We start from the raw sequence: 129,933 nt of genomic DNA, 5'->3' as shown, positions 1-129,933 counted from the left end.
AACTGAAGACACCCTGATACAGTCCTTGAATCAGATCAGCTTTGAAAGTAACCTTCTTGATTTTAGAGCCACTCTCTAGTTCTTTTCCTTTTGACTTCATATAGAGTACATTTTCGTCGAAAACCACATTTCTGCTTATGGTGGATTTGCCTTCATCATCCAACCAAACTCTGTATCCTTTAGTACCCTAAGGATATCCCATGAAGATTCCCTTAATAGCTCTTGGACTCGTTTTGTCTTGAACTGTGTGCACATAAGCAACACATCCAAATATTTTAAGATGATTAAACTCCACCTTGACGCCAGACCATACTTCTTCAGGAATCTTAAATCCAATAGATGCACTAGGAGTCCTGTTGATTAAGTAGACTATTGTCGATGCAGCTTCTGCCCAAAATTTCTTCTCTAAGCCGGCTTCAGCTAGCATACATCTGATCTTGTCTACTATAGTCCTATTCATCCTCTCTGCCACTCCATTTTTCTGTGGAGGATAAGTGGAAGTTCTGTGCCGTTTAATTCCTGCATCCTTACACATCTTTTCCATCTGATTGTTGTAAAATTCCAAACCATTATCAGCTCTGAAACACTTGACTTTCTTTCCTCTTTGTGTTTCCACGAGTTTCTTCCACTCAAGAATGTTCTCATAAACTTCATCTTTGGATCTTAAGAACCTAATCCAAACCTTCTTTGAAAAATCATCAATTAGTGTAAGAAAGTACTTGCAACAAGATAAGCTCTCTGCTTAGACACATAACCCCAGAAATCACTATGAACATACCCAAGAACCTCAGTAGTAGTATGCTTAGCCGTAGAAAACAGTAACTTGTGAGCTTTCCCCAATACACACTCTTTGCAGAAATCCAAAGTATGCACCTCTTTGTCACTCTGGTAACCATTCTTAACTAGAATATCCATGTTCTTTAAGCTCATATGTCCTAGCCTAGAATGCCAAAGGTTTGTCATGTTCACGCCTTGTCGCACTATGTTCACTTCTGCTTTCTCCACAGAGCCATCAAGATAGTAAAGACCATCTTTGTAATTTCCCGAAATAACCTTCTTCCCTCCTTTAAAGAACACAACTTTGTAATTTTATCCAGAATACTTACATCCATTCATTTCAAGTTAACCATACGATATCAAGTTTCTCACCATCGAAGGCATGTACCTTACTTCAGTCAAAACCACAGTAGACTGATCAGGATTAACGATCTTCAGCTTTCCTATTCCTTTCACTTCGCTGACAGTGTTGTTTCCCATTAGTACCTTGCCTCATTCGAACTCCTCTAGATCAAATAAGACTTCTCTGTTCGGTGTGATATGAAACGTACATCCAGAATCGAGAACCCATTCTTCTTTTGTGTCATGTATACTTGCAGATAAAATCATGGGAAACTCCTTTTCCTCCACGACGTTTGCAGAACTAGAAGACCTTTGTTATTTTCTTTCCGGACAATCCCTCTTGAAATGTCCTTCTTTTCCACACACCCAACACTCTCTCGTCTTCTGTTGAAACTTGCCTTTAGATTTAGATATATTGTCTCTACTCTTTGATCTATTTCTCCCATAACTTCCTGGTTTCTTTTCACTCCTCCCTCTAAAAACTACTAACCCTTTAGAGCTTGTCTTGGGCTTCTTACCTAGACCTTTCTCAATAAGTTCAGCTTCTTTGGCATAAGCTGAAGCAGTGACCTCTTTAACCGTTAGAGTTTCTTTACCATTCCCATACTTAAGAGTGTGAACCAGTGAGTCATAATGAGGAGGTAGACTCGTTAGAATCTGAATTGTTTGATCCTCGTCGGACACTTCAATGTTTAGACTTGCTAAATCATCAACCAACTTCAAGAATGTATCAAGATTCTCCTCTATACTTTTACTCTCAATCATCTTGTAGCTCGCAAACAGCTGCTTTAGATATATCCTGTTTGGAAGCGTTTTTGTCTGATAATCTCCCTCAAGAGCTTTCCAAACTCCCATAACTGTAGTTTCTCTCATGACTTTTCTCAGCACAATGTTGGTTAAGCTTGAGAAGATAAGATTTCTCGCACGAGTATCTTTTTCTTTTGCTAGAGGATCTATCTTGACTTCCTTCTCAGTGACAGTATCATCACCATCTTCTTCTTTTGGAATTGTAGCTTCAGTGCTTAAGATGTGTCCCAGTCCCTGCAACTCAAGTTGCATTAACATCTTAAACTTCCACAATCCAAAATCATCAGAACCATCAAAATTCTCCATCTCAAACTTTGTATGTACCGACTTCATTTTCGAGATTCCATAACCAACAAGCCTTCACGCAATACAGATCTAGCCTGCTGAACCACAGATCCAATCGAACCTAGTTCTCTTCACCGAGAACCTGGCTCTGATACCACTTGTTAAGGTATCAGCTAGGTTCGATTCGATCTTAATCAGATTAACTCCTAAGCTTCAAGATCGATTCCTTCGTTTCTTAACTAGTGATCAAGCCATCGAAACTCACAACACAAAGAACAACACGCAATGTTTACCCGGTGTTCACCGCACTTCTCCAATGTGGAGAAGCCGCTATACTCACCGGAGCTAGCTCAGCTAGCAATCCACTAGAATCAGTTTGATTACAAGTGTAGATATTACAACCTGATATCGATCGTGTTTTCTGTGCAGCTATTACAAGTGTATACACGAAGCAGTAACCGGAGAAGAGTACGTCAGCGACTACGACGGAGATGACAGTCTTTCAACCTCCGGATCCTCCGAAGATGAAGGCTCGTAGCTTGAACCAGAGATTGTACGGTGACTTCAAGAGCTGCGATCAACTACTGGATCTTCTCTATTTCAGTCGTCTCAATCTCTTCTGGCGTTCGTTACCTTTCCCTTTCTCTTTCTCTTTGTAAAACTCCTCACTCGCTCTCCTCTGTTTTGGTGAGGAAGACGATGATCATAACGGCTTGTGAGACCGACTCTCTTTTGTAACAACTTTTACTTGCCAGCTCAGCTGAGCTGTAGACCAGATTATTTTTATCACGAACCGGCCCATTACTCGTTCAACAAACTCGTCACAATTTCGAAAGGCCTAAAAACTTAGATCTGATACGACACCGTTCTTCACAATATATATGTAATGAAGAATGATTCTTAATTTTTATTCTTATTTTATCAGAAATATCTAATATGGCCTCCCATGTTGATACACAAATCACGCGATTGCTCCTACTAACTACGATTTTATCATCTCAAGAAAAAAAAAATTCAACGATAATGATTTTATCATTTTAAATTATGATGTTGGATCATGTATTCGAATCTGATATAGGCAACATCCCGTATTTAGCTTAGCCTTGGGGAAGTTTCATTGCACTACATAATCGTTTCATGATCTGAATCCACATAATCGGCGTTGTGTGTGTTCTGAGTTACAGAAGTGCAAACAATACCCATCACTTGACTGTATGTCAATACTCAATACGGTCGAGAATGATCAGATACTATACGGTCTAGAATGATAAATATAAAGGGGTGAATGGTCAAACAAAACTTAACACGTGCCCAAAAAAACTCACTTCAAAACTTTATGATCAGAAACTAGATGAGTAAAGTAATTCTTTTTAAGGGCTAAGATATACTCCACCATTTCTTAGTAATTAGAAGATTGTAAACTAAAAGGCTAACTATTCTTTGTTGTTGACATATATATAAATTATGTAGTGGGTCAAGTAGTAGGTTCGTCTAATATAAATTGATTTTTGGTGTCCATCATAACTAATTTATGTCATCACTGTAATAGGTGGTGTCCATCATAACTAATTTATGTCATCACTGTAATAGGCTATTAGCCCCAGATTCACTTTATCTTGGTAGTCGCCACAGATTGGCACGTTTTAAATAGCTACAACAAATTAGCACCGCAAACTATATTTCTCCTGGACCTACCATATGCTATATTTGAATACGAAGTTAATGTTGTATACCTAGAAAGTGTATTCATTATATTCTTCTTTGATTAATATGTTACAAAATAACGTGCTTACTGCTTAGTAAATTGTCAAATTTCTTCCTTCAAATTTTATTTTGTTGATAAGTAAATTTAAAATTTGAACAACAAATATGTATGTAGAATGATAAATTTAAGATTTTGTGTCACATGATATATACATGGGAAATTGCCAAAAATATCACATTCATAATACCACTTTTCATGTTTACACTAACCATTTTTACAAATTCACTGAGGAAAAAACAAATTTATAACTCTAGAGTTAACTAATCTAGATTTAGGGTTTAGAATTGAGGGTAGGATAGAGTTTTTGGAATGTAAAAATTAATATTCGAATAAATATATAAATAAATACTTTATAATTTATAAAAAATTATTTCAAAAAAATATTTCAAAAAGAATTTTGGAATTTCAAAAAGAAATTTTGAAAAAGAAAAAAAAATCAACAAAAAGAATTCAAAATGAAAAATTTATTTAAAAAAATTAGAATTCAGAAACATAAAAAAAATTATTTTTTATATTTTTTTATTTATTTAAATAATTATTTATCATATATACAGAGTAATGATATAAGAGTTTTTTGCCTTTTATTGAATACTGTATTTTTAAAAATGTCTCTTTATTGATGGTAAACATGAATAATTGTACCAACAAAGTGGAAACATGAAAATTACCCGTACATATTATAAAATATTATGGTTAGGTAATTTTTTTTTTTTTAATCAACTGGTTAGGTAAATTTATATCTAAAAATTTATGTTTTGACAAAAGTTTTAGTTTCTTACACATTTTGATAAGTATAAAGACCAAAATAACATTGGATAAAGTCTAATAATCAAATCACTTCATATCATATATCAGCCTCTCTAATTTTATCCATTTTGAACAGGGTCTTCATCCCGTCGGCGTCGACCAGTCACTTAAACTACATACATTGATAAATATATATATATATATAAACAATCTTTAGATATGTAAAACTCGTTCATTTCAGTTCCAGTTAAAATTCTTTACCGGCTTGGGATTTAATAGTTACTTCCTCAATTCCTAATTTATGAAATTTATAGTCGGTGATACTACTTTGACACAGAAATACTTTGATACTCGCGCATGTGGTTATGGAAATTCTTCCTATGCGCTAATCTTGTAACTCACCTCCAGGCTCCAGGACCGTGCCTGAAAGTTTTAAGTCCTGAATCCCATTATTTATTTGGCCTCCCAAAACCATGAGAATTTTAAATATTATGGAGAAAGAATCGAACTGTGCATTTGTTTATTTCTAATAAATTACCTACATATCTACGTAATTATCTCGGTTCAAAATTGGACTCTAATAGTAATATAATTTTGAGAAATTACCTAGACTAACTCCTATTCATCTAAAAATTACTAGAATAACTCATATTAAATTTAAATTACTAGACTAAAATGAGGTATAAGCAAATTTACTAAAAGTCCATTACTAACTTGATTAACTACAAAATTGCCACATAAATAAAATAAAAATTAGAAAATATATGTTAAGTTTAAAAAAAAAATCGACAAAAAAAAAGAAATAGAAACAAACCTTGGTTTTGACGGGCCTCTCTCTCACGACAACATCGACATAGGACAGGAACAATCTCCGATCAAGAGTCGCTGTCGTCCCTATCCCACTCCGACAACATCTCCTATGTCTTAGCCGCCATCGACAACTCCTCCGATCAAGAGTCGCTGTCGTCCCTATCCCACTCAGACAACATCTCTTACGTCTTAGCCACCATCGACAACTCCTCCATCACAGCTGCCGTCGACAACTCCTCCGTCACAGCCGCCGTCGTCACCTCCTCCTCAAGTCGCCATCGTCTTTCTTTTGTGTAAACCTAAATCCCAATTTCAACTGTAAGTGCTAAATCAATCCAATTCCCAGTAGTTATTACACTTTTTAAACATATATTATTTGATTGAGATGTTTAATTTCGAAAACCCTAAATCCCAATTTCAACATTATTTCACTTTGAAATCTCGAGACTTTTTTCTGTAATTAAAGTTTAGTTATGACAGATTGTTTCATTATTGTTTACTGATTGTGAAAATTTGTAGACTCTAATTCCTAGTTCGTTTAGCACTTGATGAAAATTCAGTTGAACCCATGGTCATAGATACCAAGATTACTCATGATTTTTCTTAAATTGTGAAAAAAAATCCAGTAGCCTTGATTATTCATAACTTTGTTTCTGCTTTTTTTCTCCACAACTTCGATTATGAGACTAGTAAGAAATTTTGCTCCTAGAGAAGAATGTAACTTGTTAAGTGATTTATTTTTCAGGTATGGTTTCTTCTTCAGGTATGAGAAAGTTTCTTCATCGTCTGTATGAGGTTGGGAAAACCCCAGTTCAGAGTAGGAGCATGAACCATAGTTGTTATCTCTCCAACATTCAAACCGTGAGAGAAGAACTTGGAGAAGATGTTTGGTCTGAGTTGAGGAAATCAGCTATTGGAGTTATTGTGAAGCTGAAAGAGCTGCAATATATTTGGTCTGCGAAAGTTGTTCACCATTTCCTTGCCAATCAATTGGCAATTGAGAGCAGTCATGAGATTTGGTCTTTGATAGATTCTATGCCATTACGTTTCTCTTTGTATGAGTTTGGAGAGATTACAGGTTTGAATTATGATCCTTTCGACAAACATGACGTTTGAGATGTGAATCATCAAGAGTTTTGGCTGGAGATGAACGTTCCGACATCAGATGTGTATAACTATTATGCATTGATGAATGTATAATTATGCAGGTTTTACAAAGAATTCAGATGTATCTAAATCATATGTCTGCTAAATCTTATATATATTTGGTTGCTAACTACAGACGCATGTGGATTGAAAATAAAACGTCTATCACTTTAATATGAGACATAAGATGGTTAAATAGTTCTGATTGATTTTGAAAAAGAAAAAAAAAACTAAATGGAATACGAAAGTGAAAATGTAACGAAACACCAAAAGAGTATACCAACAAATGTAGCACCAACCAGAATGAAATTTAATGACCAAATCCTCAAACTAAATCGAATACTCATCACTTAAGTTGATCATGATCCACTTCAAAGAACCACTTTTTTCTTTCATATCTCCACTTTCCACAGACGAGAATGATGTGATCCATGTTTCTTCAAGTAGTAAGGATTGCAACAAGTGATTAAACAACCATGAAAAGGACAACTTGAAAAGGAAGAAAAGAAGGATAAAAGAGACGACAACAACTACAAAAGTTTACCTAATTCTGAGTTTAATTAACCTAAAAATAAACCAAATTCGGAATTAATGTAAACCGGGCCGAAATTGAAATAGGTTTACATAAATCCAGATTTCTGTCAATAAATCTGCTACAACATAAATTTAAAAGTCTTCCAACAATTTTAAATCGGATATATAAATCTTCCGTAAAAAATAAGTCAAACAAAAATAAATAAATCGACCCATGAGAAAATAAGTTGACCACATAAATCTATCACCTCTAACAAATCTGCTACAGCATTCCATCGATATATGCTTAAAATCTATTTTATAATCAAATCGGACAATTAAATCTGCCGTGTGAACAAATCTGTCATTTCCAAGAAAGTCTGGCTCCACTTTAACAGTAAATTTTTATTTCTTGTCAAATTTTATAAATAGATTTATTACTCGATAGATTTAAAAAATAAAAATAAGTCTGTTGTCGAAGGTACTTTGGTAATATATTTTTTTTGTTATAACTGTGTGAAAGGGCAAGTTTGACTTGAAAAATATTCTAATAATTTTGAAAAAACATGAGTCATTCTGGTAATTCTCAGATCAATTAGTGTCATTCTAGTAAATTTCCCATTAATTTTTCAAGGCTCCAAGCGTATGTTTGATTGGCTTGTACTCAGACACAGCCCTGCTCACTTCTAGTCTAATTTTCTTTGCTTGTGGTGGGGTTTCCTTGTCCTCGGTTAGCTTCAAATTCAGTTTTGGTTTAGAAAGTTAGGATCTGCGGCTAGTCTGGCGCCAAATGTACATATTAAGGATCGGTTAACAAAGCGATGTACATGCTTGGTGCAGTTCTAAACTTTCAATGTTTTTTTTCAGAATAGGTAATTATAGACACTTGATTTCGTGAATACTTTCGAATTAGAGGGTGTAGCAGATAAAGCTTATGCTTGTAAAACTGAGGGGCATACGGAAAAAATGAGTCACTGATTTGTTGAGTTCCTTACATCTAGGGCAACGATCATTACATCACATATAATGACGTAATAATTTCCTGATAAAACTACATGCTTTGTTAACAAGTACCATATAAGATAGCACATCTTTTGAAAATCATTAATTTTCCAAACAAAAGCTTGAAACTTCTTAATGCTAGTCTCTGAATATATGACCTGAGCTGTAGTAAATTTCTACTAACCCAATAATCCGACAATGTACATTCCACTTTTTGTAAAATTTTAAAAATAAGTATTTAGATGTATATTCACAACCAATAAAAATGGAACACAAAATAATAAAACTATTCTATCAATGTATCATTTAAAAAAATTATGTTTAGTTCAAAAGAATCGTATTGTATGTTTTTGTGTTTATAAGTTTATATTTGATTTCTTATACAATATATGTTTATAGCGATCGATATATTTTGATTAAAAAAAAGATATCAATATATTAACATAAAATTTTGAATAACATCCAATTATTTTTTACAATATAAAAACTATATTATGCTTTTTCTTAGAACTAACGATTATTTTAATTCTCAAGTTAAAATTAAAAAGTCGTATATTTTCGGAAAATATTAATTATCACTGATCTTATAGACAGGTGATTTTAGTGCTTTATGGTTCAACTATTCAGTTACATACCACTTGAACTCAATATTTTTCAATAGCATGTTATTCAATCAAAAACATATACTTTCGTTCATATATATTCTTGATACACAATCACCATTTAGTCAAATAACACATCATTTTACTAGATATAATAGCAATTGATAAATTCACATAATTTCACAAAAGTGCAGAAGAGTATTTTCGTCAATCCACACAAAATCACCTTATTAGATATGCATGGGCATTTATCCGATACATGAACCCCGTACTCGAATCCGACCCAAAAACTCCAATCAAAATTCAAACCAAAGTACCAAAACATCCCAATAAATATTGTGTTTGGAGAGATTGGATATCCGAACGGTATATCTGAACCGGAATAGATATCTAAAGATAACCGAAAATATGTATACTTAACCTTATATTCCTAGTTTAATTCTCTCACTTTATTCAAAATATTTATATTGATGTTACACATGCCTCAAGATCGGATAATATACATATAATTGCGGATAAAGTAATTTGCTACTCACTTAAAATACATGACAAGCGTCTAGTTTCATGCATTAACAAAAGTTGCATCTAAATTTTCAAAACAATAACCATATTAGCGTCTTTGTATTTTTAAATTTTAATCCTCAAATCTATTAATCTTCCAACCTATTAAAAATTAGAAAATGAGTTAAGTTAAAATTTTAAGTACCAGAAACTTGAATAGTGAAAAAATATTTTTTTATTTCAAAATCTAAATATCCAAACCTGACCCAAATTAAAAATATTCGAGCCTCATATGATATGTAAAAATACTCTAACGGATTCTAGACCCCAATACCTTATCTGAATCCCCCATGTCTATTCTCCGTTCTTTACAAATTTACCACCATAACTAATTACTTTCTTTGTGCTTACAATTAGGTTATCAATCTAATTAACTATATGCTTTATCACTTCAAACAAAACATTTATCTACAAGGAGAAAAAATATAGTAATTTCTTTTCATGTAGCCGTTTCCGTGCATTAAGTAAATGAGGCAGCTTTCAAGGCTTTAAGGCCTTCTTCGCTACGCTCGTAACCCGCAATAGCCGATGGCCACACACATTCACTTGTGACTTGGCCCTTTTAAAATCTCCTCATTTCATGCTTCCTTCCCGCTAAAATTGCCGGCTTCTCCTAACCAACTCATTTATATTCGTATAATAAAAGTATAAATCCAACAACAACCCACACAAAAACCTCATTTGTTTCCTCTTTTTTCCCTTTCTCAATTATTAAAAAACTAAAAATTATAAAAACAGAAGTAAAAACTGAAAAAACAAAATTGGTCCCCTGTCTGCTTTTGGTCACTGGACCTCTCTTTCTTTCTACTCACCGACACTTTCTTCTCACTTCTCTCTTCACCCCTTCCTTCTTCTCCGATCATATCAGTTTTATTATAATTTAAAAATAAAACCAGTCTCCTTTCTTTCCCTTTGAAGAAGTTAAGAGAAGAAATCAGCATTCACCTCAAAAAATCCAGGTTTTAATTGTAAGTTTTTTATAATTCTATTTGGCAAAAGCAGGTATAAATGCTGACTGCACATGACAGCAAAACTATCTTATTTTGACGACCAAATTTAATAATGAATACAGAGGATTTAGGTGTTACTATGTTGTCTGTTAATGCTCATCGTGTATCTTCTTCAAATCCAATTTGATTATTTTTTTTCATCTTTAAATGCCTTTGAATTTTCAAGTGTCACTCTCACTTTCTCTACTCTGGATTTTGTATTTGTTTTTATCTGATAGTAGTTGCAACTTACATTTCTGACTTTTCTATCACTCAACTTCCCTATAAAATTGTATTTAAAGAAAAAGCATTAGGTTTGGGTTTATATTTATTTATGTAAGGCATTGATTCCTCTGTAGTTCGCTTTTTGTATTAGTTCTTTGAACAAAGGAAACAAAAAAAAAAATGGCAGTGGAGAAAAACAACAAAGTGGATAATGTGAATGTGAAGCAGAGAAATATTGTATTGGTTGGAATTAAAATTGATGAGAGTGGCAAAGAGATCTTGAAATGGGCACTTGAAGCAGTTGCAGGAAAACATGGAGAGTGTGTTGTTGTTGTTATTCATGTTTGTTCAACTTTTCGTGAGTTCTTCTTCTCTTTACTAAGCTTTTATATTGGTTTCTGACTTAACTTGTATGATGATGATTTGATACAGATAGTGCCTTGAAAAGCAAGTCAGCGTTGGATCGGTACTTAGAACTTTACACTGAATTCTGCTCAACAAAGAAGGTAGCTTTACATCATTTTCCATGTTTATTTCGCTAAAGATAAATTTTGAGAAATGGGTGACAGAGAGTATATGGGGTTTTGAGAACAGATTGAGCTCAAAGGAGATGTTTTGAAGGGAAACTCAGTTCAAGAGGTTTTAGTTAAAGAGGCAAATAGATACAACGCTATGTCCATTATTGTTGGAGTTAAACATCAAAGAAAACTAAGGTGAGAAAATCTGCATAGCGCAAAATTTTATATATAAAAAAAATGATATTCTCTTACTGATTTCATATAATTTTTTAGCCTAAAAGTAGCTAAAGGCTGCTCAAAAGAGCTTCCTCCAACAACTGATGTTTTGGCCATCCACAGAGGAGATATAATATTTAGACGTTCCAACCGTTCCCAGCCACCTCTTGGTTCGTTGGCTCCCTTTACATCAACTTTGTGAATCTCTATAAGTGATCTATATACCATTCTTTAAACTCAAATCCGTTGACCAGAAATGGGTTTGATTCTTCTTGCAGCTCAAAACATAAGTTCAAGACCAAGTTCTAAACTTTCTGATGGACTTTCAGCCAAAGAACTCAAACTGAAATCCGGAGAATCGATGGTTAAAAACAGAGAGCTGCAGAGAACAAGCCAAGAGAAGAGGAGGGTTTCTGGTAGATCACTTTCTCTTCCATCAGTGGAGGTAGTAGATCAGAAACCAGGTTGGCCATTGCTAAGAACAACCACTTTAGCTCCTCCAGTGGTTCAACATCAGACTCGGAAAATATCAGTTGTCAATTGGGTCATGAGCTTGCCTGAACGGTTTCCACATCATCCCAATCACACTTCTCAACCGAGCTTCTGTGATTCACAACTTAAAGACATACTAAAGGAAATAAATAGATGGTTTAGCTATGATGTTCTTAAGACAGCAACATCAGGTTTCTCTTCAGGTACTAACTAACTCTTGTCTTTTTATTTCTACGTCGCTTTATTTTTTTTTTGTCACTTTATGCTCATCTGATTCTTAGTTTTTTTTTTTTTTTAATCTATTACAGAGAATATAATTGGAAAAGGAGGATGTAACGAAGTCTACAAAGGGGTTCTTGAAGATGGGAAAGCAGTGGCGGTGAAGATCTTGAAATCATCTGGAAAAGAAGCAGTGAAGGATTTTGTTCAAGAAGTGAGCATAATCTCTTCTTTGAGTCACCAAAACATCTCTCCTTTAATCGGTGTGTGCGTCCAATATGATGACCTTATCTCTGTTTACAATCTCTCATCCAGAGGAAGTTTGGAGGAGACCCTTCAGGGTTAGCACAAATACTACTCTACTTACTCTCATAACCATCTTTACCCAATAGTATTCAGTATGCATGGTGATTCAATTTCTGCAGGTAAGCATGTATTGGCATGGGAAGAGAGGTTCAAGATAGCAATTGGGTTAGGGGAAGCTCTTGATTATCTTCACAACCAATGTTCTAATCCTGTCATCCACAGAGATGTCAAGTCTTCTAATGTCCTTCTCTCAGATGAGTTAGAACCTCAGGTATTGAGAACTAGTGACTCAGAACATGTAAATATAATATAAATATATTTTTTATCAGAAAAAAAACTTGTAAATATATGTACAACTTCATAAGAAAATTCAACATTTTTCGGATATTTCTTGTGAGAAAATAGCTTTCGGATTTCGGACTCTCGATGTGGGGATCCAAGTCTTGTCTATACACAATACAAAGAGACGTGGTGGGCACGTTTGGATACCTAGCTCCTGAGTACTTTATGTACGGAAAGGTGAGCGACAAAGTTGATGTTTATGCCTTTGGAGTAGTTTTGCTTGAACTCATATCAGGAAGAACTACTATTTCTTCTGATAGCCCAAGAGGACAGGAGAGTTTGGTCATGTGGGTAAGTGTTGGTTTTGGTTACTTGTAGCGTAAGCAAAAACCCTCATTGAGAAACTCTAAAAAGAGATTACTTGGGTTGCAGGCAAAGCCGGTTATAGAAAAAGGTGCTGCAAAAGAGCTCTTGGATCCGAACATTTCATGGACTTTTGATGAGGCTCAGTTTCAGAAAATGGTTCTTGCTGCTAAACATTGTCTTACAAGAGCCGCTACTCATCGTCCCAACATCAGAGAGGTTAACTATACACTATTTGTGCTGTGCATACTTGTAATCCCAAAACTGAAGTGTTGGATCCTCTGTTACATCGGTGAATTGGGCCAAAAACTAACCTTTTGGTCTCTTTTTTTTTTTACATTTATGCAGATACTCAAGCTGCTAAAGGGAGAAGATGAAGTAGAGAAGTGGGTGAAGAAAGTAGGAGAAGATAATGACTGTTTCGACGATGAGGTTTACCCAAATTCGAACAAAGAATTACACTTGAGTCTTGCGATGCTCGACATCGAGGATAATGACTCTGTTTCAGTTGGCAGCTTGGAGAGAAGTAACAATAGCCTATTTTCTTCTTCTCCATCTCAGGAGCTTCAGCCTTGATTAGGGTTTTCTTAATGTTTCGAGTTTGCTTGAGGGTTACGGCATCTCTCAGGATGTCTGCAATCAAATCAAGCTTGATGTCTACTCTGACTTTGGCTTTTGCAACCATTGCCGGAAATGTGTTTTTTTTTTCTTACATAGATGAGAGGAAGAGAATAAGACTTCCAAAATAATGATTAAAGTGTTTTTGATAAATAAATAAAAAGATTAAAATGTTCATTGCACAAGCCATTCTCAAGCTTCTCTTGCAGGTCACATTGTATTCTATCAATACAGTTTAATCTATTCTTGTTTTTTTCTCTTATGTAATTGCATTTCCTTGTTGAATTCAACGACTATGCCCAGTGTTCTTGCCGCTTGGTTTTTGTGCTTTAGTAGCTTCTTTCTATAAGCTCTTATGGTAAGAGGTTGAATATTGCATTTGATAAATCAAGTTTTGATTCTTACTCAAATCAACTCTCAACTGCTGAAAATGGAGCTTTAGGGGGTTTTCCTTGATGCTACATGGAGTGAGATACTGGGCAGTACGGTACTATGCCTAAAAAAAACAAAGATTCTAATGATTCTTGAATCTTATTACCTACTAAAGCACAAAAACCAAGCGGTTTTTCTGATGATTCTTGAACCCAATTACCCAGGTTCTATAGTAACAATACAGTGTAACTCAATTTCACTTTAGTTATGGCGAAGAGCAATCATGTCTATGACGAATATGTTGCAAGCTCAGTTCTGAGATCTAAAGTCTAACTAGTTCAACCCCCTAATTTTATTTTGCAACAGTTATAAGTAAACTACCAAGATCCAAACATGGATACATTAACTAACAGAAATGATTCATGACATAAAACTGTCTTTTAGAAACTGGCTAAAGCAGGATATAGCTTAAAGTAACGGAGCGACCAATTCATTTCTTGATTTTCATGACTGTTGTGTAGTATCTTGTTTGATCTCCTCGTCGTTCTCAGCTTCATCTTCATCTCGATAGATGCTTTCCGCCATTTGCCACACCTGAAGACTGTTGTCTTCTGCTACACTTGCAATGACCCAAGGCTCGTTTTTGTTCCAAGCAAAATCTGAGATCTTAGCCTTGTGGCCTCCGTGAGAGAAGAGCAACTCTGGTGGACCATCTTCTGCATCCAACTCTATCTCAAGCTGTTCTTCTCCAACCCTGTAAACCCCAATTAAAAAAAAAAAAAACTTACTAAACGTCGAATCAATCGTCAGATTAAACTCAACTTTTTTTTAAGATTAAGATACCTATTAAGATCCCAGACCATCAGCCTTCTGTCTTCACCGGAAGATGCAAGCACTGTTTCGTGGTTAGGATCCCACTCCACTTGGAAAACCTCTCCCCTGTAATCAAATTTTTTTTATTTTACGGTGCAGTGGTGTTGACATCTGGTTCTAACACAATAAATAGATGGCGTGTGGAATGTAAGAAAATGTAAACGAACATACTCATGGCTGCTCATGACGTGCAAAGGTACATTCAGCTTCCGGAGGTCAAACAAGGCAACAGTTGAGTCTGAGGAAGCTGTGGCTAAAACCCATTCGTTAAACGGATTGAAAGACAGATAGTTCACCTAAGAACACACAATAAAGCATGGTCACATAGTTAGCAGCCTTAGAGACCTCGTGTATACAACATATGTATCTGATATATGAGTTCCGGTAACCATAAATACAGGACATGCAAGCTTTGCTTTAGATATGGTTTCTACCTCTTTCTCGTGAACTTTCACATGGTGTTGCATTTTGTTTGTCCGTGTGTCCCATATCACCAATCTACCATCATCACCCGCAGACCCAAAAAGGTACTCATTCTTCATATGCCACGAAACATCTTCCACAGCACATTCATGTCCCTAAAACCATAACAAGAGCGTAAACTCAGAAGCAGTAACCCTCATCTTCAAGAAACAGTAACACCAGTATTATTCAACTTACCTCATACACAAACATTGCATTCAATTTCTTATCTTGCGGTGTAGCAGAAACATCCCAAAGACAAATCTTCTGATCCTGTGAACCACTCAGGAGATAACCTTCTTTAAAAGGACTCCAAGACAACCCATACCCTTCCTTGTCATGTCCCAAAAGCCTCAGATCAGGATCACAATCACTTGTCTGAGGCTTCGAAGCGTGCTTGGTGAAATCAAACAGAAATACTTCACACCCACTTGTCTTTGCACCCACAAGCGTCGGCCTTTGCGGCATACACCGCGCTCTGTTCACTTCTCCATCAACACGTATCTTCTGCCTAATCTCCACCTGCAACAACAACAACGTTCCAGCACTTTCAGCTATTAATTTCATCGAACACGAGCTATAAAGATCGCCAATAAAGGAGGAACCAAACCATAGGGACAAATCTCTACCAAATTAACACAAGTATGCATTAATGTTATCGTTCTAACACTTTCAGCTAGTAATTTTATCGAACATATGGTGCGCATACAACAAGAGCTACAAACATCGCCAAGAAAGGAGGAAGCTTTAATAGAACACGTGGTGCGCATGAACACGAGGTACAGAGATTACGAAGAAAGAAGGAACATTAGGGACAAATCTCTACCTAATTAGCACAAGAATGCTTTAATCTTATAAACATCACTTTCAGCTAGTCATTTTATCGAACATTTGGTGCGCACACAACACGAGCTACAAAGAGAGCCCCCTAAAGGAGGAAGCTTTATATACCTTAGGGACTATGGGATCTTGATTTGTGCCGCCTAAGCCAGGTTCGGCGTCGGGAGTTGGGATAACGGCGTCGGCGATCATGAGGAAGTCTTGGGCACCACCGGAAGTGTGGGTTCCGAGTATGAGCTTGTGAACGTTGAAGTATGGGTCTGCAGCGTAAGGAGTCGGCGCTGATGGGACCCAATGGACGGTGAGAGAGGGCCATTCCAGAGGGTTGGAGATCATAAGATCGTAGAGGAATGGCGTGTTCTTCTTCCATATAGAGAAATCCTCCTCCACCTGATCCATTCCCTGCTCCTCCTTACCTTCATCTGCCATCTCTCTCTCTTGGATCTGTCTGTGTCGAGGGTTTTTTGTGTTCTATTTTTCCCTCCAAATACTCGCAGCGAAACTTGGCGGTATAAAGCACAAATGTGAGTCGTTTTAGCTTTTTACAAATGCACGTTGTGCCGTTTTGTGGTCGCGGCCTCTTCTAGCGTTATAAATTTATGGGCTTACAGGCCCATAGATCAATACTACATATCACTAATTGGACTCACTCGTTCTTTTACAATTAAAATAAGTATATTTTCTGGTAAATTGCAACTAAATATATATTTTATAATAAATGTAAATATTTAAAAAAATAGTTAATATATTAAATACATTATATTTAAAAAAATTATATACACATGAATTATCTACTACCAAACCAAAATGAGAGGATGTTTTCAAATCTCTATTGCTTCATAAGCCGAGACAATTTTTAACAGTTTTGTCAATGATTTTTTAAGAGTTAGTTGAAAAATTGGAGTCTTTCCATGATGTCGATGATTCAGCTCCCTCCAAATCGTGTGTATGGCGGTTTAAAAGACATATCGAGTACATAAATGTTGGTCAGGCTCGATAGAGCCGACTGCTATGATCAAGACAATGGACGACCAGTTGCGTGTATATTTTCTATGCAGGAACCCCGTGTAAGCTTCTACCAAATCTTTGAGTTGTAAGAAAACTAAAAAAATTGATGATTACAGATTTTCATTGTGTGTAAACATAGGACACAACATGGGTTGACACATATCTTCCAATGCACATCCCGATTCATTGTTGAAATCTTATTAAGGATCTCAAGACAACTGATAAAAGCAAATTTTAGTGTTTCTTTAGACCAAATTTTCAGAACCAAATCACAAGTAAGACGTTCCACCCCTAATCAACCTCCAACCTCCAAGTACATATTTATTTTAAAAAACTAAAACTTCTATTAAACAAGATAGTATATAACAATGATCAAGCATAGTTGTTTTACGAAGAAAAACAAAGAATTAAAAAGAAAAAGTCAGAAATTCTTATTGATTTAGTCTTGAGTTAGTCATATATTGGATGAATCTACTCTTTTAAGGATTGTTTAGAGAGGTTTATAACATGTGTATTATTGCTTTATGTTTGTTAATGTGTGGAGTCATGCAGCTTTTTATTCTCCTCTTGATATTTATACGATTTGTGTTTGGATGACATTGAAGAACATTTTGAAACCTATTTTACTCAAAACCAGGTTTACATAGACCTGGTTCTCAATTAGGTTTATCTATCCTTAGTAACAAGTCATTATTTCATGGGTAAATCTTAGATTATGGTTGAAATATAGTTGGACAAATCTATCTCCTTAGAAGATAGCATTGGTTGAAAAAAAGAGTATGACATCCATGGTTGATGTGGAATATATGTGGACTTCCACAAAATATGAAAGATGTGTTTAGGAAACAAAGAATCTCAATTATCACTAAGAGACGAAAAAATCTGCCAAAACAAATGTTTACACTCCTAACTTTATCAATAAGACTAAGCTTAGCATTAAATTTGTGTTAGACTTGTAAGATACATTTTTTGATGCTAAACTTGCGGATTTTCTTTTTCTTTTTAAGTTGGATGATCTTAGTATAGAAATCGGTTTATGAGTGTGGTAAACCTATTTCCACCACATCCAACTTCCAACTCATACTCCATCGTCACTCTCATCATCCTGAACAAGTAAGCATTATGGTGTGAAGATTTGCAACGACATATGTCATGTAATACATAAAATTTATTTCGTCACGTACCAAAATACTTGTTCAACAACAAGTTTCATTATCCAAATATAAATTAATTCAAACGACGTAGAATTTTCATTATTAAACTATGAATAACAACATGTCATTAGATACATATCTCCTAAGTAACATGGTAAGAATCTCAAAAACAAAAAGTTCAGGATGATAGCTTGCCAGCTTTGTAACCCCACTTAGAAGATTAGTTTATTTGGGAGATAAACCTTGCAATCAAGATTTTAATGTGAAGAGTAAGGTTTAAGAAAACGATGAGAAATGATCTTTGTCAGTATATCTCTAAGATAGTTTATTCGAATTGAACTAGTATTATTGACAATGAATATGAATACAAAGAACAAAGCACTAAAATACAGTTCGAAGATAGTATTTTAGAATTTAAATAACTCAAAAAGCGTTTTTAAAATGATGGTTATTGCTTATCTTTTTTTACTCCTCAGCTGACTCCAGTTACTCTACGTATCAAGGACACACATGTCGTGCCTTACTCCGAATATCGCGGTATGTTGTGCAACTGTTTGACCGTGAATAATCGGGTCTTATTCATTATCCATTCATTAGATTTGGGACTCGCTACCTTAAACCGCAAAATAATCTTTTTGATCCAAAAGTTGGATTTTACCGATGGATCTTGTGAATATTTGCCAGTTAGTCTATAGCCTATTTCCACTGAATCTTTATAGGGTCCAATTTCTTTCCTTCCTCCAATTGTTTGCGCTTTAAAAAAAATAGATTATAGAGAGTGTATAGACCGTATTACCAAATTGTCTGACATAGAACTTTATGCATTTGGTGTAGTTGTAACATAACATAACGTGAGAGATTGGGGAGTCTTTTATGGTCTGGCTCGCATTAAAAAACAGACTCTCCACTGGAGTAAGGATGAGAGATTGGGGAGTTGGCAAGGATGTGTTTATTGTGGAGAGAGAAATGAAGATAGAGATCACCTCTACTTCGCCTGCCCCTATACATTCACAGTATGGATGAATGTAGCAGAACGTTTGCTTGGCTCAAGGATCACGCCGGATTGGGACGACACCGTCACCTCTCTACTGCAGCCAGGCCAGAACAGGCTTGACATAATCCTTCTCTGATTAGTTTTCAGACTTCCATCTATGTTCTATGGAAGGAAAAAAACTCAAGAAGAAACGAGGGTGCTTGCACGTCGGTAGACATGACCACTCGGGCCATTGGGAAGCTGGTCAAGAACCGTATATCTTCCCTCAAGTACAGAGGAAATCATAAGCTGGAGGGTCTTTTTAGGCGTTGGTTCGAGGTTTACCCCTTCTAAAGTATCTAATTCTTTCATTTTTTACACTATAGAATAAAGATCCACCATATTGTAAATCCTTTCAACATTTGATCAATAAATTTGAAGTTTCATTAAAAAAAAATATGTTAACAGCACGCCAAGGACAGACACTAAACACGTTTTCACTGTGATATTCTTTTCTGACATGTTTTGTGATAGTTGTACGAATTAGTACATTCTAGAACAGCCTTTCATTTGTATTCTTTGTTTGTATTTTTATTGGAGAGTTTCGGCCCAAAATCTACTCTCATAAATTTGTCTAAGTCCCAAAGATTAGGGACCATATAGAAGACAAATTCAGTATTCTTTGTTTGTATTTTTTTGAGAATTTTGACCCAAAATCTATTCTCATAAATTTGACAAGCCCCAAAAAGATTAGGGGGACCATGTAGAAAACAAATTCAGAGACAAATAATTGTGCGTGCTTTGAAAGATCCAATACGTAAAATCAAAAATAAAAATAAAAACAAAAACAAAAACAGAAGTTTGCTTCTCTAAAAAGAAAGGAAAGATTGTTACCCATTAGCCATCAATTCCTTTTCCAATCACTAGATTTTTTAACCGCGCTACGCGCGGATAAGATATTATATGTATTTCTCAATTCTAAAAAATAATGTATAATATTGTATTATATTATTTAAAGAATAGAAAATAAGACTACATAACATAAATATATTTTTTATATTTTCTTTGTGGAAATCATTATGTTGTTTGATTGTTGTACTTAATTCACATATTTGCATAGATATTTGTGATAGATGAATAACTATATTTTTATTATCAGTAAATAATATATATTTATTATATAATATAAGAAAAATGAAATTATTTACTTTTTAATAAACTTGTCTCATGTTGGGGACTCGGTTATAGACATATCATATTCGAATGAAACATTTTTACACTTATCAATGTTCTTAACAATCAATAAACAAATCTGAATATTAAAACAATATCTCATACGATCTCTTTGTGGAATAACTGCTTTGAAGAAATTGAATTTATGCATCAAAAATGACTGGAAATGGATATGCATATGGGTTATCTAAGTCATCTTTACAAAAAACTATTTATAGTTCATATATCATTTATGTCCATCCTATTTTTTGTCCATCATTTCTTAAACATCTTGAAATAAGTAATGCTAATTAATAATAAACTTTTTGCTCACAAAATAAAAATCAAATTTGTTTAATTATCGCTTAATTTGTCTAAGTGATATATGTATTTCTCAATTCTAAAAAAATAATGTATAATATTGTATTACATTATTTAAAAAATATAAAATATGACTACATAACATAAATATATTTTTTAAATTTTCTTTGTGGAAATCATTATGTTGTTTGATTGTTGTACTTGATTCACATATTTGCATAGATATTTGTGGTAGATGAATAACTATATATTTATTATCAGTAAATAATATATATTGATTATATAATATAAGAAAAATAAAATTATTTACTTTTTAAACAAACTTGTCTCATGTTAGAGACTCGGTTATAGACATATCATATACGAAGGAGACATTTTTACAGTTATCAATCTTCTTAACATTGAAAAAACAAATCTACATATCAAAACAATATCTCATACGATCTATTTGTGGAATAACTACTCTGAAGAAATTGAATTTAGGCATAAAAAAGGACTGAAAATGGATGTGCAGATATGTTATCTAAGTCTGCTTCACAAAGTACTATTCATAGTTCATATATCATTAATGTCCATCCTATTTTTTTGTCCACCATTTCTTAAACATCTTGAAATAAGTGATGCTAATTAATAATAAACTTGTTGCTGGAAAAAAAATCAAATTTGTCTAATTATCGCTTAAATATTTTATTAATATGGTCAAAGAAGCTTTTAAGTGATATCATAGTTTAGTGATATCACAGAATTGATATATATATATATATCATAAAAATTACCATCAAATCAGTTTTACTTATTTATTATTTTGTTTTAACGAAAATACACTTTTTAAATAATTTAATTTAAAATAAAATTATATATTAATTTGATGTATTTTAACAATTTCATTGATTTAATTAATTTGCTTTGGTGGATAACTTAAAAAGTTTTCATATGAATCGGGGAAAGCAAGTTTATGTTGTTATATTATATTTATTTTGTGTATATAGAATCTATATATAATGCTAGTGTAATAAAGAAAGAACATTATTTTTTTTGTAACTTCAAAAATATACATTATTACAATTTAAAATGAATCAAAATTGAATAAAATGGTAATTAAATATTTGTAAATCTAATTGTTTAGTTGGATTCTCATGAAAAAAAAATCGATTGGTTAAACAAATGTTTCAAAATTTGTTGTGGTATTGTTTTGTCTATAAATTATAAAATTTATTGAATTAATATATTTAATTATTGCATCCTTAAATAATATTTTATTAAGACATTATAAAAATATGTTTTGAGTTGTTTTGTGAAATTGTACAAAAATCTATGTTTTTTCATATTTGTAACTTCAAAAAGATACATTATGATAATTTGAAATTAATCAAAATTGAATAAAATGGTAATTAAATATTTGTTAAATCTAATTATTATTTTTATCTTGTTTAGTTGGATTCTCATGAAAAAAAATTGATAGGTTAAACAAATGTTTCAAAATTTGTTGTGTTATTGTTTTGTCTATAAATTACAAAATTTATTGAATTAATATATTTAATTATTGCACCCTTAAATAATATTTTATTAAGACATTAGAGAAGTATGTTATGAGTTGTTTTGTCAAAATTTTACAAAAATCTATGTTTTTTCATATTTGTCACGAAAATTTATATGTTAAACTTACTTTTACAAAATTCTTAACTTTGTCACGAAAACAAAAATCTATGTTTTTTCATATTTGTCAACGTTCTCACACTTTCTAAGAATATATTAGCTTAGTCACTTACTTATTTTTTTTTACAAAACAAAGTATCGGAGTCTTGAAAGTTGAATTCATATTATTGTAAATGTACATAAGAATTTGTGATTATATACTTAGTGGTTCTTGTATATGTGTCCAAGAAAGTTTCAATGGCTTAGTGGTAACTGTTGTGATTATATATTTAGTGGTTCTTGTATATGTGTCCAAGAAAGTTTCAATGGCTTAGTGGTAACTGTCCTATATATATATATATATATCATACTAACCCGGGTTCGATTCTCACCTTCGCATTGTTTTTTTATTTTTTACGAAAAATAAATGAGATGACATGGCGATTTCGAATTCTCTGATTGGTTGATTTTTCTATCCTATGTGAACACTCTCTCCATGGCTTATATCCCCTTTTAGTATAGTATAGATTATCATTCATTTCGGAAACATGCTTGTGTTATTATCTCGTGGAATTGGTCTGTCTTCTGTGTTGTCAAACTTTTGCAAACCTATTCTTTTGTTTTTACTTTTTACACTACACCTGATTCAACGGTATATATTTGTCTTTTCTAACTCCATGCCTTCAAGCTTAATAGAACGGTATATATTATTGACTTCTCGGTCACAACATTTATGTCTGAGAGATAACAATAAGTACATACTAGCAGCATTTTTTGGACCGTGAAAGAAAAAAACAAGAAGAGCAAATCTTTTGTTTAATGTTCTCGAATTGTATTTACAGTTACAACTTAATATTTGTAAAAGAATCATTTTCGAAATTATAAAGGAAACACACAAAAAAACCTTTAAACTTTACAAAGAAGAAAATCATAAAACGGGATTAAAAATTCTACTTGGTGTTGGCACAACGATGCTCTGTGTTTCTGTTGCTGCCGTCTCATGTGTATCTCCGGCGGCCCATCGCCTTAAATACCTCATCAACGACGCTGCTTTCCTCCCTCCCCTCGCCGTTCCCGTCCCTATCATCTCCCATATAACCCTTTCAATCCCTGGAATTGTCGCCATCTCCGCCACTAGCTCCGAACCTCCTTTCCGGCACATTGTCACCAGCGTGGCCGCCGCGCTCTCCTTTGTCGTATCCCCTCCTTCCCTCATCATCTCACCCAATTGCCGTATCAACCCGAACGCCGCGGATACTGCCATGAGTCCTCCTTTCCTCACAATCGCCTCAACAACCGACACTGCCTCCTCGGGCAGCTCCCGGAATGCATCTCCCGCGGCTTGTACTACCCCCGCTTCGACGAATCTCCCCACGTTCTCCCTCTCCGCCGCCAGGTTAAGGATCGCCACGAATGCGTCTCTTTTAGAGCTCGTGGGACCCTGTTTCGCTAGGTCGACCAATCCGCTCACCACACGCACTTTTCTCCCAAGTCTTCTTTTGTAAGTCGAGATGCTCGCCAAACTGAACAAAGTCGCGGCGGCGTTTGCCTTAGCCTCCCACGTGGCACCCGAACGCAGAACCTCGATGACGCCGTTTAAAGCTCCGTCAGTTTCCATGATCCTTGTTTTGTTCTGTTCTAATATCGAGAGGTTGAGGATCGCCGTCACTGCGTTTATCTGTAGGCTTGGAGAGTCCGAGCCTAGATAACGTACCAGCTTCGGTATGGCTCCAGCCTCAGCTATACAAGCTCGAGCCACCGAGTCTGACTTAGCCAGAGCTCGGAGCTCAAAAACGACAGCGTTAGGCTCTGCCACACTAATTAGCTTATCGATCAGAAACGAAACCATCATCCTAGTAAACTCCACCGCCTCCGTGCACGGCGTAGAAGATCCAACACCGCCGTCTCCGTAAATCTCAAACGGTATCTTCTGATCGCGACACCACATCACAATCAAGTTCTTTAACGCACTGTTTGGTATGAGGTTAGTATGCTTGAGAACTTGCCCTGTTTTAGGGCAAGTGTTGTGCCCTGATTTGATCCAAAGATCGATGGATTCTCGATCGTACGTTTGCCCCGTAGACACCACCACCGGGTCACGCATAAGCTCCAACGTGATCGGACACCGGAAGTCCGCCGGGATATTCGCTTCCGACAACGACTTATGGCGGCGGAAGTCAGGGTGAGGTGACGGCGTCGAAGGACCGTACAAAACGCAGTTTGCGTAACGCACAAGTCCGATGAGAGAAGCGGCTGCGATTCTTGATCTCTCGTCGATCTGATCGTGAGTCTCATCCTCCAGTCTCTGAATCTCTTCTATCAAGCTAGCGGAATCCAGAAGACCTAGATCGTTGAAGATCCCGATCAGCTTCGATTGATCTGGAACGATCTGGTGCTTGATCCCGTCGATTGTATCCGTCACTTTACGACGGAGATCATCGTCGCGAGGATCAACGAACTGGATCGAATCAGAGCATTGCTTCTTTAAAAGAAGGATGAGATCTTCGGCGTCTTCACTGAGGTTGAAGTCGTTGACCGGTAAAATATCGAGAACGGTGGATAGATCGGCGACGAGCTCGTGGAAACTGAAGGAAACGTTTTCGATCTGTAAGAGTAGCCATAGTTTGCTTGACCTTGTGCAGTCTTCGATCAAAGTCTTCATACGTTGCATCACTATGTTCATCTCCTCGAAACAGAGCTGAGCGGATTGCGAGTAAACCATGTGCGATCGAAGAAGCTCATCGAAAACGGCGGCTAGTACCTTCACCTTGCGTATGATGGATTGAGAATTTCGTCTAAGGATGAATCTGAGAGGTTGCATATGAGAAAACTCTTGCGATGCGAAGAACAGTGATCGGAACAGTTTCGTATCTGATATGTTCGGGGAATCGAGATGTCCGACGACCAAAGGACGTCGTTTTCTCGTCGGAGTAACTTCAAGGGTAACGGCCATGGATGATGAGAAGAGGAGACGATGAGCAGGAGATGAACAGAGGAAGAAGAAGGAAGACGAGACGATGGCCGATATTGAAGCAAATATTTATTTATTTTTAAAAACTTTTCCAACAGACGGCTAATTTTTATATATATTATATATACGTTTTGATGAGTTGTCAGCAATATGAGTTTAAATATTGATTATATATTTTTAACTAATTAAAGGTATATTATGAAAAGTATGGAGAATGAAGATAAGGTCTTCATTTTGATGACATAGGAATGCAACAGTGGGTACATGTTTGTTAGAGTAGAATTGATTTGGTCTTCCTAATACAAATAAATACTCCATAATGAGTCATTATATAGTTTTTAAAATTAGTTGGTGTACACAAAATAAAAGTTTTTTTTAAGTTAGTTGTCAAATTTGACCCCAGAAAAAAAAAAGAAAAAGTAGCTGTCAAAAAAATAGCTATTTTAAATTAGTATTGAATTGGTTGCGCTGGCTCTCTCCACTTTGGCTGTAGTATAATTGAATATGTATATTATATATATTTGTATGTATTTTAGTATATTACAATGTTTCCATGAACAAGTTGTTCCCTTTATTTTAAATAAGTAATGTATCTTCTAAGCAAATATGTGACATCTATGGATTTGGAAGTAGATGGATGATAATCAAAGAAATAGAGTATAATTGTTAAAATCCACGTAGTTTCGATTTCACGAAAAAAAAAATCTGTTTCTTTTGTCAACAGAAAAAAATCCTTCTGTATGTAAGCAGTGTAAAACTAATATATTGAATAGTCAACTGAATATAAAATAGTTGAAAATATGAAACAAGAGAAAATGGAACTCAACTGAGTATTTTAATAGAGTTTTTACAATAACTTTTTTTTTAATGACAAAATTGCTAATTTGAAAAATTGAGATATTTTAGATAATCATTATACACATGTCACTTTACAATTGAATAATTTCCTGTAAATAAAAAATAATTAAATAATTACATTTTATTTTAATATTAACTTTTTGAAGTATTCTCAGAATACCTAAAAGATGTAGATGCTCTTATAAGGATGGCACTACTCATGGCCCAAGCAAACGCAATGCCTTAATGCACGCACTAAGGCTTAATTAATTTTGTTATAATTTGCTAATATGAATAATTATTGTAATGATGATGTCTTGCAAGGTCCAACAGACATTTTGCTTTGTTAATTTTGTTTTAAACAACATCCTATATTTGTTTAGTACCACTATTTGACATGGAGATACTTCTGCTCTAAGTTAAATGTCTTTTTTTCTGTGACATAATAATGCACAGGTTGGTAGAATTGATATGGTCTTCATTATTCAAATAAATACTCCATAACTAATCATTCTAGTTTTTAAAAACTATAATTGATTTGGTTGTGTTGGTTTTTCTCCACTTATGGGTTCTTCTTCTGGCTACATAATCTGACCGCTTCAGCCATCAAGTTGTTTTTGTTTTTTTTTTTCTTTGACTAAGAGCCATCAAGTTGTTCAGTCACAACGTGAATACTCAGGAAAGTAAAAGTTTTGCTTATTGTATTGTACATGTTGACTACATAGATTAATAGTAGGTGGAAGTTCCTTGTAGAGGTCCAGAGAGTTTGGTGCCTAGATGGAAACGTGAAATAGATTATCGGTCGTAAAATTGTCAATAAAAACAATTTACATAGTTATATTAAAATACTAAATCAGGATTCAAAAGATAAAATAGTAATACAAGGTGTTGATAGTTTCTTATAAACAATTTAGAGAGTTTGTTAGCAGTTCATGAATCGAATTAATTAAATAAATAAAAAATGAATCGAATTAAGTATAGCTTCGGGGATTAGAACCACACTAATTTTGAATATCTTGTAGAGTTTAGATCGAATTCTTTTTGGTTTAATCTTGCTTGTTTAGTTGATTGATTCAATTGTTTGTGTTTTCAAGTGTACGCTTTAGATCAACGTAAAGCAAATGACACAAGAGATTATTCACCCGGTGTTCGCTGATCTACTCACCATGGAAGGAATCAGAGTACCTCAACTGATTCACTATCAATCACGTACGATGTTACAAGATCACAACAATAACAGATCAAAAGAAAGAACAAGGTATTAAGCTTGCTTATCGTATACTCTGTGAGATCAGAAAGTCACCCCCGGGATGGTACTTCTGACCATATACCGCTTTCGCAACTCCGTCGATGCTCACCCTCACGAACTCAAGTCGCTCTCCTTCTCTCTCTTCTCTGTAACTGGATTGGATTCTCTCTATGTTTCCGTGATAGTGATGACGCCATCTCACCAGCTTGTTATAACAAACTCGTCCACTTGATTATACAAAACGCAGCGTTTCAGTTTCACAAAAATGGGCTGAGACTTTGGACTTTATTCTTTCTTGTAGGTTTCGTACGAGCTGGGCCGCAAAACACAAAGCCCACTTGGAGTGTTGGCTGAACTTAGGTCCACAATCTCCACCTTTCAGACAAAACACTAAAGTGTTGTCTTTCTTTCTGTGAAACCCTAGCCTTCATGTCTCTCTCCCTTCTCGCTTGGCTATTCGTCGCCTCCACCGTTTTGAGTCTATCTCCAATGACTTCCGGAGCTTCTAAGATGCTCCTCAGACTCCTGATAGAGCCCGTATAACAACAAGGTACTCTCTGTAACTCGTTTGTTCTTTTCCTTTTACTTCTTTGTTTGAAAAAAAAACTATCATCGGCTTCTACCGATTGATCTCTCTCTCTCTATTTTCTCCGCAGACCTCGAAGAACTCAGACTCAATCTCTGATCAGAACACTTTGCATGACCCGGAAACTGAACCGACGAACCTTCAACCATTCTGCATGTACTAGATCTGAGTCAGACTGCTTCAGAATCAACCATCTAACCTCAAAAGCTTCAAACTTTCCTCATCACCAAACCCATATAAGTTTTCTCTGACCTTTCCCCTTTCCGATGAACACTGAAACTTTTCTGATGAACTGATGTTGACTGTCGAAACTCTTTATGACTCTGATCTTACTGTGTTTCAGGAAAACCCGAAGAGACTCCACCTGAAACTGAACTCCTCCAGAGAACTCCACCTCGCTTCCATTGCTTGGGTAATGAATTATTTCTTTGTTCTTCAAGTTGGTTCAAGACAATAAGTGTAGATAGCACCTAACGTTTTATGATGATGTTATCTAACCTCAATGTCTCTTTTGTTTTGCGAGGTAACCAACAACGGAGACACATCGTTACCCGAAGCCGTTTCTTCTTCAGAACAAGTTCACCAGCTCAAAACAAAGCCTGAACTTCTGGATTCTTGCTTGTGTGAATCTTGTGTAAGATAATATCACCCTGAGCAACAATATCACGGATGAAGTGATATTTGTTAGCAACGCACTCTGTGAATCACAATGCATCTTGACACTTCCCGTTTGTAGTCCTAGTTCTTCACATAATGCTTTTAACCAAACTGCATCTTTGGTTGCTGTGGAGAGTGCCATACACTATGCCTCAGTAGTCGATAGAGCTACAACTGATTGCAAATTTGATCTCCATGAAACTGTATTACCCCAAACTTTGAACACATAACCAGTAAATGATCACCGTCTGTCCAAATCAGCTGAATAATCAGAATCTGAAGAACCTTCAATTGAACAAACTGAAATCTTAACAAACGTTAAACTGGTTTTAGATTCACCCCTCAAATATTTAAGAATCCACTTAATTGCCTGCCAATGATCCATTCCTGGTTTGGACATAAATCTGCTCACAACTCCCACTGTATGAGCTAAGTCTGGTTGGGAGCCTATCATGGCATACATTAGGCTCCCCACAACACTTGTGTAAGGAACTCTTTCCATTTTCGCAGCTTGTTCTAATGCCTCTGCCTTGGTTAGACTCTTCAATTTGAATTGAGGCGCCAATGGAGTTGTGATTGGCTTAGAATCTTCCATTCCAAAACTCTTTATTACTTTCTCAATGTAGGCTTCTTGGGATAACACTAGTGTTCCTTTCTTCTGTCTTGGACAATGTCCATTCCAAGAATTCTAGAAGCTCTTCCCAAATCTTTCATTTCGAATTCTCTGCTCAGACTGTCTTTCATCATCTGAATCTAAGTCTTGTCTCATGAGGCTATTAGCATATCATCAACATACAGCAGTAGATAGATAGCCTTAGGAGTATTTACATTTCTTATATAGACATATAAATCATAGTCACTTTGTAGAAACTTTTCTTTCTTCATAAAGCTGTCAAAACGCAGGTTCCATTGTATATGAGATTGCTTTAGACCGTACAGAGATTTCAGTAGAAGACACACCTTGTTGTCATCGCATGGTTTCACATAACCTTCAGGAAACCTGACTCACTGAGCAAAATAGTTGCTCATTAGACTCTTTCTTTTGCAGGTAACCCGTAATAGGTTCCATTTGGGATCGGAGGAGGACAAAGCTGTTGGTGTAGATTTGCTACCTTTTGCAAAAATGTACATTTTGTAATATGTAAGATATGGTTTTGAATATTGGCCGAGCATGTATAAAGTTTTGATGTGGTTGAACTTAAACGATATATGAATAATAAAAGGTTTGTGAAATGCTTGGATTTCATATGATACTAGTCCTAGTCCGGGACGAACTAACTAATGGTTTCAAACTCGGGTTGCAAAGCCTTAACTTGGAATCGCTAGGAAACCCGTTCTTAGACATATGATCTTGGAATTTCGAATCGAACCTCGGATCAAATGTTTGGGCACGTGGTAGTAGTATCTTCGATCTGGTTAGAGTTCTTTAGTTCGTCATGTTCTTGTTTGATTGGTGCATAGCAAACTAATTAACTTTTACTTATTGCGGATCGAGGGTGTTACATCACTGATCAAAACTGAGCTACAATTTCGAAGGTTTTGTTAGATTGCTTAGCTGACTGGGGTATACAAAAGGTATTTTGTGTGACAATCGACAATGCAACGACCAATTCATCTGCATTACAAATATTTCAGATTGAATTCTCACTGGTGTCTGAAGAAGCATTAGTTTTAGATGGTGAGATGATGCATTTGAGATATATTGCACATATCATCAACCTCATCGTGAAGGATAGAATGGCTGACACAGATGAGAGTGTCAATTCTATCTGTAATGCTGTGGTCTGCGTTTGAGCTTCAGGTAACAGGCTGTCATCATTTGAGCAGACAGTAGACGTTGGTAAATTGACTAGGGGAAGCTTGCCGTTGGATGTGATCCAGTACTAGGTGAAACTCCACTTATCTGATGTTAATCACAGCTATGAAGTTCAAAGTTGCTTTTGACAAAATGGAGCAAGAGGATAAGCTGTACAACTATTATTTTATGGAGATGGAAGGTCCTCCTCAGTTCACTGATTGGAAAGCAATTGAAAGGTTAAGCCGGTTCTTAGTCATCTTCTACAACTCAACTCTAGTTGTTTCTACGTCAACCTCTCTCAATGCTTATAAGTGCTAGGGGTAAATTGTAACCATAGCGGCTAACCTTATGGATTTGATGAAGAGCAGAGATCATCAGCTAAGAGTAAAGGCAGAGGAAATGTATCAATAAGATGTTGATTGTGGCAACTGTTTTTGATCCCACGAAGAAGATGGATCTCGCAAACATGTGATTTGAAGAGCTTTATGGGCAGGACAGCTTGGAAGGTAAAGAAATGCATGATTATGTGATCAGTGTGTTGCGCAGCATGTTCAAGGAGTACAGTGACAGATATGGAAAGAGTAAAGAAGAGCAATCTGATCACTCTAAAAATTCCAAGGCTCAAGCCTCTCCGTATGCTGAAACGGAGTCATCGCTTAGTATGGATTTAGTTGAAGATGGTTTCGGTTATAAGAGGATTGACCGAAGGTATAAGCAGAAGTTGAATGAAGGAATGAAAGACAAGCGAGGCGAACTTGAAATTTATTTGAAAGAAGATGTTGAGAATCCAGACTTGATGGTTGGTGTAGAGTATGTTGTTCTATCATATTTGAAGAGAAATTGTACCAAGTTTCCGATTCTTTTCCTGATGGCAAAAGATATCATGACTATGGTTTTCTTTAATCTGAAAGTGTATTGTCGTACTAATTATAATAAGTTGTATATTTATATAAAAAATGAGAATTTATATTTAGCTATCATAAAGAATTATAAAATTACGAATTTAGTTAAACTTTTCAATAGTAAAAAATTCACACGTATTGAGTTAACTTTTAGGACATTTTATAAATTTATCTGTCTCATCTATTCATATACTATGCAAATTAATTATATAATTATACTTCATAATAATAATAATAATTACTTTTTCCTGAAAATAATACTGTTGAGTATAAAAAAAAAAGAGAGGAGTAATGCGCCTTTCCGCCAAAAGTAAAAAAGAGGAGGGACAAGCTATGCTGTTTGTGTGTCCAAATGTCCGACGCTTTGCCGTTTTTATTGTTCCAGCCAACCCGCACTGTGCTTCTATTCTTCTAAATTAAAAGTTATCTAGTAATTCTTATTTTTCTCATTCGCATTTTTTGGGGGTTAAATTATATTCAAGAAAACATGTTGGTGACAAAAGTATATCGACCAATCTATACTATTATTTGCGAAGTAAATTTTTGGAATCGAGCTCTCACGTTGAAAGTTAGAGCGGTTAATATCTATAATACCCTTAATGAATTTTATATAATTAATTATCAAAAACGAATTTTTATTAATAAAATTAACTTTTTTAAAAATAATATAATTCTTATATATTGTGTTGTTATCTTAAAACATATTTTTAAAAATAACAAGAATCGAGCTCTCACGTTGAAAGTTAGAGCGGTTAATATCTATAATATCCTTAATGAATTTTATATAATTAATTATCAAAAACGAATTTTTATTAATAAAATTTACTTTTTTAAAAATAAGATAATTCTTATATATTGTATTGTTATCTTAAAACATATTTTAAAAAATAACAAGAATCGAGCTCTCATGTTGAAAGTTAGAGCGGTTAAAACATATTTTTAAAAATAAAATATAAAACAATTAATAAATTTTATTTAAACATATATATTTAATTAATTTTTGTCATATATATATATATATGTTTTATTTAATTTTTTGAAAACATAAATAATAAGTTATTATGCTGATTTTTGAATTACAAAAATAAACTAATAAATATTTGTAAAACGATTAAGCCCGCATATGCGGACAAGACACCTAGTACAACTTATATTATAAGAATTTGCTGGAAAATATATATAAACTCCATACAAATGAACAATATTTTGTTTTAATTTATTCGTTGCTATAAACACTCCACAGGACATGTACTGGGAACAATAAAAATTAATCCATTAAAAATGAAATTAGTTACCCCCAAAGGTTTGTTTGAGGAAAGTTGTTAAACTAACAAGACTTCAAAATCAATTTAATTACTAACATTTAAGATTTTTGCCAGTTGTTAGCATTCAATTTTCGAGAAGGTATAAAAGAGAACTGGCAAAGAGTAAAACAAAATCCTTCTTACCGTTTTTCCCTCTAACGAGAGAATTTGATGGTACATTCTACAAGTTATTAAAGACAATAAGCAGACAAAAGCATATAATTCGACCAGATAATACATTCCTTTGTTTCACACATGTGATCTCAAGTAACTTAGTCAGGTAAAGCAGTTCCTCGTTCCAAGTTGTTTTTGATCTCCAGCGTGTACTTCCCAAACGCACGCTCGATCTTCTTGTTGAAATGTTCGTTTCTGTCGTTGATCGAATCGATATCCTTTTCTTCCCTGAACTTTCTTCTCCTGCTAAACTCCTGTCGCTTCTCCTCTCTGTCATGGAGCTCCTTTGCCATCTTATCTATCTTATCTTTTGAAATTTTTGGTGCCTGCAAAAGATCAGCTAATGATTCTTTGCTCAAGACTTGAATCTCCAAAATGACCAAAACAATTTATATCAACTAACCTTGCCGTATTGCAAGCTAGAGGCCTCGCGGTAAAACTCTGGATCAGCTGCTCTCATTCTGTTGTACTCCTCTATGTCAACCTGAATGTTCTTTGTCCGTTTCTTGTATGCGTTGTATAACGTCTTCTGGTTAAAGACTGCAAGGAAGATACACCAGTTAGAACACTAGCATCAATCAATGGAACAAAACAAAACAAAATCAAAAGTCAGGTGAGAACTGCACGTACCATCCCAACCAGAAGGTGTGGGTTCCTTCTCCCATTTTTTGTATTTTGTTTCCGCAGCTTCTTGAGTATCGAGCATGTAAGCCTTTGACATATCTAAACCATTAGCATCGAGAATCTTCCCAATCTTTTTCTGCCTCGCCTCCACCCATTTCTGTTTCGAGATTCCTTTTGGCTCAGTTGGTGCTTCCATCTTCTTCTTTTCAGACCCGACATCTGTCTGATTGGACTTTCTTGCTTCATTCTGAAAACCAAAAGCGGAGACTATATAAAACGATCTTACATACAAGTTAAAGAGTTAAAGCTAATGACTATAAGAAAAAAAAAAGAGTTACCATCTTAAGTTTCAGCTCAAACAACTTCTTCTTCCTCCCTGTAAGTTTGGTGACGTCTACTTGGGGTTCTTGGTTATCCTCCTCATCTTCTTCTTCTTCCTCGGAACTCGCTTCCTCTATTCTTTTATCAGCAAGTGACTCCCTTGACTGCCCACTGACAGCTTCAACTAATCCTTTTGGCAAATGAAAAAAGAGCATTCATGCTTACTTCATTAGACAGAACAACACAATCAAAACAAACATGTTTGCAAAGAGTGAATCACAGAATCAAAACATAAGTCTGCATAAACAAATATACTCACATTAATCTAAACCTCAAACAGCTACAGGTACACAAATCGGAGTTATAGACCATAAACAATTACAGGAGACGCATCAAAACAGATGATAGCATCAACAGAAACTTGAATATCCTAGCAAATAGCTATCAAAACCATAGAACTAATAGATATATCAAGAGAGAGAGAGAATTAAAAAACAGTACCTTGCTTCTCTAGTTTGGCCTTTGCTTCAGCTATTTTCTTAAAGCAGTACTCCACACACTCGTGGTAAGGATTCGAGGCGTTTATACAGTCCGGATGAACTCTTCTCTCACCATCCATATCTCTCTCACTGCCTGCGAATCTGAACCAAAGAGACAGATCCGAGATTAAGCATAAACACGGAGGCACCTAATGACAAGACACGAAAAGTTGATGCTGACAAGATCCAAACTGGGTTCGATTAAAAAAATCCTAATTTGATGCAAAACCCACATCAAGATGAAGCTAACCAATTTAAAACCCTAAAAGATTAGGGGAAAGAGCCACATGCCATATATCTCTAGATTCTATGTAAGAGAAACCAAACCTTACGCCTAAGATCTTGTCGGAAACCTAAACGACGAAAACCCTAGAAAACACAATTGAAATCGCGTCGAGAAACCAACCTGCGAAGAGACGATCTGAAGGAGGAACTTCCGAGTTACTTCCCTTTATGATAAGAACACCAGAGATTCGCCCAACGATAAATTTGATGGGCTGTAAATGGGCCACTTCAATATGACTTAGGCCGATAAATTTAGATGTTACTTTCCTTTTTCTTTTTTTTTTAACCGTCACTTTCCTTTTATATGTTTAAAAAAAGTTAAATTTTCTTTCCGGCTAATGATGTTTATTGGAAAATAAAATAAAAAAATTGAAAGGACCCTTGTGCCCCAAGCCAAAATAAAGAGCTATAAATAAACTGTCTATGGCTTATGCTTTCTTATTCTAACATAGAGAAGTTCTTATCATCTTCTCCATGGACATGAAATCCGCGATCAAAGGTAAACCATCTCTTGCTTGTAAGACAATAAGTTTCCCTTGGAATATACATTGTATTCATCGATTAATATATAGTACAATCAGTTCCAAGAATTAAGGGATCTCTCTATATACATTCGTAGTTTAACCACTACAAAGAATATTAAGAGAAATATTATTCATATTCTATCACTCTTCCGCAGTTACAGTGGCAATTGATTGAATAAATTTGACGGCAAGCCTTTAGTAAAGATGTCTGCATACTGTAACTCGGATTGAATGTGTAAGACCTGAACCAAACCCAGTTGGACTTTCTCCCTGACAAAATGAATGTCGATTTCTATGTGTTTGGTTCATTGGTGTTGCACCGGGTTAGATGAAAGATATACTGCGCTGATGTTGTCGAAAAAACGAGTGTTGCTTGACGTAAGGGACAGTCCATTTCTAACAGCAAATTGCGTATCCAACATGCCTCTACTACTTTTTTGCCACCCCTTTATACTCTGCCTCTGCACTGCTTCTTGAAACAGTTGGTTGTCGCTTTGCTGACCACGAAATCAGATTATCTCAAAGATACACACAATAGCCAGAAGTTGAGCGCCTTGTGGTTGGACAACTGGCCCCATCAGCATATGAATATACTGTCAAAGACGTCATCTGGTGCCTAAGTAGCTGCAGACCCTTTGATTTTGTACCTTGCACATACCTTAAGATGCGTTTGAGAGCTAGCATGTGAGGTTCTCGCGGATCATGCATAAAAAGACATATTTGTTTGACTGCATAAGCAATGTCTGGCCTTGTAAATGTGAGAGGTATTGTAGAGTTCCAGCCAAGCTTTTGTATTCAGGGGATTATAAATTTGTTTGCCATCTTTGTCACCAAGTTTTGACTTCATATATATTGGTGTGGTACATGGTTTGCAGTTGCTCATACCTGATCGCTTCAATATATCTTCCGCATATTGTAGCTGACTTGAACATACCTTTGCTGTTGAATTTAGCTGAGATGCCAAGGAAAGGGTGTATTTGCCTTCATCAGTCATCGGGAATTCACTCTTTAGAGCTGAAACGATGGTCTGGCGGAGTGTAGTGGATGAAGCTGTGAGAATTTTTTTTTTTGGACAGAGTTCAATTGTTAGGTAGTGAGAATTTGATAGAGCACATGTTAACATCCGATGAAGCGAGTAGCAAAGCATCAAAAGCCAATTCATAAGTCCAAATTAACACTTAATTCGTTTCGGTCCTATCTTATTGTTTTAGTTACGTTTTTGTCTGAATGTTAAATGTAATTCTACCAGTGGATGTTTGATATGTTGGGTGATCGGGGAATTATTGATATGGGAGTAAGAAGAGAAGCAACTTTGGAAGAGGTGGTGCTTAATACCAGAAGAAGAAGAAGTCATCGAACGGACTTGCTTAAAGACATTGAGATTGAGCTGAGAGGAGAGAACCTAAATACAGAGAAAGAAGATGTTTGTATGTGGAAAAGGAAGTCTGGATATAAGAAGAGTTTCTCGACATATGAAACTTGGTTGATGTTGAGAGAGAGCAAGTCTCAATGTTCATGGGCTCGAGGTGTTTGGATTTCTCAAGCTACACCAAAATATGCGTTTATGGCGTGGCTGTCAGTTCGTAATAGAATGTCAACTCTAGACAGAGCTGCTACATGGAGTCAGTCTGTAAAAGCGCCACCGAATGGAGAGACCATCTATTCTTTGAGTGCTCCTATTCAACTCAGGTCTGGGAATATATTGCCAAAGGAATGCTGCGAAACTCCTACACTAATGTCTGCTCTGTGATAATGACACTCATTGTGGATGAGAGTAGGGAGAAGATGAGCTTGTTTTGTCTGAGATATGCTTTTCAATCGACATTGTATGCAGTGTGGTGAGAGACAAACAAGATAAAACATGGGGATAAGCCATTGCCTTTGCCAGCACTCAAATGAATGATAGAGAAAAGAATTCGAAACAAGATAAGTGTGATGAGAGGGAAGGGGATCAAAAGAAAGGAGAAGCTAATGCAGGTTTGGTTTCAAACTAGAATGTAAATAGCTTATATATAAGAGTTGGGTAGTGCAATAGATTTACTTAAGTTCTATGAAGGACACACTAGTTGTATAAAGACTTTTTTGATGAATAAATTTAATATTCATTCCAAAAGAAAAAAATCTTACTAGTGGGTGTGGGTTTGCCAATCGAGAAATCTCATTTATGTTCTTGTATGGTAATCGATCTTACATTCTTACGCTTATGTGATTACACTACATTTCATGAGCGTTGCTCACCATCACTGTCCGATCATTAGTTTCAATAACATCAGATGTTAAGATCAAGATTTACTTGAACACACACATATGAACCTATGCTGAGCTGAGGAAGCTTTTTAGCAAAGTGGATTTTGATCCACACCACCCGCTGCAGGGTTGCTGCTTGGCCCGCGGATGGGGCTCTGATTTAGTTTGTTTCTTGGTTAGCTTTGAAATGAGTATGTCTCCATCTTTTCCCCTAACATGTATAAACTGATCCCAAGAATTTTATAAGGTTTAGAGCTTGATTGGTTTTCCCGCTACCACCCGCAAACGCAGCTTTTGCGGTTGGTAGCGGTTGACAGCGTTTCGAAACAATCATACAAACCGCTACAAATCGCTTCAAACCGCTCCGAACCTCTTAAAATCAAAAGCTGGTTCCAGCTAGCGTTTGCGGTTGCGGGCGGTTGCGGGAGGATAATTTTTTTTTCTTTTTTTTTAAAACCATATAAATACAAAAATAAAAATATTCAATAAATTTTTTAAAATGGAATTATTAAAATACTAAAATATATCTATTATGTTTTAATTAATATTATAAAATTTTAAAAATTAAAATATTTTCTATAATTTTAAAAATTTTAAACTATAACTTTCTAAATATAATTTTCATATTTATTATAATATTATGATTTTTGATATTTTTATAAATATATAAAATGTAAATATTGTTAATTTCTTATTTAACCGCTATTGTATTTGATAGTTAACCAGTCATAAGTATCCCGCAAACGCACCAATTTCTAACCGCAGAACCAGTCGTACAAATCTCTTAAAACCGCTAGAAACCGCAACCACCCGCATCCGCAAACGTCCGCAGCCGCAACCGCAACCGCTGCTTTTGAACCAGTCAGGCCCTTAATGAACAAGAAAAAGTCAGATTATTATCCCAAAACATATGGAGTCAAACGAGTATTTGCCTCTTACACAAACACTGAACTAAATCATGGCGAGAGCTAATAAGAATATGATATCTCCAACACTGAAGTAAATGACGCTCAGAAAACGCATCTACGTACCTCAGAGAGTGTTTGTAGATGATAACAAAATTCAAGAGAATTTGATATTCCACCAAAAACATTTAAAAAAAAAAGTTTCAGAAGTATTGAGCAATAGATGATACAAAATTGATAGTGACTCGTAAACTGATACAAAACTAAACAAGAATACATTTAGCCAGAGAACCCAAAAAAAAAAGAGAGTTTTGCCTTCACTCTATGTAACTTCTACAGTAACCCCCTTTGATCTTCCTCTACTACAAAGTTCATTTATAACATCAGAGTATGCAATACCCTCAGTGTTATTAAGTTCCTCCTTCGATTCAGCATTTTCATGCGTCTCTCCCTGCAAACTCTGTTTCGCCGATCCAAACTTTAAAGAAACTTTCTCCAACAATTCTTCTGCTTCACTCAGCTTACCATCTTCCATAAGTGCAGTGACAATACTGTTGTATGTAAACCGATCAGGCTCTAGTTTTTTCTCCTCCATTTCTGATAAAAGATCAAACGCTTCTTTCACCTTCCTGTCCTTGCAGAAACCGGAGATCATCGTGTTGTACGTAACCGTATCGACCTCTCTCTCCTCGATAAGCGAGTTGAAGAAATTGAGAGCCTTTTCTGTCATACCCTCCTTACAAAGACCATTGAGAAGAATGTTACACGTGTAGCTATCAGGCTTGAAAGAGTGTCTGACGCTTTCGTTATAAAACTCGAACGCTTTCTCAACACGTCCTTCTTTGCAGTATCCGAGGATGATCGAGTTGAAAGTAGTGTCATCAGGAAGCAAACCGCTCTCAGCAAGCTCATCGAACTTCTCCATAGCTAGCTCAGTTTTCCCATTGTGACAGAGACCTCCAATTAAAGAGTTAAACGTGCTCACGGTAGGGATGATCTTTATCTTCTTCATCTCTTCCCACATCTCCAAAGCCTTCTCAACCTTCTCTTCCCTGAAGTAGCCTGTGATTAGCGTGCTGTAACTAACCTCGTCAACAATATACCCTCGCTTGCGAGCACTATCCAGTAAACTGCGAGCTTCGTCAAGTTTCCTCTCTTTACACAAAGCATCAAGAATGGTATTAAGTGTAATGGTATTCATCTTAATCCCCTTCTGCCCCATCTCACGCATCATCTCAAGTGCACCATTCAAGTCACCTGCTTTCAAATACCCTTTAATCAATGTATGATAAGTAACTCTATCAGGAGAAAACCCATGCACTTCCACCAGTTCCTTAACCTTTCTACTAACCTCTTCCATCTTCCCTTCTTTGCAAAGCCACTTAAGAGATATGTTATGAGTCACTTGGTTCGGTTTAACTCCAAGATTCACCATCTGCTCCATTAACTTCTTAGCGTCCAAACTCCTCCCCAATTCAAAACACCCATCAATCAACGTGTTGTAAGTAACCACATCAGGCAGTAACTTCAACTCCTTCATCTCATCTACCAACTCAAGAGCTTCCTTAATACTTCCCTCATTGCACAGCCCATTCATCAACATGTTATAAGTGCGAAGATCCGGTAACATATTAGTCTGCTTCATCAGCTCCACAATCTGAAACGCTTCCGTCAAGGAACCCAGTTTACAGTAACCATAGACTAGATTATTGTAAGTATCTTTATTAGGCACCAAACCGTTCTTCTTCATATCCAACAACAGCTCCTTAACCTCATTCAAACGCCCCTTCTTAGACATGGCTTTCAAAACCGTATTGTAAGTAACGTTATCAGGCTGAACACTGAACTCACTAACCATCCTCTCAATCATTCCCACGGCGTCGTCGAGCTTCCCTTCTAAGCAAAACCCATGAATCAACACATTGAAAGTCTTGGCATTTAGCGAGACGCCGAGCTTAACCATGTCGTGAAACACTTGTCTAGCGTTTGCGAGAGAGAAGCTTGAAGGGTACCTGACCAGACCGATGAGAAGAGTGTTGCAAGTGAGAGGGTTTGGTTTCAGCTTCAACCGAACCATCTTCTGGAAGATGTGTAACGCCACGTGAGGCTTCCCGGCTTGAAGGTAAGCGCCGAGGGAGACGTCGAGGAGGGCTTTGGAGGGAGGGGGAGAGAGGTGGAGATTCGGGTGGAGGAGGGAGTTGGAGAGAGAGAGCGGTCCATCGGAGGTGGTGAGGATGTGGGAGACGAGAAGGGACTTGGCGTCGGCGAATTTGTGGTGGGAGATGAGGGAGCGGACGACGGAGAGGAGGGGGAGAGGGGAGTCAGATGGGAATGCTTCCGGGGTCGAGGTCTTAGCCCAGTGGAAGAGAGAGAGGAGAGTTTCGGGTCGCTTGGCGAGTGAAGGAGAGGAGAAGAGAGAGAGGAGGAGAGGCTGAGTGATTTGGGGGATGTAAGGGTTTAGGGTTTCGAGGATATGGGTTTTATCCGATGTGAGGATTGATGAAAGGGTTTTTAGTAGTTGAGATTCCGGTGGCTTCAGAGTCGCCATTGTTGTCGGAATGGAAGTCTGATTTGCATCGTCCAGGAGAAATGTTTGATTCGCTTTTTCATTGTGGTGGCTAAACCGGAACAAACCGAGACTCCTGAACCGGAAATTGGAGACGATCTTGTATTTCATTGTGATGGCTAAACCGTAACAAAGCTATGAAGCTCTTTTTTTTTTAATTGTGTAGTTGTTCTGATTGCTATCAATGAAAAATGCATTAGTTGATTTAATTAGAGATCTTCATAGCACTACCAAGTCAAGACAACGTTCAGGCACACTAATATTCAGATACTGTAAAGCTTGTTAAAGCCACTCCTTTTGATTATGGAAGTGGTCATGTCAATCCAAGTGCTGCCCTAGATGCTGGTCTTGTTGAAGACTTTTTTTTTTTTTTTTTTTTGGTAAAATGTTAAATTTTATACCAAGTTTTAAATTTTCGACAGCGATTACAAAGATGACGAGTAGCGGAATGCGGAAAAATTAAACTACACAGCACAACGAAACGACAAAGACAAGAAACCGAAGCTGGTAAACTAGACTAGCAACCAGCTAAGCAGCGGATCGGGCAAAGACCAAAGCGAGCTGGAAGGTCGGAGAAGAGGAAACAGTTGCCACGAGCCGAGAGATAGGTGCCCTCAAACCTAGAAGCTACGGATCCTGCAGCTTCCGAAACCTGACCCAACACAAACCGCCCGAAGAATCATCGCACGAACCAGCCAAAAACACCAGACAGAAGCACCCCCGACGGCACGAGAGTGAGTGTCCACACGACGATGCCGTCGTTCGAGAAGCAGACCCGAAGAATGCCGTCTTCAAACCCGACCCCTCGTGACCGTTTACACCCATTGAACCGAACCCACATATAGAGGAAGCGGACTGCATAGAACTCACCCTCCGGGAATACGCCTACAAGAGAAGAGGCAGGCTGAGTGACCCACTGCCGCACGGAGACTAAGCGCAGCAACCAACACCACGGAGAACGAGTCAAAGCCGCACATAAAATGGGATGAGAGAGCGAGGCGCAAGGCCACACCGCCGAAAACTCCAAGGGTTGGGGCAAGGTAAACCACCGGAACACCAGAATAGCTCGCTAACGGAGCCAAATAAACACCTCTGATGACACGTGCTACCACCACACACCACCTTTCAAACCACGCGCTGCCACCACGCGCCACCACTGGGAAAGCCAACAGACCGGGACGTAACCCGACCATCGACGAACCCACGCGCCTCCTCCAGAGACCACCGGAGGAGCTAGAGGAGGAAGGTCTTTGACTCGCGAAAACAAAGACCTAAGCGAAACTGCCACCGCCACACCACCGACTCAACAGGACGCCGGAACGAGGCACATGGACAACAAAGCTCTTCGACGCTACACGCAACTTCACTCTCACAGAAGATCAGCCGAACTCAGGGAAAATGGACCGGACGGAAACCCTAGAGCACCCCGCCGCCGTAGACTAGGAAGCGCAACCGCCGTCCTCAAGCAGTGCCACCACCAACAAGTACTTGTTGAAGACTTGAAGTACTTGTTGAGAGAATATGATATTGATTGGTAGGGATGTCATTTTTATATGCGGCCGCGGCGTTTGTGATAGTCCTTATTCCTTGGTTGGAGGGTTGGCCTATCTGTTCCTTAGGTTACGAGCTTTAACTTTTAGATCGATAATACGGCTCCATATTTTTTTTTTTACTTCGAAACCTCTAGTAATAGAGAAGACACAAGGGCAGAGTGTTTCAGAAAAAGCAATATGCTGTGTTGTTGTTTGGTAGTGAAACTAAGCGGAGTTCTGTCTGGAAACTGTTTTTTTTTTTTTTGAAACACAATCTGGAAACTGTTTAAAAATTAAAACTATATGAATGTTAAGAGCGAGGGTCTGAAACATGAAGTGACAACAAAGGTTCGAACTTTCTGTATTCTCTGAGTATTACATAGTTTCTTCATGAAACAAGGGGAAAAATAACAGAGCATTTGTCTTCCTGGAATATGTATACACTACCCATCAAACGCACTTGCAAAATCTGTCCCACTTTCACTGGATCTAAAACAAGAACAGAACACAACAACGTTTTTTTTTTTTTTTTTTCTCTTCTGCCTCTTCTGGTTTAACATGTCCAATTCTGCCCTCAACAGTCAAAACTCTTGATCCTTGCGCACAAGACGCTCAGCATCTCCAAGCTCAACTTCACCACCTTTCCTTTCCACCCCACCCTGAAACATCAACTCTATTTGCTCCAGCGACTTCCCGCTCGTCTCCGGGACTAGCATGTACACAAAGACAACCGAGAGCGCAGACACAAGGGAGAATACAAAGAACGTTCCTCCGACAGTGATGGCGCGTGACACCGAAAGGAAAGACATGGCCACCAGACCGCTGCAGACCCTGTTCCCGACAGCTCCAAGCGCTGATGCCTGCGCTCTTAGCCGTAAAGGGAAGATCTCCGACGTCAAGACCCAGCAGACAGGTCCCATCCCAATAGAGAAGAAGGCAACATTCCCGCAAACAAAAAGAAGCGCCAAGGCTATGCCAAGCGTTCCTTGGCCGAGAAACGTGAGAGTGAAGCTTAGACTAAAGAGACAAAGAGTCATTCCAACGGTGCTAACGTAAAGCAGCGGTTTCCTTCCAACGCTATCGATCATGAAGGTGGCGAAGAGTATGAACAACGTTTTCGTAATCCCGACAGCAACAGTTGCAGCGAGCAGCTTGGTCTCGTCTTGTATCCCTGCCTCTTTCAGAATCTCTGGGCTATAGTAGACTGTGGCGTCGATTCCTGTGATCTGCTGGAAACATTGGATCCCAAACCCAACGATGAGCATTTTTCTCACAGCAGGAGATGGGCTAAGAAGCTCACGCCACACGGGTCTCTCCTCGCCGCCTTCTGTCTTCGCAGCCGCCAGTTGTATCTCAGCAAGCCGCTCTTCAGCTTCATCATCTCTCTCGTTCGTCTTAATGAGAACCTCTCGTGCTTTGTCCACTTGACCTTTCAACACCAGCCACCTCGGCGATTCAGGGATCACGCAGAGCGCAAATCCTATAAACACCGAAGGAAGGATACCAACAGCAAGCATGATCCTCCAGCTGATATGCACGGAGAGCCCCGAGAAGGCGTAGTTGGAGACATAGCCGAGCAAGATCCCTAAGTTGATAAAGATCTCAGGGAACGAAGTGAGGAAGCCTCTAGCCACCGTGGGAGATATCTCCGCGATGTAAACGGGAGCAATCATGACGCCGAGTCCGATACCGATCCCGGCGAAAGTTCTTCCGATCATGAGAACCTCGAAGGAAGGAGCAACCGCCATGACGGCAGCGCCGGTCTGGAAGACGAGAGCAGCCAAGGCCATGGTCCATTTCCTGCCGATGGAGTCAGAGGTTCTGCCGCCGGCTAAGCTGCCGAAGAGAGAGATGATGCTGAGGCTGCCGATGAGGACCTCCGTCTGCACTTCGGTTATGTTGAGATCCTGCTGAATGAACAACACCGCACCGCTCATTACACCAACATCTGGTCATCAAAATACCAAAAACAGAGAGAGGACACCGTTTCTTGTAAGCAAAACAATTTAAAAAAAAAAGTTTCTATTCATTAGACGGTTGAGACTAACCGTATCCGAGAAGAACGTTGTTCAAGGACGCAAAGAAGGCGCAGGCCATAACGTATTTTCTGGATCTGCTGCGATGATTATCCTCACGAGTTTCCTCTGCGTCGGAGTCCATTCTCTGATACTTATTCCTCTTGTTTCCGATAGAGTCCGCCGGAAAAACAGAGCCACCGTCATTTTCTACCGCCGGAAGAGTCATTTCTCTTCGCCGAGCAGAACCGGTTCGGAAAGAGAATTTCAGACAACGAATTTTAGTGAAGAAATCCCGCGGATGTCGGGAAGGGCAGCAGATCTGAAACGGAGACTAGAAAATTATCATCTCCTTTGTGTGTTGACCAAAATTGGTGAATTTTCTATTCAAAGAACACAACTTGACCCAAAGCCAAAGGTAAAGACTTTGTCTGTCGTTCATTTGTTTACATTTTAAGTCATTAATATGTTAATAACACTACGTAAAAGTTATATTAATTACTAGGAAACGTAAAGAGAAGGTTAGAAAATTATAAACTATGCATAATCAAAGATAGAATGGACCTTTCAAGATAACAACAGCTCATCTTTTTAAGCTACCTATGAATGATATCTGTCGGTGGCTCTTCCAAGTTGATTGGAACTACAAAGACGTGGTGGCACCAACAAAAACTCTCCTTCATTGACATATTTTCCTTTTAACTCTGTATATAGACTTATCAATATGGTAACAGATGTAAAAAAAAACAGATGGTAACGAATTCATCAATTTGTGTTGTTGAGGTACACTTCTATGTAGCCACATTCCGTATTTGTTGGGTTTCACTGTCTTCACAGATAGTAACGAGGCACACCTTTGATGCGAGAGTGATACTAGGTTTATCGACTTTTTCCAATGGCGTTATTCTTTTCAACGTCTCGTAGGAAGTTGATGTCAATGATGCAAGAGTATATGCTGTCGCATTGTCTCCTCATGGGATCTTTGTGAGCTCAAAGAAGTCAAATTCATTGGCCATATCTTGACTAACTTTAACGTAATCAATTCGTTCGCTTTTAGCTTCGTAGTTGCCACAATATTGGCTAAACTACAAGTTACGCATTACAATATGTTTAAATGCATGTTGCTCTTATTAATGTGGCCAATCATGACCATGAATGCTTCGTATTCGGCTTCGTTGTTAGAAGCGGCAAAGCCCATGCAAAAGGACTGCTCGAATAACTTTTTGTTGGGATATTGAAAATATATACCAACTCCATATACTCTGTGTGAGGATGCTCGTCAACTTGTAAGTTCCACTTTGTAGTGGGATGTGCTAAGTTTCTCTGCAGTGGGATGCGCTAAGTTTTTCTCAAGCTCTGGTGGTATTTCCACAAAAGTCGGCTAGTACGTGAGATTTGACATTAGGCCAGATTCAGCGGCTCATATTGTATGTACTGAGCTTGACCGCCCATTCACTAGTCGATAAATTGTGTTGGACTCTGAAAAACGGTTCTAAGTGGATGGTTAGTGAGTACAACAATAGTATGAAACTGAAAATATGATCTTAAAAATACATCATATTTAACGTAGCGTTATTACGGACGAGTACGGCCCAATAATGAACTTGAATTTTATTTTTATGAAAACGTGAATCACTTGACGTATGTAATATTTAAAATATATTAACTACAATATAACAAATGCATATAACCTACATATACTTTAGTTTGAAATGGTCATGCTCAAGTTTTATATAGTCAACTTACATCATGCAACGATCGAACCTAAAAATACATCATATTTAACGTAGCAATATTCAAACCACCTATATTTTTCGTTTTCTTTATAGGATGTATCAACCAACCAATCATCCTATTGATTTTCTAAGCTTTATAAAAAAAATCAATAAATACAAAGCCTATAAATAATTTATTATTAATAAAATTATGAAATTATTTACAATTTGATGACGAATTCATCGCCCTTTTTTATATGTTAAATTTTTCATAGAAGTTTAAAATCATTGTATTTTCTGTAAACATGTATAACTAATCTATAATCTTTTATGCCATACTAAGTCATAATATAATATTTCTTCATATTTTGCCATTAATGCCATTGTTTTTATATATCGTCCACAATTCTCTAATTACGTCTATCTGTTCAATTTTTTATATAATATCAAATATTCGTCATAAAAAGATGGTTTAAGACGCAAAAAAAAATAATTTACTTGGTGAATATAATACCTCAAATATTACAAATACATCATTTAGTTAAATAAATAACCAAAAACCGAAAAATTCATACCCGCGCGTCAGCGCGGGTCAGGGTCTAGTTACAACATTATTTCGTAGCCACGTGTCACCATGAGGATGGAATTCTGAATTCTTAGAAAATATGTTGTTCCATCTTAACTTATATTATATTTTTTTAATAAACTAACTATTAAATTTATAATAGTGTACAAAAGAATATTCTCGCACTTTCTTTAAATAAAAGCTACATAATTGCCTAATATGAAAAACATATATATGACGTATATGATTATGAATAATAAATATTTGATAACAAATTTTGTATCTTAGATATTTTTTGTTTAAATTTACATTATTAAAAGATATTAAACAACCACATTAACCATATAATAAAAAATTATTTTTTCTTATATGTTATATTTTGAATTTTTAAAACGACTATAAATTACTAAAAACGTTAAATGTCTCACACCAAAATGTTTTGATCAATGATTTAACTTTTTTGGTAATAACAAGATACAAATGATCATAAATAGTATGAATATGAAGTCTCATTTACTAGACATTCATATTATATATTAATATAATTTAAATAAAACTATATAACATAGAAAAATAATTAAATATGATAATTTTAAATTTCTATTGAAAAGGTATCGAAATATTAATATTTTAATTTTTGAAAATTTCATTCATGGTAGAGCTCGGTTGATGCGGTAGAAACGCGGCGGAGAAGATGATATAGAACTATAATACCTTTTATTTATATGAGACTGATGAGTACTCAATCTCGTCAAGTCATCTCTTCAACTTATATGGATTATTTGCTGCCGCCAAAGGTATAGTAATTTCTTTCACCACCGCACCTTTCCGTTTGTTGGTATTCAGAGAATAAGTAGAGATAAAATTACTTTTTGTTTGTGGTTCAGATTAAAAATAATTAAATAAAATAATGTATTTTCACCTTTTTAAATAAATGAAACACTAAACTCACGTGACCAGAAAAAAGGAAGAGATAAGTAATGAAAGGTTTGGTTTTTGTTCGGGAATATTGGTGTCTTTGACCACCAACAAGGTACCCTAGTAGAACAAACAACTTTAAAATGTTAATAAAACTTGTAAATTGTTTTAGGGTGTAAATGACTTTTCTTTTATTTTAGGCATGGGCCAGACCTGCCTATAAATCAATCCAATGGTTCAATCCGGTCTCAGTAACCAAAGATCCAATCAGCTAGGAGTATTCATTTAACTATTGAAGTATAGTTTGATATTTTATGTCGACAGTACGAGCCAACATGACGTACAAAAAGTTAGCTTCTAGAAAAAGTAGTTACTCTAATACGTGTATCTATAAATTACATATCTTCGTAGGGCACAAATTTTAGCAAAAGTGAAGAAGACAAGAAACACTTATTGAAAATACAAATGAGAAAAAAAGGAAAAATGAACGGCGAGACACTGGCTAGAACGATATTGTCACGGCAAGAGGTTGGCCACTTTGCTTTAATGCCAAAAGTGGAGGGAAGTGATAAGTCATTGTAAGGTGTATGTCTATGTCAATTGCATCATAGATCCACGGTTTTCTATTTTATAAAACTCGCAGTTATTTCGAATAAAAATTACGATTACTTAAAAAATGGGGCAATTGTCAATAATAACACATTTTGAAGTTTATGTCACAAAAATGGCATTAGAAGGAGAAACTCACAAAAATGACATTCATTAAATGGTAAAATATCTCTAATACCTTTGGTTTAAAATTAAATAAACAAACAAAAATAAATAAAAATAAATAAAATAAAAATAAATTAAAGAAAAAAAAAGAAATTTTTTTTACAGTTTCAGATTATATGTTTTCAGATTCGAAATTTTTATAATTTTTTTTAAAATTATTTTTTTCGAATTTTTTTTAATTTTCTTTTTATAATTTAAAAATACTTTTTGAAACTATTTTTAAAATTTTTATTTTTTATTTTAGTATTTATTTTTTATAAAATTTTAAATCCTAATTCCAAAACCTCACCCCTTAACTCTAAACCCTAAGGTTTGGATTAATTAACCCAAATGATATAAGTGTATATTTACCTTTTTAATGAAACTTATTTTTGTGACTTTGATACTTGAGTGCTACTTTGGGAACAAAAACTTGGTTTGGTGCTATCCTAATCTTTTTCTCTAAAAAATGTCATAAAAAAGCCTACCTTTGTTTAATTGTAAATATTATAAATATTCTAAATTTCATGCGAATAAAACTTCTTGATAAACTTTTTACAAGTTTGCCTTTGATTTACCAAAAATGCAAATGCAAATGAAATCTAGTAAGAGCATCTCCAATGTAAAACTCCATTTTTTCCTCCAAAATGGAGTAAAAGTGAAAATGGAGTAAAATTGCTCCAACCTTACTCCATTTCCCACTCCATAATGGAGTGATGAACAAACAAAAAATAGATTACTCCATTTATAGAGTAAATTTCATTATGGAGTGAGATATGGAGTTGGGTTGGAGGATTCTTTACTCCATATTCACTTTTACTCCATTTTAGAGAAAAAAATGGAGTAGGGATGGAGATGCCCTAAGTCAAAGTCAAACCTACTAGCATTGGTTTTGAACAAAATCTTGGATATATTTCGTCTTCGTCGTTTTGTATTTATTTGCATTATATATGATTTTTTCTACATCATATATAGGCTTCTAGAAGAAATAAAACACACCACCCGAACAAATTCTCCGTTATGCCGTAGGTAAGCTCCCAAACTTTTTGCCCATGGTAAAGGAGTATTGGGAGTCTACTTAGAAATTGTTCATCTCTACCTCTGCAATGTTCCGCTTCTCGAAAAAACTAAAGAACCTAAAGCCGTTGTTACGAGATCTTGGAAGACAAAAGCTGGGAAAATTTGTCTGTTAGAGCAAAAGAGGCTCACAGCATTCTCTGTGAAAAGCAGAGGAACACGGTTGCAATGCAGGAGGAAGCTGCAGCATACGATAAGTGGCTACATGTTGCAGAGCTGGAGGAAGATTTTCTGAAGCAGAGATCAAAGCTTCACTGGTTGGACGTGGGAGATCAAAATAACAAGACCTTCCACAACTCGATCAGAACCAGACAAGCGCAAAACACAATGAGGGAGATAAGATGTCGTGACGGAAGCACTGCGCACTTGGAGATCAAGGCAGAGGCAGAGAGCTTCTTCTCAGAGGTTCTCAATCTGACACCAGAAAGCTTTAAAGGTGCTTCAGTGGAGGAGTTGAGGGAGTTGGTGGATTTTGAATGCACCACAGGTGATTGCATACAGCTGCAAGCGAATGTTACAGCAGAAGAGATTAGAGAAGTGCTGTTCTCCATGCCACCAAATAAATCTCCAGGGCCAGACGAGTTTTCCTGTGAATTTTATAAAGCTTCTTGGTCAGTTATCGCACAGGATTTCACCATTGCAGTACAATCTGTCTTTCAGCTTGGCTTTCTCCCGAAAGGTATTAACACGACCATTCTTGCTCTTATTCCCAAGAAGACTGTGGCGCAGGAAATGAGAGACTACAGGCCCATCGCGTGCTGCAATGTCTTATATAAAGTGGTTTCTAAGATCATAGCCAACAGATTGAAACTTATTCTGCCAAGGATTATTGCTGAAAATCAATCTGCATTTGTAAAGGGGAGACTCCTAATGGAAAATGTGTTGCTGGCTTCAGAGCTTGTGAAGGACTATCACAAAGATTCGATCTCTCCACGCTGTGCAATGAAAATTGACATATCGAAGGCGTTTGATTCAGTGCAGTGGTCGTTTCTGCTCAACAGTCTACTTGCTATGGGATTCCCGGAGAGATTCATACACTGGATCAGGTTATGTATCACCACACCCTCTTACTCGGTACAAGTCAATGGAGAACTAGCTGGTTATTTTCAGAGCACAAGAGGGCTGAGGCAGGGGTGCTCTCTTTCACCGTACCTCTTTGTGATTTGTATGAACGTACTGTCGTATAAAATTGATCAAGCTGCGCGGGAGAAGAGATTTAGACTGCATCCTCGGTGTCAATCCCTAGATCTCACGCATCTTTGTTTTGCTGACGAGTTGATGGTGCTTGTGGAGGGTTCAAAGGAGTCTATTGAAGGTGCTCTAGCAGTGTTTGACGAGTTTGAAGTTTGGTCGGGCCTCTCTATAAGTTTAGAGAAGTCAACTATCTATATGGCTGGCATAACTGAAGTGGAAAACGGGAAGATTCTTAGGAATTTCCCTCTTGAGGTAGGAGATCTCCCAGTGCGCTACTTGGGTTTACCTCTGATGACTCAAGCTATGAGAAGACAAGACTTCTTACCGCTGCAAGAAAGGATCCGAACTCGCATCTGTTCCTGGACCAGCCGGTTCCTCTCCTATGCCGGTAGATTACAGCTAATAAAGTCTGTCTTGATGAGTATTATAAATTTTTGGGCTGCTGCATTTAGATTGCCAAGCCAATGTACCAAGGAGATAGAACAGCTCTGCTCAGCGTTTCTTTGGTCAGGTCCAGACCTTAAGACTACAGGTGCAAAGGTGGCGTGGCATGATATTTGTAAGCCGGTAAAAGAAGGAGGATTAGGCATCAGAGCATTGAAGGAAGTAAATAAGGTTCAGGGGTTGAAGCTAATATGGAGATTGGTTGTCGGGGATTCCCTTTGGAGTAAATGGATCAGATCAAATCTTCTGCGTAAGAATAGTTTCTGGAAAGTCAGTGTTAAGACACAAGCGGGTTCTTGGATTTGGAAAAAATTGCTAAAGCTGAGAGAAGTGGCAAGGACTTTTCACATGAAAGCTGTTGGCAATGGTCGCCACACTTCTTTCTGGTACGATAAATGGTCCAGCTTGGGTGTTATGTCGGAGATGCTAGGGGAAAGAGGATTTATTGCAATGGGTATCAGGAGAGAAGCCACAGTAGCGGAAGCCTTGCAGCGGAGGAGGACAAGGCATAGAAGAGAGATTCTAAAACAGATAGATATGGAGCTGAGTCATATCGCAGCAAATCAAGAAGTGGAGGGAGTTGGTGCAAATGATGTTGACATGTGGAGATAGAACTCTGGCTACAAACCGAGATTTTCAACTCAAGAAACATGGAGGATGACAAGAGTAAGTGCTGCTCAGTGTGACTGGGGTGGTAGTATATGGTTCTCTCAAGCCACGCCGAAGTTTGCGTTTATGGCCTGGCTGGCCATCAGAGGCAGATTAGCTACAATGGACCGGGTTGCTGTATGGAGTCAAGGGGTAGACACCACTTGTGTTCTATGCAAAAGGGCTTCAGAGACTCGAAATCATCTCTTCTTTGAGTGCTCGTTTTCCACGCAGATTTGGGAACCACTCATGAAAGGGATTTTGCGCAACTCCTACTCAGGCAAGTGGGAGGAGCTGGTCAGTCTACTAGCCACATCGCCCATGGAAAAGAAGAAACAGTTTTGTTTCAGGTACACGCTCCAAGCTACTGCCTACATGCTGTGGAGAGAGAGAAACAGAAGACGGCATGGTGAACAGCCTATGCTGGCTACTGTCTTGACAAAACACATCGAAAAAGCTATCAGAAACAAACTCAGCTTGGTACAGTCGAAGGGAATTGGAGGTCTTGAAGTGAGTTTGCAATACTGGCTTGGTACTAAGATGTAAATACAGATTTGAGGTAGAAGTTTTGGTTCTCTAGAAAAGAAAGTGTAAAGAAATAGGAGTAGTCTTCTTTTCATATAAAGTCTCACTTGATGTAAAAAGGCTTTTTGATGAATAAAATTTAGCATTCATTCAAAAAAAATAAAATAAAAAATAAAATAACTCACGCATACGTATGCATGAGAAATATATCTATAGAACTAAGGCTGAACAATGTTACCATTGGAGCTATAGTCACGACTAATCACAATTATAAATCACTTTTTCATATTTTAACCTGTGTCAATTTTACACCCCATTTATTGTGTGTGGGTCCGTTTCTAGATTGATGGTGTATGAAGTTCATATCTATCTATCTATCTCCTATATATTATTTGAAAAATATTACAACTTCTTTTTGTAGTCACATGTCTTCACTAGGATGATTCTTAGAATCATTAGAGAAATATGTTGGTCCATCTAATTATAAAATAAGATGTTTATTAAACTAACAATAAATTCATTATTAATGTACTTCATTATTTTCTTAAATAAAATTTACGGAATTGCCTAATGTGGCAAAAGAATATATGGCAATTAATGATTTTGAATAATAAAGATTTGATAAAAATCAGTGTATCTTCTATTATATTTGTTTAATTTTAAACTATTAAATAAATTAAACAACCACAATAAAAATATAATAAAAAAATTAGATTTTTCTGTATATGTTATATTTTGAATTTTTAAAAACGACTATAAATTACTAAAACTGTTAAAAGTCTCACATTCAAATGATTACAAAATTATATAAGTAAAAAGTATAATTTAATTAATTATTAAGATTAATATATATATATATATATTAATCACACATAATTTTTTTAGTTTCATCTAGAGAGAGGTTTTGTTTCATATATATATATATATATATATATATATATATATATATATATATCTTTTAAATTAAACTATAAACCATATAAAATACATAAATCTTTTAGTTTTAAAATTTACTTTGAACAATTTTTTGGTAAAAGTTTTGAACGAACATTGACAACTTTTTTTTTAAATTATAAATTATTAAAACTATTAATATTACAATAAAATATTTTTTATCAGTAATTTAAATTTTTTTCTATAAAAAATACAAAGGATCAAAAAAACTATATGAATAGAAATCATCATTTAATAGACATTAATATTAAAAATATACTCAAATATACTATGTATGTTAGTATCATTTAAATTTAATTATATATCCTATCAAATATTAAAAAAAAAATTGGATTAATAAAATTAATTTATATGTTTACACCAATTTAATTATATATTTAATAGTTACTGACTTTTAATTATTCAATATATATTTATTATTTCATAATATGTAAAAATATTTAATACATAAAATAATTTTTATATATAATCTTCATCCCGCGCAAAGCGCGGATCTTAACCTAGTATATATGTAAAATTGTCTGCCTCCCTCCTGTTGCGCCACCTCAGCGCCAGGTCAGAAAGTCGGTTTGTGAACGTGACACATGTCCCCTTCACAAAAACTCTGAGTTTCATTTATTTGGATGTGTGATGCATGTGCGCTTTAGTCTGTATTCGGGCTTTATGTTTTGCTTAATGAAACAATATCATCCACGTCTCCCAGAATATCCCCCGAACTCGAAACCCTTTCTGGAAAATGTGAACGAAAGAACCCAACTCTATATTCCACGAGATTTCCCAGTTTCACGGATTTGTTCGTTAAAGCGCTTGCGAAAAGCCCACGAATTTTCTCCGATCGCCATAGGAGAGAACGGTCAAAGCGACTCGCTGGAGGAGGAGGAGACCGGGTAGAAGGAAGATATTGAGTCCGGAAATGGCGGGTCTGGCTCGGTCGATGGAAAGAAGTGAATTAGGAGGAGTGACGATTCGGGTGAGAATGAGCTGTTGGGTTCTCGAGCAGTTTGGTGAGACGCGAAGATGAGTTGATGACGACTCTACGAGAGATAATCGAATTCATCTTTACCCCAAAAGGCGAGACGTTTCGCGTTAGAAAAGAGAAAAAAAAGATGGAACTTTGATGGACGCATGCAGTGCACAGAAGTCTCTGATCTTTAAGACCCAAGTGCTGGATAATAACTACTAGGCTTTACAAATACATAGAGGAATCAATGTGCAGGGCAGTTTCTAGCATCACCTTTGTTGTTTCCCACGATTTATTATTGAACACATACCCTTTTACTCCATTTCTCTGAATCTTCTACTATAAAAGGTATGTTCTACACTTCATCAGATCAATCTTCTCACTCAAACGCTTTCACAAAATCCAGCAACCAACAATAGCTAACTCCATTGTTTGGCATAAGCACAAACAGATAGAAGTATAGTCTTTATGTATATTAGTCGACAGTTTTTTCTGTGATTTGCTTGGTACGTGGTTGAGTCTGAATGTGATCATGTTTAATTCAGTATTATGAGTGCTTCCATGTTTAGTTCTTATGTATATTAGTCTATAGTGATTCACTTGGTATGTGGTTGAGTCTAAACATGATCATGTTTGATAAAATATGATGATTTACTTGGCACGAGGTTGAACCTAATGTGAATGTGTTTGATTCAGTATGATGAGTGCATCAAGGACTGTGATAAGGCTGTTGAAAGGGATAGAAAGCATATGCCTGGAAAGGAACAGCTCTGGGAAAGATGAAAAAAGTCTCGACAGGTAACCGCCAAGAACGGCTGGTTTTGTTGGCTATGCTACTGCTCCGCACACCCTCTCCTCTGATGCACATGTGCTCTCTTCAGAGCTGCGACCAAAAGTTGGCGGGTTGGGTCTGAAACTGAGGGTTTGGATTGGTGGTAGCCTATAGAGGAAAACGTTGAAACATGGCTCGAGAGCTTGGAAATGGAGAGAATGGTGCGCTATTTGGCGACCAAAAGAAGTGAGAGTGACCTGAGAATGGCCTCTCCTTTTTGCTAAGGTTAGAGATTGCTTCTAAACTAAAGCAGCCTTGGTGTTAGCGTCTGTTGCATGGTATAAACCCATGTATGCATCACTTTATACCGTTTCAAGTTTTATCTGTGTACCCACAAACAAAGAAAGGTTGAGACTTGGAAGTTTCTTTAAGCTTAAAGGAAGAAATAGTGGTGTAGGAAGCAAACTTAAGTATTATGAAGATATGGTTTAGTATGAGAGAAGTATCATATAGATGAGGGAGAGCAAGTTATGGCTTTATATTCTTGGTTAGTTTCATACTTTGGATGTTGTTTTGTCTTTAAATTTTTAGTAATTAAATATCATAAAGAGCTCAGATAAATACATAGAATGTGAATACTTTTGTAATACTAAACATTTGCTCAATCGTTCAAATTGTTTTATTTGGAGGATCCAGTAAAGAACTTCACTTGAAGCAGATATTAGTTTTTCTGAACTTCACTTGAAAAATTTATAAGAAAACGAGAATATAATAACATTATTGTTTTTTCAAGTTTTATCAGGTTAACCATAATTAAATAAAAGATTAAACTTTTTCTTATTTTAATCATTGAAGTTAAGCTAAGAAAAACTAATAAGATACTGAGAAAAGACAACAAATAATTTATACATTATCAAAATAAAGGAAAAAGTAAAATATAAAACAATAAACATAAAAACAAAAATGGAAAAATAATTTCATGATATAAACAATATACTAAATTTATTGTATCTATCTAAATAGATGTATTTAAAAATGTTAATTCATGAATTCCAAAAAAAATCTTCAAACAATTTCAATATAGCATAACCCATACCTCTTTATATTTTATTATGAGAATCAAATTTTATATAAAACAAAATAAATCAAGTAAATAACAGAAAATTAACGATGCTAATTGATGGTAAGTGTTGATGTATCAAAACGTAGATTCTATGTTATATTGTTGAAATCCTACAAGATATTATATTTCAATTTATTTGGTTGTAAATATTTTTCTAACCTATAAAAATAAAATTTAAAAAACTAAAATGACTAAAAATGAAATTTCCTTACAACAATATTTGACTAATAAAAAATATACAGAAATGTGCAAAATAAATACATAGTTTACGCTATATAAATAGATTTAAAATCTCTGCAAACCATGTAAAAGTTTTAGTATTTTGGTAATGAAAATACAAATAATACCAATTTCTACCAATGGGTCCTCCAAATCTTTACAACAAAAAAATCTTGGTAGCTGATTTCAAATAGAACATAGAAACAGTTATGAATTTCTTTCCTCCAAAATCTAAAATTCTATTATTAAGAGTTATGATTAAGCAAGAAATGGTCCAGAGATGCTCATATTTGTTCCTAACCAACAATATAGCTTATTTACCAAAACCAAGTATCACCCAACAATAAACTTAAGAAATAAAACCGATGAACACCAGGAACAACATTCCCAACCCAGGAACATTATTTCCAACTCAACTGGATGGCTAATTTTTTCATTGTCAGTTTCTAACCAAAGTTGAAATTTTCTTTTTGGAAAATTATGCAAAGACCTTACGGCTGGCGAGAACCTCAAAAAAAGTCATATACATTAGTTGTTAAATACAAATTATTCAATTGAAAATAACATAACAACTCAGTCATGGTGATGTCTTAGAAGCAAATAAAATCAAAACAAAAATTACTTACAAACAAGCTAACCAACAACTTAAATTAATAAAATAGTAGATCTCATACATATCACTTGCAATTGTGAACCTAAAACACAAACCACAAAATTATATAAAATATAATAACTTAGATTACAAGTAAAATATATCCCGCCCGTAGGACGGGCCGATCCTAGTATTCTTGTATTTTATTGTTAGTTGTATTTTTTTATTCATTTAGAAGTGAAATATAAAACTATGTTTAATTGTTTAAGTTTGATGGTTAAATATCTTAAATTTTAATTTTAACAACCCAATTTCTGGTATATGTTCAAAGATTTAAGAGAATTGATTTGATTATCTATATCACTAAAGTGCATTTATCTTTTCGGCAATACATCCAAAAAAACTCAAGAGTAAAGCGTGTTTGAGCTGTAGTAGTGAAAGGATGGGTAACCAATAGGGAAGTGATTTGTAATATCGTGTGTGTGAAACGAAAGCACGTGAAAAGGTCATGTGGTTATTACAATAAAAAAAAAAATTTGAACCTCCGAAAAATTAACGAACCGCCTGTAGTACAAAATGGGACCCATGGACCGATAAAGCGGGTATTGGAGGCCCATTATCCATGGGTATCGTTAGTATCAAAGTCAAACCCAGACAAGTGTGAAATCATGTGTGGGCTCACACTAACATGGATAATAATCTTTGGATGCAACGAGGACGTTGCGTTTTTTTAAAAATGGTGAATTGTAACATATCATTTTGGGTATATGTTGAAAGGCTTAACATAATTGATTTGGCTACCTATGTTACTAAAAGTGAACTTAGCTTTTCGGTCGCACATCCAAAAAACACTCAAGAGTTTAGTGTGCTTGATCTGAAGTATTGAAAGGACATGTATCATATCTTTAAATTATTTGTGTATCATGCGAGTGAGACCAAATCACGTGAAAAAGTCATGTGGTGATTGTAGGATCAGTAAATAAGACTTCAGAGCCTTCCAGAAATTAACGCTTTGCTTGTCACACGGAATGGACCCACATGTGGAGTGAGTGGGTGTGGAATGCTCATTAACCATAGATACTCGGGGCGTTACAATAATATTGTTAGTATACTCATTTAATCTAATTAAATAAAAACGTTGATTTTTTTGGTTCGGTTTAAAACCAATAAACAATTTGGGTTGATAAAATCTTTAAGCGAATGGTTCAGACATATACTTTGGTTTGGTTTGGTTCATTTGTTTCCACAAAACACCATTATTATTAGTTATTAATTTTCTTTTACCATTATCATTGGTTTTTAACAAGTATTTCAACTAATAAATAATTAAAGAAGGAAAAAAGTAAATTGGTTTCTCATTTGAGATTTTTTTTTGGAAACCTATCTATATACTCTGGATACATGTTTTTATTATGAATAGTTGTATTTTCTTTATTATTTAAAAACTAATTAAATATTTTCTTTTTCGGAAAATCAATATATTGATATCGGAATCTTTTTACAACAAAATACAAGATCAATCGGGAAAAAACCATTACATCAATATATATAAATTTAAATTTCAACACAAAGGTTATATATAACAAGCTTTCCTAATGAAAGTCTTACTGGCTAATAAATGCACTTGGTTATGTTCCTTCTTTGTATTCAATTTTGATCGGATTCAGATACTTAGAAAGTTTTTAGGACACATCTGGAATTTAATTTTATGAAATAATTGTAGTTCTTCCACAAGACGACATCAAATAATTTAAATATATTAAAAGTATCACTAATATATCAAGTAGTAATTCTCATAGCTGATAAATCCTGCTCACTAAGATTATCTCTCTAAAAACCCAATCACTCTAACATCTCACTAAAAAAGCTTCGAAACCTAACTTCAGCTTGACGGTTGCCGGCGCCGGAGGCTCTTCCTTCCCTATTTTTTTCTTTGCTTTCTTCACCATCTTCTCCTCCCTATTTCTTTGCTTGGTGTTCTGGACTGCTTGATACTCACTGGACAACGTTGAAGCTCGAAGGTGTCAGTCCTCGGCTTCATCTGGAGTAATGGCGAGACTAGTGACATGTTGGTATGGGGGAGAGTCGGATTTCAGGGCTGGGAGTTTAAGCCAGATCTAGTTTTCATTTTTCTCAGATCTTCATCGAATATCTCGCAGTGGTAGCACGTGGCTTGGCAAGGAGACTCCTCCACCATTTACTACCTCCTTTTGGGGTGGTGTGATAAATAGACAAGAGAAACAACGACCAGCAGAAAGCGGTTTATTTTCAGGTTCTTGGGGACAACACGTACCGAAGTTTACAACAACTGAGTGGTAAAGCGGAGGAGTTTATCTCAAGATGGTATGTGGTTGAGCTTCTACTTCCCAGCGTTGGGAAGAAAGACAGAACTAGAGGTAAGAGCTTACACCTCTGGATGCTAGAACTTGCGGATCCCGCTCACATTTTGCTTCCAACGTCCGCTTTTTCATTTAGATGCATCTGTCTGGTTTATTGGCTGAGGAACGAGGCATTGAACACCAATGGTCATGAGATGAGTTCGAAGACGCACCTGTGGTGAAGATGTTTTTGGGACAAGCACTACATTTTCATATTTTGGGACCAATAACTCGATGAACATTGCCTTTCAAAGTTGTCTAATGTTTTTGCTAGTAGTTGTGTTCGTTCATGAGATCCAATTAGGGGTGAAATGAGAAAATGTCATCCCAAGGTGTGGGAGATGTTGTTCTCTGTGGGGCTAAAGCATACAATGGGGATTGATTTGGTAATATTGGATCTTTTGATTCAGGTTGATACTAAATCCCTAATTTTATAAGTGGTTAAACTATGTTTTGGTTTCAACCTTTGTACCTAATTCTTTTGATGAAATATAAGTGATGTTGGATTAAAAAAAACTCAGATAGGTTTATATCCCCAAAAATTGCCTCTATTCCGAAGCGTTCTTTGAAGTTGTGTCAAGGCAACAATCTTTTAATTCACTGAAAACATTTATGCTAATTTTTTGGGTCAGAAGTTCGGAATATATTGTAACATCTCGACCGTCGATGGCTAATGGGCTTTCCACGCGTGCTTACTCGCCCATTCCGTGCGACGTGTAGTGCGTTAATTTTTTGGAGGCTCGAAAGTCTCATTTATTGACCCCATAATCACCACATGATTTTTCTCTGTGTTTTGACCTCACTCACACGATACCACAAATGACTTTCCAGTATGTTACTCATCCTTTCACTACTCTAGTTAAAGTACACTTAACCATGGAATTCTTTACAGATGTGTGATCGAAAAGTTAAGTGAACTTTGATGACATCGGTAGTTATCAATTCTATTAAGCCGTTATCACAAACCGGAATGTTACAATTCACTTACTCTCACAGAATGCAACGCCCTCGTTGCGCCCGGACATCGTTACTCATGTTAGTGTGAGCTCACACATAACTCCACATTCTTCTGTGTTCGACTCTAACATTCCATTTGCCCACGGCTAATTGGTTTCCTACGTTCGCTTTCTCGATCCGTGGGCTCTATTCCTTGCGACATACAGTGCATTAATTTTTTTAGAAGTTCAAATATCTTGTTTACAAACCATACATTAACCACATGATATTTTTTCGTACTCTGAGCCCATTTACATGATACCACAAATTATTTTTCGATACGTCTCTCATCTTTTTATTATTCCAGATAAATCACGTTTAACAATGAAATTTTATACGAATATGTGATTGAAAAGGCAAATTCACTTTGGTGACATATATAGTAAATCAATTTATTTAGTTTATATATATATATATATATATATACTATTAAAAGGGAATCACTCCTAAAAAATCTACTTAAATAAGGTTGTTGGACCATTTTATTAGACTTAACTATTTATTTGGTCTTAACTTATATTTCTCTAACTATATAAATATTTTACATAATTTAAATGAATTCATTTATTATTTTCTCATAATCTATTATATAATTGCTCTAACAATAAATCCATATAAATATATGATAAATTATTCAAATGTGATCATTACCGCATATAATTCTATTAATAGTATAAATTTTTAATGGTTTAGTTATGTTTAATAGGTATATAATTTGTATTTTAAAATTGTAAGTATTCATTTGGTTCTTACTTTGGTTTCTATTTTTTTTATGCTCGATTATTTGTGAAATTCAGCTTAATTTTGAGTCTTTTTTCCAGTTTGGTACGGTTCAGTGCACTCGGATAAATGTACTCAAACCTATACATGATCTCTTATATAAGAAGAACTTATTTAATTTCAAAAATAAATCCGCTCTTTCTAAGCGCGGATCAAAATCTAGTTCAAAATTAAAGTTAAATGAAACACTCAAATTTCAAAATTTATGTGTTACATCGAAGATCAACTTTACCTGTAGACCGAATAAAGTGGGACTTGACTAAAGTTGTAAGCAATTTTGTTTTTTTGGTCAACAAGTTGTAAGCAAAATTTTTTTGCTAAATGAGTTGTAAGCAATTTGAAAAACGAAACATACATATATAGTTGTTCCCAGGGGCGAAGCCAGAAAATTTTTATGCTTGGTGCACTATTAATATGAAGATTAAAATATTAAAAAAAAAATAAAAAAATATAATTTAAAATTAAAATATGATTTAATATGAAAATAAATATATAATAAAATATTGATATTAATACATTATAAATTAATCATTGCTTGAAGTAAGGTATCACTTCTTAGTTTGTGATATTTTCAAGCAATTTTTTGGTAAATCAAAATGAGATAATCACTTAAAATGATCTCACATTCGTTTGGATAGGATGGTTTCCACTAATTTCATTGCATAAAAACAGTTTTTCATGACTTGCACTAGTAACAGGTAAATTCAAAACCAATTTCAAAAGTCTACAAATTAAAAGATATGTAATTAAATAGCTAAATTACTTTTTCATCGTCGATAAAAAACAAAATTTATCTAAAGTCACATTTGTCATTGTTTAAAACTTTAGAACTTTTGTGTAAAATTCAAATACTATTCGAAACAAATCAAAATATTTTTTAAAAAAAAAATTGGAAATAAAATATATTTTTAAAGTTTTGTGCATGTCACGTTAATAGTTACTAGTTACTACTAGTTAGAGATTTATGATTTTAGCCAAAGAAATTGAAAACTATAATTGGCTTTAAACGTTTTTTTTATTTTTTGTGGGCTCAGCTATTTTTTTTTTGGAATTTAGTTTGTTTTGTTTTTCATTTGCCCTTAATGATTTAATCTGAATTCTAATGGGTGCACAATTATAAATTTTAGTGGGTGCACATATAAAATTACTTAGCAATTACACTATTTTTAAAAAAAAATTATGGGTGCCTGTGCACTCCTTCCCTATCATGTGGCTTCGCCCCTGGTTGTTCCCGATGAATTTACCCAGATAACATACGAACAAAAAGATCAAACTTTGAAACTGAAATCAGTTGGGATCAATACCTTGTATTTTTTTTTTTAAGTATTTATATTATATATGGAAAATTGCAAAGTTGCGTGGTGTCTCCTCTCACATGTGACATGTGTATATGCATTTTTCTCAACATCTATAGATGTAAACATGATACATTTTTCATTGAATTAACTCTTCTTTACTTTATTAAACAGCACCTTAATCTACAAGTATAAGTAATGAATATCAATACAAACATGTGCCTATAAATAGGCTTGCAAACGCATAAGAAACATATACAAGATAACAAAATGGCAGTATCATCAAATCATGTGGTTCTCTTCCCTTACATGTCAAAAGGCCACACAATCCCTCTCCTCCAGTTCGGCCGTCTATTACTCCGTCACAGCTGCAAGCAACCAACCACCGTCTCCATAACCATCTTCACCACCCCCAAGAACGAACCTTTTGTGTCCGAGTTCCTCTCCGACACACCGGAGAACAAAGTCATATCTCTCCCTTTCCCGGAAAAAATAACCGGAATCCCTCCCGGAGTCGAGAGCACCGACAAGCTCCCTTCCATGTCACTCTACGTTCCCTTCACGCGCGCCACGAAGCTTCTCCAACCTTTCTTGGAAGAATCACTAAAGAATCTTCCAGAAGTTTCCTTCATGGTCTCAGATGGATTCCTCTGGTGGACATCGGAGTCCGCAGATAAGTTCAAGATTCCAAGATTGGTCTTCTATGGCATGAACTCGTACGCTGTTGCTGTCCCTGTCTCTGCTTTCAAACACAAACTCTTTACCGAACCGGAAACTGAATCTGATACTGAACCGGTAACAGTACCAGACTTTCCATGGATCCGGATAAAGAAGTGTGATATCAGCCATGGTTTTCAGTCGGGTGAAGCGGCTGAGCTAATCATTGACCAAAGAATGTCGACTACTACAAGCCATGGGTTCTTAGTAAATAGTTTCTACGAGCTTGAGTCAACATTCGTCGATTACAACAACAACTCTGGCAGACCAAAGTCGTGGTGTGTTGGACCACTATGCCTGACAGATCTTCCTAAACAAGGACGTGCTAAACCGGCTTGGGTTCACTGGCTGGACCGGAAGTTAGAGGAAGGATGTCCGGTTTTGTACGTGGCGTTTGGAACGCAAGCAGAGATATCAAACAAGCAACTCAATGAATTAGCTTTTGGCTTGGAAGATTCCAAGGTACGTACGCGTTCCCTTAGCTACAGACAATATATGTCTGTATTCAATTATTCATCCTATATATGATTGACCTTCAGGTACACATATTATTTAAGGGTATTTTCTTCCATACTCTATATTTTACTGCAAAAATAGAGTAAAAAATGGTGTATGAACAAAAAATAAAAAATAAAATATTTTTTTTATTTTTTATTTATATTTTATTTTCCATTCCACTTAGTATTTTTTATTTTTTATTTATATTCTGTTTTCCATTCACTTTTAGAGTAAATTGTAAAATGCGGATAGAGATATTTTGAAGCGTTATAAAGTATTTTAGTATTATTTTTTATACTCCATTGTTCCATTCTAAAATTATAGAGTACGGATGAAGATGCTTTTAGAGCATGATTAATGAGAGATTCTTAGGGTGGAGTTCTTAGCGTAATATAATAAACCGTCTCTTAATTTTTAACTAAAAAAGCTAGAGACGGTTTTTTATATTCTCCTAAAAATTTCACCCTAAGAATTCATGTTAATCATGCTCTTAAGACATCTCCATCCTTACTTCATTTTTTTCTCTAAAATAGAGTAAAAGTGAATATAGAGTAAAGAATGCTTCAACTCAACTTCATATCTCACTCCATAATAAAATTTACTCCATAAAAGGAATAATCTATTTTTTGTTTATTCATCACTCTATTATGGAGTGAAAAATGCTGTAGGATTAAATCAATTTTACTTTATTTTCACTTTTACTCTATTTTAGAGAAAACAATGGAGTTTTACATTGGAGATGCTCTTAAACGTTAATTATACAAATTTATTGGACATAGGACTGGTCAACCTGCTTCCATATCTTTAATTATTACTAGATTTTGATCCGCGTTTAGAAAGCGCGGGTTTATTTTTGAAATTAAATAAATTCTTTTTATACAATTTCTATATAAGATATTTTATAGGTTTGAGTATATTTACCCGCGTGCACTGAACCGTACCAAACTGGAAAAAAAACTAAAATTAAGCTGAAATTTTATAAATAACCGAGCATATCATATATTTTTGGAACCGAAAAATATAAACCAAAGTGAAAAATGAAAAAAATTGTTACAAACCAGAGGATTATCCATTACAACCTATATTAAACATAATTAAGCCATTGAAAGTTTTATACTAATAATTGAACTATATGTGGTAATGATCACGTTATGTATAAACATGTTCGAATAATCTGTCTATATTCATAGGGATTTATTGTTAGAGTAATTATATAATAGATTATAGGAGAATAATAAATGAGTTCATTTAAATTAGAAAAAGATATGTAAAGTATTTTTATAGTTAGAGAAATATAAGGTAAGACCAAAAAAATATTTAAGTCTAATGAAATAGTCTAACAACCTTGTATAAGTAGATTTTTTAAGAATCTTCCCTTTTTAATAGTAAAGATTTGATGTGCAATTCCAACTAAATCTCCCGTCAATAAAATATGTTTTCAAGTTCCATAAATAAATTTATGCATTTATTTGTTATAACTGATTCAATATATTAGAATGTAAATAAAGTATCACCCGTAACGATGAATTTCCGTATTTGACAATTGTTGATCTACTATCTAATGATAAATCTAGAAAATGATTTAGTATATTACTATATTTTGAGCTAATTATTTGACTTAGATATTTTGAATGAACAAAATGACATAAAAATATTTGGATATTTTAAAGTTGTCAAGTTGAAAAATAGAAAAATTATTAAAATGTTATTTTTTATATTTTAATTGATTATAATACATATTTAAGATTCATCAAATATTTATATGTGAAAGTTTGAAAATATATAGAACCATTTTTCTATAGTTAGACGATAATATTGCCTCAAGGCTTCTCTCTCCTCTCCTAGAGAGAGAGTTCTCTCTCGGACACTCTTCCTCTCTTATCTTCTAAAAAATCTTTCAGAGAGGTTAGATTTTGTTTTGAGAGTGAGAGAGACCTTTGTTTTTTGTTCCCGGTTTCGGTTTCATCCGACCGGTCTCTGTCTCCGGCGTCTTCGCCTTCTTCTCCGGCGTGGACGGCTGGCTTTTGTCTCCGGGAGGTGATGGCTCCTTCTAGCATCGCTATCGCCGGCTCAAGTCCGGGTTTTTCCGGATCCGTTTGATCTACGACTCTGTTCTTTTCCTTCTCACTGCCTCTCTTTCTGAAGCTTTGACGATTCTTCTTCCCAATCGTTTTTGGGTTTTTGCATCTTCACGCTTATCTTTATCTTTAAAGATGCCTGTTTGGTTTTGCATGATAGTCGGAGATGTAAGATCGATTGTAGGCGGTTGATTATCTTTCGTCGGTTCGTAGATCCGCCAGATAGATTCCTTGATTCGAGCCTCTTTGAAGACCATTCTGTTGGTTCTTGTGGTTCGTTTTCACTGTCGGCGGAGCTCCGCCGTTCTTCTCTCTGGTTCCGGTGGAAGGAAGGGATTCGTGACTTCACACGTGTTCTTCGATCGCGAGACGATCAGACATTTGGTGGGTTACGTGTGCTTCCTTCTACAACGGGTTTCTCCTATGGGTCAGGCCCATAGTTAACAAAATGTTGTTTGGTCCGTTTGTTTTGGGCTTTCGTTTGGTTTGATGGCCTTTTCTTTAGTCTTTCTTTTGACCTTGGTTTGTATAGCATGTGGGCTTAGTCTTGTTGGGCTAAGTTCTTTTAATAAACTTCAGTGAAAAAAAAAAAAAAAAAAAAAAGAACCATTTTTCTATCTAAACCGATAATCCATGAAGAGTATATAGTTTCGTAAATGATAACATTTTCGAAGCACCAAGTACATGATGCCATTATCAGAATCATCGCCTTTACCATTTGAAGTCGTGTAGATATTTATTTTGTAACACCAAGCTTCAAAGAATTATTAATATAGACACAGTGAAACAATAAATATTTATTTTGTGAGTCTGTTTCATGTAGGTATTTTTTGCTGAATGAAAAGTTTGTATCTGCAGAAAGAAAACGAAAGAATATAAACGTATTTATAAACTTTGGTTATATATAATAAAAATAATTAATAATGAGTAGGTAGATTTTTTATAGTTAGAAAAATATATGGTAAGATCTTAATAGTTAGAGATAATTAGAAAAATATAAGGTGAGAAATAGTTAAGTCTAATAAAATGGTCTAATAATTTTTCATAAATAAATTTTTCAAAACTTCTTCTCTTTTAATATTATAGATGCGAACAATTTTATAAAAGCAAATCTCGATGGATACAAAAAGCATGTTATTTTATGACGTGTTTTTATTGTTTTATTGTTCGGCACGTGTTTTGATTCTATTAAAATCATTTCCGTGTCGATACAGTAGGACATATAAAATCTATATTATATACTTTTGTCATCAATCTATAATATTTAATAATTTATTTTCAAGACGTTGCATTCATGCTAATTTTCATAAAAAGTTAAGTACACAATTTTTTTAATAAACTAAAACAATTACGAACAATTACTTTTTTTTTTCATTTTTAGTTTCTTTTCATGTTGCTCAAAAGAAAAGTTTCTTTTTCAAAAAGTATTGTATTTACTATAAATGATTTCTATAAATAACATAAACAGAAGATACATATCTCAAATGTAGAAACATCGCAAAAAGTTTAAAATATTATATTATATGTGTGAAGTGTTTCCATGAAGATTACATAGCCTGGTGGTTAGTATCTTTTAAAACAGCTTGCAGATCATACTATCATAGGTTTGAGCTGGGTAACACCTTGTTTTATGTAATTTTTGAGTTGTTCATTTAATAAATGCAAAATGATGATTAGGCAAAATTACGATTCTTTTTTCCACCTTTTCACAATTTCACAGCTTTCTTTAACTGATTCTTTTTTCTTAATCAACTCTTAAACTGATTCTTATTGATTTTATCAGTGTAGTTCTTGAAAAGGAGTTCTAATTAAATGAATACTAATATTTTATTATAATTTATTTATTTAACTATAATTTATTTTACTTTAAATGCTGTAATGAATGGCAAAATGACACATGTTAATAATATTTTAGAATTTTTCTTCTCATCTCTCTTATGTTTTTTTCTTTTTCGTAATTAATTTTTGACTAAAATACTCACTTATAACATACTAGGGCAAGTCCGCGCAGAATTTGATGGATTGGTTTGTTTAAAAGATATAATTTTGTGTTAATTTTCTTTTGTGTCAAGTTGGGCGTGAATATGATTATGTTGTGTACACCAAATTTTAATTATATAACTAAATTTGTTTTAATTCTTAGTATTGTTGTTGTTTTAATCGTGAATTGTAAGTTTTTACTGTGTTTATATGAATACATTTAAATTTGTTAATTTAATTGTAACTATATTTGTTTTTTGTATTAAAATTTTGGTTATACATTCTTTGTTTAGATATTAGAAGATTAAGTGTCAAACTCATTGTTAACTAAATTTATATATAGGTAATTACATTTGTTTGAACGGAGAAATGTGAATTATTGTTTATATAAGTATTAAGAGATTAAGGTGTATTCAACTAAGAGTTTTAGATGATTTGTATTTAAGTGACAAATCTAATGTTATTCAAAAGATGATTTTAAAACATTTATTGAACTTGTCATTTTAACAAACACTCTAAAATCTATTGTCATTGAACAAAATTTAAGTTGGAGATTTTAGAGTGCTTTAAATGTTTTTAAGGTGTTTGAGAGAGGTTTCTTAGTTATTAAAATAAAAATCCAAATCTATGGTTTTAGATGAGATTCTAGAGTTCTTTAACAAAACCACACCAAATTTTAATATTCATCTAAAATCATCTAAAAACTCATTAAAATCAAATCACTTCAAATTTCAGATTCAATACATCCCCTAAGTGTTAAATTGTATGATAGTTACAATTATTTGATTGAAGCAATGTTAGATCTTATTTTCCAAACTAATTTTCAAATAATACTTGTATTGATTATGTAATTATTATAACTTATGCTTTTCGGTAATTTCTAAAAAAAAAACTGTGATTCATCGGCATGAGTTTTAATAAAATTTAAAATTTCATAAATATTTTTAATGAAATTGTATTTATTTAGAAACTTATGCATATTTATTATTTTTTTAGTTCTCTAAATTTAGTTTTTGTCAGACAAATTAAAATTCCTTGAGTTAATGCTGTTATTTTTATAGGTCTAGATTTGGTAAAACTTTAACAATAACGTAAGTTGATTTCTATTTTTTTGTTCTATTTAATTTTCTCTATTTATTTTTACATTTTATGTATTTTGGATTATTTAATGTATTTACATTAAATTTATTTGATGATTACAATTTTAATTAAACTCAAGCTAATTTAACTAAATTTTCATTTTCATTGTTATATATATATATATATATCTTAATTGATTTTTTTTTAATTTTCTGATTTTGATTATGTATTAATAACTGATTATGGTTTTCGATATTAGTTTACATGTCACAAGTTTCATTATTTTAGTTTAAGTAGTGACTATACAAGTTAGGTATTCAGTGTACGACATAGGTTTTTTTGAACTACCGACATGGGTTATAATTGAGTTCTTACGTTGAATTAATAATTTATGGTCTATGATTTTTCAAGATAAACTTTTTATGGGTCACAAGAAAAGACGTGGAAGAGATTATTGGAGAGGGGTTCAAAGATAGAATAAGAGATACTGGGATGATAGTGACAGATTGGGTAGACCAGTGGGAGATACTGTCACATGAAAGTGTTGAAGGTTTCTTGAGTCATTGTGGCTGGAACTCAGCACAAGAGAGTATATGCGTTGGGGTCCCATTGTTGGCTTGGCCAATGATGGCCGATCAACCACTCAACGCGAAGATGGTAGCTGAGGAGGTAAAAGTTGGAGTAAGAGTTGAAACCCAAGACGGGAGTGTGCAAGGATTCGTGACACGAAAGGAATTAAGTCAAAAGGTAATCAAGTTGCAAACATAATTTTTTTTCTTAATTTTGATTTTAATAGTTCGAACAGATTACGACATGAATTATTGGTAAATAACAACGTTAATTCTGTCTTTTTAAGCTAATTAGATCTTGTTCTATGTGTTATATATATATATATATATATATATATATATATATATATATATATATATGCCAACTTACTATTTTGATATCTTTCCTGTTTGTTAGAAAACTCTTCATTTTTAGATTATTTTTATAAATCTTTATGAAAATGATCTTTCTGTTATTTGTTAAAGACAAACTAAAAAAAATACACAAGGTTCAAAAAAGGGTTCAAATCGATAAGTTAATTTTATAGTTATTTAATGTTAGGGTGACATCTAAATTTTTTTATGTGTTTAAAAAATATTTCTATCTTACAGATTCGAGAACTAATGGAAGGAGACGGAAAACTCGCAAGGGAAAATGTAAAAGAATATTCAAAAATGGCAAAAGAAGCTTTGGTCCAAGGGACTGGTTCCTCTTGGAAGAATTTAGACTTGCTTCTGGAAACGTTATGCAAGAGTAGAGAGCCAACCGTATACTAATATCAATATGTAATGTGTAGTAAGATTGAAGATTGGCTTTTCAAAAAAAAAAGATTGAGGATTGGACAACTTAACCGGAATTAAACCGGCTAGTATATGTCTTTGGTCCAGATTTAGAACCGTTCGTATGATACAATCAGCGTCCAGTTTATGTATTGTTTTAGTTGGATAGTCCGTATAAACTAAACTGGTTGAACAACAAACCACAAAGCATGATCTTAACAATAATAAGTTTTTTCTTTAGGTTCATTAATTACACAACAATCGTAAAGAAAACCTAATCAGTATGGTTTAAAACTTTAAATATTTTTTATCGTGGGTTTTTACTATTCTTGTTTATTTTATTTGCATTTTTTTTTGTAATACCTGTTGCATATATTTTAAGGTGTAAAACTTTGTTGATTATATATGCGTTGGAAATGATTTTAGGTAAACTTATTCTATGATGACATGTTAGTAGGGGTTTTGCCTACTAAAAGGAGGAGAGATATACGGAGTCTGACATCATGTCTGTTGGAAACGCTGTGAATATAGGTACGAAGGCTTTTCCATTTTTCACATAAGTTACTTTCCCTAGTAAGGGCTTATTTGCCAAATAACCCAAAAAAAAATGAAAATTAGATTTTGGGAGAGAGAGTAGAGAGATAGGAAGAGAAAGTAGGAGAGATGGGAAATTTTGGTTAGTTAGTGTATTTAAGTTTTTTTTATGTATATAGGGTGCAATTTCCCTAGTAACAATGAATGATAAGAAAAAATATCTCAAAAGCAAGATAAACAAAATAGTATACAATGCATCCCACCAAGAAAGCAAAAATATGAATAAATAACCTAGGAATATGATATAATATACACAAATTGTTAACAAATCTTTATTATTCAAAATAATTAGCTCTCATATATATTAATCACATTATATAATTTTGTAAATTTTATTTAAGGAAACAAAGAAAAAAATGAGCAACAACTGTTCAATCAAACAAATGAGCAACTGTTCACATTAAGAACAATTCAATTTTTTTTTCTGGAATTCAAAAATGGTTTTTGAAACTATTTTTAAAAATTTAGTATTTTTTGTTTTAAACATTAGTTCCAAAACCTCACAACTTAACTCTAAACCATACGTTTTGATTAGTTAACTCTATGAATATAAATATTTATATATATTCTCTTTAATAAAACGTCGTTTGATCATTTTTCTGGATTCTTTTTGTGAAATAAATTAAAAAAAAATTATCTTAGAGGTTTCTCTAGTTTCTTTTATAATAAAATGATTTATTTAGTTTTAATCTTACAAAAAAATTGGGTTCAAAGTAATATTTGTGTTCTAGTAAGAGAGATTAAAACTTTTACAAACCCAAAATTGAATCAATAACTATGGTCAACGAGACTCCAATCCAAGACTACTGTAATAAACAATTCAAGAATAAGCATAAAGAAAAGTTAGAGACTCCAATTCCAGTATGAATCTGTAGTTGATGATTAAAAAAAGAAAAAAAGCCTTGATCAGATTGTCCAAAAACAGAGCAAAAACAGAGTATATATTTATTCAGAGCAAAAACAGAGTATATTCATTCCAAAACTCAGTTAAAAAAAATTAATGTATTAACTTTTTCATTTCAACCTCTAAATATTAGCAATCTATTAAACAATAAGTATGAAGATACAAAATATTCAGAAACCTATTATAATAAGAACGAGGTAATTTATTGTCACAGGTACAAAAGAATTAAACAAGAAAATAATACCCTCTGTGAATAGTAATCAACTCACTAGGAACTGTAATATCGTTCACATTTAATGACTGTTAAAAGAACAATATCAAACTTAAACGTTATACTTTTGGAGTATTGAGTTTAATTACTCTTATTAACATCAAAGAAGCTCATCAAGAAACGACCTCCCTTTAAATTTCTCAACCTTAAAACCCATCTCTTCCATCCTCGACCGCTCTGTCTCAAGCTCAGCCAGCTCCGCCTTCATCTCCTCCACCCTCAACCTCGCTTCCCTTGCTTCCTCCTCTATCTTGGCTAAGTCTGCTTCCTGAATCTCCAGTTCTTGTTTCTTAGACCTCAGTGATTCTTCTTGTCTCTCTTTCTCCGCGTCTGCGTTCTCTTGAAACCGAGCAAACTCCTCAAGAACAGAACGTAGCCAACCAACATCGATGTTCACAGACTCCAAGTCCTTAATAACCGCAAGCATCTCTTTCACTTTAAGTTCGGTCAACTGCGCGACCGGAGTTGATCCAAGTTCTTGCATCAGCGAGCATAGGCACTCTAGGTATCTGGACCTCATCGATGCTGATTCTAGCCTGCAGTTTTCAGCTATGTCTCCGTGTTTGTCGATGATTGACTGTAGGATTGTGGAGACACCAGAGCTCACACGGTATTTTCCAACCGAAACACATGTGTCCGACATTACTGATTGAAGGTCGAGCTCTACACCTTCCTCATCATCATCATCATCATTGACGTAAGACCTTGGAGGGCTTACAGCATTGAATTCACTAATCTCACTGGCTGTTTCATTCTTGCCGTTGTGCTCATACCCTCCTCGAGGTCTTGGTGATACAGTTTTGTAACGATCAGCCTAAACAACAACATTAAAACAAAACAGAAGAAGATGTCAACATGCCCCTCTCTTACTTGTAAGATTGTCTCCTATTAAAAAAAACATGTCAAGAAATACCATGTTGTTTGGGGATAGAGGAACCGTCTTCAAGGGCTTCTCTGGCCTATGGTTGAAAGAATCATGCTGACCGTTGAGGTCAACAGAGATTTCATCAGCCGGTGAAGAGGGGAAAGATTTGTTACTTTCGGGAACCGTTGTCTTCTTCACAGCTATTGGTGAAGGTCTTGATTGATGAACTCTTGGCGAATTGGCAGTACCGTTCTGATGCTGCCTTGTGTTAAGAGGTGACGGTGGGTGTGATTCTGTCTTTTTCTTACCAAAACTCCCTGGGAGGCTAAGAACCTTTGAGGCTGTAATAAAACATTCAAGAATAAGAATAAAGAAAGGATAGAGTCTTGATTATAAAAACAGAGCAAAAACACAGTTTATTCATTTCAAAAACTCTAGAACAAGTTCTTGATACTGACAAATATTATCATTTTCACTCAGATGAAACATGATGTGGTTTGATCGACTGCCAAAACACATTTATAGATTAACAGATCAATCATACTGCAGATTCTATCCCCAAGAAGAGAGAAAGTTATAAGAAAAAAGATACCTTGCTTCTTTGAATTCTTCTTTCCATTGCCTTGAGCAATCTTCTCTACACAATCAGAAGCACATTCATGGAAGGGGTTTCTAGAATATTTGCAATCCGGGTGAGTTCTCCGGTTGGTATCCATATCTTAAATCAATGTATAAACTCAAATCAGATTCCAAAAAAATAATAAAACAAGAAAAAACCAGAAGAAGAAGGCTTATCAGGAACCAAACTCAAAGACCAGACACATAAACTTAGTTTTTTATTTGTGGGTTTTCTATAGTTTAAACAGAGTCACTTCAGGGTAAGTGAAAAGGTCAAGACGTTAGACATCAAATTCAATATTAAAATGGTTGAAAACCAAACAACAACTCCATTGAATCCCCCTGTTTAAATCAACCATTCATGATTTATCTCTTCAAAAACAAAAAAGAGAAGGAGGACCAAACAAGTGGTAGAAATGAAAAAAGAGACTTTCCCACCAATACACACATTAAAGAAACTTTGAAACTATTGTATCAGACGATCCCCACAACAATAACTGCTTAAGACAGAAGTCCAGCAAAAGCAGGCCCTACCACAACAATCTCTTTGAAAATAAAAGCCTCAAATTTTTCTTGAGAAAGATACCTGTAAAATGGGAATGATGGTGGTGAAGAAAGGTCTTGAAGCAGAGGAGAAGGAAGCGAAATAGAATTTTTTGTTTAACGATGTAAAGTTTACAACTATATAGGAAGAGCCAGAGGTGATGTTTTCATTTGACCGAAACCTATTAAATATACGAAGAAGATCGTTGAAGATTCGAAGAGGATTGACTATTCATTAAATTGCGCAGGAGAATGAAGATACACGTTGCGATCAATGAGAGGGGCTTCCAGAAGTTGACAACAACGAAGCAAATAGGAAGAAAATGGGAACAAAGAAAGCCTCTTTCAGTTCATACCTACTAATTAACCAGATTTCATACTTTATTGGTCACGCTCACGTGTGAGCCTAGTAGCTTCTAATTTTTTTTATTTCTTGTATAAGATAAAAATCTATTACTATTATTAATATTTTTTCGGGCATTCAGTCTTTACAAAATTTATCTGCCAACATTTGTCATTCTTATAAACGTGGGAATTTATATTATTAGGATTTTTTTATTCCATTCTACGGCCTTTGATCCAGTTGCATTTTAAAGTTAAAGAAGTTTTATTTAGTGATACACCAGTGTTTTTTTATTTATAATTTGTATGCTTTTTTAATAGTTACTAGATTCGGATCCACACTATTAAAACGATACATTATTTTTATAAAAACTTAATACCTTAAAGTTAATCTTTTTAGATAATATATAGTTGTCGATCTAAAAATTGAAGATATGTTAAAAGTTTCACTCTTATATAAATATATTACATAGTTACTAAATTTAACATGTTTTGAGAACATATTCTATATTATTTATTTTAATTAAAAAGATTACAAATTTAATATAAAAAATTAGATGAATATATAATATATAAAAACATCAAATTATTGATTTTTCCTTATAAATAATGAAAAATTAATAATGATCTATAATATTTTTAAAAAAAAATTAATATATTAAAAAAAATTATTTTTGTAATAAGAATTAGAATCTTTCTTCAACAAATTTGTTAGAATATATATAGACAAGGTTCCACAAATCAGTATAGGCTGCGAAGAGGCGGCAAATAAATCCATTCTAACCGAAACAATTTTCTAAAAATAAGATTTATAAGATTCAAATCGTTTTAAACCATTTTAAATCAGCTTAAACGGGTTTAAATCAGTGTAAACAATTTAAATTATAGTATAAATCTGTTAAATTAAATAATAATGTTACTAAAAATTCACAAAGTTTTGTAATTCTTTTTATTTTGTATTTCTAATTTGATAATTCATCAAGATAATTTTATAGTTAAAGCCAAAAACTAAAATATCTTAATAAATGTAAAATGTATATAAAATTAATCAATAATTCGTTAACATCTAGTCTCCGCCTAGGCTCTGAATAATCTGCCTAGGTGCTAATCCTCTGCAAAGCGTCTAGTTACCGCCTACCAATTTCTTAAAACTTTATATAGATATTTAAAATAAAAAGATATTATAATATATTATCATTAAATTATTGAAACTATTTTATATTATTTACTAAAATAAATAAATGCATTTAGTGAACATATTGCGTAATTTATGTTGGGATATTATGAAACGTACATTTAATACTTTCTAAAAGATGCTCGAACTTGAAAAATCACATATGAATGTTTTAGTAAGATAGATTTTATTTTCCTAAATTTTAATAAACCAATATTTTATATGTTATAAAGTTATATCTACCAAAAATTTAACCTGAAAATACTACAAAAAATATTTAATAGAATTAAAAAAATCAGAAGCAACAACCTAGCAAAAGGATACATTTTGTTTTTTTGTTTAAAGCAAAAACAACAAAATAATAATTCTAGTAAACAATTATCAATAAAAACAAAAATCATAATTCCTAACTTTTAAGAATTAATATAATTTATTTACAAAATCATTTTACAACCATTTCTAAAAAAATATTGGCTGCTAACATGACTGCTAACATAACCAATTGTTAGCCAGCAAAATAGGACTTCGAACTCTCGAACAGAGACTGCCACAAAATTGAAGAAGAAGATAGACCAAAAGCTTATCACCACAACATCATTGAAAAGCTAAATCGAGGAGAAAACTAAGGCATAAGATACAAAACGCTGGCCAAGTGTACGACTGACGTATTCCAAATGAATTCAGTGGTTAAATAATCCACATTTAAACATCATGCCCGAATAATTAGGACTTACAAATAAAAGTCGAGCCTAGTCTCGCAAAGATCGGCAAATCGAATATGTACTAAATAAGCTGAGGCATTCTTGTATGCCAATCTTTGACTCCACCATAAGGGAATAAGCCAAGCCAAGTACTGGTCCAAAAATAGACTCTAATATACACAAAATGGGAAACAAGGAATAACCATGTAGAGAGACAGAAATCGAATAAGTACTAAATAAGCCAAGCCATTTTCGCATGACTATCTTCGACTCCACCATAAGGGGATAAATCGAGCTAAATCTTGCTTTCCCCGAAAGAAAATAATATATACAATAGAACAAAATTGGGTATAACCATGTAAAGTTTCGGAAGTCGAGTGGTACTAAATAAGCTAATCTGCTCTCGTACGCTTCTCTGACCCTAGGGAATAAGCCACAAGTCTTATTCCCCACAGACACAAGCATAACAACATCATACATGAGTAAGGGAAAACCAGGACCCGATCTCATGCAAGAACAATAGTCGAGCTGACATAGCAAGCTAGCAACAAAAGGATAAACCCAGCTTCGTGCTCCTGGCTACAACAACCCCATAAAGAAAATCATTTCAAGAATCATCAATTCAAAAACCAAAAGGCACAATTACTTGGAACAAATCCTTCAAAGGCGAGTGATAACATGTTTTTTTATAAATAGCCAGCATTCCAGAAGGAAATAAGCGATAAAACAAAGATAAAATGGTACAAACTCATTTGGGATCACCTTCACGATCATGCACCTCCAAAAATCCTCCATGACCAAATCAACCACATCCATCTCATCAAGAGAAGTTATGCTGGCATCCGACACCGCCTCATTCTCGTGTATCTTCTCTTCAGAAGTCGAGATAGCCTCCTTCATGTAGTTTTAAGGCAAGCAACGATGCCAGAAATCTGATTCTCAGCCATCACCGCCCTCTAAATGGTATCTCTCCTCAAGTTAAGCCCCTTACCTTGCTTAAGCATCTTTCATACATCGTCCATCTATGAAACCACCCTCTCTCTTTCCACAACACCAGTTGATATATCATGGTTCTTATGGATTTGAACATGATATAAATCATGTTTTAGATTCTTTATTATATATTTTGATTTGTTTTTGGAGTCTTTGTAGGTTCGGGTACGCTTTGGAAAAGTTTGGAGATTCTGGAGAACTTTGAAGTTTGGAGAGAATTGATGCTGAAAATACCAAGCCGGAGTCGAACATTGGACCTAGTGTCGATCGACACCCACCAATGATGTCGGCTGACACCCATCACTTACAAATAAATTGACGTGTTTTAACGAAGTTTCAAGAACTGCAGTTTTCCCAAACGTTTCCCTTATTTAAAAAGAGGTCAGATTCGTGTTTTAACCTATATTAACTATTCTAAAGAAATTATTTAGGCTAAACTTTATTTTACTTTAGAGAGCATTGGAGAGACAAGTCAAAAAAAAATTAGAGAGAAGATTTTGAACTCATTACCTACTCTTTCGATCTTATGATTTATATTTCATCGATCATTTTAGATTCAGGGTTCTTCAAAGGAATGATGAATTGTTAGATTGAATTTGTAGGATTATCGTATATTCTTCATTTGGATTGTTCTTACTGCTAGATTTAGATTCACAACCTGAAATCAAGATCTTAGGATAATTGGTAGATGCAAAAGCATTATTGATTGATTGAACTAATCTTAGATGTAGTTCAATCAATCAGACTGAATTAGATTTGGTTTAGCGATTTAGTGAACGTATCAAACCTGATCTTAATGTTTGTCTTAACTGATTGGAATCACAAAATATTTGGAATTCTAGAATCTAGACATAGATTATCTCTGCAACGAAAGTTGATTGATTTGATTATAACGCTTTGAGTTCTAGAACTGTTCTTCATAAACCTTTAGCAATTGTTTGATCTGCAATTCTGATTTACCTGTGAGTTATCCTGAGTCTAGCGCACTTCTCCTTCGATTACAACATCTTTATTTACCATTCTATTGCATTAAAACTACTGCTGTCTAGCTTAATTTGAAAATCAGAAGTCTATTGTGTGATCTGAGTCTCTGTGAATATGATCCCCAAGTACTACAATGCACCTCTAAAATTGTACAGTTGCTCATTAGGGTTAATATAATCATATCAAATTTGGCATCGTTGTTGGGGACTCTTGATTCACCACTAGATCAGGTGTCGAATATTTTTTTTGTTTATTAATAGTTCTATATCTCTTTTCTAGTGGCTTTCAGGTGTATGCATCTAGCTAACAGAAGCAATAAGGGAAATCAGCTTTTGAATCTTTCGAATCAGGAGTTTTATGAGTTAGAACATACCAACCGGAAGAGAGTGTCGACCGACACTCACTTGGTGATGATCGACACCATTCGTGCAAACGCAGAGATGGTTAATCCGATTATTCTGGTGGCTGATGATCAAGTAGTCCTAAAGGATCCAGAGGGTCAAGCGTGTAACAGAGCTGGCCAGAAGGTTGGTGAGCAGGGAAATTTATCCCTGGTCAGTTCTATGTTAACAGATCTGCGATTTGAGATTCTCCATTCCAAAGGAATGACTTTAAATTTAAACGTGTGTACTACACTCTTGTGGGATAGCACCCTTTTCATGGTCTTCCTCATGATCATCTTATGGACTATCTTGAGAGTTTTTAGGATCTAGTGACAAGCATAAAGATAAAGGGAGTCTATGAAGACTACCTCTTCTGCACGTTTTTTCATATTCTCTTGTTAGGAATGAAGCTTACTGGCTCAAGCAGTTGCCGCCAGGATCTTTGACTACCTCGAATGACACCAAGAATGCATTCCTGAACAACTTTTTGGTGATGAAAGTTTTGAGAAGCTGAGAAATAAAATATCCATGTTTTCTCAGGGTCCTACTGAAGCATTTAAGGTTTTTGGATAAGATTCAGAGCATACTAGAGAGACTGTCTACACCATGGTTTCAGTGAGGTTCAACTGTTGGGAATTTTCGCCAGAGGTGTAGATTGGAGGTATGAGATGGCTTCGGATAAGTGAAGGAAACATTGGATGAAAATCATATTTCTGAAGTGAAAACTAAGTTGGATTATGATCACCAATCTTCTTGTGAATAAGAATCAAGTTCAGTTTGCTGCAAAGGTTGAGACATTTGAACCAACTCAAGAATTTGAAGAAAAGGATGTTAAATATGTCAATGGAGCTGGTTTCCAAGGTTACAATCAGAGATCTTAGTTTCAGAAGCTTTTCCAAAGCAGCAACAAATTCACGAGGAACTATGGTTTTTCTTCTTATTAGGCTCCTCCTGCAGCAACTCAAGGTAGTAATTTGAGTCTATGCAGGATAAGATCTTGTAAGGACGGAAAAAACAGGATGTTGGAGTTCAATAAGAAGATGGATTCCATGTTGAAAAGGAACTTTGAAGCTCTGAAAACTCATGTCAAGAAGCTGGATATTCAGGTTGTACAGACTGTTGAGTTTGTGAGGGAATTTTCCCTGTAAAGTCAGACACCAACCCAAGACACTTTTTCAAGCCATCGTTACTAGGAATGGAGAACAAGGTGTTGATGCATGTGAATTTGTGGGTTTAGAAGAATAAAACGAAGTTGATTTTGGTGACCGGAGTATAGTATCGATCGACACCCAGCCCTGGTGTCAATCGATACCCCCAAGATTCATGAGCTTTCAAGTTTTGATGGACAAAAATCGACTCCAATTTTCCAAGTCGACACCTCAAGAGCCGGCCAAAATGAAATTTGTGGTTAGTTCACTTATTTTGGTAGGATTTTTTTCTGATTTGGCAGCTTAAATAAATTGGTTTTTGGTTCGGTTAGTTTCGGTAACTGCTTACATTGATTTTCTTTTTTATTTCAAAAAAAGTATAAAATAATCAAACCATACTAAAAACTGAAACTGAACTAACCGATTCTGCCAAAATTGACCAAATTTAACAAGATTAAACCAAATATAACTAAAATCAAAATTTTGATTAAGTTAATAGAATTTTTGAAATCCAAACTAACTGATTAACGAACCAAACCAAATTTTATTTCGGGTTAATTCAATAAGATTTATGTCGAACAAAAATAACCAAAACCGAACTATCCAAAAGAATAACCCGAATTAATAGTCTATGAACTAACCAAACAAGCATAACTAACTACTATCAACCAAGAACGCCAAGCAAAGAGGAAATAAACTCACATGCGCCAAAAATTTATCCCAGTCTCTATCGGCCTGCTCTTGGACAAGACCCAGCGGAGATGTCATCTAGCTCAATGGGGGCCACAGAAGATGAAACAGATCGCTCAATTCGCCACCTTGCTTTTTTCATTGGATCGTCATCACCTTTGATCTACCCGTCGACAGCAGACCTCTTATCCAAAGCTCCACTTACAAAATGCCCCAATGAATAACGCTTGAAGGCACAATGGGAGCACCAGCAGAAGTCGGAGTAACAACAAGATGCAAGGAAAAACCTTCCTTGGTCAATAAAACGGCTGAGAATCAGTGTTCCCCATCCCAAGGGCGTCCCATACTGAACATTTCCGACCGCCTTCTCTGGGTAATCTTCAATGATAGGGGAAGAACCCCATCAGGACCAGACTCAGCCGAATCCAGACGACTCTCTCCTTCACCCAACTACGATGACGATACCTTCACAAGGTCGGTCTAATTTCAGATATACCTCCTAAACTTCCCCCCCCCCCCCATTTTTTTCGACGACCTTCTCTCTTCTTGGTTATCCGTAAGATTGTGGAAAATCATGATTGATCTCCTTGTTTATACTTGAACGGAATTTAAATTGATATATCCAAAAAACTGATACCAAACTCGATCAGCACCCAAAAAATCGAATGAGTATCCGAACATATAAATATATATTTACTTATTAGTTGTTATCATACTTACAATATTATTAAAACCTTAAATGAAAATTAAAAATTAAATATAGTAGTTATTTTGGGTATAAATTGATTAAAAAATTGATGATTTTGTCGCAAAATACCCAAATCAAATTGTATATATGGTTACTTGCAGTTAAAAAAAATACCATTTTGAACCATATCTAATGAGTATTTTTTTTGTTATTTTGGTCATTTTTAGTTATTTTGGGTAAGTTCGTGTAATTTGGATGTTCGTGTAATTTGGATGTAAATATACAAACCGAATTGGATAGTTTAGTTATTTTAGTTAAAAGTATCTTAACCTGAACCAGATATAACATGTATCTAGAAATTTTTACTTTTTTTCATGAGAAACGTACCCACCTGAATCCAAGAGGAGCCGACTCAAATCCAACCCATCTTTTCTAATACACGAACACGATATTTTCAAAATTTTAAATAACTTATATCCAAAAAATCGACATGTACTTAAGTGGATACCCGATAACCCAAGCCAAAATCTCAACATCACTGCATAATAATTGCTAAAAATCATATGTATTTATTTGTCAACCAAAATATCTTTTAATTTGAATATCCGATACCGCAAATCGTTTAAAAAATTCTTAAAGTTATATATGAAACTTTATTTTATATCAAGCAAAAGAAATTGATAATCGAAACACATAATTTTTTTAGTCTTAAAAATATTATTTCTGATACTTTACATACTTTGTAGTTCTAAAAATTATAAATTTTCTTATTATGTACTTAATCTTTATACAAATAATTTTATTTTTATTGGGCTGAATTTATGTTATTTGTTCCAATTTAAGTGGATTAATTAAACGGGTTTGTGAAAAGCTTTTTTTTTTTAACGGTGGACATATATTATGCTATTACAAACTCGGAGAAATATTACAAACATAATTAGTCAATCTTATTTTCTTTTCTTTAGATCTTTAGGATTTTGTTCAGAAAAAAAATCTGATACTTATGTGACTGTGTCTATGTCCTTTCGTTTTTTTCTCGGTGTAATTATCCCATAATTATCCCATAATAAATTATCACTTTCGTGTAATGGTTAAAAACGGTTAATAGTGGTTCGAGCACTAATAAAAGTCTGTATATGCAAATATGCTTTAATTCAGTCGTGGGATTGTGAGGTGGGGACCAAAATCTGATTTGACCATTTTACCTTTAATGGTAAAATTCAGTTTGAAAAAACAGTGGTAAAATAAGTATATTATTGTTTTATTTTTTCTTTGAAAATTTTAATTTTTATATTTGTGTTTTTTTTGTAATCATATTATTTAATATAATTTGATATAATATTTGGTAAATATATTAAAGGGGTTTTTGCCAAAACTAACCAACAACTTGATTTTAACCCCAAACATATACCCAAACTTAAATCAAATGCAAAACTAACCTAAAAGCCTAGTGAAATTACAGCTCAGTCTCTTGTGAGCAAACAAAAAAACAGAAGCCATTTTTACGAATATAGCCCCAGTAAATCGTCTGAGTCGTCTGAGATGTTGGAAGTCGTCTCGACGACTGAAGTGTAAGTCGTCTGGTACCAGTTTATTTTAAAAATAATTTATAAATCTTGTAAAAAAATATTTTGATGCATGAAAAATAAAAATCAAGTAATTATAAACAGTTTTAAGTGATATAAATTAAAATATGATAAAATTGATTTGTTTTGAAGATAGATGAGTGGAAGTAGTGAATCATGAAATACTTTGGTTTAGGAGTTTGGCAAACATATGTTGTAGTATTGTATGTATTGTTAGGGTTAGATTTTGGAAAACTAAAATATTTTTTTCAAAAATTAGTTTTTACCTATATGTGTTTAATTCTGTGTATAGTAAACACTTTTCAAGTTTGATTTGATTTTATGAAATGCTTAATTAGATAATTAAGTTTAGGGGTTATGTTTAGGGTGTGGACGACTTATAATTCAGTCGTCTGTTGAATAATTTACTCGGACGACGTATATTTCAGTCGTCCACATCGTACCGAACCATTAATTTTACCAATGTACGTTTTAACCTAACCGGATCATTTACCGGACATATAAAAGCTAGTTTAGGGGTTATGTTTAGGTTAAATATTCCCGCCTAAAATTTTTTTAAAAAATTATTTTCCCGCTTAAATAATTTAAACCAGACGACTTACATGTAAGTCGTCTGGAAAGTCTTCTATTTTAGTTTCCCGCTAAAAATATTTAATTTCCCGCTTAAAATATTAAACTCTTCTGTGATTATGTAAGTCGTCCAGGAAGTCGTCTGAGTCAAAAATATTTAACCTAATTGGATTTTTTGTCTCCTTATATAAAGAAAAATTTATACATTCTCTCTCCTCCTCTCAAATGGCTGCAACAAAAATGTAATGTTCATCATTCTAAAACTCTCCAACCTCTCTCTAATCTCTTTGACTTGAAAACACCAAACTTTATATGAATTTTTGAAACCAAACAAAAACAGACGACTTAACTTTCAGTCGTCTCAGGTTACAGATTTCAAAGTCAATTGTAAAAATAACCTCTGCGTTGACCAGACGACTTCCAGGTAAGTCGTCTACAGCCAGACGACTTCCCAAGTAAGTTGTCTGACGAACATATCTGGAAAAAAACTCGATGTCATACGTTAAATTGGTGAGATAAGTTCCTTAGCATACATAAGGTTTCTATGACTCTATGAACCATAAAAAATTTAGAATCAAAATCTTGGGTTTTTTTAGCTCATTGTGGAGAGAAAGTGAGAGATATGTTGTGTTTAGTTCACAAGAATGGAAAAAGAAGAAGGGTAAATCGATTTTGGGAGCATTAAGATCTTCAAATTGGTTGTTCATGGTGGTTGTGGCATTGATGACAATGGCAATCTTGTAATTACTTGAAAATGATGAGGGTGAGAGAGTAAAAATGTCATTTAAAAAAAAAAAATTTGATGGCATTTTCGTAAATTATATGAACTTGTGGTGTGAATAGGGCAAAACCAATTTTCAAAAAAAATGGAGGTTAGTTTTGTGTTTGACTTTAAGTTGTAGATCAATTCTACAAAAAGCCATATATTAAATATGTCAAATTGCATAACTATACACATGTGCCTTATGTATTTCAGAAATTATTTTAAAACTTTATTCTTAAAATTCACAACATATTATATTGTCTTAATAATTACCTAACATAATTAGTCAAAAATATTTATACCAAAAAAAACCGACATAGAATCGACCCGAAAATCAAAAGTTTCATACTTTATTAGACTTGGCCTATATATCAAACCCGAAAACCGAACAAAATTTTTGAATTTTTTTTGAAAAAAATTTAATTTTTAATATTTTCTATATATATATATATAAATGAGTTAATATGGTCTTCACTAATTTTAAGTTAAATCACATGTAAATGAGTTAATATGGCATTCTTGTAATTTTTTTTCATCTTCTCCAAGAATATTTTAGAATTCTCTGCAACATTTCAATGGCCACCATACTTTCATAACTGATCAATTTTTACGTTTTTCTTGTTGGTTATGCCTTAAACTTGTAATGCATTACAAAACATCTGATTTCAACCTTTTAAAACCCAAAATGTTAGTTACTTTAAAGATCCCGATTTTCTTGTCTGATTATGACAAATCAACATAGTGAACGACCATGGAATGTATTATCGCCAGAGAATCGATCACCATGAGCGTGTTCTGATCAGGTCTAAAAGGTATATCATTGAATCGAACTTTGTTGTGAATGAAGAAACATAACTGATTTTGTTATCGACAAAGAACGTGGTTAGTCATTTAATATAAGCAGTTATGAAATAGTCAGTTTTTGGAAAATAATTGTTGGACCCAACTTTTATCAATGGGTCACACTGCTGTTTTAATAGAATAGATATGCCAAGTAATAGTAGAGACAAATATTAGCAATGATCATATTTTAATAATATTGATATGTTATGAAACTAATAAGCTTCCCTTTAAACCCAAAACAAATATTCCATCTATCTTATTGAAACCAAACAAAAACAGACGACTTAACTTTCAGTCGTCTCAGGTTACAGATTTCAAAGTCAATTGCAAAAATAACCTCTGCGTTGACCAGACGACTTCCAGGTAAGTCGTCTACAGCCAGACGACTTCCCAAGTAAGTCGTCTGACGAACAGATCTGGAAAAAAACTCGATGTCATACCTTAAATTGGTGAGATAAGTTCCTTAGCATATATAAGGCTTCTCCAAGCACACAGAATCACAAACGAAAGTGACCCACCCATAATCGTTAGCTTCTATGACTCTATGAACCATAAAAATTTTAGAATCAAAATCTTGGGTTTTTTTAGCTCATTGTGGAGAGAAAGTGAGAGATATGTTGTGTTTAGTTCACAAGAATGAAAAAAAAAAGAAGGGTAAATCGATTTTGGGAGCATTAAGAGCTTCAAATTGGTTGTTCATGGTGGTTGTGGTATTGATGACAATGACAATCTTGTAATTACTTGAAGATGATGAGGGTGAGAGAGTAAAAATGTCATTTTCGAAAAAAAAAAAAATTGATGGCATTTTCGTAAATTATATGAACTTGTGGGGTGAATAGGGCAAAACCAATTTTCAAAAAAAAAAAGAGGTTAGTTTTGTGTTTGACTTTAAGTTGTAGGTCAATTCTGCAAAAAGCCCTATAAATTACCATTCAATTTTTCAATTTATTTATAATCATATGCCACTGAAGTAATAAATTTACTTACCTTTTAAAATTCTTGTCTTTTACAGTTTAATTAATGCATATCCTAAATCTAACTTTGATTTAAAAACGAGTATAAATGCATATTTATAGGAATTTCTATTTTGAATCATGTAAATGCAAGTGTAAATGCATATTTATAGGCATTTTTATTTTGAATTATTCTTTCAACCATTTTTGGTAACAATACAATCGGTTTCCAAATCTAATAACAATCAATTCAAAACAATTAATTAAATAATTAGCGTGTGTAAATATATGTTGGTAGATATTTTTCATCTCAAATTATTTTTCCTACCGTTAAATTTCTCATAGAATAATTAAATAATTAGCTAAAATTTTGGGCCTTAACTAATTTAAGATGACCCAAATTATTATGTATCTTTATACAAACCAAGTCCAAAATTAATTTGTAGTTTTTTTAAATTTTATTTATACATTCATTTTTAGAAATCTTAATCTATTATATAAAAATCCGATAAAATATGTAAAAATCTTTAAGTATTACGATTAAATTTTACTCAAAAAATTGTTAATCCATGATACAAGTTCTCTATTTTCTTCATATTCTTATTGAAAAAATTAAAAAAAATATATGAAGATTAAATTTTATAAATGAATTATTTAGTATAAACAAAAAAAAAATATTTGTGCGTTTTTGGAAATCAAAGTCTAGATGATGGTAAAAAACTAACATCTTACTTAGAATATAAAAAAATCTAAAGAGAAAAAAAATTAGGAGTTATCTACCGGATCAAGCAATGGTTGATCAGGTAATCAGATTCCAACGATTTTTACAAGTTTTATCGAATTCTATATAATAGTTTTTTTAAAACTCAAACTGAATTACATATAGGTCACCAGATTCACCGGTTCTGTCTCGAATCTGGGTCGGATTTCAAAACACTTTACAATAACTATGTAGCACAAGTATAACAATTAGTATAACTTGCCCCAAAAAAAACATTTAGTATAACTAAAATTTAAAATTGAAAATAAATACCCTCAGGCTCTAGCTTCTTATTAATTTAGAATCCAGTATATGCTGTAAGTTTGTCTGTAAAAGTTCCCTTAGTCTGGTAGTTTATCATTCCATTCATTGATGACGGGAGACATGCGTATAGATATATTCCAGATGGAGAAACTTACGTCGGACTATGGGAGTGGTTTTGTTACGTAATCGAAATTTCAGCTTCATAAAAGGTGGACAGTTGGGTGTATGGATATATTGATTAGGAGGACAAAGCCAGCCCCGGATTTGCCCCACTAAATAATACTACTATACTAGTAGTATTAATTGTTTTCATAATAGATCTACCTTATTGTCAGTTCATTTAATTGAACATGTCAACATGCAATCATTTATGCCAATTGTATCTCTCATGTCATACGAGAACATATTTACGCCGAAACTTGGAAGAATAAAAAATCAGTGACAACTTAAATTATCTTGGTTTTGTTAGATTTTTTTTTCTTAAAGCATTAGAGATTTTCCTTTTAAAAGAAACTAAATATAAAAATAAAATAAACAAAGAATAAGTAGTAGTTGAGACACCGAAAGAAGAATGCATAACCTAAACGGAACAAGAGAAGCTCTCAACAAAGTTAGTTAGGGCTTTGCACGTTACCTTAGCTCATGCAATCTTCGCCTTTCATCATTTTAATTCTTTTTAATATACTAAATTTGATCTATATATCATTTATATACGTATACACATATATACCTGATCGTCATGCATGTCTTGCACTTTACCTAACAAAGCCACAATCAGTCTCTCCTAAGAGAGAAAGAAAGAAAACTATACACAGCTATTTTCACACAAATATATATATAAATCTAAGTTGTTGGTGACGTTATTTTACACAGAAAGCACAACCATGTATGTATGTAGTTAGCTTCTATTGTTTCTTTTCTTTCTTGCAGTCTCTTGTCTTCTTACTTAGCTGTTCTTGCTTTATCTTTTCAAGTTTCGGCAGTCACAAGATTTTTGAGGAATCTTTCCTTCCAAGAATCTTGTGTAAGTTCTTGTTATCTTAATTCTTTTCATGATATTTGAGCTCTCTCATTAGTTTGAAATCATGTAAATGATACATTTTAATTTGTCTTTCTAATTCCTTATGTCATCTCAAATTTCTCCTTTGTTAACCAACAAACCCATTAAAAAATATTGGCACTATATTGGTTAGAGTTTCAAGGGAACTTGTCCATTTTTGAAAGTTTATTTCTTCTTATTGTGGTGTAGACATTTTGAGAGAATGGAGAGTAGTATGCAGAACTTGTTGGAGAAACTGAGGCCTCTGGTAGGTGCAAGAGCTTGGGACTATTGTGTTCTTTGGAGACTAAACGAAGACCAAAGGTCTGTCTGATTTGATTCTTTCAGTACAATAAAGTTTTAAAGAACTGATCTCTCTATATTTCCTCTTTCATCACATTGTTGCTTTTGGTTTGAGAGGAGACAGGTTTGTGAAGTGGATAGGATGTTGTTGTGGTGGGACACAACTCATAGAGGAAAATGGAACTGAAGAGTTTAGCTTCGAAGGTTGTAGGGATGTTATGTTTCATCATCCTCGAACCAAATCTTGTGAAATTCTTGCCCATCTTCCTTCTTCCATCCCTCTTGATTCAGGGTATACACACTTGACACGCATAAATATACTATTTCATATGATACATCTAGAGATGGAAACATGAACTTTGTTGTAGGATATATGCGGAGACTCTTCTGACTAACCAGACCGGTTGGTTGAGTGAGAGCTCAGAACCAGGTTTCATGCAGGTATTATCCGTTTATATCATTACAATCACATGAACAAGAACTCTTAATCAATATTTTAGTATTTGTCAAATCCAGGAAACGATCTGTACTAGGGTTTTGATTCCTATACCGGGAGGATTAGTGGAGCTCTTTGCGACCAGACATGTATGTTTAATGTTTCTTAATTAATTATGTCAAGTTTTGGTTCCTAACGGTCTAAAAATGAGCTTGTTCGTTATGATGTATGTATAGGTAGCTGAAGATCAGAACGTGGTGGATTTTGTAATGGGGAACTGCAACATGTTGATGGATGAAACCGTAACGATCAACATGATGGTAGCTGATGAGGTCGAATCAAAGCCATACGGGATGTTATCTGGTGACATCCATCAAAAGGGTTCAAAGGATGAAGAAATGATGAATCTCACATCGCCCTACGACATCTCTGCCGATCAAATGCGGCTCAACTTCTTGCCTCAGATGAGTGAGTACGAGGCACAACAACACTTGAAGGTGAAGAGTGATTATCATCACCAAGACTTAGGATATCTCCCGGAGAATGGTAGCAAGGAGATGATGGGCATGAACCCATTTAGCACAGAAGATGGGATGTCGGTGATGGGCGAGCCAAGCTTGCTTGTGAATGAACAGCAAATCGCTAACGATAAGGAAATGAACGAGAACGGAACCGGTTCGGATTGTAGCGACCAGATTGATGATGAAGATGATCCGAAGTACAAGAAGAAGACAGGAAAACATTCTCAAGCTAAGAACCTGTTGGCTGAGAGACGGAGGAGGAAGAAGCTAAACGATAGGCTTTACGCTCTCCGGTCTCTTGTTCCTAGGATAACCAAGGTAATATGCATCTCCTGACACAAGGTTAGAATTCTAGCTCTTCCAGAGTGAAACTAGTTTCTTTGTGGCATGGAAGTTGGATAGGGCATCGATTCTTGGTGACGCGATCAACTACGTAAAGGAGTTGCAGAATGAGGCAAAGGAGCTTCAAGACGAGCTTGAAGAGAACTCAGAGACTGAGGATGGAGCTAATAGGCAGCAAGGAGGGGTGAGCCTGAACGGGACAGTTGTCACTGGGTTTCACCCAGGGCTTTCGTGCAATTCCAGTGTTCCTAACCTGAAACAAGATGTTGATCTTGAGAATGCCAATGATAAAGGACAAGAAATGGAGGTTAGAGTATAATAATAAGATAGAACCTAAACTCTCACCTTCTGTATTGAAACTATTAACACCTCATTTTATTGGTATCAGCCGCAGGTGGACGTGGCTCAGTTAGATGGGAGAGAGTTTTTCGTAAAGGTGATTTGTGAATACAAACCAGGAGGCTTCACAAGGCTAATGGAGGCACTTGATTCTTTGGGGCTTGAGGTTACAAATGCTAACACCACTCGGTTCCTCAGTCTTGTCTCTAATGTTTTTAAAGTCGAGGTATGATCAACAGAATCTGCGGAAATGAAGAAACAAAACAGAACTAAATGGTTCTTTTTTCTTCTCTCCGTGTTACAGAAAACCGATAGCGAGATGGTGCCAGCTGAACGCGTGAGGAACTCTTTGCTGGAAATAACCCGGAACACATCTAGAGGATGGCATGATGATCAGATGGCAACTGGTTCAATCCAAAACGAAAAGAATGAAGTTGACTATCAACACTATGATGATAACCACCATCACAGCGGTCATCACCACCTAAATGATCATCAGATGAATCACAGCGCACAACATCATCATCATCACCAACACATCAACCATTACCAGAACCAATAAGGAACATTGTTCCCATAGCTATCAGGATGGGTGTTCTTTACAGGAGAAAGAACCGTTAACATATGCATAATTACACTTTAAACATCTTTCCGTTTCAAGAAATATAATAAAAAGGAATATCAGATTCTCATGGGACATAAAAGCCAAAAAAACTTCACTTGAAATCATCTTTGTTAGAAGTTATTTGACAACTAATGACAAAACAAGTGTTGTAGTGCACCCCTATAACTTTTAAGCAAGCTCCAAACCATTGATCAATCAAAACAAAATCATTTGCCAATATTGCCGGAGCAGATTCAGGATCATGCAATTCTTGTGTAACTAAAAAAAAGAGAGAAAATTTCCGACACATGCATTCAGACATATCTGAGTTTGAAACTTAGAAAAGCCACAAACCTCCGCTTTGGTTCATTGGCAATGTTTGGTATATACCCGGCTTGTGTTATTGCTGCTGCAGATGCTTGAATTCATTGCAGTCAGCTCCTACTTCACTCAGCGCTGAGAAAAGCTTTGGCGCAATCTTAGCCAACATAAGCTTAAAACCAACCGAAGTTGAATTTGCACTGCTGTGCTCATCGATAATCGAGGCATCTTTAGCGAGGGAACCTATCAGATATCCTTTCATGTATGCCTCACATGCCTTCAAGATGTAATAACCACGTTTCTTGAAATGCTCTTTGATGAGTTCTTCAAAGTCCTATAGAAATGATCACAAATTAAGAATGTATTCAATGTGATAGAGTTTAAGAAAGAGAAACAGAGCTCGCCCTTACCTTTGGTGGTCTCCGCATAAGATACATCATGGTTTTACAATTTAGCAAAAAGGTATTCTCGTTGTACCCCAGTGAGTTTTTCTCTCCTTCAGCAGTTCCGATCTGCCTATCATACCCAGCTTCATTGAAGTAAGGCTTTGAATTCAACACCAAACCCTGGAGTGAAACAAGGACTTGAAGGATGCTCGATGATTTGGGATCCCAGACTTCATTTCCTCTGCCTGTCCACGTATTAAGAAGGCTGAGGCAGACCTTTCCTTCTTCATATAGGTTAGGGTTTAGCCTCCAACCGCCAGAATGATAATATGCCGACTGCAGAATCAAGAGCCAGACACAACATTATTTTATGTTATGCATAAATGGATTCGATTGTGCAATAACAAACACTAGAAACTCATACCGGTGGCACACTAGGGTAGTCAGGTGGAAGGTGAAAATCGAAAAAGAAGAGACCATCTTGGTATGGTGTTCCATATGCTCCGGCTATTACGGCCCTTAGGAGATCCATTCTATCTTCGTAAACTCGGACAAAGATTCCATCTGCCAAAATTAAATCAAATTTCTGTTCGATAACAAGTTACCAATCATGAAATGATGCCTGAACGTTTAAACTGTATTGTTACACTTTCTTACCGGGAAGATTGTTCTGAAGTATTTTCCAGTCTTGATCAACCTTTTTGAACCATCGTCTTTCTTTTGTTTTCTGCAAGTTTGATACGATAGTTTCAAGAATCAAACTCAAGTTTCCAATTAAACTGTTCATCTGAAGTGTAAGTCGTTGACCTACCTGCTCATCTGCGCCAAGAAAATGGTGGTCCAGAGGCTCTTGTGATATATCAAAGCGTCTGAAACTGCAACTATCACCTTCAGAGGTTACTGGCTCATCAGATTTTTCGCTCTTTGATCTTTCCAATGCTTCGTTTTCTAGAACTGTGCTCTCTGAGTCACAGTTATCAGTGGCACTTAAATTTGGAGAAGTAGGATCGTCAAGGAAGGAATCCCTCTCGCCGGAAGGGTTAGTCAATTCAGCCTGCTTTTCACCTGTGGGACTGGAACTGGAAGGATCTTCAGTTTTCCGTCCACGTGAAAAGATTCCACTAGCAAGTCGAGTCACAAATTCAATTGCAGCTAGTGGGAGAGCTAGGGCACCTTTCCTCCCAGAATCATTCTCAGCATTGGTTTCTGCACCAGAGTTTCCCTCAGTAAAACTACTCCTTCCATGATCCTGTAAATAAAAGATTCTCATTAGTTTGCAGAAACGAGTGATTGTAATGCAAAGAAGTAAACCAGTGCCTCTCTATTTAACATAATGTACAGTGGGTCAAGCAAAAATATTCAGTAACACTTTTCAACAAAACAAACCTCTTCAGGAATCTCAGGAGCATCCTTATCATCATCGTCTACAGTTTCCCAACTAGCAGCATCACTTGCATCACTTTCTGCACCAGTTGATTCATCATCATCGTCCCGTCCAACGACATAAACTGCTTGAGGGCCAACCTAGGAGAAAGCAGAAAAAGTAGAATTTAAACTCAAAAAGTGCAGGGAAAGTCCCATTAGATTCATGCACATACAGTCTCTAAGATAATCAATTTGAATGTAACTCCTAAAATTTCAAAATAAAAAGTAAACAACTGTCTTAGTCCAAAACATCAAGGAGGGAACAACACATATTGTATTGTACTCCCCAACAGAAAAACTAGCAAGAACATAAATCAAATAGTTTGAAATTAGAACAGCAAGTGTATTAAAGCACACTTTGCAAATCATATAATGAGGAGAAACCAGACCAGTACGGATTGTAAGTGAATAGACTAGTCGAGGTTGACATACCGTTGATACCACTCCATCGGCCCATGTGACTTGAATATCACCATCCTTTAGACCAGTAATATTTCCTACCCACGAGAGCTCTGAAAAGTCCGTGTTGACTTCGTTTTCTTCCTTGTCATGGACAGTTGCTTCTTGATGCATATCTTGGTCGCCATTGTCTTGCTCTGTTGCCTCTTCTAAGGAGTTTCCAAAAGAAGATGCTGGCAACGCCATGGTAACAGGTGATAGCCGAACAACAACATCCCCATAACAATAGTCATAATCAGGATGGCCCTCCAGCTCATAAACACTAACTATCTCTTCCTTGTCAAACTCACGAGGTTCTTCTGCCCTCGGGAGTGGCTTCAACCATCTCACAGAAGCAGTACGTTCTTTAGCATTGACACTTTTAACAACTCCAACACGCTTAGCTTCAGTTTTGTTATCATCATCATCCGAAGCCTTCTCCACCACATACTGCTCAGCGACAAATTCATGATCACCAGGGGTCTCAATCGGAATCAATGTTGTTCCTTCACGTCTACATTCTACTGTACCATCCTGCCAGGCTACATCAACACGCGTTCTGCTATTAACTATCAGTAGGGATCGTTCGAAGCTTTCCTCTTTTTTCTTTACCTTTTTGTCCTTTTTGATAACAAGTTTCCGTATCTTCTTACGATGGAGAGGCCAAGGCTCATGAGCAGGCTCCTTTGAAAGAGAAGAAACACTAGTTTCTTTTGGCAAAGCTTCAGCAGTTATACCCGCAGATTCATTTTTCTCGCTTACTTCCTCTTTCTGGTGCTGATTTGCTTGTGAATCATAAAGTCGTAATTTGGATACGTGCTTATGTAAGGGAATTGTGGCAGGCTGATTCACGGATGGAAGGAGGCACCAGTCACCTACTTGCCAATTGGCATGAGTGAAAGATGCCAACAATGTCAGATCACTTGGACTCTGCTCCTCAGGTGGGGAAACAGAAGAATCTGGCCCAACGCCAGCTGAGGCAATCCAGTAGACAAAGATAGAACCAGCAGTGACTTTGGTCACAGTGCCTTCTAAGCGGTTTGGTTTCCACAATCCAGATAACCACCGCGAAGTCTTAAGGACAGATGAGGAGCTAGCTTTGACACGCTGGCCTGGGTGATATGGGAAGTTGGCATCTTCTTCAAGGTTATTCTTAGTAATAGGTTTTAGTTGAAGAGGCTCAGCGCGTAGGACTTTACACATGGAGCCATCATCAAACAACACAGTCACATTGTCCAATACATCATCAACTCTACCTAGCCAGGGGCCATGAACCACATAATCACCAACGGCAAAATCCCTGACCCGTTTCAACTTTTTAGTGGAGATGTCCTTGTGGACAGAACCATCGGGAGCTAATAAATCTACCGAAATGTTAGCATCCACTACTACTCCCACCTGCCCAGTTGGCTCAGAAGCTGAAGCAACATAGTCTCCGTGTAGGAAACCACGGTCTACAACGGTTACATCCTTAACACCTTGAACTGGCTCAGTGTCATCATCCATCCAAAGCACACGGATCTGATCACCCTCAAGAGTACCACATTTGTAGTTCCCAGAATTATCCTCATTGCCCTTTTTCCCTTCCTCTTCCTCCCCATCATCATCATCATCATTACTGTCGTCCTCATCATCTTCCTCATCATCTTCTTCTTCCTCGTCATCATCATCATCATCACTCATATCACTGTTAGAGTCAGAATCAGAATCACCAGCTACTTCGCTCACAACTCCAATACTACCCGTCTTGTTGCTTCTAACAATATCTTCTCGATAAATGTTGGGAGGCTCGTTACTTCCGGAATCCTCAGCCTCATCTGTATGAACGCTGTTGTTACTCACAGTAGGATGATCACACATAGACTCACTTGCAAGTGAATTCTCAAGTAGCGAATCAACCCCACCATGTGGTGCTGTACCAGGGTCATCTTGCTCATGTTCCATCTAAAAAAAAGGCCAAGCAAGAGTTATTGATGAATCAGTCCTCACAAAAACTTGAAATGAACTTTTCTAAACACCAAACAGCTACAGAAGGTTAGGATAATAATTCAATAATCAGAGCTAAAAAAAAGATGCGCCTAAAGTCGAAACAAAAATAATTCAATATTTATACAGAAAAAAAAAAGAAGCTCAAAATCTAAGCATGCCCATAGAACATTCCGATGATTTCTCAATCCAATGAATTGAGAATATCTGTCACAAACGGAAGCTAAAATTATCACCAGCAACAGATAATCACATTGAGCTTGCAGATGAAATATTCAGAGATTCAAACATATAGCAACAGATTATTTAGCGACGAATCAATTTTTTTTTAAAAAAGCAAGTACCAAGGTTGGAATCTTCTGAAGTGATGAGAGGAAATTAAAGAGGCGAAGATTTAAATTAGATTATCTTCGATCGTCTATCGCAACAATTATATTCAGAAGAAGAAACAAGAATTGTAGAGCGAGAGGAGAATAAAAAGATTGAACAAGGCAAAAGGGGGAGGAGGGAGCTGGGTTGGGATTCTCTTCTTCTCAGCGGCGTCAAGGGTATTTTCGTCATTATAATACTTCAGGTCTAATTGTATTGACATTCCACCAGCACTACCGATGATCCAAAATATTCAATCTGAGCCGTTGGATCTTCTTACCAAGTCTCCCGATTGAACCGGTATCAAATTTGAATTGTGTACCGAACCAAAATATAATAAACCATCGGATACAAATGGATACATCTTAACCATAATCTTGATTTAAACATCCTTCATCCCTTATATATTAATTGAGGAACATTTGAAAAGATGTAACCTCAATTTTGTATTAATTAAAAGAGGTCCCAATGCATAGGTGGCACTCAATTAGGTAGTCAATTACATTCAATTGAAAAATAAGTAGGTCCACATTCGATTTTTATATGTTGTTAGATACATAAGTTGGTCAAACTATATGATATAATGATATGATATGATATTTTCTTTCCTTAAAGAAAACCTACGGAATTACCATAAATGACTAACATATATATGACAATTAATGAGTTTAATAATAAAGATTTGATAACAATGTATATCTCCTCCATCATTTTTTGTTTAATTTTATATTATTAAAATAAATTAAACAATCAAATTAGCTATAAAAATAAAATTTAGATTTTTTCGTATATGTTATATTTTGAATTTTTAAAAACGACAATAAATGACTAAAACTATTAAAATTATTATGTTAAAAATTAATGATCAATGGTTTAACATTTTTATTATAAGAAGATACACATGATTTTAAAACCATATGAGTAAAAAATATCATTTAATAATAAAATAAATAAATATATATATATTAAACACTATATACCATAAGATTACATAAATATTTTAATATTAAAACTTTCAATGAATTTTCAAGAACATTTATAAATTATAAACTTATTAAAAATTTCAGATTGAAAATTTTGTTATCGATGATTTAAATATTTTGTTATAAAACGATATGAACGATCATAGAACCGTATGATTATAAATTCTTATTTAATAAATAATTATATAAAATATACTATTCCTAGAAAAATAGGTTGGTCCATCTTAACTTATATTACACTTTTTATTAAACTAACTATCGAATTGATAAATAACGTACCAAAAAATGTTTTGCACTTTCCTTAAATAAAAGCTACGAAATTACCTAATATGATTAACGTATATGTAAAAATTAATTATAATGAATAATAAATATTTGATAACAATTTTTGTATCTTAGTTCTTTTTTTAATTTTATATTATTAAAATATATTTAAAAATCACATTAAATATATAATAAAAACATTTATAATTTTTCTTATATGTTATATTTTGAATTTTTCAAAACGTCTATAAATTATTAGAAATTTGAAGATCCCCACTCTGAAAATTTTGTGATCAATAGATTATTTTTTTTGTCATAATAAGTTACAAATGATCATAAAATTGTATTAAGATGAACTTTTATTTAATATTATAAGAAGATACACATTATTTTAAAACCATATGAGTAAAAAATATCATTTAATAATAAAACATATATATTTATATATATATAGATTATAATATATACCATAAAATTACATAAATATTTTAATATTAAAACTTTCAATGAATTTTCAAAAACATTTATAAATTATAAACTTATTAAAGATTTCACATTGAAAATTTTGTTATCGATGATTTAAATATTCAGTTATAAAATGATATGAATGATCATAGAACTGTATGATTATAAATTCTCATTTAATAAATGACTATATAAAATATACTATTCTTAGAAAAATAGGTTGGTCCATCTTGACTTACATTATATTTTTTATTAAACTAACTATCGAATTGATAAATAATCTACCAAAATTTTTTTTGCACTTTCCTTAATTAGAAGTTACGAAATTACCTAATATGATTAACGTATATATGAAAATTAATTATTATGAATAATAAATATTTGATAACAATTTTGGTATCTTAGTTCTTTTTTTTTAATTTTATATTATTGAAAGATATTAAAAAATCACATTAAATATATAATAAAAACATTTATATTTTTTCTTATATGTTATATTTGAATTTTTCAAAACGTCTATATATTATTAGAAATTTGAATATTCCCACTCTGAAAATTTTGTGATCAATAGATTATTTTTTTGTTATAATAAGTTACAAATGATCATAAAATATAACGCATATGAATTTTTATTTAATGAATATTCAAACTAAATAATATATATATATATATATATATAAACACTAATGATTTAAAGCAACAAGATTGGCTGATCAATTTAGTCGTCCAGTTGAAATCTTTCAAAAGTATGTGAAAAACTAAAGTCAAAGTAAATATGGATTTAGAATAGTAGTTATATTTTACTAACCAAATACCGAAAAAAAACGAACCGAACCGAAACCAATCCGATATCCGGATTAATCCAAATGAAGCCAAACTATTGTTTCATTTTCCAAAATATAATAAAAATAATAACTTAATTCCGCGCAAGGCGCGGATCTTATCCTAGTCAGCTTATACGTGACAATATTTTCCTAAAGCAAGATAATCAATCGTCTACACTTGGTTTGGAGAACTGTAAAATTGTAAATTGTAAATTGTACTTACAAAGTTTGAAGAATGATTATGAGACTTAAAAGATTAATAATAGGTTCAGAAGAATTAAACGTTGACTAAAAGATCTGTTCCAAAATGAAAATGTTAAAAGTTAAAACATACAAAACAAAAATAGTCAACTTTTTTTTTAATATCTTACCCAAGTAGAAAGCGTCTTATAAAGATCTAAAATGAGTTGGCATAATACAAGATACTACTAAATTGAACTTAAAGAAAGGTTGTCATCAGTGAAAGACAGAAAGTAACCAACACACACAATATCGAGAGAGTTTAATAATACAATAAACGTTCGTCAAAGATTTGGATTTCTTTAATAGCCATATGACAAAAGCTTTCATTATCTTAAATACCATCTTCACTGATGCTTTAAAGACCGTAAAAAAAAACTCTTTCTCAGCTCCACCAGAATACAAGGCTTAAGTTCTCATGAAGCTCCCTCTACTTACTCTGAGGGAACTTGGCCTCGTAAGTCTCTGTAGTCTGCGGACACAAAACAAGAAGACGAAGAATCGTTAATAGAGAAATTAAATCCAACAGTCTTGAAGTGAAACAAGTCATGTACCATGTAAGTAGCTGTAATCATCTTCCCGGCAAACCATCTTCCATGGAGAGCACGTTGGGCTCCCATTGCTGCTTGTGCATTCTCAAATCTCAAGTAGACAAAACCCATGCTGTTCCTGTTTTTGTGAGCAACAGACAATCAATGTCAATAAAGATGAGTAGGATAGAGAGAGATAATACAGGATTCTGAAGCTCACTCACTTGTCAACAAAGATATGATTCAGTTCTCCGAACTTGGAGCATTCATCTCTAACATCTTCCTCGATGTCCTTATCAAAACCAAGTTCAGTCTGTGCGAGAAAGATACATGTATAAAGACAAATTGGCTTGTGATATAAAACTGTTAAGCAGACAAGAAAAAATGTTTACACCGACCTCTGTGGATGGATCAAACATGTTTTTAAGCAGTAGAAATTCGCTGGGGACACCAACTGGGTCGACAACAGCTGGAACATTTACACCGAGCCCTGCGAGTCCAGCAACAGCAGGGAAACCCCCTTGTACAAGAGGAGCCACCAACGGAGAAACGGTCGAAGTTGCACCGAGCATAGATGGAACTGCAGTAAGGCCAGTGCTGCAAAGAAGATTTGATTTTAGTGGAACTGGAACATGAACAACGCAAACTACATAAACCGAAAGAAGTAACAGGAGTCAGGGAAACCTTGATGCAGTTCCACTGCGATCGAGCTTCATCATGAGTGCAGCCCGCGATTGTGCATTCAGAGACTGCAGTATAAAGAACCTGGTAAGGCTTAAGTTTGCTAACAATGTTTGAAAAGTACTCCATTTTTCCTTAAATCCACCATTAATCTTACATACGGTAGCTATTAAATGTTATAGAAAACCAGACTTAGTAATAAATTTGTCCATCAACAGTTAGCCTTTTATTAAGTTGATTATAAAATTGTGTTCATATAGATGCCAAATCCTACATGATGCAGTGTTTTTTTTTTATCAAAGGATGAAGTGTCTATAGCTATTATATGAAACACATTAAACATACTTCAGTTCTCCCTATAAATATCCATGAGATATGTTCTCTTTTGGAGGATAGGTTATCAAGATTAATAAAATTACTTACCAGGCCCGCTCCATCATCATCATCCAGATCACCAGTGTTTTGCGCTTGTCCAGCGTCTGGGACTTCAGTTTGATCTGTTACCGCTGACACCTAATGAAAGGTAAAACCACATCATCAATAGAAGCCCTCTAGAATGGACTCAAGATGGTTTGACTACTCAAACCAACAAAATAAATCCACATGCAAATGTCACGGCTCAGTTTGCTTAGTAGACGTAAGAATATAACATCCTTAAGCAGAGAGAACATGAACTTCGGTTTGGTTGTTATTTCATCATTTCACCACATTGAAAGAATCACTGTTTCTTAGTCTCTAGAAAATATTTAATACAACTACAGCTCTCTATGGCCTTCCGGATTGATATCACTAAAATTTTCAAAATTAAGTTCAGCCAATACCTTGATTGCACGACCTGCAATCTCCAACTGCCCATTCAGATTCACTGCATTCCTAGCATCCTCCAGGCGAGCAAACTGTAAGGTTTGGAAAAAGATAAGATTGCTGTAAATCACAATGAATGTCAGCAAGAAGTCAAAACTGGTATTGACTCAACATACCTGAACAAAACCAAATCCTTTGCAATGGCCAGTTTCGTCCCGAGGTACTTGTACCAGCTCCACACTCCCAAATGATTCAAAAACCTAGGAATGCCAAAAGAAAAGTATTATCATCTTACATGAACACGAAACTTATGATCAGAAGATGAAAATTACAAAAGAAGTCTAGATTCCTTAAAGCTTGTGGTTTGTACAAAATAAGATATTCAAATTTTAATCTACGTACTATACTAAGCATAATAGCAATTGGATGGTTAATTTTGATTAAAAAAAAATAGAGTAGGTGCGTTACGTGTCACACCATTAACCGCTCGGAAAAAAATAGTTTACCTTTCGCAGATCATCTTCTGACATGTTAACATGCAGGTTACCAACATAAAGACGTCTAGCACCGCCAGAATAGGGGCCCAGCATCCCTCCTGCTCCAGCGGCAGCAGTTGTTGACTGAACAAGATTCTTCTCAGCTTCAGATGGTTTTACCATAACAGGCTGACCAAGAAGAGGCTGTCCAGATAGAGCTATAGCCATAGGGACTGACATTGTTTCATAAAACTCCACATACCTGCAAGCAGGACCAACTTAGAAACTAGCAAACAGTAGTGAAACAAAGACATCATAACAATTGCACTGTTTATGTTCCGCAAAGCTGCGAGAAGCTTCTCAGTGTACCAATAGTTAAGTATTTTTTAACATGAAATGAATTTTCTCTTGCCACATAAGTCTCAGATTTTTTAAAACTTACCCGATTCCTCTGGAACGCCTGGAAATTCGATCCATGATTATCCGCACATCTCGTACCTAACACCGTATTAAAAGGCAATGTGTTAAAAAAAACTTAACTGAACCATCCAGAACAATATTTAGATGGCGTCATTGCAACGTGAAACCGAAGAGGAGAGGACACACCTTTCCTGCTCTAGAGAAGAACTCATAAACATCCCTTTCAGTTGCCCTCAAAGCAATCTGTTGTGTACAGATATCCACAAACCATAAATTATTGATCAAGTAAAGATGTTTCAAAGGAACCATAACTATCACAATAGGAATACCTGATAGGCAAAAACTGTTCTCTGGTCTCTTTCAGGATCAGCCTCAGGCTCTACCTTATCCTCTTTTTTATCTTTATGGCGTCTGCATAATAACATACATGAAGCATTTAACCTTGTTAACTTTGATCGTAGATAATTTACTAACAATATTTTCCAAGATGTCGCAACATCTTGGAATATGCCAGAGACAACATTTCAGAAGGCATCTATCTTCTGGTACGAAGAAAAATGTTAGTATTAGGACAATTCAGAACAGTAAACTTTTCTCCGATAGGCGTACACACGTGAAGAACGAGATGGCCCTGCATGGAACTATGCGAAGTCAACAAGTGATGAACAATAAACTCATAAATTTAAACTTGCAACTTTTTCATTTTAAATGTAGCACGTGACCAACCTGAAGTCTAACCAAAAACCTTTTTTTTTTACCTTCTATAACAATGATTATCTTAAACGGAACGAGCCTCATCAAGTTGTACAGAAGGCAATACCAATGAACCTAATAGCAGTATGAACCTGTTAAAACTTATAGCTTACATCAAAGCTATTGTAGCATAACGCAAAAGCTTAAAAGAAATTTCAAATTCAGTTGCCAATTCAAGAAAGCAGGAAGCACACTAGGAGCCCACATCCTCAATTTCATCAATAAGATTATGAACCTACCATGCAGGACTCTTCTTAAAAAGGATAGAATAGCAAAGCAGCCACCACTAAACACAGTAAGAATCGGCGATAATCACTAACTTGATACGTCTTTTCAAGCCAATTAATGACAAGTATGTATTATATTGATTGAATGCAGTAAGCATTTATGAGACCAAAACGTTAGCAATATATTGATTGAATCACCTGCGATCTCTATCACGGTCCTTGGTGTCTCTTTCCTTAGTTTCTATTTCCTGACTCTTTTCTCTTTCCTGACTCCGACGTCTCTCTGATCGACTTCTGCTTCGACGTGATCGGTCTCTCTCCCGATCTTTTTCATGGTCACGCACTTTACCGTCACGATCCTTGTCTTTGCCCCCTTCTCTCTCTCTACCGTTCCTTTCTACTTTATCTCTATCCTTCTCACGGTCTCTGCCACCTCTCTCTCTGTCTCTGTGGTCCCGGCTACTTCTATGCCTATCCCTCTCTCTGTCTCTAGATCGTGAACGGTGGTGCGACCTCGAGCGCTTAGAACGCCGACCATCTTCGTCTTCATCATTCCTATGCCTTGAGCTTCTACTCCGCTCTTTCACTTCAGATTTGGGTTTCTCATCACCCCCACCATTTTCAACTTCGTTGTTCTCCAGGTGAGGATTCTCAACGGTCTTCTCTAAGTACTCATACTCATCAAAGTCCATAACTCCAACGCCAATGCCAAGAATCTACAAAAGTAATCAGAAACGTACAATTAGCATAAGAACAAGCACAAATCGATCCCAAACCCTAATTCCCGAACAAAGATCTACTAATTAGGTTAATCTCTCTCCGTGGCATTCAATTCATAAGCAAGGATACGACGAGTTCTAGATGGAATTGAAAACGAGCTTAATGGCTTACCCCTGGTAAGGAAGATTGGAGAAGGAAGAGAAAAGGACGAACTGGGAGAAGCTCGAAGCTGCTCTCAATCTAGAAATCTCCCGCTCGCTCGAAATCTAGGGCAAGAGAATGGCTGTGAAGACGAAGCTTGCGAGGTGGTCGCTATCTCTCTATAGGTTACCCCACTTGCCAGATTCAGAGTAAACCCTCTTTTGGGTGTAAGGCCCAATCCACTTATTAGCAGCTCTTTTATTTTTATTTTCAATATTTTACTATTGGTTTTTCCCGAAAAGAAAAAAAAACTTTTTAATTAGTTTCATTTTTTAGTTTTAAAAATGCAAATCCTACCGAATAGCAGTCGACATTAGGCCTGGGAATATAAATCTTTACCCGCGGGGTCCGGTCCGTTTGACCCACCGCAGAACAGATGCAGGTCGAACAATTAAAAAAAATCGATTTGTGGGTGTGGGTTATGAGTATTTTATGTGAGGTGGGTGCAGGTTGGTAGATTTTGAATAGTGGGTTGTAGTTTAGTATGCTAGTAATATATACATAAAAATAATATTAATTACTAAATCTATATATATAAAAAATCATTTTGTTTAAATATGTGCATTTGGAAAGAAAGAAGATAAATGCGTTGAGTAAAAATAATTTTATGAACTCATGGATAGAGTATGCCACTATAGTAATATGACAATATTATTATATACGTTGAAAATTACATTAGAAGTTACCGAGAACACTGTTTTATGATGGAGAAAATGTGTGTCTATAGCTAGAAAATGAAAAAAAAAAGGAGAAATTACATGTTTACCACTTTCATGGTACCACTTTTCATTTTTACCACCACTATAAAGACATTTTCAAAAATACATTCTTTATTAAATAGCAAAAGACTCTTATGCCCTTGTTATTATATATATAATAAATTATTATTTAAATAAAAAAATAATAATAATAATAAATAAATAAATTAAAAAATTAAAATTTTTTATATGTTTTCGCATTATACTTTTTCAAATTCGAACTTTTTTATAAATTTTTGTTTTGAAAAAAAAATCGATTTTTTTATTTTTTTTTTTCAAATTTCTTTTTGAAAAACAAAAATTATGTTTGAAACTATTTTTTAAAATTTTTATATATTTTTAAGTATTTATTTATATATTTATTAGAATCCTAAATTTCACATTCCAAAAACCCAACCAACCCTCAACTCTAAACCCTAAGTCTAGATTAGTTAACCCTAAGGGTATAATTGTCTTTTACTCTTCGTTAAAAGTGATGGTAAAAATAGTTATTGTAAACATGAAAAGTGGTACTATGAATGTGCTATTTGTGGCAATTTCCCAAAAAAAAAATAGGCCGTGAATTTTAAGAAAACAAATCAAAGTTTGATTGGTTGAATTTCGTGGCTATAGAAATATTTTTGATTGTCTTAACAATCATAACACCAACCAACAAATTTCTTAACTCTTAGTCTCTTTTTTTTTTGACATCGAACGGTTGTTCTATTACTCAAAGAATTTGAGGTGGTCTGGGTAACCAGACCGGAATATAACAACCAATCTAACAAAACTTCATATGAAAGATTAATGCAGATTTTATGCAGATCAATTGCCTAATGGCTTTGAATGGATGATGCAAATCAAAAAATGCAAATTAAACAAATATGTATATCAAGAAGAACAAATGCAAATCAAATATGTTAATCAATACAAATACATATCTACCAGATCAAACTAATTTACTGAGTCAACGTATTTAACCGAATGTTAAAAAAGTAAACATAATAAAAATAAAGATCTAAAACAAAACATAACTTAATATAAATAAGTACAAAATAACTTGTTGACGAAAACAACAATAAATATAATATATTAAAATTTTAAAAATATATAAAAAATTATTAAAATGACAAAGAGTATTCCTTTTCCTCCTTAATTATTTTTATAATAATTTTCTTGATGTTTGTCATAAAACTACATTATCCAATTTTTACTTCTTTCACACCATTGGGTTATTTTCAACCTTATTTCTCTACAAATATTAAAGTTTCAGATTATATCCCCACATCTATCTTATTATATAAAGCTTGGTTCTTCAAAGTTGCTAATTAACATGATCGCGACACATGGCAATTATATATTTTATGATTGTGACATGTGTTAATCTATTTCATAATTAAAAATATATATACTAAGATATTAACAAAACCAATTTTATTAAAAAACTTATTAAATGTATTTTGACACATGGTAGTTATATATTTAAAAATGTAATATATGTTAAACTATATCACAATAAAAATTTATAAACTAAAATAATAAGAATGATTTTTCTTAAAAATTAATTATAAATTTTATTTAAGATTCTAATTCTTATTATTATTATTACTATTATTATTATTATTATTTTTATTGTAATGTTTGTTTTAAAATATACTAAAGATATATAATTATAAAAGATAAACATTAACTTTTAAGAAAAAAAATATTAAACAAAAATGAATTGTAAAATCCTACAAGTACAATAAATTATTAACATGAAGAAAAACTGACTTTAAAATAATTAATATTACTTTTTTAAAAGCATAATTAAAAGAAAATTGTAAAAGTACTCTTATTATTTTCTTATAAGTAAATAACTTTTCTTTTTAATAGATAATTGTATGTTAAAAAATTATGAAAAAATAGCTACAAATATTTCACATCTATATTTAGGTTTAAGCATCCACATATTATTTTTACAAAACATAATAGTATTTACATGAAAAGTATTACCTGAGTATTTTCTTTTAATTTCTTGATACAACTCAAAATTTTTATTATCCTTATTACATCATATGATGCCAGCATAACTTTTAATTTTGATGTTATTATCGTATATAAATATATGTGCATATGATAAATATGTGTTTGTAATGTATAAGACAAAATATATAAATAATTAAACAGAATTTTTCTATTAAGAATAAAATAGTTGTATAAAAATCTAAAAGAAATAAAATAATTAATTTCCCTTTTTAAAGTATAAATTAAATAAAAACGAAAAAGTAATCTTATTTTTATTAGAGTAAAAGTATATGGAGTGTATTGTATCGTTACAATGAGAAGCATGTGGAAGATGAGCATGGGGAAGATGAGATGAACGGTGGAACACATTCAATAATTATTCAGAAACTATTTGACTTTGAATGTTTCAGTTTTTTTTTAATTATTTATGTGTTTATTTCATTTGGAGAACGAGGAACACTCGGCATTCTACGGGAATTGGAGTGTTAGGCTATAACATAACAGCACAAAGGATTAATGGGATTGCTATTAATCAACGCCAGTTTACGAGATTTTACGGTGTTTATGGGCTTTGTATGAGAGTTTATGTGTATCATAGTATCGAAGGATTAAAAATGAAAGTATACTTTGTGTGGCTCAGGCTGTATTTAACTAAGGTTTCGACAAGATGGTTGTTTGTATGTAAGTTGACGTTTACAAATAGGAAAAATGGGTCCAAACGGTACGATTGTAACTATAAAAGGTCTATCGTAATTTTGATCGCAGAGGTGGTTCGGTGTATATGGGAGTTGGTGATCACACTGCTGGGGGGAAATCGGCTAATTCCTACATCAACACAGTCCAGCGGTCCCGATCAGTACATAAACACATAAGCTGTGCAAATACATACATGAACACGTAGTTAATTCAAATATCATACACGAACTAACAAAATTCGGTTTTTGCATACATTGACCAATTATCCGTTAGTCAAACGTAACGGAATCTGAGCTGTCCGTTATATACCATTACGTGGCTTTTTACGTTTTTAAATAATGAATAAATTAATAAAAATAAAATAAAAGATGGTTACAAGGGGGAGTCGAACCCTGGTTTGAGATATACCCATCACAAGAAGAAACCATTGTGCCAGACCCAACCTACTGTTTATAGTCCCACTTGTTTCGTATTTATACAAATATTTCATTCACATATTTCTTTTTTTTTTTCTTTCCATGTTTGACTTATCATCCAAATTGTTCCAAAACAAATTCAAATACTTTTTTGTTCTCTTTTTCCTTTTCTTGTGGAAAAAATCATTTTTTGTATATTCAAAACAATAAAATAAAATAATATATATTATTAAAAAGGGTTACGTACGTTGGAATTGTCTTCTACCTTTATTATCTCTTTGTGAATTTCTATTTTTAAAAGATAATATTTACTTTTAATAATCAACCCGATAAACAAAATTTCAAATGTCCATTACAAGCTTAACTTGAACAAAACAAAACTAATTCAAATATTGCACGTCTAATTTCGTTCAACTACCACACCGGCGCGTTCCGCTAAACCGATCTATAATCCTTAGTAAAATCAATTCCCTTTTTGAACTAGTTCATTCTCTTGTTGAAATCTTTAATTTGCTTTTGTTTAAATTTTGAGTAAATTTTTTTTCAGTTTCCAGTAATTGTAAGAGAACGTTAGAAACATAAGAGTTTGCAAATAAACTCAAACTCAAACAAGAGGAAATTAAAAAATTTCAGCAAGAGAACGATCTTTCGATCTCTTCCTCACAAAAATATAGTAAAGCTAGAAATAACTTCAATGTATGTGACCCCTTTTTAATAATATATATTATTATTTTATTTTTTTGAATATATAAAAAGGTTATTTCTTCCACACAAAAAAAACAAAAAAATATTTGAATATTTTTTCATTTTGTTTGGATGATAAGTCTATTTTCTGAACAATTTGGATGATAAGGTCTACCACAAAATATATATATATATATATATATATATATGTGAATGAAATATCCATTAGGTATAAATAGGAAATCATTGGGAGTACAACTAATAAGTCTGCCTTGGCACAGTGGTTTAGCATGTGTTGGATATTGCTTAAACCCAGGTTCGATTCCCCCCTCTAACCATCTTTTAATTTTTCTATTAATTTATTCATTATTTAAAACTGTAAAAAGCCACGTAAGCAATATATAACGGACAACTCAGATTCCGTTACGTTTGACTAACGGATAATTGGTCAACGTATGCAAAAACCAAATTTTGTTAGTTCGTGTATGAAATTTGAATTAACTACGTGTTCATGTATGTATTTGCACAGCTTATGTGTTTATGTACTGATCGGGACCGTTGGACTGTGTTGATGTATGAATTAGACGTTTTCCCCACTGCTGGGTATCCTTAAACCTCAATTTATCGGCTCGTGGGAGCAATATATGCATTATTATATATGAAAATATTAAGTTGGAATTGCAAAGGCTTAGGAAGTCATTGAACCGTGAGTTATCTTCGGAAAATATGGCATAAACATAAACCAGACTTTTTATTTTTATCTGAAACGAAGCAGGATTTTGGATTTGTACAAAGGTTTCAATCACACTTTGGCTACGATAGTTTGGTTACAGTGGATCTAAATGGGAGAAGTGGCGGCCTAGCTCTTTTTTATAATAATGAGTACCAAGTTAAGGTCTTATATTCTAGCAATAGAATGATAGATGTTGAGGCGGTGGTAAAAGGGAAACAAGTTTTTCTGACTTTTGTTTATGGTGAACCGGTTCAAAAATTAAGAGAACATGTATGGGAAAGATTAACCAGGTATGGATTATCACGCTCGGAGCCTTGGTTTATTATAGAAGATCTAAATGAGATTATTGGGAATCATGAAAATGATGGGGGAACAGAACACTAAGATGTGCGGCCTCATTTATTCCTTTCAACAATATGATAAGAAATAGTGGTTTACTAGAATTTTCGGCTCGTGGTAATAAAATGTCATGGCAGGGTCGTAGAGGTAAAGGGAAGGGAGCAGTAACGGTCAGATGTAGACTGGATAAAGCTTTGGCCAATGAGGAATGGCATACACTTTTTCCATGCTCTTATACAGAATATTTGAGACTGGTGGGATCGGACCATCGACCTGTGATTGCTTTTTTGGAGGATCAATTATCAAGGAAAAAAATGGGTCAGTTCAGGTTTGATAAGAGATGGATTGGCCAAGTGGGACTAATGGAATCAATTGTAATGGGATGGACAGAGGACCAGGATGGACAATCTGAGGATTTTATTACAAAAATCAATAACTGTCGTCATGAAATATCGTCATGGCGGAAAGACAATCCACCATATGGAAAGGACAAAATTCTGAATCTTGACAAGGCGTTGGAAGAAGTACAAACAGATAATAATAGATCACAAGAGGATATTATTGAGATTTCCAGAAAATTACAAGAGGCTTACAAGGATGAGGAGGAATATTGGCATCAGAAAAATCGAAATATGTGGTATTCGTATGGGGATCTAAATACTAAGTTTTACCATGCTTCCACAAAGAAATGTCGGATCCGAAATAAAATAGTGGGTCTCCACGATGAAGCAGGTAACTGGGTCACAAAGGAGAATGGAGTCGAGAAAGTGGTGGTAGATTATTTTGATGGATTGTTCAGTACGACTAACCAAACGGAGTTTGATGGGTTCCTGGGGGAGATAGGACTATCATTTTCTCCCCAGATGAATCAAAAGTTACTATGATTAGCAATGGAGGAAGAGGTTCAACAAGCATTATTCATGATGCACCCAGAAAAAGCACCAGGGCCGGATGGAATGACTGCTCTTTTTTTTCAGCATTCCTGGAATGTTATTAAAAAAGATGTGATTGAGTTGGTGAATAATTTCTTGGTCACAGGTGAAATGGACCCACGGTTAAACATAACTAATATCTGTATGATTCCAAAAATAGAGCGACCCACAAGGATGACATAACTCAGGCCGATAAATTTATGTAACGTTGGCTATAAGATTATATCAAAAGTTTTATGTCAAAGGTTGAAAAGTTGTCTCCTCCGATTAATCTCGGAAACACAATCGGCTTTTGTGGCAAGAAGGTTAATATCAGATAATATTCTTATTGCGCAAGAAATGTTTCATGGATTCCGAACTAATAAGTCTTATCAAAATAAGTTTATGGCAATTAAGACGGATATGAGTAATGCATATGATCGGATAGAATGGAATTTTATAGAGGCTCTCCTTCAAAAAATAGGATTTGATGCACATTGGGTTAAATTAATGCGAGGATGTATATCATCAGTTCAAAATAGGGTACTTATTAATGGCCAGCCAAGAGGCCTTATAACCCCTCAACAGGGATTACGTCAAGCGGACCCCTTATCTCCCTACTTATTTATTCTATGTACAGAAGTCTTAATTACAAATATAAAAAAGACATAACGGGAGAAACAATTAACTGGTGTGAAGGTAGCAAGAGCGTGTCCAGCAATTTCTCATTTGTTATTTGCAGATGATAGTCTTTTCTTTTGTAAGACAAATAGGGAAGAGTGTCAAACTATTCTCAGGATACTAAAAGACTATGAGACGGTGTCAGGGCAACAAATTAATTTTCAGAAATCCTCAATTCAATTTGGGCACAAGATTGAGGAAACCAGCCGTCAAGAGTTGAGAGACATTCTGGGAATTCAGAACCTAGGCGGAATGGGATCCTATTTAGGATTGCCAGAAAGTCTAGGAGGATCTAAGGTACAAGTATTTGGCTTTGTACAAGAGAGGCTAAATAACATTGTGAATGGATGGACCTTTAGATTTTTTTACCAAAGGAGGAAAAGAGGTGATTATTAAATCGGTGATCACGGCTCTACCAAATCATGTGATGTCCGTGTATCGGCTACCGAAAGCTACAGTAAAGAAATTAACGAGTGCAGTAGCCCAGTTTTGGTGGAGTCCAGGAGGAAGTACACGAGGTATGCACTGGAAGTCATGAGATAAATTATGTGAACATAAGGATAATGGCGGGCTAGGATTCTAGGACTTGACTGATTTTAACACGGCAATGCTTGGAAAGCAGTTGTGGCGGCTGATCGAGAAGCCAAACACCCTTTTCTCTCGAGTTTTCAAAGGACGGTATTACAGGAATGCTTCACCCCTGGAACCGATTCGCTCATATTCTCCGTCTTATGGCTGGAGGAGCATTACTTCTGCTAAATCTCTGGTTTATAAAGGACTAATCAAAAGGGTTGGAACAGGGTCATCTATATCAGTATGGAATGATCCTTGGATCCCATCTACTCGCCCGAAACCAGCTAACAAAAACTTTCATAACAGTTACCCGGACCTCACAGTGGATTCTCTCATTAACCAGGAATCCCGAACATGGAATTTACAGGCAATTAGAACTTTGGTGGAGCCAGACGATGCAAAAATGATTCAAAGTATTCCTTTGAGTAGGCATCAGATGGAAGATAGAAATGGATGGCATTTCACCAATAATGGGAAGTATACGGTACAATCAGGATATCAAGTAGAAAGGATTTATCCTGATAGAGAAAAACCACCAGAATTTTATGGACTTAATGTGGATGTACTCAAGGCTTTCTGCTGGAAGGTAAAGTGCCCTTCAAAGTTAAGGCATTTCTTATGGCAGCTATTGACGGGTTGTATAGCGGTAACAAAAAATCTAAAAGCGAGAGGAATACAAGGAGATACATGTTGTGCACGGTGTGGTGATCCGGAGGAAACAGTGAATCATGTGTTTTTTGAATGTCCCTCAGCACGTCAAGTATAGGCACTATCGAAGATTCCATCGAATCCAAACAGTTTTCCTATTGGCTCTCTTTTTGCTAATATGGATCATTTGTTTTGGAGAGTTAACCCAAAAATGGAAGATCATCAGTTGCATGGATATTATGGTACATTTGGAAAGCGCGGAATAACAAAGTTTTTAGTAATCTTGATATTGATCCGAGGGAAACGCTTAACTTAGCAGAATTGGAATCAACATTGTGGGCTGAAGCACATGTCACCACTAACCCCAGGGTGGCACATGAAGTACAGATCATACCTAACATAGGGTCTACAGGAAGATGGTGTTTCAAAGACGGTTCTTGGAAAGATAAGGATTTTTTTTCAGGGCAGGGCTGGTTGAGCACATTACCGGAATTTGATGGTTTGTTAGGAGCAAGGAATGTAAGGGCAAGTCTCTCACCCCTCCATGCGGAGTTTGAGGCTTTAATCTTGGCAATAGAATGCATGAAAAATTTAAGACAGTTTCGGGTTACGTTTGCAACGGATTGTTCTCAGCTGGTGAAGATGGTTTCAGAACCAGAAGAATGGCCAGCATTCGAAAGCTACCTTGAAGATATTAAGCTCCTGCGAAGAAGCTTCATCAACTCAGATATCGTTCATGTACCCAGGACGGAAAACAAAATGGCGGATCGTTTGGCACACAATGCTAGGAAACAACCGTTTTTCGCCGTACACATGGATGCAGAGTTGTCAAATTGGTTTACAAAGTCTATATGAGTATGTGAATGTTTGCTGTCAAAAACAAAAATTAACTAACTTTAATTTTTAATAATTTTGTGTTAAAAAATATAAACCAAAATTAACTTCAAATATTTTACGTGATATAATTGTGATATGTGTCAATTAAAAAGTTAGATTGTGAATGTGTCAATAAAACTTTCATTATGTGAAAATAAACCACTTTGAATTTCATCATATGTTAGTGCAGGATGCAACCATGCATTAAAACAGTATTCTTTAAAACATTCATCATATGTTAGTGCAGGATGCAACTATGCATTAAAATAGTATTGTCATATTTTTTATTTTTTTCTCAAAATCTATGTGTTAACCCCTACGAAAAAAATATGTTTTTCGGTAAATGCTCTATATACTGAAGCCTATGATCTTTAGTGTTGTTTTAAAATTTATAAACATATTTTACATTTGTATTAATGTATATTAAATTCTCTTGAATGGTACATGGACATAGTTTTAATTTTTTTTTATCAATTAATTTACTAAAACTTCATAATACTCCCTAAATTGTTGGACTAACCACTATAAAATCGCTATTCTCTAGAGAATTGGAGACGACAAAGGTTCCAAACCTTATTTTCTATATAATGAAGCCTATGATCTATAATGCTGTTTTAAAATTTCTAAACACATTCTACATTTCTATTAATGTATATTAAACTCTCTGTTAAGAAAAAAAAAGTATATTAAACTCTCTTTTATGGTGTATGGGCATCGTTTTAATTTTTTATCAATTAATTTAGTAAAACTTTATGATACTCCCTAAATTGGTGGATTAACCACTATAAAATCGCTATTCTCTAGAGAAACGGAGACAACAAAGGTTCCAAACCTCTTTGATTAATCATATGTTAGTGCAGGATGCAACTATACATTAAAACAGTGTTGTCATATTTTTGTTTTTTTCTCAAAATTTATGTGTTAACCCCTACAAAATATTGAGTTTTTCGGTAAATGCTCTATACACTAAAGCCTATGATATTTAGTGTTGTTCTTAAATTTCTAAACAAATTCTACATTTTTATTAATGTATATTAACCTCTTTTTCATGGTATATGAGAATCATTTTAATTTTCTAGAAATTAATTTAGTATAACTTCATAAAACTCCCAAAATTGGTGGATGAACCACTATAAAATCGCTATTCTATAAAAGAAACGGAGTCAACAAAGGTTCTAAACCTCTTTGACATTCATCATATGTTAGTGCATGATGCAATAATGCATTAAAACAGTATTGTCATATTTTTAAAATTTTCTCAAAATCTATGTGTCAACCCTATGAAAGTATTGTGTTTTTCGGTAAATGCTCTATATACTGAAGCCTATGATTTTTAGTATTGTTTTAAATTTTCTTAACACATTCAACATTTGTATTAATGTATATTAAACTCTCTTTCATGGTACATGGACATCTTTTTAATTTTTTATCGATTAACTTAGTAAAACTTCATAATATTCCCTAAATTGGTGGACTAACCACTATAAAATCGTTATTATCTAGAGAAACGGAGATAACTAAGGTTCTAAATCTCTTTGACCTTCATATATGTTAATGCAGGATGCAACTATGTATTAAAACAGTATTTTCATGTTTTTGAAATTTTCTCAAAATTTATATGATAACAACCTGTACGAAAATATTAAGTTTTTCGGAAAATGCTCTATACACTGAAGCCTTTGATCTTTACTGTTGTTTTAAAATTTCTACTCACGTTATACATTTGTAGTAATGTATATTAAACTCTATTTCATGTTACATGGACATCGTTTTAATTTTTATCAATTAATTTTGTAAAACTCATAATACTCCCTAAAGTAGTGGACAAACCACTATAAAATCTCTATTCTCTAGATAAACGGAGACAACAAAGGTTCCAAACCTTTTTAAACTTCATCATATGTTAGTGCATGATGCAACTATGCATTAAAATAGTATTGTCATATTTTTGAATTTTTTCTCAAAATCTATGTGTTAACCCCTACAAAAATATTGAGCTTTTGGGTAAATGCTCTATATACTAAAGCCTATGATCTTTAGTGTTGTTTTAAAATTTATAAACACATTCTACATTTGTATTAATGTATATTAAACTCTCTTCCATGGTATATGGACATCGTTTTAAGTTTTTATCAATTAATTTAGTAAAACTTCATAATACACCCTAAATTAGTGGAGTAACCACTATAAAATCGATATTCTCTAGAGAAACGGAGACAAAAAGGGTTACAAAACTATTTGACCTTCATCGTATGTTAGTGCAGGATACAACTATGCAGTAAAATAGTATTTTCCTATTTTTGTTTTTTTTTTCTCAAAGTCGATGTGTTAACCCATACGAAAATATTGATTTTTCGGTAAATGCTCTATATACTGAAGCCTATGATCTTTAATGTTGTTTTAAAATTTCTAAACACATTCTACATTTGTGTTAATGTATATTAAAATCTCTTTCATGGTAGATAGACATCGTTTTAAATTTTTATCAATTAATTAAGTAAAACTTTACAATACACCCTAAATTAGTGGAGTAACCACTATAAAATCGATATTCTCTAGAAAAACGGCGACAACAAAGGTTCCAAAACTATTTTACCTTCAGTTAGTGCATGATGCAACTATGCAATAAAATAATATTTTCCTTTTTTTGATTTTATTTTTCTCAAAGTCTATGTGTTAACCCATACGAAAATATTGATTTTTTCGGTAAATGCTCTATATAGTGAAGCCCATGATCTTTAATGTTGTTTTAAAATTTCTAAACACCTTTCACATAATTTTTCCCCAAAATAATATTTATTGTAATTGGCCGTGAAGCTAATGCTTCATCCGCCTCCTATCTACTATGTAGTAGGGTTTATGAGACGTTTCCGTCATACGGCTTATTTATATGTCTAGAAAAAATGAATATTTTCACTTAATTACATTTACATTCACTTATTAGTTTTATTTTTTCACTTCATTTATTTTTGCATGAGACATATATATGTAACGTTAATTTTGCATCTTCTTCATGTGTTTTCCCTTCCACACATATATATATATATCATTCTTTTTTTTTGTAAACTTATATATATCATTCTTGTCATCTTACAATTTTTTATTTTCTTTCGACTTCATGAAATCTCTCTCACGTATATATCTCCATTGATTATCAACACCTATAATATCATTAAACTTTAATAAATTTTATTTAAATCATTGTTTCTCTCGATCTACTCACTCAAATCCATAAGAATAGTTGTAATAATTCAATCAAGAGATGAAACTAGGAAAAATGGTGAATTAGTGCACGAACTAGGCCATATCGCCTAATCAATATATAAACTATTTGATTGTGTGATCTGATATTTGGACTAATAATGAATTTAAATTTAATACATCAACTTAGAATAAAGAGTGAATTGGGTGAAAATCTTAGAAAAAGTAACAAATTAAGAAAATACCTATGACATAAAAATTGTGGGGATTCAAAATGATCCAGTATAGTCAAAATGACAAAATTATCCTTTTGTTTATAAGAGAGATATTTACTTGATAGGGGTGGGCACTTTACCCGATATCCGAAGTGGCACCCGAACCCGATCCGAAAAACCCGAACCGAAATCCGAACCGAAGTAGCAAAATACCCGAACGGGTATTGAATAAGGAGAGATTGGATACCCGAACCCGAACGGATAATACCCGAACCCGAATGGATATCCGAAGATAACCGAACATATGTATAATTAACCATATATTTCTAGTTTATATCTCTCATTTTATATAAAATATTTATATTGATACTACACATACTTTAAGTTCATATGATATACATACAATTATGGAAAAAATGATTTGTTAATCACTTAAAATGCATGTCAAGTTTTTTATTTCAAAAATTAACAAAAACTTACATAAAAAAAAACTAAATTAATGCCTTTTTAGTTTTAAAATGTTATGTCCAAATCTATTAACCATTCAATCTATTAAAAATAGAAAATTAGTTAACTAAAAGTTATATTTTTAAATACAACAAACTTGAGAAATGAAAATTTTAATTTTTTTTTTCAAAATCTAAATATCCGAACCCGATCCGAATTAACCGAATCCGAACTAAAAATACCCGAACCCGACCCGAAGTACAGAAATACCCGAACGGGTTCTAGACCTCTATACCGAAATACCCGAAAATCCGAAATACCCGACCCGAACCCGAACGGGTACCCGAACGCCCACCCCTATTACTTGATGACTGGTGATAATAGGTTAAAAATTAAAAAAAAATATAAATGTAATTGAGGGAATTTGACATGTTCGAGAACACAGTCAAATCGGACGAACGGCAAATCGGACGAACGATTACATGCCGGCGAGACGCTTAGTGGTGGTGTGTCATGGCTATTTCACCATAATCGACAAGGAAATCGGAGCCAGCAATTTGTTTTTATTTTTTCTAAGTTTTGAATTATCAAAATCGTGTATTAGTGATAGATTTATGTAATTGAAATACAAACAATAAAAAATCGCACAAAGCTTTGATGATATAGGAGGAAACTGAAGCCGGCGGCCATGAAAACAGCTTAAGCTGTCGAAAATCATAAAAAAATTAGGGGAAGAAGATGAGTTATTTACATTTATGCCACTCATTAAAAAATAAAATAAAATAAGTCTAAGGGTGCAACTCGAACCTGGGAAATGAGTTTGAGAGTAGCAACTTAAACCACCAGACCACTGTAACTTATTCAAATATGGCTCGCAAACTCTATACTATAACCTTTATTTCCGAAAATGGTATTCAAAGAAAGTTAGCGACATGTTAAATTGACCTTAAAAATAATCTGGTGGTTTGTATTTAGCTAGGGAACAGAAACACAGGTTGGGTTAAAATAAAATTTATGTTGCTAAAGAAAGTTGTGGATATACGCTAAAAAAATTATTAACGGGTAACTCTTTGTGTGTAAGGTTTACAACAGCTGCTAACGGTGTAAATGGGCATTTTATACAAGAGGAAGCCCATGTTGTTAACCGGGTAACTTTTTTGTTATGTCACACTTATGATAGAAATCTGAATGGCTAAGACACTTTATATAACCAAAGAATGTTTATAACACTAAATCAGTTATTTAAAAGCCAAAAATTATATTTGCACTAATCCAAAACATATGTGTGTTAAACAGTAAATAGGTTAACAGAAAATGGATATATATATATATATATCTATATATATATTTAAGTTAGCATGTTAACTAATTCAATAGAAAGCTAAACATTCTAGTGACCGTTTAACACTTTTAATGTGCAGGTTTCTGTCTTAGCAAATAATCCAGTAGCCGTCCAACCGGAAACATAGTTTTGTTAACTTTGATAAAAACTAGGCTAAGTTTATTAGTGACATGCTATTTACAACTATATATTGCTAACGTGTGAACATCAACAAACAAAAAACAATAAATTTGGCTAAAATAGTATGTTTGCTAACCCACAGTTATATGAGTTAGGATATGTAGCAATAAAAAGAGTAGGATTCTGATGGAATCAAGATTATTTGGGGCATAAACAAAAGATTTCAAGAATGCAGGCACCAGTGCTGCAAATTCAGAACTTTCGGCTGGGTTAAATTGTCACAATCAGAAGTTAAAGGACTAAACTGAGGACGTGTCTGCAATTTACAAAGACGTGGGTTAATATGAAAATAACCAGAAGCCCAGAGGACCTGTATTGCAATAATCTGTGAAATCACCATAAGAAGAGATCTGAGCTTGGCTTCAACGCGGAAAAGGGCAAGTCCGTTACAGTGCAACAGCAATTGGAGCTCGGGATTGATCTTGCCATAACTGATTCGCGAAGGAGGATAGCTCGAGAATTGGAGATGGCTTCGACGGTGAAGAGAGCCAGTCGCTGCGGAGGACGTTGTAATGTCACGGAGAAGACGAGAATCTTGCGGTGGTTTGGAGCAAAATCGCGAGCTAACCACTGTGGTTTACTGGAGAAGTACCATGGCGAAAGAGAGTCGACATTACTGTTTTTTTTTTTTGATCAAGGTCGACATTGCTGTATATAAGAAGGATGTCTTGAGAGAATTTTGAGATCTGTGATTAAAGAACTAATGGAAAAGTTTCTAAAAACAAGAATATGCCCACTTGCGTTACACAAGGAGATTTTGTGTTAACTTGGATTATCAGGATATAAAAAAAAAAATATGTTATATCTATTACAGTTTGCCGGTCACTGATGATCATACATGAATAAGGGTAAAGTAGTAAACTAATTCTCTCCTAACTGCATCGAAAACATAAATAGTGTATTAGCCTAATTATCGTATAAGTCTTATGTATGGAGTGCAAATACTCTAGAATAAAAGACATTTAAATACATACAACCGTCATCATGTCCGTAAAATGGTGACATGAAACAGTTCGTAACTGAATCATTTTAGTTTGAACGAAACAAATGATGCAATTCGATACCTGAACTCATAACAAATTTGAATTTTAATACCTGAACTAAGAATAAAAAGTTTTTAACTACCTGGAGCATGATTTATCACATAAATTCATCCAAGTAAATGCCTAGTCGCAACAGCTAGATTGACGATGAAGACATGATCCATCGGCGAAACCTATCAATTTTTTTACCCAAATGTGAATTTAACATATGTACTATGTTGTTCTTCTGCTTAAGGTTGTGGGGATATGTATTGTCGAAGTGGAATCTCGTGTTAGAGAGGTTTATTCTCATGATTCATTATGTCGACTCAAAAGATATCAAAATGAATAGTTTCAAAAAAAAAAATATCAAAGTGAAGAATAGAGTATATCAGAATGGTGACAGAAATTCGGCCCAATAAAAGCTGAATGACAACATGGACTGAATGCATTTGCAGAGCTTCTACTATGTAGGGTTTATGAGACATTTCCGTTCATAGGATTTATTTATATGTTGAGAAAAAATGAATATTTATTTTGGTAACAGAAAAAAAAGGAATATATATGTACAAAGGAAAAAAATTAATATTTTATTTTTAAATAATTATTTTTATTTTTTACTTAATTACATTTACATTCACTTATATTAGTTTCCTTTTTTAAAAATGAATATATGTACAAAGGAAAAAATGAATATTTTTATTTTTCACTTAGTTACATTTACCATTTTTTTATTAGTTTCCTTTCACTTTATTTATTTTTGCATGACATATATATGTAACGTTAATTGTTCTTCACGTGTTTTCCCTTCCATATTTTACAGTTCTATGTCATGTGGGATTACATATTTACATTATTAATATTTACTATACTTTTATATATCAATGTTTTTTTTAGAAAAGACATGCACTTTGACTAATGTTTTCTCGAGGTTAATCAAAGTAACTTCAATTTGATAACATTTTATATTTTTTTTTGTAAAAGCATTTTATGTATTATTGGTAATATTATTTCTTTTCGTACAAGATATAATATCTAACAATATTATTTAATATTTTATTTAGTGTTCATCACAACAACAAACGCCAAGATAATCTTTTCCTTTGCCAACACAGTCTCCCCTTTTCAGACCTTTTTTGGCAGAACAAAACGGCTCACACACTCCTTTGTCATCACATGGACCATAGCACACATTATACTTTACTCCGAAATCTATTCTATAGTAAGAAATAATAAAATATTAAAATTATGCAGGAATGAAGACTTTAGCATAACTAAAAAAATAAATTTTAATGTAGTACCTGAAACAATATCGGTGCAGCGAACAATTGACATCGCGAAGAAAAGAGTGAAAACAAATGCGATTAATATATATTTTTTGGAGAGACTCATTTTGTAGGATGTTTTATAAATTGTTTGAAAGTTCTATTATATTTTAGATTGATATATATATACATATAAACATAAACTTGCATTAATTATATTTTTGTAAAGAAAATCTTTCAATTAATTTTTTGAGATTATAGTCAAAATAATATAAAAGTGCATGAGTTATTTACCTAAGCATATAAACATAAACTTGCATTAATTATATTTTTGTAAGGAAATCTTTCAATTAATTTTATGAGATTATAGTCAAAATAATATAAAAGTGCATGATTCATTTACCTAAGCATATAAACATAAACTTGCATTATTTATATTTTTGTAAGAAAATCTTTCAATTAATTTTCTGAGATTAGAGTCAAAATAATATAAAATTGCATGATTCATTTACCTAAGCATATCAATCTACATAAAAACATAAACTTGTGTTAATTATATTTTTCTAAAGAAAATCTTTCAATTAATTTTCTGAGATTATAGTCAAAATAATATAAAAGTGCCTGATTCATTTACCTAAGCATATAAACATAAACTTGCATTAATTATTTTTTGTAAAGAAAATCTTTCAATTAATTTTCTGAGATTATAGTCAAAATAATATAAAAGTGCATGATTTATTTACCAAAGCATATAAACATAAACTTGCATTAATTATGTTTTTGTAAAGAAAACCTTTTAATTAATTTTCTGAGATTATAGTCAAAACAATATAAAATTGCATGATTCATTTACCTAAGCATATAAACATAAACTTGCATTAGTTATATTTTTGTAAAGAAATTTTTTCAATTAATTTTCTGAGATTATAGTTAAAATAATATAAAAGTGCATGATTCATTTACCTAAGCATATCAATCTACATATAAACATAAACTTGCATTAGTTATATTTTTGTAAAGAAAATCTTTCAATGATTTTCTGAGATTATAGTCAAAATAATATAAAAGTGCATGATTCATTTACCTAAGCATATGAATATTAGTGTGAAAGTTTTATTTTCTTTCAGATTGCCTTGTCAAGATATAATTTGTATATTGAAACAGATTTTTCAAAATGTAATAGATATAAATTAAAATTGTTATTATGGACTAAATGTTTTGAATAATCTTAGTCTATATATAATTCAGCTAAATATATTTACTTTATTCAGTTATTTATATTAATTGTTTTGTAAATTTGTGTGTTTACATTAAATTCCTTCATGGCTAGATAACAACTAGTTATGAACTTTAGTTATCAGTTTTTTGTCAGAGGTTTATTTATTTTATAAATTTAATTTTTAATTAATTATTACTTTTGTAATATATCAAGAAAATAATGTCCAATATATTTATTATAATATATTCTTATGGTTATTCCAATCTTTCATAAAAATATATATTATGATTTTCTCTTATAATAGCAAACACAGACAAGACAAATTTCACAATAACATATGAAATGTAAATATGTTCACACCAAGTTTTTCAAAATAAAATAATAGATAATTATTTATTATAAAACAAAAGTAAGATACCAAACATATAGTAATTGATATTAAAAATTATATAACTAAAAAAAAATCTTGCAATCTTTAATGTAATAATTTAGAGTTACATATTTTCAAAAAATTAATATTTATTCACAATCATCCCCATTTGGAACCTTATTGTGTAAATATATTGATAATAACACAAGTTTTGAACGTGTTAATCTCTTTAATATGATACAATCTCGATCGTCTCAAGATTTATTAACCATTCCATCTTAGTTATCTTATTGATATTACTCAAATTATCCTTAAGGAATGATTTTACTCTCTCAAATAACATGTTCAATCGTAGTACTTAGGGATCGAATCCACAAGATAGGATGTTTAGGCGAGCTGATACGCTAGGACTCAACCGCTCACTTTATAACACTATCGATCGACGATCCAGTGTCGATGTCGATCGACGCTCGACTGACGATGTCGATCGATGGTTGTGGTGAGTTGATTACCATTAAGAATGGTCGATCAGCTCTCGCATGTTTCTAACAAACTTAACTTAATCAGAATATTATCAGGTAAAGAATCTACTCTCGCAGTTTCCTATGTCCTAAGTTCAGGATCTAGTTAATTACTCTAGAACCATGCATTAAGGGATCTAGTTAACACATTGATTTAGAGAAAAAATCAAAAATATAAAATTTTTGTTTTAATGCATAGTTGCATCATTCACTAACATATGATGAAGGTCAAAGAGGTTTGGAATTTGTTTTGTCTTCGTTTCTCTAGAAAATAGAGATTTTATAGTGGTTAATCCACCAATTTAAGGATTATTATCAAGTTTTACTAAATTAATTAACAAAAAATTAAAATGATTCCCATGTACCATGAAAGAGAGTTTAATATACATTAATACAAATATAGAATGTGTTCAAATATTTTAAAACAACTCTAAAGATCATAGGTTTTAATATATAGAGGATTTACCGAAAAATTCAATATTTTCGTAGGGGTTAACACCTAAATTTTGAGATAAATTCAAAAATATGAAAATTTTGTTTTAATGCATAGTTGCATCATTAACTAACATATGATGAAGGTAAAAGAGGTTTGGAACTTATGTTGTCTTTGTTTCTCTAGAAAATAGCGATTTTATATTGGTTAGTTCACCAATTTAGGGAGTATTATGAAGTTTTATTAAATTAATTGAGAAAAAATTAAAACAATGCACATGTACCATGAAATAGAGTTTAATATACATCAATACAAATGTAAAATGTTTTTTAGACAAATTTTAAAGCAACACTAAATATCATATGCTTCAGTATATAGAGCATTTACCGAAAAATTCAATATTTACACATAGATTTTGAGAAAAATTCAAAAATATGAAATTTTTGTTTTAATGCATAGTTGCATCATTCACTAACATATGATAAAGGTCAAAGAGGTTTGAAACTTTTGTTGTCTCTGATTCTCTAAAAAAATAGCAATTTTATAGTGGTTAGTCCACCAATTTAGGGAGTATTATATAGTTTTACTAAATTAATTGACAAAAAATTAAAACGATTTCCATATATCATGAAAGAGAGTTTAATATACATTAATACAAATGTAAAATGTTTTTAGAAATCTAAAAACAACACTAAAGATCATATGATTCAGTATATAGAGCATTTACCAGAAAACTCAAAATCTATTTGTTAACCCTTACGAAAATAATGAGTTTTTTAGGAAATGTTCTATACACTGAAGCTGCTGATCTCTATTATTGTTTTAAAAATTTTAAAAACATTCTACATTTGTATTAATGTATATTAAACTCTCTTTCATGGTACATAGGCATCGTTTAAACTTTTTATCAATTAATTTAGTAAAACTTTATAACACTCTATAAATTGGCGGACTAACCACTATAAAATCGCTATTCTCTAGAGAAACGAAGATAACAAAATTTCCAAATCTCTTTGACCTTTATCATATGTTAGTGAAAGATGCAACTATGCATTAAAACATAATTGTCATGATTTGAAATTTTTCTCAAAATCTATGTGTTAACCTCTACGAAAATATTGAGTTTTTCGGTAAATGCTCTATACACTGAAGCCTATGATCTTTACTGGTGTTTTAAAATTTTTACTCATATTTTACATTTGTATTAATGTATATTAAAGTATATTTCATAGTACTTGGACATCGTTTTATTTTTTAATCAATTAATTTAGTAAAACTCACAATACTCCATAAATTGGTGGATTAACCACAATAAAATCGTTATTCTCTAGAGAAACGGAGATAACAAAGGTTCCAAACCTCTTTGACCTTCATCATATGTTAGTGCAAGATGCAACTATGCATTAAAAAGTATTGTCATGATTTTGAATTTTTTTTCTCAAAATCTATATGTTAAATCCTACGAAAATATTGAGTTTTTTGCTAAATGCTCTATTCATATGATCTTTACTATTGTTTTAAAATTTCTACTCACATTCTACATTTTCATTAATGTATATTAAACTCTATTTTCTTGTACATGGACATCGTTTTAATTCTTTTATCTATTAATTTAGTAAAACTCACAATACTCTCTAAATTGGTGGACTAACCACTATAAAATCGTTATTCTCTAGATAAACGTAGATAGCAAAGGTTCCAAACTTCTTTGAACTTCATCATATGTTAGTGCAGTATTCAACCATGCATTAAAATATTATTTTCATATTTTTGAATTTTTCTCAAAATCTATATGTTAAATCCTACAAAAATATTGAGTTTTTCTTTAAATGCTCTATACATTGAAGCCTATGGTCTTTAGTGTTGTTTTAAAATTTCTAAACATATTGTACATTTGTATTAATGTATATTAAACTCTCTTTCATGGTACATGGACATCGTTTTAATTTTTTATCAATTAATTTAGTAAAACTCATAATTATCCCTAAATTGGTGGATTAACCACTATAAAATCGCTATTCTCTAGATCAACGGGGACAACAAAGGTTCCAAACCTCTTTGAACTTCATAATACGTTAGTGCATGATGCTATTATGCATTAAAATAGTATTGTCATATTTTCTGATTTTTTTTCAAAATCTATGTGTTAACTAACCCCTACGAAAACATTGAGTTTTTCGGTAAATGCTCTATATACTGAAGCCTATGATCTTTAGTGTTGTTATAAAATTTCCAAGCACATTCTACATTTGTATTAATGTATATTAAACTCTCTTTCATGGTACATGGACATCGTTTTACTTTTTATCAATTAATTTAGTAAAACTTCATAATACACCCTAAATTAGTGGAGTAACCACTCTAAAATTGCTATTCTCTAGAGAAACGGAGACAACAAAGGTTACAAAACTCTTTGATCTTCATCATATGTTAGTGCAAGATGCAACTATGCATTAAAATAATATTGTCATATTATTTTATTTTTTCCCAAGTCTATGTGTTAACCCCTTCAATAATATTGAGTTTTTCGGTAAATGCTTTATATACTGAAGTCTATGATGTTTAGTGTTGTTTTAAATTTTCTAAACACATTTCAAGGGCTACATTTGTACAATTTTACTTTAGGTCTCTAATCAAACCTAGCTAATCCTTTGAGTGCTTGCTATTCCATCAGAATATTCCTGACAATATAGATAAAATATGATACAACATTAAAGAGGGTCATTTCATTGCTGTTACTTAGGCAAGTCTAGTTGAGATGAGAAGAAAGAAGGATCAAGCTCAGAAGAAGCATCATCTTTAGCTGTCTTGTATTCATTGCTAATGCCAATATTATCTAAGTTAAGCTTCTTCGGGCTCACCCTTTTAGGGAGTTTGCCTCCCTTTTCATTATCATATCTGATGGAAGAGCTATACTCTGACTCATACTCAGATTCGTCATCTTCTTCTGGGACCATTGCTCTGAGATCTAGTTGAGAAGGTGGGATCTTGGCGAACAACACTTCTTTAACGTTCTTCAGCAACCCTCTCTTGTAAGGGTTTTCTTTCTTATCATAACGGGACCGAAAATTCTCATAAGTTGTCTGCCAAAAAACAGACACAACACAAAGAAAGATGTTAGATAACAAGATTTCCAAGTATGTTCCTAATGGTATAGCTAAGTGTTTTACCTGATTTGTAGACATAAGATAGACGTGGAAAATGGTAAGGCCACCAACGAACCAGATAGAAACGAATGAATAGATGATGAGAATGACAGAGATTATGTCATGAGACATTGTACTCCACAATCTCCCAGGCTGTTGGATTAGATTGATCCATGAGAACGCAAAGATGTATATGCATAACAATGTTGACGTTGAGATGAAGCAGATGAAGACCGGGTAGTTTCTCTGCAAAAGAGAGGATATATATATATGATCAAGAAGTGTTTTAAAAAATAAAATATAAATTGTTTAATATATAATATTGAAAGTTGTTTTAAAAAAAAATACTATGAGGTTCGAGCGGAAGCCCGTAATCCCACCCAAAACAACATCAAGAAATATTAGTTTTGTTGGGATTTATTAAGCCCATGTCCAACCCACGGACAATGGTGATCAAAGCGTTGGACACAGTTGTTATATATGGAGCAGTCTGATGCACGTGGTGGACGGTAGAGCAAACAAGTCTCACAGAACTTGACTTTGATAGTGTAGCCGTTAACGAAAACGTCTTTTGTTCTAGGAATCTTGAGATGAGGATTTCCATAGACTGTGTCAAGGAACTATTTGAGCTATCTTCAAGATTTACTGATGTTTTATTTCTTGGGATGATTCCTGGATCTCTAGCTGATGTCAAGAATAGAAACGTAAACACCTGCAGACACGGTGCAAAGATAACAGCTTAAAACGCAAGATTATGAGTTTCCGGTACTTCTTACTAAAAAAAAAGAAAAAAGCAAGACTATTGAAAAAACTTAAAGAGAGGATACAAACCAAGAGGGTGAGGATAAATGCTGAAGTAACGGTGTAGTTGAAGATAGGATCGTCTTTTTGAATCCACACGAGCATCCTTGTGCAGAATGTAAGGGCAGGGGCTCCAATCAAGAAAGAGGTTAGGAAGAGAGAGTTTGTAACACCCCAAAACCCAAAACCCAAAAAGTTTTGTGTAAAGGCCCGCTCTGCGGCCCATTTTGATTAAAACCCCTAGGGTTTCCTTGCCTCCCCTATAAAAGCAAGCTCCCACCCTTCTAGTCCCTCATCAGAAACTTAGAAGCGAAGCCCTGCAGAGAATTCCCGGAGATCAGAAGCCCTAGCCGTCGACTCTCTCTCTCTTTCCTTGCCGCCTCTTCTCTTTCTCTCTCTTCTCGCCGCGGCCCTTCTCTCTTTCTCTCTCCTCGCCGCGCCTCTTTCTCTCTCCCCCTCGGACGACTCTCTCTCTCCTCGCCGTGAGCAACCGCGAGTGGTGGTGGTGGTCGTGTGGTGTCCGTGTTCTCAACTCTCACTTCTCTCGCCTCACATCTCAGATCCAGAACCAGATCTAGGCTAAGGTGAGGTGTTCTGCCCAGATCTCTTTCATGTTCTTTTATATTGTTTAATGGGTTGCTAGGATTGATTAGATCCTGTTTGTTGTTAGGATGATAGATCATATTGCATCAGGACTCTCATACTGGTTAAGAACTTTACACGAACGGGTTTAATGATGATTGATGATTGACTGGATTGTTTGATGGGTTGAAGATCTGTGGTTTGTGATTGAGAGCTAGGATGGTTAGAAAGAAATGAACGTAGGATCATAAGAGAATTGTTAACCGGTCTGGTTAGATGAATGATAGGATATCTATGGATGATTGTTAAATGGATTGAGTGTGACACCGAGAACGGGTGGCGTCTAAAAAGGAAAGTAAGAAAGAGTCTAAGGGTTAAAGAAAAAGGAAATGATAAGAAAAAGGAAATGATGAGAAAAAGGAAATAAAGGAAAAAGGAAAGTTAAATGATTGAAATACGAACCACCGAGGAACTGGTGAGGAGTATGGGAAATGAATAGAAATGGAATACAAACCACCGAGGGACTGGTGGGGAGTATGGGAAAACGCGGCGGCCGTAGCGTTCAAAAACGGCAGGTTAAGAATAGAGGCGCCGGTAAGATTGAGTCACGCCGAGTCTTGGCGGGAAGGGGCCGTAATACACTGCAAAGGGTATAGACTACATCCAAGGGAACCGGATGCCGAGTGTACCAGGGCAGGCGGCTCCACAGGAACGCAGCAAGAAAAGGGGAGGGTTGGTCCGCTTGAGCTGTGTAGGTCCTAGAGTTGTAGGATGAATGGAGTCTTAAATAATAAACCGAATTGTGTGAATTGAGCGATGACTGAGTTCATTGCACTGCTTGTTTTTGTGAAATGAAACTTTAATAGTTGGTTAAGAAATGTGTGTAGTGACTAGTCGGTTCTCGTTTCGCATTGAGCGGTATAAAAACTCATGGGGGAGACTGGTCTAGAATCGCTTCACTGAGTATTCATACTCACCCCTCTTTTTCCCTCTCACTTTTGCAGAACTATAAGTGGAAATGTCGATGGTAAGAAAGGAAACGCACCTGAAACTCATGGGACCAGAAACGGGACACACGGAGATGTCGGGAAAGTAGACATGTGTGTCCTAAACCCCGCACCCAAGTACCCCGGTTGGAAATGGGGAAGGGGCGGGTGTTTCAGAGTTAACATCAAGACCAAAGATTAGTCTCCCACCACAGAAAAATCTCTGGTGCAACAAAAGCATAATCATATAATCATATTTGAATAGGAGGAAACATGTAATATTATTGGCTTCAGGTAAAGAATATATTATTACGTTGTTACCCTTCCAGGCTTTGTACAATCTGATCTCAGGAATGTGTTTTGAAGTTGAAGCCATCATGAGAATATGATCATGAGAGGAAATACAATGAACCTGACTACTCTTCTTCTTGCTCATTCTCTCCCTCTGCATTGTCTCAAAAACCCACACATGAAGCCTATCTTCAAGAAAAAAACAATAGTTTCTCCAAGATTCTAATATTTTAACTTAAGTTTTCATAAATTATGAGTTTGTTTTATTTGGCATTAACCAAATAAAAGAGATGAAATATGGTTTTTGAGTTTTTTCTGTCTTTTTTTAATCTTTATTTCTTCTTGTTCTTTCCTGAATAATCAAAATCCATTGCAAATCAATCATCTGCAGTTTTGTTTGGTCTCTCTCTCTAACAACTTTTTTAGTCCTCTAATAGTTTCCAAGATTTTCGGAATTTTTTTGAAGTACAAACAAATAAATAAATTTAGGATGAAACAATAAAATATAAAGGAACATGAACAATTTATTTTATTATGTTGTGATGGCTCTTTTTATGTGAACATTATTAAATCCAGCTCATATTGAATCCTACGTGGCCGTAAATCAATCTTCTTGGCTTCACCACATCACTAATATTTCTTCTAATAAAACACATTGAATTAAGAGACCCTTGAATTAATCATCACTTTCCAGATCATGAATACAACCAGCTCCACCATTTGCCGCACAACTTAAACCGCCTCATCCAACTTAACAGCATCTCGCAGGTTGGAGTATCATGAGTCCATGACCCTCGTAGTCGTTCAAACAAATCATCAGACAATAAAAGGAGATTTGTGTTTGAGTATAATGAAAAAAACTTTGACAAAAGCACACAATCAGAGAGGCAACCAAGCAAACCCAAAAACAAGAAAACACGTAGACATACAAACAAACAGACAAATATACAAACACGCAAGCAGGTTTTAAGATTTTAGAAAAACATGGAATTTTATTTTTTTTACAACGAAAAATTGGAAATTTGAGAGGGAAATCACATCAATAATATGACGTTACATTCTACTTATTTGATTCCACACTGTAGTGGTTTAAGCTCTAAGTAATCAAGTTTCTAGTCCATTCTTTAGCTCGTATTCATTTGCTTATGTTTGTGTTTGTTTGATGTTGCAGTAAAGTAAATGACACGAGAGGATTTAGAGTTCCCAAGGGTGTTAACTAACCCAAGGTACGTCTCGTGGAGCAAAGATACAAGGATGGAACCGCTCAGATCTCACTAAGCTCACGTCACTCACCAACCCGTCACTCACCGATGATCTTAATAAGAGAATCCGAAAAGTAAACCCAGAACGTCCCTGTGTTTCCCACTCTCTCTCACTCAACCTTAAGATCCTTCTCTGACGTATTGTACGCTCCACCTCGTTCTCATCTTATCCTTGCTCCTTATATACTCTGTTCCTCAGGTAGATTCGCTGACAGCTTTCATGTGCCAGCTCACCGAATCTCCAACAACCTAGCTCACGGCTATCTTGTGTTGACCACTTGCAGCTACTCCAAGAGTAACAGATCAAAACGCAGAGTATAATATCTTGGACTCTTCTGGTTAACCAAACCTCCTACTGGGCTTCCACTATACCGTCTTAGCCCAATCCTTTGCTAACCAGCCCAAGATTTACTCGGAAATGTACAACCACATACGACAAATCTCCACCTTGGTTTACATTCCGACAGCTACTAACCGCAGCTCCCACCTTTCTTTTCCCTTCCGAACATTATCCTTGTCGGAAGATACCTCCAGACCTTGACCGATCCAGAAAA

The 129,933-nt window shown here is 34.3% G+C and overlaps 14 protein-coding genes and 1 long non-coding RNA gene across 22 annotated transcripts; 5 read left to right on the top strand and 10 right to left on the bottom strand.

The window, feature by feature from the left end:
• The first annotated feature begins 10,026 nt into the window (after nucleotides 1-10,026).
• On the top strand, nucleotides 10,027-13,767 carry LOC106394489 (protein kinase STUNTED). Its single transcript, XM_013835058.3, has 11 exons — nucleotides 10,027-10,325; nucleotides 10,723-10,929; nucleotides 11,004-11,077; nucleotides 11,166-11,284; nucleotides 11,363-11,475; nucleotides 11,584-12,000; nucleotides 12,106-12,357; nucleotides 12,442-12,593; nucleotides 12,728-12,955; nucleotides 13,037-13,186; nucleotides 13,316-13,767. The coding sequence occupies exons 2-11, from the start codon at nucleotides 10,752-10,754 to the stop codon at nucleotides 13,541-13,543; spliced, it is 1,911 nt and encodes a 636-aa protein (XP_013690512.2). The 5' UTR covers nucleotides 10,027-10,325; nucleotides 10,723-10,751; the 3' UTR covers nucleotides 13,544-13,767.
• A 524-nt stretch (nucleotides 13,768-14,291) lies between these two features.
• On the bottom strand, nucleotides 14,292-16,611 carry LOC125576673 (WD-40 repeat-containing protein MSI2). Its single transcript, XM_048737234.1, has 6 exons — nucleotides 16,244-16,611; nucleotides 15,491-15,814; nucleotides 15,265-15,408; nucleotides 15,002-15,126; nucleotides 14,801-14,896; nucleotides 14,292-14,711 (listed from the first exon to the last, which is right to left on the bottom strand). The coding sequence occupies exons 1-6, from the start codon at nucleotides 16,559-16,561 to the stop codon at nucleotides 14,462-14,464; spliced, it is 1,257 nt and encodes a 418-aa protein (XP_048593191.1). The 5' UTR covers nucleotides 16,562-16,611; the 3' UTR covers nucleotides 14,292-14,461.
• Nucleotides 16,612-23,234: 6,623 nt separating this feature from the next.
• On the bottom strand, nucleotides 23,235-25,559 carry LOC106428677 (U-box domain-containing protein 16-like). Its single transcript, XM_013869425.3, has one exon. It carries the CDS (start codon nucleotides 25,386-25,388, stop codon nucleotides 23,364-23,366), a length of 2,025 nt encoding a protein of 674 aa, XP_013724879.2. The 5' UTR covers nucleotides 25,389-25,559; the 3' UTR covers nucleotides 23,235-23,363.
• Nucleotides 25,560-32,860: 7,301 nt separating this feature from the next.
• LOC106428727 (pre-mRNA-splicing factor syf2) lies at nucleotides 32,861-34,897 on the bottom strand. 5 transcript variants are annotated; one of them, XM_013869486.3, is made up of 6 exons: nucleotides 34,804-34,897; nucleotides 34,360-34,499; nucleotides 33,876-34,048; nucleotides 33,544-33,784; nucleotides 33,317-33,453; nucleotides 32,861-33,239 (listed from the first exon to the last, which is right to left on the bottom strand). In XM_013869486.3, exons 2-6 carry the CDS (start codon nucleotides 34,475-34,477, stop codon nucleotides 33,012-33,014), a joined length of 897 nt encoding a protein of 298 aa, XP_013724940.1. In that variant the 5' UTR covers nucleotides 34,478-34,499; nucleotides 34,804-34,897; the 3' UTR covers nucleotides 32,861-33,011. The 5 variants fall into 5 exon arrangements, with proteins under 5 accessions (XP_013724940.1, XP_048592464.1, XP_013724939.1 ...); XM_048736507.1 differs by having other exon boundaries at nucleotides 33,876-34,042; nucleotides 34,804-34,845; XM_013869485.3 differs by having other exon boundaries at nucleotides 34,725-34,830.
• A 1,597-nt stretch (nucleotides 34,898-36,494) lies between these two features.
• Nucleotides 36,495-36,956, top strand: LOC125576721. Its single transcript, XM_048737343.1, has one exon. It carries the CDS (start codon nucleotides 36,495-36,497, stop codon nucleotides 36,954-36,956), a length of 462 nt encoding a protein of 153 aa, XP_048593300.1.
• Nucleotides 36,957-38,541: 1,585 nt separating this feature from the next.
• On the bottom strand, nucleotides 38,542-41,050 carry LOC106428678 (pentatricopeptide repeat-containing protein At2g16880). The gene has a single exon (XM_013869426.3). It carries the CDS (start codon nucleotides 41,033-41,035, stop codon nucleotides 38,681-38,683), a length of 2,355 nt encoding a protein of 784 aa, XP_013724880.2. The 5' UTR covers nucleotides 41,036-41,050; the 3' UTR covers nucleotides 38,542-38,680.
• Nucleotides 41,051-42,793: 1,743 nt separating this feature from the next.
• LOC106428723 (probable polyol transporter 4) lies at nucleotides 42,794-44,934 on the bottom strand. The gene is made up of 2 exons (XM_013869478.3): nucleotides 44,505-44,934; nucleotides 42,794-44,404 (listed from the first exon to the last, which is right to left on the bottom strand). The coding sequence occupies exons 1-2, from the start codon at nucleotides 44,698-44,700 to the stop codon at nucleotides 43,038-43,040; spliced, it is 1,563 nt and encodes a 520-aa protein (XP_013724932.1). The 5' UTR covers nucleotides 44,701-44,934; the 3' UTR covers nucleotides 42,794-43,037.
• A 6,860-nt stretch (nucleotides 44,935-51,794) lies between these two features.
• LOC106428693 lies at nucleotides 51,795-52,331 on the top strand. The gene has a single exon (XM_013869441.1). It carries the CDS (start codon nucleotides 51,795-51,797, stop codon nucleotides 52,329-52,331), a length of 537 nt encoding a protein of 178 aa, XP_013724895.1.
• A 10,189-nt stretch (nucleotides 52,332-62,520) lies between these two features.
• On the top strand, nucleotides 62,521-70,229 carry LOC106428730 (UDP-glycosyltransferase 90A1). The gene is made up of 3 exons (XM_013869490.3): nucleotides 62,521-63,559; nucleotides 69,145-69,480; nucleotides 69,894-70,229. The coding sequence occupies exons 1-3, from the start codon at nucleotides 62,651-62,653 to the stop codon at nucleotides 70,056-70,058; spliced, it is 1,410 nt and encodes a 469-aa protein (XP_013724944.1). The 5' UTR covers nucleotides 62,521-62,650; the 3' UTR covers nucleotides 70,059-70,229.
• Nucleotides 70,230-71,726: 1,497 nt separating this feature from the next.
• LOC106428700 lies at nucleotides 71,727-74,182 on the bottom strand. Its single transcript, XM_013869449.3, has 4 exons — nucleotides 73,900-74,182; nucleotides 73,288-73,413; nucleotides 72,744-73,036; nucleotides 71,727-72,644 (listed from the first exon to the last, which is right to left on the bottom strand). The coding sequence occupies exons 2-4, from the start codon at nucleotides 73,409-73,411 to the stop codon at nucleotides 71,931-71,933; spliced, it is 1,131 nt and encodes a 376-aa protein (XP_013724903.2). The 5' UTR covers nucleotides 73,412-73,413; nucleotides 73,900-74,182; the 3' UTR covers nucleotides 71,727-71,930.
• A 13,269-nt stretch (nucleotides 74,183-87,451) lies between these two features.
• LOC111197876 (transcription factor ABORTED MICROSPORES) lies at nucleotides 87,452-90,622 on the top strand. 3 transcript variants are annotated; one of them, XM_022693474.2, is made up of 10 exons: nucleotides 87,452-87,584; nucleotides 87,673-87,722; nucleotides 87,948-88,061; nucleotides 88,165-88,332; nucleotides 88,409-88,481; nucleotides 88,557-88,625; nucleotides 88,713-89,315; nucleotides 89,392-89,646; nucleotides 89,728-89,904; nucleotides 89,983-90,622. In XM_022693474.2, the coding sequence occupies exons 3-10, from the start codon at nucleotides 87,961-87,963 to the stop codon at nucleotides 90,238-90,240; spliced, it is 1,704 nt and encodes a 567-aa protein (XP_022549195.1). In that variant the 5' UTR covers nucleotides 87,452-87,584; nucleotides 87,673-87,722; nucleotides 87,948-87,960; the 3' UTR covers nucleotides 90,241-90,622. The 3 variants fall into 3 exon arrangements, with proteins under 3 accessions (XP_022549195.1, XP_022549198.1, XP_022549197.1); XM_022693476.2 differs by having other exon boundaries at nucleotides 87,457-87,588; XM_022693477.2 differs by lacking the exon at nucleotides 87,673-87,722.
• LOC106428696 (probable ubiquitin-conjugating enzyme E2 23) lies at nucleotides 90,378-95,398 on the bottom strand. Its single transcript, XM_013869443.3, has 8 exons — nucleotides 95,183-95,398; nucleotides 92,847-94,796; nucleotides 92,376-92,513; nucleotides 91,801-92,238; nucleotides 91,647-91,716; nucleotides 91,414-91,553; nucleotides 91,014-91,325; nucleotides 90,378-90,937 (listed from the first exon to the last, which is right to left on the bottom strand). The coding sequence occupies exons 2-8, from the start codon at nucleotides 94,794-94,796 to the stop codon at nucleotides 90,683-90,685; spliced, it is 3,303 nt and encodes a 1,100-aa protein (XP_013724897.2). The 5' UTR covers nucleotides 95,183-95,398; the 3' UTR covers nucleotides 90,378-90,682.
• Nucleotides 95,399-98,156: 2,758 nt separating this feature from the next.
• On the bottom strand, nucleotides 98,157-102,990 carry LOC106428697 (RNA-binding protein 39). Of its 2 annotated transcripts, XM_013869446.3 has the most exons (16): nucleotides 102,766-102,990; nucleotides 102,073-102,590; nucleotides 101,684-101,739; nucleotides 101,508-101,535; nucleotides 101,224-101,305; nucleotides 101,081-101,137; nucleotides 100,917-100,972; nucleotides 100,505-100,736; nucleotides 100,175-100,258; nucleotides 100,016-100,090; nucleotides 99,618-99,707; nucleotides 99,198-99,262; nucleotides 98,912-99,110; nucleotides 98,738-98,826; nucleotides 98,538-98,652; nucleotides 98,157-98,455 (listed from the first exon to the last, which is right to left on the bottom strand). In XM_013869446.3, the coding sequence occupies exons 2-16, from the start codon at nucleotides 102,564-102,566 to the stop codon at nucleotides 98,414-98,416; spliced, it is 1,764 nt and encodes a 587-aa protein (XP_013724900.2). In that variant the 5' UTR covers nucleotides 102,567-102,590; nucleotides 102,766-102,990; the 3' UTR covers nucleotides 98,157-98,413. The 2 variants fall into 2 exon arrangements, with proteins under 2 accessions (XP_013724900.2, XP_013724898.2); XM_013869444.3 differs by lacking the exons at nucleotides 101,508-101,535; nucleotides 101,684-101,739 and having other exon boundaries at nucleotides 102,766-102,989.
• A 14,518-nt stretch (nucleotides 102,991-117,508) lies between these two features.
• LOC111201322 lies at nucleotides 117,509-122,062 on the bottom strand. Its single transcript, XR_002654557.2, has 2 exons — nucleotides 119,805-122,062; nucleotides 117,509-119,715 (listed from the first exon to the last, which is right to left on the bottom strand). It is a non-coding gene; the product is annotated as an uncharacterized LOC111201322 (long non-coding RNA).
• A 2,448-nt stretch (nucleotides 122,063-124,510) lies between these two features.
• Nucleotides 124,511-126,302, bottom strand: LOC106428691 (probable protein S-acyltransferase 3). Its single transcript, XM_013869439.3, has 2 exons — nucleotides 125,482-126,302; nucleotides 124,511-125,394 (listed from the first exon to the last, which is right to left on the bottom strand). The coding sequence occupies exons 1-2, from the start codon at nucleotides 125,587-125,589 to the stop codon at nucleotides 125,047-125,049; spliced, it is 456 nt and encodes a 151-aa protein (XP_013724893.2). The 5' UTR covers nucleotides 125,590-126,302; the 3' UTR covers nucleotides 124,511-125,046.
• Between the last annotated feature and the right edge of the window lie 3,631 nt (nucleotides 126,303-129,933).

This window comes from Brassica napus, chromosome A7, assembly GCF_020379485.1.
Source record: "Brassica napus cultivar Da-Ae chromosome A7, Da-Ae, whole genome shotgun sequence".
NCBI lineage: Eukaryota > Viridiplantae > Streptophyta > Magnoliopsida > Brassicales > Brassicaceae > Brassica > Brassica napus.
This window is presented reverse-complemented; position numbering and strand designations above follow the sequence as displayed.

Coding starts and splice junctions, on each gene's coding strand:
- LOC106394489 (XM_013835058.3), top strand. CDS start 10,752: ATGGCAGTGGAGAAAAACAACAAAGTGGATAATGTGAATGTGAAGCAG. Junction 11,078..11,165: donor AATTCTGCTCAACAAAGAAG/GTAGCTTTACAT, acceptor TTTTGAGAACAG/ATTGAGCTCAAAGGAGATGT. Junction 11,285..11,362: donor AAACATCAAAGAAAACTAAG/GTGAGAAAATCT, acceptor ATAATTTTTTAG/CCTAAAAGTAGCTAAAGGCT.
- LOC125576673 (XM_048737234.1), bottom strand. CDS start 16,561: ATGGCAGATGAAGGTAAGGAGGAGCAGGGAATGGATCAGGTGGAGGAG. Junction 15,815..16,243: donor AAGATCCCATAGTCCCTAAG/GTATATAAAGCT, acceptor TTGTTGTTGCAG/GTGGAGATTAGGCAGAAGAT. Junction 15,127..15,264: donor TGAAAGTTCACGAGAAAGAG/GTAGAAACCATA, acceptor GTGTGTTCTTAG/GTGAACTATCTGTCTTTCAA.
- LOC106428677 (XM_013869425.3), bottom strand. CDS start 25,388: ATGGCCGTTACCCTTGAAGTTACTCCGACGAGAAAACGACGTCCTTTG.
- LOC106428727 (XM_013869486.3), bottom strand. CDS start 34,477: ATGGATGGTGAGAGAAGAGTTCATCCGGACTGTATAAACGCCTCGAAT. Junction 33,454..33,543: donor CACACCTTCTGGTTGGGATG/GTACGTGCAGTT, acceptor TCTTCCTTGCAG/TCTTTAACCAGAAGACGTTA. Junction 33,240..33,316: donor CTAGCTTGCAATACGGCAAG/GTTAGTTGATAT, acceptor GATCTTTTGCAG/GCACCAAAAATTTCAAAAGA.
- LOC125576721 (XM_048737343.1), top strand. CDS start 36,495: ATGGGAGTAAGAAGAGAAGCAACTTTGGAAGAGGTGGTGCTTAATACC.
- LOC106428678 (XM_013869426.3), bottom strand. CDS start 41,035: ATGAAATACAAGATCGTCTCCAATTTCCGGTTCAGGAGTCTCGGTTTG.
- LOC106428723 (XM_013869478.3), bottom strand. CDS start 44,700: ATGACTCTTCCGGCGGTAGAAAATGACGGTGGCTCTGTTTTTCCGGCG. Junction 44,405..44,504: donor CAACGTTCTTCTCGGATACG/GTTAGTCTCAAC, acceptor TTTGATGACCAG/ATGTTGGTGTAATGAGCGGT.
- LOC106428693 (XM_013869441.1), top strand. CDS start 51,795: ATGACAAGAGTAAGTGCTGCTCAGTGTGACTGGGGTGGTAGTATATGG.
- LOC106428730 (XM_013869490.3), top strand. CDS start 62,651: ATGGCAGTATCATCAAATCATGTGGTTCTCTTCCCTTACATGTCAAAA. Junction 63,560..69,144: donor TTGGCTTGGAAGATTCCAAG/GTACGTACGCGT, acceptor TGATTTTTCAAG/ATAAACTTTTTATGGGTCAC. Junction 69,481..69,893: donor GAAAGGAATTAAGTCAAAAG/GTAATCAAGTTG, acceptor TCTATCTTACAG/ATTCGAGAACTAATGGAAGG.
- LOC106428700 (XM_013869449.3), bottom strand. CDS start 73,411: ATGGATACCAACCGGAGAACTCACCCGGATTGCAAATATTCTAGAAAC. Junction 73,037..73,287: donor GAAGAATTCAAAGAAGCAAG/GTATCTTTTTTC, acceptor GTTTTATTACAG/CCTCAAAGGTTCTTAGCCTC. Junction 72,645..72,743: donor CTCTATCCCCAAACAACATG/GTATTTCTTGAC, acceptor GTTGTTGTTTAG/GCTGATCGTTACAAAACTGT.
- LOC111197876 (XM_022693477.2), top strand. CDS start 87,961: ATGGAGAGTAGTATGCAGAACTTGTTGGAGAAACTGAGGCCTCTGGTA. Junction 88,482..88,556: donor CAGAACCAGGTTTCATGCAG/GTATTATCCGTT, acceptor TGTCAAATCCAG/GAAACGATCTGTACTAGGGT. Junction 89,316..89,391: donor TTGTTCCTAGGATAACCAAG/GTAATATGCATC, acceptor GTGGCATGGAAG/TTGGATAGGGCATCGATTCT.
- LOC106428696 (XM_013869443.3), bottom strand. CDS start 94,796: ATGGAACATGAGCAAGATGACCCTGGTACAGCACCACATGGTGGGGTT. Junction 92,514..92,846: donor CCGATGGAGTGGTATCAACG/GTATGTCAACCT, acceptor GCTTTCTCCTAG/GTTGGCCCTCAAGCAGTTTA. Junction 90,938..91,013: donor TTATGCGGAGACCACCAAAG/GTAAGGGCGAGC, acceptor TCATTTCTATAG/GACTTTGAAGAACTCATCAA.
- LOC106428697 (XM_013869446.3), bottom strand. CDS start 102,566: ATGGACTTTGATGAGTATGAGTACTTAGAGAAGACCGTTGAGAATCCT. Junction 100,259..100,504: donor CAGAAGATGATCTGCGAAAG/GTAAACTATTTT, acceptor TGGCATTCCTAG/GTTTTTGAATCATTTGGGAG. Junction 99,111..99,197: donor CGCAGTGGAACTGCATCAAG/GTTTCCCTGACT, acceptor TCTTCTTTGCAG/CACTGGCCTTACTGCAGTTC.
- LOC106428691 (XM_013869439.3), bottom strand. CDS start 125,589: ATGTCTCATGACATAATCTCTGTCATTCTCATCATCTATTCATTCGTT. Junction 125,395..125,481: donor ATCTTATGTCTACAAATCAG/GTAAAACACTTA, acceptor GTTTTTTGGCAG/ACAACTTATGAGAATTTTCG.